At 39.3% G+C, this 115,293-nt stretch overlaps 1 protein-coding gene across 1 annotated transcript; it reads right to left on the bottom strand.

Moving 5' to 3' along the window:
• Positions 1-4,770: 4,770 nt before the first annotated feature.
• On the bottom strand, positions 4,771-108,123 carry LANCL3 (LanC like family member 3). The gene is made up of 5 exons (XM_081277481.1): positions 107,126-108,123; positions 27,408-27,531; positions 22,604-22,801; positions 14,283-14,490; positions 4,771-6,119 (listed from the first exon to the last, which is right to left on the bottom strand). The coding sequence occupies exons 1-5, from the start codon at positions 107,696-107,698 to the stop codon at positions 5,960-5,962; spliced, it is 1,263 nt and encodes a 420-aa protein (XP_081133607.1). The 5' UTR covers positions 107,699-108,123; the 3' UTR covers positions 4,771-5,959.
• Between the last annotated feature and the right edge of the window lie 7,170 nt (positions 108,124-115,293).

Genomic DNA, 115,293 nt, shown 5'->3' with positions numbered 1-115,293 from the left:
TCCTGCAGAGAAGGGACTTCACTGTTTGTAAAGAAGTCTAGGAGGAAAAGACCCAGTTCTATACTTTAAGAAAATGAAAACAAATACTCTTTTAAATTCTAAAGGCATCATCCATCAGATTGCAATTCATTAGCACTTTCAATTAAAGCAATGAGAGAGAATGCACTTCCAGTATAAGATTTATCATCATGGATGAGGCCTAAACATGTAATATAGCATCAACTTTGGCTTTTTTTTTTTTACAACAGTAAAAATAAAATGACCTCCATAAATAAATATGGAGGGGAAGCAGGACAAATGCAGCCACCATCCTATTTTTTATGCATAGGTGCACTTGTAGTGGGCAGTCCTGGACTTGTGATCTGAATACAGAATAGGCCCAGCTCCTGATGACCTTGAGGTCAGCCCTTCTGTCCAGAGGGCAGTCCAACCCTACTGAGCCTGGAGCTCTTAGCTAAGAACAGATGGGGAAGGAAGAGATAAGGAGAAAACTTTCCCTCCCATGAGAAAGGAGGTCACATGATTAAGCAGGCACAGGAAAAACCATCAGAAGGAGCTATTTAAAGGAGAAGGAAGACAAGAGGCATCGAATCAGGTTTAGGATTACAGGTCCCAGGAAGGAGTAAAATCCATGGGTAAGACTGTACTGGCTCTTTGCGCCATTAAATGTACATCCATAACCCACTTTGAGATGCTGAGCTTCTGTAAGTTCCTCACCACCACCACACAGTCCTTTGTCTGTCTTCTCATTGCTTTCCTTGCCAAGTTCATGCCCAATATCCTAGGGCCTTGGCAAATTTGAGTCTTCATAGTTTTAGCTACTAATTTGAGACAATATTGAATAAATAACCCAGGTCCCCCAAAGAAGGCCTCATAGGCTGTTGAGAATGTTTCTATTCTTATATGTCACCAGCTCTGAGGCCCAAATTAAAGTGCAGATCAAACTCAATCCAAAATTACTCTATTTACCAGTTCATTTTTGCTCTGGAGAACTGGACTGCCTGTTCCCTTTCTTGTGTAACTGGCACTGTAACCCTTTGTTTCAAATAAGCAAAATAAATGTTTACATTAAAAGGGAGCTCCTGAGCTAGACCAGCTTATCCCTATGTAGTAAGCCCTGGTAAATCAGAAACTTCTGAGGCACAAATGCTATAGTCCAGACTGTTGGTAAAATATAAAAAATGTACACTTGGTTTTTACCTATCCAGTGATCCAGATCTCAAGAACTACATTCACATATAGACATTCCATGTGGCTGAAATGCTATTGGGAGTCAACTGAGCATGATTTTCTATGCATATAGTAGGTATGAAAATATAGCATCCTTTTTAAATATATAAAGGACCTGCACATTACAAAACTCTCCTATATCCATTATATCATCAGTGACCCTCATGAAAAAAAACCCTGTGAAATGAATGGGGTGATTATTATACTACAGTGGTCTATGGAAGTGTCAGGAAAAGGCTTTGAGATTTCCAAATAAGGGCTCTTGGCATAACTATTTTTTTTCCTTGTAATTGTTTTCTCTCTCTCTCCCTCCTTTCCTCCCTCCCTATGTTAGGGATTGAATCCAGAGCTTTGTGTGTGTTAAGCAAGCACTGTACCACTGAGCTACAAACCCAGCCCTGTGTATTTTCTCAACATGGATATAAATCACAAACTTCCATTTGTTGCACCAAAATTATTGATATGCTCTCTACAGAAGTTGACATAATTTACATACCACCTTGATTAAAATCTTAAATCATGTTAAATCAAGTTAAATAGGTTGTCAGTGGAGAGCTAAGATTAAGCATAGACTAAGAAAATGATCCTATTTGTTTTCTGAGTTATGAGTAAATGAATACTATTATCTTAATAACACAGTCAATTACATGAAGAAGCACAGGGAAATATATGCTGTCAAACTTCTGTTCTCAAATATCAAGAGTTGAACAAAGACTGGGTGCAGTGGCGCATGCCTATAATCCCAGTGGCCAAGGCAGGAAGATCCCAAGTTCAATGCCAGCCTCAGCAACTTAGCAAGGCCCTGAGCAACCTAGCAAGACCCTGTCTCTAAATAAAACATAAAAAGGTCTGGGCATGTAGCTCAGGGGTTAAGCACCACCCCCCTTCAATCCCTGGAAGCAAAAAAAAAAAAAAAAAGAGTTGAACAAAAATGTAAAAAACTGATGAGTGAAATGAGATTGAGTAAAATATAGATAATATTTGGGGGATGTATGGAAGAGAAGGCATGTAATTGTGTTAATGAAGCAAAACACAGAAGTATAATAGTTTACAAAATGTCCTGTCATCAAAGTATAATGCAGTCTTTCTGTTGTTGAATGACTCAATATATCCTCCAGTATTTCCATAATTATCTTCAGGGTTCATAATTCTTTGGGTCATATCTAGTAAATTATATTAAAGTTATATTAGGGGGCTGAGGATATAGCTCAGTTGGTAGAGTGCTTGCCTCACATGCACAAGGCCCTGGGTTCAATCCCCAGTACCACCACCAAAAAAAAAAAAAAAAAGCCACATCCCACAATAAAGATATACTACTTCTATTATATATTAGGGACTTCAAGAAGCAACATGCTACATCAAGAATGCACAAGGCCCTGGGTTCAATTCTCAGCACCACACAAAAAATCAATCAATCAATCAATCAATCAATCTTACTACCTTAGAAGTGGATAAGCTGGATAATTAAATAAAAAGTGGCATATCACTTTCCTACAACTTAAAGGTCTTTCTTACCCCTTCTTAGGAAAACAAGATTGAATACCTTCCTATATCTACAATTCTTTTCCCTTAGGAAAATGAAAAGTTTCAACAATGTTTAAGTGCTAAACAAGCTTTACCTTTGTTCCTAATTTACATAAGTGTCATTTCAAAGACAACACACAAACAAAAAACGTGACCTTTGTTTGGTCCTGGTACAGAGAAAGGGTTATCTTTTCACAAAGGTCAGTACAGCAACATCACAGTCACCCTATCAGATCTTAAAAGGGGATGCAAACAGAAGAGATGTCCAGTTTTTCTTAAGTTCCTAGAAATAGAACTGATAGGATGAGCAAGAGTCTGGCTTCCTTTGTCCTTTAGGCTTTAGGTCTCAAGGATGAATGGTGGAAGGATCAGCAAATAGAAAATACAAGGGATTTTGTTCACTGCTGTTTTTCCAGAATCATTCTAGAATACTGAATAAATAAACTTGGAAAGTGAAAGCCTGAGTTTGAATCTTTATTCAGCTCCTTTTTGTGTGTGTGTGTGTGGTGCTGGGGATTGAACCCAGGGCCTATGTGCATGTGAGGCAAGCACTCTACCAACTGAGCTATATCCCCAGGTACCAGGGATTAAACTCAGGGGCCTGACCACTAAGCAACACCCCCAGCCCTTAGGTCTGACTGAATTGCTTAGAGCCTTGCTAAATTGCTGAGGCTGGCTTTGAGTTTGCAATCCTCTTGCATTAGCCTCCAGAGTTGCTGGGATTACAGGTGTGCACCACCCCATCCAGCCTGTTCAGCTCCTTTCTAACTATGAGATTTTGGAGCAATCACCTAACACAACTCAAGGGGTTACTGGATGATGAAAAGAACATGTATTTCTTTAATAAAGTCCTGATCTTGGGTGTTTATTATCTTCAGCCTATAGAGACCACACACAATGATTTTAAAATGAGATTGCAAAAAACAAGCCTCACCATCATGCCAAAAGGAGACTCCACTTTGTAGAAGGCATCTTTCCTTAGGGCTCTCCAAGAGGTGCTTGTCTGTTCATGAAAGAACTTCTGGAACTCCATTTTGGAAGAGATCTGAAAGCTGCTATTTATGTGGTATTGCCTCAAACTGAGAATTTTCACAGATGAACAATTGAGGCCAATTTTATATGCTTAAATCTGAGGATGTGAAAATGGAATAAGTGAAAAAGATGTGTGTTTTTCCAAATCATCTGTCTTAGGTTTTTTTCCCTGCTGGTACTGGGGATCAGGCCCAGGACCTTGCACATACTAGGCAAGTGCTCTACCATTGAGCTACATCCCCAGTCCCCCCACCCCACCCCCCTTTTTTATTATTTTATTTTGAGACAGAGTCTCACTAAGTTGCCCAGGTTGGCCTTGAATTTGTGATCTTCCTGCCTCGGCTTCCCATGTAGCTGAGATTGCAGGTGTGTGCCTCCGTGACTGACTATTCTGTTTTGATTAGTGCAAATGTACAAAGAGTCACAAAATATACAACATCAATTCTTACCTTTCTTTGGTAAGATTCTTTGTGAATCTCTTGAATACTAGAAGTCTTTTCCCTTCAAAGAGGAGCACATGCTGAATGTGTGCGCACATACACACACAAACACACACATAAACACACCTAGGTGTGTGCACCTACGCACACCAACATACATACAAATGTTTTTAGGCAACAGAGTATTCCCTAACTCCTCTCAAAATCTACCAATGACTCAGATTAGGAACTACCAAACTATAGGATAAGTGCTTAGGTTTACATAGGGGTAGATGTAGCATATATACACACACGTACATATATATACATATATATCCAAATATCTAATGACTATTTAAATAATTAAGTCCTATACAGTACAATTTCCTCCTTACTGTGAAATATGAAAATGTCCAGGATCAAACTTCAGGATGGGGTAAACGCATGTTTTGCATATTAAAGTGACAGATGCTGCTATAGTGTTCTGTAAACCACTATTTACTTGAAGCAGTTTCACAACTTCTATGTGTTTACAGCAGGATTTAATTTAATATGATAACTTGGTTCAATGGGTATTGTAACCAATTTCTAGTGGACCCTGTGTCTTGGAAGGTAAGGTGACCAGCCAGAGAGTTCACTCATCTCTTAAACTAATAGTATAAAGTCAAACAATATTGCTTCCACAATCAACTGGTGCCTTTCTTAGCCTGTCTGTCTGTCCCAAGGGACACAGTATTACATCAAAGGCAGAATGACACAGCTTTGTAGTGGTTACCCTGATTTGAGATGAGTGATTTTTACCAAGAGCAAATTTTACAGTTTGACTAATAGCTTCATAGAGATTACATACATAAAGGCATTTTAAAAATTACCAACAATAGACAATACACAGCTCACACTTGAAATTCAGAAAAACACTTGAAAGCAACACTTGCTACAGTATTTGCTAGACTATGAATTTTTCTTCTTTATTTGTGGTTCTGGAGATGGAACCCAGGGCTTTGTGCAAGCTAGGCATGCATTCCACCACTGAGTTACACCCGACAGCCCTGCCTGAATTTTACTATTCTAATTGAGCTTTAGGAAAGAAAAAGGAACTAGGAAAAGAGATATTCTAAGGCCTAAGGAAATGTGGAACTTCAGTGTTTAAGTTATGATAGGATGTCTTTAAAGTGCCCAGGGCAATGATAAAAAATATTCATATGCAAATATATCCATTCAGGAAAAATCATGAATTTCAATAATTAAAGGCTTAGGACAATCAAAGGTTTTCTTTTTTGTCCTTCATCCTGACATTTCAACCCTGCCAGCAGTTTTCACTGGGGCAAATTAAGTTTTGATTGTCTGTATTTCTGAATTTAGGGGTGGAAAACACCCACAGAGGGCCAGATTCTCTCTCCAATTGGGAAAGTACTAGCATTTTATTGCCATAGTGCCCCTCTCTGTTTTGGTTCTTGTGTTATCAACTGAAAAACAGATCATTTCTTTTCCCCTTTCTCTCTGATCTCCAGTTTTACACCCACTCCCTGAAACATACATTCGCTACAGTTTTTAGATGAGTTGTGGTGTCTTATTTTGTAGGTTCTCTCCAGTCTGCTACCATGCTACCTTCCCCTCCTGCTCCCATCCTTCCGGCGGCAATGTTAAGGCTCATGGTCATGATACCATTGAATGTGGCTTATGTGGAAACTGCCTCGGCAGGCTCAGGAAATCTCAGGGGACTTCTGCAGGGCCACAGTGGGAGATGGAACCTTTTAAACAAAGACACTGAAGAGAGGGAATTCAGCCTGATTGGGCTGCAGCAGGTCGATCAGAAAGCACACGGTCCCGGAGAAGCCTTCATACAAGCTGTATATGCTTTCAAGGACCCGTGACCCGGCCTTGAATTCCTCGGTAAATAAGAATTGAGCAAACCTAAGAGAAGAAGAGAAGAAGAAAATATGAACAATTACAACATCAGTGTTTCCATATTGGCCTTGTCTTCTTCCTCCTCTTCTGCTGAATTAAAGTTTTGTTTTGTTTGGTACAGGCCATTGAACCCAATGGCACTTTACCACTGAGTCACATCCCCAGCCGCCTTGATTTTGAGACAGGGTCTCCTCGCTAAGTTGTTGAGGCTGGCATTGCCACATCATTCTCTTTCCAGAGTTATGTAATTAAGTATTTTAAGAAAGACATTCTCTCTAAAAAAATTAAGAGGATCTGTTATATAATTGTTTTATGTTTCACAACAGATTGTGTTGGCAAGCAAATCCAACTATTTTCAGAGTCTGCAAAGTAAAGTACTTTGGTGTTTTCTGAGGATTTAGTTCTGTCTGTCATCCAATAATTAAAAGCAAAGAAGACAGATAAACTGACCTACTTTTATTTATCTTCAATAGAAGCAAACTGATATACTGCTGTTCTGTTAAAAACAAGTAAATATGCTGTTTCTGCAGGCATATTATTTCTGAGCTAGGATTCATTTATGTGTGACAGAGAGAAGAGACTGTGAAAATAAATGGGCAAGATTTTATACAATCTGTGCTTTGGGCAAACAAAGGAAGAAGATGAATGGGGAAAGGCAAGCAACCTTTTATAATGATGACATCAATAGCAGACTCAGCTACAAGACAGATTATGTTTAAGACACCCCCATTAAAAAAGCCACTGGCCTCTAAATTCTCTACGAAGGACCTTTTTTCTTTTGCTTATATTTGCCACAAATTCTTTTCAGATTATGGATAGCAAACAACATTTTAAAAAGCAATTTAGAGCTTTAACTTTCTTTTTTTCTTTTTTGGTGTTGGGGATTGAATCCAGGGGTGCTTTACCACTGAGCTACATCCCCAGCCTTTTTTATTTTTTTTTTTATTTTGACACAGGGTCTCACGAAGTTGCTTAGGGCCTCGAACTTGTGTTCCTCCTACCTCAGCCTCCTGGGTTGCTGGAATTACAGGCATGTGACACCATGCCCAGCTAGCAATTTACAGCTTTTAAAATGCTGTCATCTATGTTATTTATTCATTCGTTTATTTATTTTACTGACCTTCTCTACTCATTCTCATCAACAAAAATAATCAACAATTCAGAGTCTGGAACACACAGCTTGGTAAGACCTGAGAGCTGATATTGCCATAAATTTACATTATTGCTACTACACCAGGGGTCCTATGAAGAGTAATTACTTATTTTATCTTTTTAGAGCTCTTGGAATTATGGATGGTAGCTTAAAATAAATCAGCAGGGAGCACTGCATTTCTGTCTGGTACAATTTTTCTATCAACTGCTTTCTTGACTATGCAACAATTTTAAATGGAATTTTACATTCTAAACAAGTAGAATAATAAGGCATCCTTAAGAATTAATTCAAAATTTATGGTTATATAATAAAGATGGCATTGTGGTATAGTTTTGGAGAGGGTCTTCATCTTTTTAGTGCTATGGATCATTTGGCAGTCTGAATGTCTCAAAAAAGCTTTCAAATGCATAAAATAAAATACATAAGATTACAAAGAAAATTAATATTATTAAAAACACCATAAGTGAAATATTTATCTTCTTTTTTCATCTTTCCTTTTGTGTGTGTGTGTGTGTGTGTGTGTCTGTGTGTGCTGAGAATCAAACCCAGGGCCTGGTGCATACTAAGTGCATGCTCTACCACTGAGCTACACCCTAAGTCCAAGTAAAAAAAAAGTAAAACCAAACCAAAGCTGTAATACAATAACATATGTATTCTTCATTAAAATATTAAACAACAAGATCTAGTAGGGGGTTTAATAATTTCTGACATTTCTAAGTAGTGATGAGAATTAAATCCATTTCACAATATCTGTAATAAGAGCAGTTTAACCCATTAAGTCCCAAGTCTTCAATTCTGTAACTATTTCAATGAAATTGGCATAGGTACAATAAAATGGGTTGGAAATAATTATCTATGCCTTATACATAACATATATGTGTTTGTGTATATATGTAAACAAATATGTAGATGTATGTATACATATATGTATAGCATATGTATTTGTACACACACATACATATATAATCAAACATTATAATCAATCATCTATTACTTTTCTCAAAAGAACCCACCTCTAAAACTATAATTATTTCAAAGTTACCATAAGTGGTATACTTGTTGTCCAATTTAAATTTTTATAGGTGTTCCATATCTGGGATCATAGAGCAAAATGGCTTAATACAAGAATATCTAGTATTTCTGTTGGTTGCAGAATTGCAGCTATTGCTGATAATTCTGTGACTTATTGTCTATATTCTGATGGAAAGAAATCATTCATTTCAGTTTAAGATGTAATCTTTTTTCTTAAATAAGTTTACAAACTCCAGACTAAGAACACCTGGTATAGTAGAAAGAGAAGGAAAAAGCTTTGGAGTTGAGATAGATATACAAATTTGAGATAGATATGCATCCCTCTCCCCCCGCCCTTTTTTTTTTTTTTTTTTGGTACCAGGAATTGAACTCAGGGGCACATCCCCAGCCCTATTTTGCATTTTATTTAGAGATAGTGCCTTACTGAGTTGCTTAGGGCCTTGCTTTTGCTGAAACCTGGCTTTGAACTTGCGATCCTCCTGCCTCAGCCTCCTGAGCCGCTGGGATTACAGCGCGTCCAGCAGATATGCACATTTCTTAAATTTAACCTAAAAATACTGAAATTGTATAGTGGCACAGAATTTTCTGAAGAGATTAAAGATATCATATATTAGTTTCTGAGTATATAGCAAAAATTGGATAAATGGGAAATATTATTTTTTCACATAACTGTATTGTAGCAGAATATTTGTATAACAGAGAAAACTTACCTCACACAATAAAAGAAACCCAGTTAAATTTGTTCCCTCTTCTGACCTTTTCTCCCAAGCACTCATTTATTTATTATAATACTACACATTATTAAAGTGATTATTACTTAATATTCTGCATTTGTTACTTAAAAATAATATGAAAATCATTTTCTCTGCTTTTCAAAACAATTTCTAAATGCCATGCAGCAATTCATAAGAGAACTAGCAACATATAAGAGCAGCAATTCCACTGTTTTTACATAATCATGCATTAACATTTCCGGAAAATGTTGTTGATATGAAAGTGAAAAGATGGTTTCAAAAATCTACCCAATGATGCAGAAATCAAATTAGCAAATTCATTTTTCTGAAACATTATCAGTCAAAACAGAAGTCAGAATGGCAATTATGAAGCTGAAAAGAATGAGATTGAGAACATTACATACCAAAACCTACTAATTATGACCAAATCTGAACAAAGAGGAAAATTCTTAGATCTATGAGTTATTATTATTAATAATAGGAAGATGGAAGATTATCTAATTAAGGATTTTTAAACTCTAGAAAATAACAAAATAGAAAAAAAAACTGGAGGAAACCAAAATACAGACAGAAAGTAATAAAGTAGGAAGCAAAAGAGAAAAACAGAATTAATAAACAAAACCAAGAACGAGTTCCTTGAAAGGACGAATAAGATAGAAAAAAAATGATGGTGTGTCTGATCAAGAAGGAAAAGCACTCGGAATGAGAAAGGGTATAAAACCACAGATATGGGAAATTAAAAATATTACAGAACTATACGATTGAAGCTCTACGTAAAAAAAATTTGAAAAATCCAATGAACTGATAGTTTTGTAGAAATATATTCACTATCATAAAAAAGAGATAGGCTGGGTGTAGTGGTGCACTCCTGCAATTCCAGCAGTTTGGGAGGTTGAGGCAGGAGGATCTCATGTTCAAAACCAGCCTCAGCAACTTAGTAAGGCCCTAAGCAGCTTAGTGAGACCCTGTCTCAAAATAAACAAATAAATAAATAGGTCCAGGGGTGTAGCTCAGTGGTAAGGCATCCCAGGGTTCAATCTCCGATATAAAACAATAAACAAAAACTAAAATCATAATAATCAAAAGAATCCAACAAAACAAATTGTCCTAGTCTATTTGTTCAAACATCCTTGCTTTTATGCTGATTTTTTTTTCTTTTTAGGGATGCTTTCTGTCTTATCATCTTTATATTCTTTATATTCACTTCATATAATGAATATTGTGTTAGTTTATGACACTCCTTTATTCAAGGTAATCCAATGGATTCTCATATGACTCAGAGTAAAGGCCAAAGTCTGAGTGAAAGGTCCATGGCAACTAGCCTGTCTTTACAAACTCTCTGATCTCATCTCCTGGTTTTCTCCTGGTTCTCTCTACCACAGTGCCTTCCCTGTGATTCCACTAAGATGCCAAGTACACTTCACCTTAAGTCCCTTCAAGTTTTAATTTCCTCCACCTGTAGCGCTTACTTTCCACATTGATCTCCTGGCACCTAGCTTTTTGAGTAAAAGTCATTCAGGTCTTTTTTCCCCAGAAAAGTCCAGTGCCAATTTATCCAATATTCAATATTAAAATAAAACATAAAAGCTGGGAGCGGTGGCATACATCTGCTTGGAAGGCTGAGGCAGGAAGATCAAGAGTTCAAAGCCAGCCTCAGCAACTTAGAAAAAAGGCTCTAAGCAATTTAGCAAGACCTCGTCTCAAAGTAAAACATAAAAAAGGGTTGGGGATATGGCTCAGTGATTAAGCACCCCTGAATTCAATCCCCGGTACCAAAAAAAATAGCAAAACATAAAATATCCTTTATGATATATGCATGTGTGCGCTGAAGGGAAAAATACTAAATATGTAAGTCCTCTGTTTGAAGCTCCATGTGCCACCCTGCCACGCTAAATTTGACAAATTGATTCTAAAATACATTTGAAGAATAAATGAGGGAGAGCAGCTAAGAAAACTTAAAAATAATAAGTAATGAAATGTTGAACTAGATAAATGGGACAAAACAAAGTTCAGAAACAAAACCATATATTTATATACATTCAGTTTATGATCAAAGTGTAATTTCAAATTTTAAATGATGAGGGCAATTGATCAACAGATGCTATTGGAAAATTCTGCTTTTCAGTCAACAAAGATAGATATCCATTTAACACCATTTTTTAAAAGTAAGTTCTACGGTGGGAAGGGAATGGAGTGGGCAGGGGGTTAGCAATGATGGTGGAATGTGATGGATATCATTATCCAAAGTACATGTATGAAGATATGAATTGGTGTGAACATACTTTATATACAGAGATATGAAAAAATTGTGTTCTATATATGTAATAAGAATTGTGATACATTCTACTGTCATGTTTTTAAAAAACAAAAGCAATTTATAAAAGTAAGTTCTAGCTAAATAAAAATATTAATGTGAGGTAATAAAACCATAAAGGTACTAATATCAGTGTAAGTTAATCCTTTGGAATCTTGGAATAGGAAAGGTATTATTTTGCTGCTGTTGTTTTTTTGTGTGTGTGGTGCTGGGGATCAAACTCGGGGCTTTATACATGTGAGGCATGCATCTACCAATTGAGCTATATCCCCAGCCCCTGGGAAAGGTGTTTTTAACCATAACACAAAGTCCAGGAGTCTTAAACAAAAGATGGACAACTTTAACAAGAAAAATACTTAAAACTTTGGTATGATGAAAGACCATGAACAAAGTTGAAAGAGAAATGATAAAGTAAAAAATATATTTACAGCACATTGAGAGTTACAGTCTTTACTATAAGCATTGCAGTAGGAAAAAAATGGGGAAAGAACAAAGATGGGCTAGATATAGATCAAGAAATACTTAGGGAACTAATGATTTCAATTCTAAAATTTCTTCTATAGAAATGCATACACAAGTGCACAGAAATGTATATATTGAATATTTTGGGCAATTTTGTTTGTATTAGTGAAGATTATACATTTAGAGATTGGTTAAATTAATTATGGTATATCAATCATAAATAACAATATAGTTAGTTAAAGCAATGAGCTAGATCTATGCAAAATGAAATTAAATATGTCCCTGAAAAATTGTCCATTTAGGTGCTGGCGTTGTGGCTCAGTGGTAGAGCACTTGCCTAGCACGTGTGAGGCACTGGGCTCAATCCCTAACACCACATAAAAATAAACAAAATAAAGGTACCATGTCCATATACAACTAAAGATATTTTTTAAAAATTGTTCATTTAAAATTATAAGTTGAAAGCAGTATGTATACTATTGTTGTACGTATATAACAGCAGGAGCCTACTAAAATATACATAGGGCTGAGACTATAGTTTAGTGGCAGAGTATGTGCTTATTATACAAAGTCCTGGGTGCCATTCCCAGCACCAAAAATAATACACACACACACACACACACACACACACACACACACAAGAAAAAAAAAACACATACTCCCAGATATATAAGCATACATTTATGCATAGATGAAAGTCTGGAAGGATAAAACTCAATTTTGTAGTAATAACAATGGTGGAATACTTAATTGCAGTTACTATGTGCCAGGCATTGCTTTATATAAGTTTCACAGGTTAACTCATTTAAACTACCCAATTCTGCTAGCTGGGCACAATGGCACATGCTTATATTCCCAGCAGCTCTGGAGGCTGAGGCAGGAGAATCGTGAGTTCAAAGCCAGCCTCAGCAAAAGCGAGGTACTAAGTAACTTAGTGAGACCCTGTCTCTAGATAAAATACAAAATAGGGCTGGGGACATGGCTCAGTGGCTGAGTACCTCTGAGTTCAATCTCTGGTACCCCCATCTCTGCCAAAATAAATAAATAAACTACCCAATACTGCTGATTGTATTGGGTAGTAAAGATACAGTAGTAAAGATATAGTAAAGATTGTAACTCTGTCCATGTGCTGTAAATATATTTTTACTTTATCATTTCTCTTTCAACTTTGTTCATGGTATTTCATCATACCCAAATTTTAAGAATTTTTTCTTGTTAAAGTTGTCCATCTTTCTTTTAAGACTCCTGGACTTTGTGTTATGTTTAAAAACACCTTTCCCAGGGGCTGGGGATATAGTTCAGTTGGTAGAGTGCTTGCCTTGCATGCACAAGGCACTATTTCCCACATGTTGTGGCTGAAGAGCACAGGGCAAGTTAAATGTCTAGTTAAAGGTCACACAGCCAATATGATAATCATCAGGTGCATTCCTTTGATGGAAATGTTCACAGAATAGCCTGGTGGCTATTCCTGAACTTCCACCGAGTGACAGCTCAGATGCAAGGGTATCAGACCACATGAGTGGGGGTGAAAGGCTCCCAGGCTTAGAAGACCTAAGTGCCACACAGAAAATCAGTACCTTTTATAACAACTTATGGACATAGACTGCTCCAAGTCCCTTGAAGGGAATGCCAGTTTCATGCTACTTGGCATTCAGGGAAGTCTCTACTTATATTTTCTATCAGATTATTTATACTTCATTCACAGACTCCTTGGTCCAATTTACTCAGTTTATCAGTAAGGGCTTACTTCTATTAAAGCAATGTTGTCCGTTATACAAGGGATGTTTCATCTTTATCAGGCTTTCAAGGAATAAACTATAAAGAACAACTTAGCATTATCTGTCAAAATTAAAAATACACTCATCTTTTGGTCCAGTAATTCCACTTCTAGGAATTTACCTTTTAGATATACCCATATGCATGCAAAATAATACAATACACACAAAAAATAACACACTTGTTTATGCATGGAAAAAGTCTGGAAAGATAAAACTCAAATTGTAGTAATAACAGTGAATATTTACATTGCAATTATGAGGTGCTTGGCATTGTTTTAAATGATTTTCCTGTGTACAAGGTTATTCATCATAGCACTATTTATAGTGCAAAATACTGGAAACAATCCAAATAAATATTTTTATTTTAATGACAATAAAATATTTAACAAAATGATTGAAGAAGTCCTTGATGTATTGATTTAGGATGTTTAGTAAGATAGCAAGGCACTATCATTTGTACAAAATAAAAAAAGGGACAAAATTTTACATATACTCCCATTTGCTTACATGTACACAGAATGTCCTTGGACAGATAACCAAGAAAATGATAATAGTGTCAGGGAAGTAAATTAAATGGCTGGAGGGCAGTGTTGATGTAATTCTTTTTGTACTTTTAAAACTATGTGACTGTGTTACCTATTCAGAAAATTAAAAAGATTAAAATTAAAAAAAAAAAACATAAGAAGAATGGCCGACCTTTGGGCACGGTAGATGTATTTTGAGTTTCCGGTCAGCCGGTACAGCAGCAGGAACACGTAGGCACTGCCAGCGACACCATGGCAAATCCCCGGTCCCTTCTTCAGCAGGCCCTTCTGCCATGTGAGCTCCCCACAACGGATACATGTGTCCAGGTACTGTGGTTTCTTGGAAACCAGATAAGCTTTGGCAAACAGATAGGCAATTCCTGTGAAAACATCAAAGACATAAGAGGTGACTTTCAGAGCTTATGCTATAGAGCAGAACTTCTCCAATATAAAAGCTTTACAAATCACCACACAGATTCTAACACAGTAGGTCTGAGATACTACATCTCTCTTTCTTCTATGTTGGGGATGGAACCCAGTGTCTCAAGCATGCTAGGCAAGTGTTCTATTACTAAACTACATCCTTAACCTGAGATACTGCATTTATAACAAGCATCCTTCCAGGGACTGCACTTTGAGTAGCAAGGCTATAGAATGCTCTTTAAGGGAGTCTTCTTTTTTCCCCTTGTGGGATTTAGCTTAAGTTTTAAAAATTATATTATAGGGTTGGTCCCTAGAGAAAGAGCAATGTTTTAATCGAAGCAAATCAATTGATCAAATCCATAACTTAATTTACAAATGGCTTAATATTTAATGATGCATGTACTCTGATAGGCATTATGCACATCTGGCTATTTGGAAGCGCTGTTTATACAGCTTACCCATAGAAGGTCAGAATATGCAATGTTTAAGTACTTACAACAGTAAACCTTTTCTTAAGAGCAAAACTGGGAGTCTTTCCAAGAACAACAAGCTCACAAAAAACCTAAGCCAAGACTTCTACTCCAGCTGTGATCTGAGACCTTCCCAACTTCATTGTTCAAAGGAAAGAAATGTTCCTTCAAAACTTGTCAACAAAGGTAGTATCAAAGGCAGGAACAGAAACAAGAGAAGCAACAGCTATTAATAGAAATGTTTTCCCCCAGGTTCCAAGTTCTGGGTGCTTATATTCAGAGAGGAGGTTAGAAATTGTGTTACTGAGCATTCTTCCTTCTGCATAGCCTACCTGCACCCTAGATAAAAAGTGGGTAAGGGCCGGGGGTGTAGCTCAGTGGTAGTACCTGGTTAGCATGTCAGAGACCCTGGGTTCAACCTCCAGCAGTAGTAGCAGCAGCAGCAGCAGCAGCAGCAGCAGCAGCAGCAGCGCGCGCGCACACACACACACACACACACACAATTATATTTTAAAACAAGAAAAGCTAGATATCTTAACTAGCTCATCCATCAGGGTGATCTCTGTCTTTCATTTCTTTGAACAGGCTATTTTATAACTCTGTAGAGATAGAAATTACCTTGTAGAAAACTGATAGTAATGTACATAATTCCTATCCCTAGAAGCTTACATTCTGCCAGTAGAAGTTGACCTGATTTCTCTCCACCTCTACAGGAGAAGCCAGTTTTCCATCTATGAAGCAAATACATTTTTGCATTCTTAATAGGCTATAAATATATCTGCTCTTTGGACTTTCCTTTGAACCAGCTGTTAATGCCTTTCTGGTTCTCTCATTCATTAATGAGTTAAATGAAATGATTGATATACCGGGCTTGGTGACACACACCTGTCATCCCAGTGACTCAGGAGGCTGAGGCAGGAGGATCACAAGTTCAGGGACAGCCTCAGCAACTTAGCAAGGCCCTAAGCACCTTAGCAAGACCCTGTCTTGAAATAAAAAATAAAAAGGGCTGGGGATGTAGCACAATTTTGGTTAAGTGCCCCCCTGGGTTCAATTCTTAGTACCCAATTCCCCCCAGAGGGTCAATATATGTTCATTTTATATTCATGTGACAGCCATGACTTTATGCTCTTAAAATGTATCCTGAAACCCTCCTTGTGATTAACACTTACATATAGCAACAGGATCTTTGCTCAATAGATGCTTTCTAGTCAACCAAGGACTGACAGGGTTTATCCACAACATTTTCCTTCAGTTTTAAGAATAAACACCTTCACAAACTAAAGGATAATTTTTAAAAGAACTGAACTTATTTAATTATACATTCATTCATTTGAAAGAGGTCAGTGACTATCTCTTATATGCATAGGTCTAAGCAAGGCCCCCTTCCTGGGCATGCCATCTGTCTGCAATGTGGGTGTGCCCATAGGCCACACCCCTTAAAGGGTCCCATGGTGAGTTTAATGCTCTGCTGTTACTGCCTTGAAATTCTCAATAGTTTTTTTTTTCCTAATAAAGAGCCTGCATTTTCATTTTGCACTGGGGTTCCCCAAATTATGTAACTAATTCTGGCCCCGGATGATAGAAAATAAACGCTAAAACTGACTTCTTCCCTTCAGGAAAGCACTGTCTAAAAAAGGAGATAAAAATATGTAAACATGATTGATATGTAATAAGATATGCAGGTCACAATGCTGATGGGACATAAAATGATTCATAGTATCAATGATAACGGAGGGATCAGAAAGATGGAAGTTTCCTGAGGGGGACCATTGGGGGAGGCCTGCAATGAAGTAAGACTTCTAGGGCTTGTAGTATGCATAGGAAATTCCAAGCTCAAAGCAAGGCAGGGAGAGCAAGATGATAAAAGCAAAGAAGCAGAACCAGTTAGTATAAGCCACATGAAAGCCAGGGGGCAGTGTCCTAAATGACAGGCCAGTAGAGTAGAAGAATAGATTGGGCTCAGATTAAAGATGGCTTGATAAGTCCAGTTAAGCAGTTTGGACTGCATCCTGTGGGCAATACAGAACTACTAGAAGTGCTTTTGTTGTGAATTGGTTGGTTTTTATTTTTGCATAATGGTCTGATCATTCTTATAGACGCAAGGTCCCTGTAGTGTTCTTAGGAAGGGCCTGCAGGGCAATGGATGGCTCAAAGCTAATTATGCTGGCAGAAAGATAAAAATAAAGCTAACAAGAGTCACCTCACAGTTTAGATACTAATTGAGCATCTAGTATATGCCAAGCACAGGTTTTGAAAAGGCCCTACCTTCATGGCATTTACAACTTAACTGGAGGTATTAATTAGTCTGTGTGTGGAAAAATAGAGGTGCACACAGGAGGGCCCCTAACTCACAGTGGTAGGAAAGGCCTACTAGAAAGAGTGACACATCTAATCTGAGTACTGGGGATTGGGGAGGTATGTGTTAGGTATACCCAATGCTGTTGGTGCCCGGACCAGATCCACCTTACCTTGCTTTGCACCGTCTCCCAGTTCTTGTGAGAACTGGCTTCTACTAAAGCTCACAGCTGCCCCCTTCTTGGGAGATTTGCCCACAGCCAAATGGAAGGCTGTGTTCTGCACCCATCCCACAACTGATTTTAATCATATAGGGGCACAAAAGGTCATCTCCATTGCCTCAAGACAAAACCAGAGTTTTGATATAATCTGTGCTTCTTAACTTCCCATGGGATCAGGGAGAAGCTGGTCTCCCGGTGGGCCATGCCCCCACCCCACCGCCGGCTTTTCTCCTTTCCCCTGTCCTACTTCCCTGCTGCTTCTAGTTTCCTCCCAAGAGCAGGCTCTGCATCCAGATGTCCAGCAAAGAGCATGTAGTGAGGTGTTCCAGCCATGGCCAAACTAGGTGATTCTCTGTAAACGGGGGGGGGGGGAGGGGGGGGAGGGGGGAGGGGGGGAGGGGGGGAGGGGGGGGTTCAGTATGGCACAGAAAGCCCTTTGTGATCCAGTCCTGCTCTCTTCCCCTCCTCTCCTCCACTCTCTGCTTGAGGCTTTTCATTTCAGTACAAACCTAACTACCCACAGCATTTCTGTGACTCTGTATGCCAACGTTGTTCACTCTTGGAACTAGCTTCCCTTCTTTCTCGGCCTAACTTACTGCAGGCATAACCTCTTCCAGGAAGCCTTTTCTGAGCCTGGAGACAGCACCAGGAATCCCTCCCATCACTCCCTATACAAATCTTAGCACATACAGAATAGGACTAAAATGATCTATTTCTACATGTACTCCCCTAACAGTACAAATCACCCAAGGACAGGAACTGTATCTTACTCATTTCTGGTCCCATCATCTGTGGCATGGTGTTTTGGCACATGGCAAGGGATCCATAAATGTGGGTTAACCCCATGATGCCTCATTTCTTACCCCAGCAGAGGCTGACAGAGCTGAGTCGTAGATGAGAGATGTATAAGAAAGAAGGGCTGAGATGGTGTAATTGCTATACCAGGCCATTACCCCCAGACAGCTTAAGAGGTATTGATCCTATGTTTCCAGCCAGAGAAATGAAAGGACCTGGATCACAGAATGGTACATTGAAGGAACCTTGAAAAACTTCTAAATTTATTGGCTCTTAACCTGACCTAATGGAATCCATGATAAGGCTACTTAATCTAAAAGGAAGGGCTGGGCACCATGGTGCATGCCTGTAATGGCAGTGGCTGGGGAGGCTGAGGAAGGAGGATTGTGAGTTCAAAGCAAGCCTCAGCAAATTAGTGAGGCCCCAAGCAATTTAGTAAGACTCTGTCTCAAAATAAAATACAAAATGGACTGGGGATGTGGCTTACTGGTAAAGTGCTCCTGGATTCAATTCCTGGTTCAAAAAAGAAAGAAAAAAAAAGAAGGAATGTTGAGTTTGATTTTTGGTAGGAACCATATAAGTTCTTCATGGGAACACTAATTAGTGTGAATTGATCAGAAACCAAATTCAGCAACAATTATGTCTTTGCCAAATACAACTGGGGAAAGGACCTGGTTATCACTTAATAAAGATGGTTTGAGAAACAATCTTTGTAAACATGGGATCCAGCAGAGACTTGTGACAACTGCATTTAGGGCATGTTGTTTCAACACACGGGATAATCAGCACTCGGGTCTATTCTGGGATGTATAATGTTGCTGAGGCACTACAAAGCTTAGTGACCAGCCTGTGTTTCAAAAGCTGTGTTCTTTATTAATAAAGTCACCTACTTGGGCTTGGGGGATACACCTCAATGGGAGAGTGCTTATCAAGCCTACATGAGGTCCTGAGTTCAATTCTCAGAATCACACACACACACACACACACACATGCACGTGCATTCACACACACACACACACACACACACACGTACCCACTTTCAAAGTCACCTACCCCAGAGCCTTCATGAAATGAATTTTTAGAAAATGCCCGCACCTGTGTTTCACTCACAGAGTACAGGAAATGCAATGTCAGTGTCACCACAGTAATGATGTAACCTGATGCAGTTGGGAGTTTATTTTAGCCTCAGCATTTGTTTTAATGATTTTGCTAATGGCTTTCGTCCTATATTTCAGAGTCATCAAAGCTGTGAAAGGGTCATATAACTTTCCTGCAATACTTTATTGCATTTAGTGAGAAAAAGCTCTATGCCGCTGTAGGTATTTATAAATGTGGGTGTTTGCAAAGCATCAGGGACATATCCCTCAGAAATGGCAAGGGTCCAAGGAGAAAAGGGGCCCATGGTGATAAAAAGATTGAGTTTCACAACTTCTTAACAAATTCATTTCACAGATGAAACAGAATGACTTTTTTCAAGGTCACCTAGCTGGTTAGTGTTGGAGCTACAGTTAGAACTCAGAGTTATTAACCTGGAGTCAAGAACTATTTCTACATTGCATAAATGATAACTAGGGCTGTCACCTGTAGAGGTGAGTCGAAAGAAAGTCAATAACAAACAAAGGGAACGATAACGTAGCATTAATGAAGTTCCACCTTGTGGATTATCTCTGGCAGGTTTTTCATCACAGAATTTGTCTGCTGCTCCAAACCATTTGTGCTATTCATAAATCTACTATGAAATTTTTTTCCCTCAAACAAATGAAATTATTTTTCTAGCTATTTCCTATTTGAGAATTCGGGGGGAGTTGACTGTTGCCAACTTCAGCTAGACCTTGATCATCTTTGACTTGCACTTATCAGATTTCTAATCACTCTTGAGGCTGTTTGTAGAGCATCTCTTAAAAGGAAGAGCAATGTCCTGTGGGTGGGAGTGGGGATTGGCAGAAATAATGGGCCCCATTTTATTTTTGTTGTTTTCATTTGTGAAATGATTTGTTTTGGGCAGTACAGTGAGTACAGGGATTAAATGACTTTGCATTGAAAACTATGCTTAATCTTCTCAAGATACCTAATATAAATGATAAAGGAGAATAAATAAGGTCCCCAATGTGATGAATCCTATGCTGTCCTGCTACAGTCCATGATTTGCAGAGACAGATGGTATCTGGTACAGAAAGGATGGAATAACTGCCCTTCAAGACACCTGTATCAATTAGCTGGCTCACTCACTCATTTTAGTAGATTATCTTCCCACTCTATTAAAGGCTGTTACTAGCACATTGACTCCTTTAAAAAAATATTTTGTATTTAATTTGGGTCATCTCCAAAATTCAAGGATCCTGGGATGGTTGGAGGAGATCCAGAGACCATCATTGAGAATGATTAAGGGGAATGGGAAATGGAGGTATTGAACATAACAAGAAGAAATATAATTTCCAGGGTTGTAAATAACTGTTATGCTTTTTTTCCCAAAAAGGTCACAGTGAGAAGAAATAGGCACAAATTAGAGTTGGCAGGAGTTAGCATGGACATAATGTACAATGTCCTGGTACTGATATAAGCACACACTTTGAATTTCCTTCCATAGGTAAATGTTGCAGGCAGAGGAGATATGGCAATATGTTGTGACTTATTTTTCATCAACTCAAACTATATCAAGGAAAAATGGAATTACAGTTGAATTAAAGAAAGAAAATAAGGGGGGAAAGGAGGTGACAATCAGGTAACAACATAAAGGGAAAGCAAATATAGTCTAAAGCTGTGCCCGTGATTGAAATATAGCCTTGAAAATTAAATGCACTTGTAATCTAAAAATTTTGTGTATTTTATTCTCTTCCCTGGTCAACTTACCAAAATTAATTGATTTATTTGAACTTAACTTACTTCAATTTGTCCTATCTCCAAAGGCCTAATTAGAAGTGTGATGGGATTTTTAAAAGGTGGTTAGAAGAGGTAGGTAATGGGATCTGAAAAGTTTATAGACTCAATTCCGCAGCATTCAATAGGGATGGCTTTTCATTTCTTAAGACTTTTTATTAGGTACTACTAGACTCCTCATTTGAAAAAGAATTCTAAAACATGCATCTTAAAGATTCACACAAATTGACTAAGGGTACTGTTAAAATGCATATTCTGATTCAGTGGGGTGGAGACTGAGATTCTGGATTTCTAACAAGCTTTCAGTTGTCCATGCTACTAGGCCAGGGCCACAGTATGAGCTGTCAGGCTCTAGATCTGCATGTTTAATGTAGCTAGTGAGTTTTTGTTTTGTTTTGGTGCCAGGGATCGAACCCAGGGGCACTTAACCACTGAATCACATTCCCAGCCCTTTTTATTTTTTTATTTTGAGACAGTCAGTAAGTTGTTTAGGGCTTTACTAAATTGCTGAGGCTGGCTTTGAACTAGTGATCATCCTGCCTCAGCCTCCTGAGCCACTGTGGTTATAGGTGTGTACCAGTGCACCCGGTTGCCATTGAGTTTTTGAAATGTGGCTGGTCTGAATTAACATGTGATGTAAATGTAAAATAGACACTGGATTTTAAAGATTCAATATTTTTAAAAATGTAAATTATCTCAATTTTTAAATTGGTTGCCTGTTGAAATGATAACATTTGGGGCATATTGGATTATATAATATATACCATTAAAATTAATTGTACTCATTTTTTTCTACATTTTTATATAGGGCTACTAATTTTTCTTTTTTTTAGTGGCACTGGTGATTGAACCCAGAACCTTCAGCCAGTTAAGCATGTACTTTACCATTGAGTTACAATCAAATCCCCTGAAAATGTAAATTACATGTGTGGCTCATAGTATACTCCTATTGGACAGTGCTAGTTTAACAGTATATATAAAGAAATACGCATTATAATTATTTGGGGGGGTACAGGGGATTGAACCCAGGGCACTCAACCACTGAGCCACATCCCCAGCCTATTTTGTTATTTTATTTATGGATAGGGGCTCACTGAGTTGTTTAGTGCCTTGCTTTTGCTGAGGCTGGCTTTGAACTCGTGATCCTCCTGCCTCAGTCTCCTGAGCTGTTGGGATACAGGCAGGCACCATCAAGCCTGGTTCATTATAATTTTTTTAAAAATACAGAATTATTTCCAGACTTCTTTTAGAGATGAAGACAATTTTGGTTTTGAAAAATTTCATCTTTGCCTTTTTTATCTTACATAATAACGACCTAATGAGCAATACCCTCACATCTCAGAAAAGGAATTTCCCTCTGGCTACACTAGATGAAAGGCCATGTGTTCAGACAATAGTGTGTTCGAGACCTGGAGCACCGTGGCACCAGTGGACCAACTCATTCTCTCTCTCGATAGTCTCGCCGAGCTCAGGTGGCCAGTTGCAATTCTGTTCCTGTTCCATGAGGAAGTCCACACTCTGCCACACCAGCTCCCGATCTGCGGGCTTGAGGTGCTCATGGTAAGAAAGAAGCATCTGCAGAATGGATGACAGGCCATGAGCTGCCCCTGTGTGGACAAACAAAGTACAATTTATCTATATAATAGGGAGGAGAGGACACACACACACACACACACACACACACACACACACGTAATATTACTTGAAAGAACATATAGTACTGTAAAAATTGAGTTGCTGAATAACTAGGCTGCTGACAAACTGTGGTCTGCAGGCCAAATCTAGCCCACTGCCTGTTTTTATAAATAAAGTTTTATTGTAACACAGCCAGAGCCATTCACTTCATATTGTCTATGGCTATTTTTGTGTTAGGACAGCAGAGTTGTATTTGACAGAGATCATATGACCCCCAAAGCCTAAAATATTTACTATCCAGTTCTTCATAGAAAAAGTTTGTTGTTTGCAGAGGTAGCAACAAATCCCATCATTCTGTAGCACTATAATGCACCAATAAAAAATTTCTGAAAAAGAATAAAAATTGTTGACTATTTTACTTCAGAGATTTTTTAAAAAAACTGCAATTAACATATCAATAGCCTTTACAAAAATACTCCTAAAGTACTTGACCACAATTTGGTCTAGGTATCCTGAACATTCATTTATTCATTACCTAAGTATTAAGCATCTACTATGCACCAGACACTATTCTAGGTTCTGAGAATAAATCAGTGAATAAAATAGTATAAATCTTTTTTTTTGGTAGGCATTATTAATTAGCCTTAACTTTTTTAATTCTTTACATTTTATACTTGTGTATTAAGCAATGTCTTGTCCTGGGATAGAGAGATGAATATGTTTGTCCCTACCCTTGAAGACCTCCTCATCTAATCCAATGAGAGAATCAGGTTTGCAAATAATTAGAACATGAGGTGTTAAGTGCTCTATGATAGGTGTGTATCAGGAGTGTGATGATTAATATTATGTGGCAACTTAACTGGGTCACATGTTGGCCCAATATTTGGTTAAAAATTATTTCTGGGTGTGTCTGTGAGAGTGTTTTTGAATGAAAATCACATTTGAATCTATAGATCAAGTAAAGCAGATTTCCCTCTTCAGTGTGGGTGGGCCTCATCCAATTCACTGAAGGCCCCAATGGAACATTAAGGCTGACAAAGAATTCTCCAGCTGGGACATTAATCTTTTCCCTTTGGACATAGACTATAATTTACAACACTGCCTTTTTCAGCTTCCATAACCTCTTGAGCCAATTCCTTTCCACAAATTATTAAAAGGAATTAGCTCAAGTGATATATACAATCCATTTCTCCAGAGAACTTTGACTAACACAAGGAGCTAAAAGGGAACCCAGGAAAGAGAACTTAATGTGGCCTCAGGGTTGGAGGGGGAGCTGAAGGTTTTGCACAGATGGTGTCATCTGAACAAAATCTTGAATTCCTGACAGTTCTAACAGAGGATACTGAATTAGCAAAGGCCTGAACCCATGTTTGGAAAAGGATTTAGCTTAACAAAGGGAGAAGGCAGCCCAGTCCCTGTAGGAGTTTTCACTCATTCTGAATTCATAGAGTCTTAATTAGTGGTACTGGGGTTAATATATTCCAAGAACTTGCTATTAAAACTCAACTCTCTAATTATAAAACTTTTTCTTTGTATTCAGGCATCTTCCACTTTACATACTTGGAACTTTCCAGAAACAGCCCCCCCCCCACCCCCGGCAATGCTGAGAATTGAACCCAGGGCCTTGTGCATGCCAGGCAAGCACTCTACCAACTGAGCTTTATCCCCAGCCCCAGAAACATTCTTATAGTTGTATCTTGTCAAAAATTCTGTTGCTCTTAAAATTTGGTCATGCTGTGGTGGTGCATGCCTGTAATCCCAGTGGTTCAGGAGGCTGAGGCAGGAGGATTGAGTTCAAAGTCAGTCTCAATAAATTAGCAAGGCCCTAAGCAACTCAGTGAGACCCGATCTCTAAATAAGAAAATAAGCATGTAAATTAAAAATAAAAAGGTCTGGGGATGTGGCTCAGTGGTTAAGCGCCCCTGGGTTCAATCCCTGGTAGCAAAACAAAACAAAATAAAACAAATATTTGGTCATGAAGTTTCAAAGTACCTTTCTTTCTCTGGATTTGGAATTGTTACGAAAAAGTTTCCTTTTTGGGAAAATGATTATGCATTCGATGGGAATCTGGTTTGTGCTCTCTATGTCAAGGGCCAGAATGCTAATTTCTCTAAAAACCAAAAATCTCAAAACTGAAAGGAATAGCTCTATCAGGGGACTAGAACAGACAATGCCAGTGACTCTCCATTCAAGTGCACCTGCCTCCCCTTCCTACTTGATACACCTATCATTCTGCCTGAGACCTTCTCTGACCACAGGGGTATGCCCAGCTCACGGGGAACAGGGCAGAAATACTAGGGAATTAACACATCTGGAGCAGCTGACAATAAAGTAGGGAGTTGGTGGATGAATAGCAGTTTCCTCAACTCTGCAGTGAGACAATTTCAGAGGCCTGGTCTATACAGTCTCTAAGAATCCCCAAGGGAACTGAGCCTCAGTTGTCCACAGTTGCTCATTATTACACACTCAGTTGCTTCTTTCTCTCCACTGTCTCATTTCCTCACTTGTCTATCTATGCTTTCTGGAATCATCTTTCAAATAAATCTTTTATACTCAAATCCTTGTGTCTTGGGGTCTCATTGCAGGCAAACTTAGGAACTTAAAGGTTTTCTTGAGACAGCTCTCATTAAAGTGGTTCATTAGTCATTCATTTATTCATTTGGGTATCCTTGGTATGCACAGGCTCTGTGGCAGAGGTGTAGGAATCACAAAAATAAACAAAAGTAAGTCCCTATCCAAAAAAGGCACAAAGCCCGTTAAGGCAGTTGGACTGGTAAGCCACTAATTAAGTGTAATGTGATGAGGCTCTCCAATAAAAGTGTGGGCAGGGTGACATGATGTTACCCAGTTTGCCTCAGGGGAAAACCTGAAAGACGTGAATGTTTTTCCAGAATGTTTTTCAACACCCCTTTCTCCTGAGGCAGAGAAAATACCTCAGGAGATCTCATGACGTTGGTGCAGAGTCTTGAAGTCTGGGTATTACAGATAGATGAAGAGGTTGGAGGAAGTGGAGTGTTCTAGGCAAAAGGAACACATAAAAGGTATAAAAATATGAGGACACTTTGTATGTGAGAGACTATGATGCACAGAACCTGGAGGGAAGAGATAAAGCTTGAGTCTGGAGAAAAAGGCTGGTGGTCTACCTTACAAATCTTGCTCAGGAGTGCAGGAACTCTAAAGGGGAGTAACTAATTTACTCCTTAGGTGGCTCAGAGCTCAAAATTACTCCCTGCAATTCAGTAGTCTGTTATTAATCAATGAGTACTAAAAATTTCAAATTATATGAATATATTACACAAGTGTACATATCAACACACACATAAATTTACTTATTAACAAATCAAATAAGCAAAGAATAAAATTAAGTCAATTCACTGTAATTTTTGTGAGCCATATGTAAATTTTTAATATCTGCATAAATTAGTGACTGCAATGAAACTTTGTTTCCAAAAAATTAATAACAAAGATTGTGTGTGTGTGTGTGTGTATGTGTGTGTGTGTGGCACACCTGGGATTGAACTTGAACTCAGGGGGACTCCACCACTAAACCACGTCCCTAGCCCTATTTTGTATTTTATTTAGAGACAGAGTCTCACTCAGTTGCTTAAGTGCCTCAGTTTTGCTGAGGTTGGCTTTGAACCCATGATCCTCCTGCCTCAGCCTCCTGAGCTGCTGGGATTGCGGAGATGTGCTACCACATCTGGCTGAGAAGATCTTTTGAGCCCAGGAGTTTGAGGCCAGCCTGGGAAATGTAGCGAGACCCTGTCTCAAAAAAAAAAAAAAAAAAGGCTGAAGAGCCTTTGAATCTAGGATGAAAGTAATTGTTAAAATAGCTTCAGGCAAACTATGAAAGCAAATATTAAGTTGTGGTTGGTAATATTCGTTGATATTTGCTTTTTTAAACATTACAGGTAAACATTACAGTAGAATGTATTTTGACATATTATGCATACATGGAGTATAACTTCCCATTGTTGTGGTTGAACATGATGTGGAGTCACACTGGTCATGTATTCATATATGAACATAGGAAAGTTATGTCAATTGATTCTACTGTCTTCCTATTCCCATCCCCCTTCCCTTCTCTTGATTCCCCTTTGTCTAACTAATCTAATGAACTTCTATTCTCCTCTTCACCCTCTCTTATTGTGAGTTAGCATCCACATATCACAGAGAACATTCAGCCTTTGGTTTTTTGGGGATTGGCTTATTTCAATTAGTCTCCAGTTCCATCCATTTACTGGCAAATGGCATAATTTCATCCTTCTTGATGGCTGAGTAATACTCTATTGTGTATATATATCATTCTTTATCCATTTGTCTGTTGAATGGCACCTAGGTTGGTTCCATAGCTTAGCTATTGTGAATTGGGCTGCTCTAAATATTGATGTGGCCATGCCATTATAGTATGCTGATTTTTTAAAGTCCTTTGGGTAGGACATTTGCTTTTAAATGACATTTTAAAGTATTTCTTGTTAATGAATCTAGTGATAGCCTATGGCAAAAACAAAAATATCCAGTGTCAACATTAGAGACGCCCTCTATCCTACACAGGCCTGTGACAACATCCTCACTCACCCAAGTACTCGGTTCCATAGTAAGAATACATCAGGGGGAATGGTTTCCTCTTCTTTGTAGCGTATTGCTTCCCAGAGTCCAGAATTGCCTGGCAAATTGATTTGATCTGTGCTGGGGTCAGCACCTGAGTAAGGAAATCAAAAAGCAGAAGTCAAATCAGGATCCTTTCCCCCCCTCAGACGTTAGATTTTCTTTATTTTTTTTTAATAAGCTTCCAGCACAAAATGTAAGTATTGTAGCTACCCTTAGAACCCCTAGTAAGGTCAAATATATTTTGATTATTCTTATATGAATATGCTTGATTCAAAAATGTCTACTGTAACACATATGAAAGAAGTCCATCATCATACCCCCAAAGTCTTTCCTATGCCTAAATAAACTCAGACCATTACAACTTATTTACTTTTTAGCCAGTGATTCTCCTTTTGAGGTTAAGTGTATCTACCTTCTTCAGAAAACTTGCTGTTTTGATGGAAAACACACACCTTTACTCTGTAGGCTGTTAGAAAATGCAAAGACCACCCGATGGCTGTTATATCATTAATCCTCGTCACAGGAACAAGAATTTGCTCAGAAAAGAACAAACGGTGGTGTTAATGGATCATGCCTAACAAAGCTGTTCCTCCTGGATACAGTATGGTTCAGGTCTAGCCCAGACATCAGGCCTTCAATTTATGTCATTTGGACCACTGTGATTATAAAGCTATGATTCCATGACAAGCTGCTGCATGACAGACTCACTGCAGCCATTTGCATTCCCTGAGTGAAACCAGAGCCCAAAGGTGCCAAGGCAAAATAACTTCTAACATCAAAAGGATGGAATAGAAAATGGCTAAAATGCGAGGACCTGCAGCTCTCCACTTTTTGTTTCCATCTAGCCAGTTTTAGGACTATGGAGGTTAAAATGTTCTCAAGTCTTGGAAGCATCAAGGAGTTCATTAAGATTCTGCTCAGGTTTGTACTGTGTTCTGTGTCCTGCCCTTCCTCACGGGCAGATTGGACGCTCCCTTTGGCAAGCTCCCATATCACCAGGCCTTTTGCTCTGGTGAAGCACTTACCACCTGCTGTGTTAGGTCTCTCCCACTAGATGATTGGGTTTTTGAGAGCAGACTGTGACATCTCATCATTTTGTATCTAACACAGAACATGAGGGGACTGTTGGCAACTGATGAGTGAATAAGTAGGTGCCAGATTAATTGGTATAAAAAGCAGATGCCTCCCACATCTTCTTTCCTTGATCCTTTCTCTCCTTCCCTCTTTCCATGATCATTCATTATTTATTTATTTATTCATTCATTCATTCTTTATTGGTGCTGGGGATTGAACCCAGGGGTACTTTACCACTAAGCTGCATCCCCAGCCATTTTGATTTGATTTTTAATTTTGAGACAAGGTCCTGCCAATTTGCTTAGGGCCGAATTAAGTTTCTCAGACTGGCCTCCAACTTGCAATCCTCTTGCCTCAGCTTCCTGAGTCACTGGGATTACAGATGTGCACCTCCATGTTCAGCCCACAAATATTTCTTCAGCCCCTACTCTATTTCCCAAAAGCCTATTCTTGATATTGGTAATACAACAATGAGCATGATGGAGAATACCCCTGCTCTCATGAAATCAACCTTCCCCAAAGTCAGACTCACATAGGAAAGGTACTAATCAGATTAAGCAGAAAGACAAAAAATCACCTACAGTTCAGCTTGATTGAATGAATCTGGGATCAAGGAAAAGTCTATTGGATTGTGGCCTCTCTCCTAAGATGTACACATCTCATTTTCCTATCTGAAATGTGGCATTAGAACCACCAATTCCTTTTGAAATAAGACCCTAATGATTTAAGTCATAACTTGCTTTTCTAGTTTACCTAATATTAAAAGGGTAAAATATCCAAGTTTTTTGGTCTTCAAATGTATCATTTGATTGGGAAAAAATTACTTGAAGAGGAAATGATTCATTAATTAATTCTTCCAACTACTTTTATTGAGCTAGTATTCTAATAAAACCCCATCCTGGGTATTATGGGGAACTTGTAGAAAGCAGGGGACACATTACCCTCCCATCACCACTGCCAACACACACACACACACACACACACACACACACACACGGAACTGATGGAGATGAAATATAGATAAACTTCTAAAACAGAGGAATTAAAGTTCATAAACCTAGAGATGGAAAGAAACAGTAATGTATGGTATTTAATCTGGACAATAAAATATTGCTCAACTTCAACCAGCATGTTATTTTTCTCCTCAGTTTTTGTCTGCTCAGAAACAAGTGTCTCATGGTTTTCCACCTACCATTCTTCTTCTTATTATTATTTTTGGTACCAGGGATTGAATTCAGTGAGCCACATCCCCAGCCTTTTAAAAAGATTTTTACTTTGAGACAGGGCCTCACTAAGTTGCTGAGTCTGGCCTCAAACTTGTGATCCTTTGCCTCAGCCTCCCTAGTCACTGGGATTAGATGCATGCACCTTCACATCCCGCTTGCTAACATTGTTTTTTTCTTCTTTTGCTTACCATTCTTGAAGATCCTAGCTTCCTATATATCCTCACTGTCAAGTCAAATCAATCCCAAGTCTTTCCTTAGCCCAATAGCAAATTTCTCCCAAACGATTTCCTATCTTTGCTCATTTAAATTCCTAACAAATTTTCATTTGCTATTGAAAACACTTATTCACTGTGCTTTCATCAGCACCATCTCATCTTACATTTAGTCTTACCCTACTTAAAATCTTGCATCATTAATTTCAAATCAACCCTTCCATCTTGTATAACCTCGTAGAAACCTGCCAGAGCCTTGAAGGACATTCACTTAATAGGATTCTATCCTGGCTTCATCCCATATTTTTTTGGGCAGATAGCTTCCTCTTCCACCGTATGCAGGTCCTGCCTGGCTGATATTGATTTTGAATCCATATGACAGAGGCAGTGTTTGTAGTAGGAAACAGTCACTGAATTTTCGGGATATACTCATTTGCATTACTAAAATTCTATTTGACTTTCATGCCTATAACTGAAAATTGGCTTGTTCTTTCCTCACTTGAACATTTATTCATGTTTTCTATGTTCATGTGTTTGCCTGCTTATGTTTAATCCAGAAAAAAAAATCAACTTGTTATTATGTGGTGCCCTCCCCAATTCTCTCCATCCCTGAAGCACAGCTCAGAATGGGGAATGAGTTTATAAAATATTATTTCAAAACCTCCTCTGGTCATGCATCATGTCTGGGTGGTTTCCTCTTATCTCTCAGAAACACTGTGAAAAACAAAGAGAAACCGGTGCTTGTTCGGGTGGATAGAGACCAGTTATGCATGCAGTTCTTTATCTCTGGGAACAGACAAGACCTACCCTTGAGTTTATTGATCAGCGAATAAGAACAGAAAATAGTGCTCATTAAAAGTCTGTGTGTGGGGAACATTGAGAAAAAATGTGTCCCTCTTTTCCCTCCTGAACAAATGGTACAGAAAGAAAAATGGAGATGAGACCTAGGGGTAGGGGCTGGATCTTGTTCTCTCATTTGTCTGCTTTCTCAAACATCCCTCCATTTCCTGTTCAGAGCCCACAGGAAGTCGCACATGAGCACATCCACTCCCTTCAAGAAGATGGCCTCCCTGTTTTCACACACTCTGAGATCTCATTCTCACTCTGAATGAGAGAGTGGCATTTCCTGGAGGTTAAAAGTGACTGTGGATGGCAGAGGTGAGCTCCCTTTGCCAAAACAAACCCCAATCCCATCTCCTGTGTCTATCCATGTGTTGATATTTTGGATAGATTAGGTTCTTTAGAACTTTTTTTTTTTTGGTACTGAATTAAACCAAATTAAGATATCTCAAAAATATAAAGCCAATCTATGGTGCTTTGGTTTAAACAGTTTCATTATTGTACCTGACCCTGTAAACTAGTTCTATTAGGCTGACCTCTAAGTATGAAGAACCCACACAGCAATAAAGCACAAGTATGTTTCTTGGCCCTTCCTGAACCACCTCCATGCAGAGGAGAGTTGACCTTCATTAAGGAAATGAATAAAATGGACCAAGCCACAGAAAGCTGGCCTCACCACTGACCCCCTCCTGAGACAAGTGTCCTACCCACAGTCCTTCGGAAGTGGCAAACGATGTTTCTTTTTCTAGGCACCAAATACCTACATACTGACGCTGTTAGCACAAAAAGACTGGGATGAATGCAAACTTCACAAATCAGCTCAGCACTTTATTCAGGAACAAAGTTTCACACAGGAGCAGGGGATGCAGGGATGAAATGATGCCATGGTGGGACCCACTTTCCTAGTGGAAAATGAGCCCCTAAACAAAGAAAGAGCCTGGGCTTATATAGGTTATTCTGAGAGGTGGTCTAGTGAGCATATCAGTTTTCTTTGGAAACCCAGGAATTTGGAGTTTATTCTGTCAATCAGTGAAGGAGTTAGTTTTAGTGCTTAGCAATTTAGGGTCTGTTTTATGGGGTGAAATGGGACAGAGTCTAAGGTCAGTGGTCAGTTTCTGGAATTTATTGTACTGAACCTGATGGAGAGTCTGGGGTCAGTGGTTGGTATCTGGAAAGGATTTGTTTACAGAAGGATCAATGCTTTGGTCTCTTCCCAGAGACTGCTTTTCTAGGTTTGATGGACACCTCTTCCTTAGGGTTTGTTTATCACTGGGAAAGACTGTATTGGATCAGTGCTGTCAATGTGTGGCTTTCCTTCTCACTCCTCTTTCCCCAGGTCTCACTACTTTTGGGGTTTGTCATTTTCCATATCTAATACTTATTGCTCTTCTCTGATCAGCACTGATTGAATGCACAGATAATGGCCGCCAAGTCCTGGGTGTGCCAGTATCCCAAGGCATACTATGCCAGTCAAATTCCTTTCTCAACAATTTGAAACAAGTGTTGAAAGAAAGAAAGAAAGAAAGAAAGAAAGAAAGAAAGAAAGAAAGAAAGAAAGAAAGAAAGAAAGAAAGAAAAGAAAAGAAAAGAAAAGAAAAGAAAGAAGCTGTCAGCAATCACAGCTGATGCTGCATGCAGGTCAAGAGGTGGAGCTGGGTGCATTGTGCAAATTTGAGGTTTGGTGGGATTAAGTAGGAGCTATGAGGGGGAATGACAGAATAAGTCAACCAATAGTGAGAGTGAAAGGAGACCTGGGAAGTTATACTAAGAGAAACAAAGATACTAAAAGAAAATTAGAGAAAGGCAGCTGGTTCTTACTGCTCCCTTAGTTACTGACAGTTTAGGGCTACTTCCTTGAGGGCTTCCTGCCAAGTTTCCATACAACACACACCCTCATCTTCTTATCCCTCCCCTTTACCATAGTCATTTGATAAAGCCTAAAGGTTTTTGTTCATTTGTTTATTTTTGTTTTGTTTTTTGTTGGTTTTTGTAATAAGAGCCTAACTAGAACAGGCACAGATACAAAGTCAACACTTCCCTTTTTCACTCTTCCACACTCCACATAAACATAGGAGCTTTGCTACCTACCGTGCTGGATCCTTTCAGCTCAAATAATAAAGATACCTGCATCTAAGGTCCATGATAGGTACTCCAATCTTGAATTACTTATCCTCAAACCTCTGTCAAAAGCCCCATTGAGATATCTGAGATCTGAGAGGCTTCTCAAAGTGTGGTCCACGGACCAGCAGCCTGAGCAACATCTAGGAGCCTGATAGAAAAGTAGATGTCCACGCCGCGGTCCCAGTGAATCAGAAACTGAATTTTAACAAGATCAGCAGGAAGTATGTATGCACATTAAAGTTTAAGAAGTACTGTATTAAAAATGCTATCCATGAATTATTAAATTTACCCAATATTAGGTTAGGTCCCAATAATAATGTATATTTGGATCATATAAATCTGACTTCCCATAGATTTTCTTTTTCTAACTATGAGTTTCCCGGGTTTCTGTATGAAGGAAAGGTTGATAGATGAAATAGACAAATTTTTGCTAAACTGTTATTGAAGATATTGCTAACAGTTTTGTTACACTTCTATAAAAGGCCCATGAGATGAGCTTCTCTCATAGTCCACCTAACAAATTGATAAACTTTATTTTTTCACAGTGAGACAAGCAAGAGTTTTGTCTTAATCTTGAAGGCCAAGAACCAGAGTTCATTAGTGTAGTGACTTTGTTTAAAATTCTAATTTGTTATGTATGAAAGCAGAATTGAACCCAGGACCTTCTGCATGCTACGCAAGCACTCTATCAACTGAGCTATATTCCCAGCACCTTGCAGTGACTTTCTTTAGAGGTTTTCCTATAAATATTTTTCTTCCTAAGCCTTAATCATCAGTTGAATGATTAATGGTTTCATTGTCTTTATACATTTTTGTTGTAAACCACTCTAATTTTTTTTTTAAATAGGCAGAACAAAACTAAAGACCTTTACAATATAGGGACTAGGTGTCTTGCGGTGGCAATTCAGGGCATATGAATTATTAGTGTTGAACTACAGCTCTCAAGCTAGCCTGGCAGCCAATCCTTACTGAGTCTGAAAAAATGGTCAGGAGATTCTAGACTTCCCACACCAGATCATGCTCAACTGCCACCAACATTATCATGCAATAGTCCCCAAATGCTCCAAGTGCCCAGCTACATAGAACACAGAAAGTCACTCCAATATCACGCCAAACACACATGTAACAGACTAAGAATTTGCTATTTGCTTAAGTGTTTCCTCAAGCAATTTATTTCATCTCAATACTTTGTCTCTCCATTCTGGTGGTTGTGAAAGCTTCTGTTCAGATAAAGAAGCCATTTGACCACTGATGAACATCATAACAACTCTTGATATCCATGCACAATAGTTTTGAGAGAAAGGCTTTTTAGCTGTAAGAGCCTGGGTATTTTTAGGATTTCAAGTTGATACCACATAACAATAGACTTGCAGGATATGCAGAATCAAGATAGATATATAAACTGTTTAAGGTGGGAGGAGTTGACTTGAAAAGGAAACTGAGAAGTTGAAAATCAATGTGGAATCACAGTTTCTGGGACAGGAGTCCCCTGTGTTTCTTCTTTGCTAGCAAAGCAATAAACCTCTTACCCCCTTCACTTCTCCACCAAAAAAGAAAGAAAATCAACATGGAGTTCCTGCTCCTCTACCTACACCTTCTTGTGCCAAACCCTAGAAGAAATACTATAGTTCTTCAGATAGGTTTGAGATCTATAGGTAGTTAGGATGTATGTACTTTCCCCCATCCCTTTCCCAGAACTCTGGGAGATGGCAGTCACAAAGGCTTATCTTTTGTCTCAGGGTCTGGGACCAGTAAAAGAAGTATCATCATACGGCTTGTCCTACATGAGAGAGTTCAAGATAATCCTTTATTTTTTTGTGGGCACCAGGGTAGAGTAGAATAATATCCCATCCTCCTAAATAAATTAATTTTTTAAAAATTCCCAGTCTAAATTATTGCATACTAAAATAATGTTAAGGAAAACATTTTTTTTTTACAAAATCAGTATTCACAAGTAGTTAGATTTTTATTTTCAATATCTCTTTGGGGCTGTAGTTCACTGGGAGCTCACTAGGTTACAGGGAAAAGCCAAACCTTTCAGGAAATCTCTAGTGTGGGTGGAGATTTATCCAAGGCATTAAGAAGACAGAAACTTGGAGGAGCTACTTTAAAGCACAACATCAGGAGCAGAGGAAGTATTGAAGAAGCTTAGAGAGGCAAAATAAGGTTAAGTGAAAATGTTCAAGCAGGAAACAATCTTAATAAACAGAATAATCTTAAGTATTAGGTGCAAAGCTTGTGAGAGGCACTTTGGAGGAACATGTATTCTAAATAATTAGACTAAGTAAAAATGTGAACCATTTAAATAATGGAACATTCAGCATTCATTTCAATCTTAAAAGTAGTGACCTATAGGAGTAAGATGCTGGCAGTAAATATTGGGGGCGGGCTTCACAAAGGAAAAGATATATGAACTGAGTTTTGAAGGATGAGTAGGAAGTGGATAAACGAAAGCAGTGAGAAGATTTTTAAACTATGAGATGATAGAGAAAACTCTATATTAGAACAATGCTTCTCAAACCACAATGTGTACAGGAATCACATGAGGCTTTTGGTATAAATGAAGATTCTGATTCTGTAGGCCTAGTGTGGGGCCAGGATTCTAGTTTTCAACAAGCCCCCCCCCTCCAGATAATGCTGAGGCTGAGGCTGCTGTCCACAGACCACACTTGAAGTAGCAAAGGATTATGGGAATACAGAAACTGACTACAGTAAATGATTTCTCTAGGGAATGGTGAGAAGTTAGATCAAAGGAACTGTAGGAAGTTCCCAAAGACAATCAGGGAAGCAGGAAGGAGCACCAGGCAAGGATGTTACACACTATAATTTAAAAGATTAGATGCCCCAGAAAGGAGAGCAGCAACAATGGGAAATTCTCTACCAATATGCTGCATGCAGGAGAAAACATGTCCAAATTTACAAACCCCAGTGGGGAGCTCTCTTAGCCAATATGGCCAGGTTTATTATCTTCTTAATTAGTCTCCAAATGGGGTGTGTGTTGCTGGTGCAGAATGAGCGAGTCCCTTCCATCTGGTCTTCCTGATGGTCCCTGACCATTATTATGCTGGGCTATGAGGAATGGGGACAGGTTGTTGAGTTGATGATCATCATTCAGTCATTAAAGGAAGCCAGTAGGGAATTTCAACAATAAACATTTGGTCCCAGATACCATTTCACTGTTGTTTCTTTTCCCTCCTCATGTCCAGAAACACAAGCCAAGAAAACAATGGAAACCAGAAAAGAAAAACAGGTTTTACCCCATTCTTGCAAAATGACTGCTGACTTTAAGGACTCATTAGAAGCACCTGCTAACTCTCTGAGAAGCACTAGATCATTTCCTCTTCTGAGACCCCAACTGTCTTAGTGCCTGAGCTTCCTTATCTACAAAAAGGGATCAGAGTACTTGTCTTCAGGTGGTGGTGAGACTCTAGGAAAAAGAGTCCCAATGTTTGGTTGCGCATTGCAGTCACCTGGGGAGCTTTGGGAAATCCCAATGGCTTCGCCACACACCCGACTTTCTGGATCCTTAGGTGATTACAACTGCAATCAAGGTTGAGAAGCTACTGCCACGAGAAATCCTGATGGCTTGGCCACACACTCGACTTTCAAGATCCTCAGGTGATTACAACTGCAATCAAGGTTGAGAAACTACTGCCATGAAATAGTAAGTACAACAATAGTTTTTCAAAGCAAAGTGATCATATAATTAAGATGAGGAGGAGGAGGAGGAAGAGGAAAAGGATGACAACGTTGAAGAAGAAAAGGAGGGCTAAAGGAAGAACAAACAAAAGATATCCTGGGTATAGAGAAATGCCTTTGGTGAGAGTCATGGAAGAATGGAAAGGAGATACCGGATGTGCACATGAATGAACATGCTGAGTTAGGTCTGAGGTCCATTAAACACTTTTCTATTTCCAATCTGGGCACCAATGCACTTTTTAAAAATTTTTCTTAGTTATACATGATATCTTTATTTTGTTTATTTATGTGGTGCTGAGGATCGAACCCAGTGTCTCACATGTGCAAGGCAAGCGATCTGCCACTGAGCCACAACCCCAGCCCACCAATGCATATTTTGTGGGAGGGTAATGGAGAAACCACAGAACACAGCAGGCAATGTACTAGACTAGGAATCAGAAGATCTGGGCTTGAAAATCTGACTTTGGTACCATTACCATGGCTAAGTCATCAGATCTATTCCCTCATCTATAAAATAAAGGAACTGGGCTAGAATCTGTTCGCTACGTCAGTGTGCTTCTTAAATTTTGGTGTGTCTAAAAATCACTTAGTGAGCTTGCTGAAATACAGCTTCCTGGGCCTGGCTCTCAGAGATTCTGGGTTAGTACCTATGGAATGGGATCTGAGATCCTGCCATTTCTAACAAACTTTCAGATGATGCTGTTAGGGAAGAACCTCATAGGTGGCGCTATAGTAGATGACCTCTAAGATTTCTCTGGGCTCCAAACTCTAAGGTTCTCTAAGGTATTGGAGGAGTCTAGCTTTTGAACATAAGAGCGTAGCATAATCATCAAAAACATGGAGTTTGGAGTCAGATAGAGACCTAGTTCCCAGATTTAGCCTCACCACTTTCTAGTAGTGTGGATTTGGGTAAGTTGCTTATCCCTTCTAAGCTTCAGTTTTCTCGTTTTTTACAAAAGCAGTGGTAATAAGACCTGCCTTATGGAGTTGCTGTGATGACTCCATGTAAGACACTTAGTGCAGTTCCTGCCATAAAGCACATGCAAGCTCTAGAGAAAAGGGACATCTGAAGTCCAGTAGTGACTCAACTCCAACCATTCAGCCTTGGAGGTTTGAGCTCAGGGGATTTCTCACAAAAGAACCCTGTTATTGCCCACATTCCTTGCCTCATCCTCCACCCAAGGACTAGCTATGGCCTCCTGCATTCCTAAGTTGTGGTAACCTGTAATTCATTAACTACTAAGGCAAAGCCCTTCATGTCTGTGCATTTACTTTTAATTTTCCATCACTACACTTGCAGCCTTTAATGTCCCACTTTTGCCAAAAGCACATTCTTCTGCTCTTTCAAAATACCTCTCAAGTTTACCTCATTTCTAGATAAGTCTCTGTCACTAACTAACTATGTAACTTTAGACAAATCAAGAAACCTTTCTGGACCTCAGTTTCCTCATCTGAAAAAAAAAAAACAAGGAGTTCAGCTGATGTGGTCTTTAATGTGCCTTTGGCTTTAGCATTTTGTTATTTAGTAATTTGATATTTTATGGCAAATTTTTGCAAATCTACATATTCATATTTGGGCTAGACTTTTGGATTGCAGTTGTGATAGTCCATTTCAGTGGTTTAATTTCTTACAGAGTAGGTAAAAAGTCCTTTACAATGATACTATATCATGTGTTTAATTTGTCCTGTTCTAGAACATTTTATTTTTACAAGAGGCTTATTTCTTAAATACTTTCTTCCTAGTCAAAAGATTAAAGAATAAAAACTCTTTGGGTGGGGTACTCTGGACTGAACCAGGGGCACTTTACCACTAAGTTATATTAACAGCTCTTTTTATTTATTTTGACACAGGTCTCGTTAAGTTGCTGAGGCTGGCCTCAAATTTGTGATCCTCCTGCCTCACCTCCCAAATCACTGGGATTACTGGCATTTGCCACTGTGTCCAGCAAGACCAGAACTCTTTTTAGCATCTTGATATCAGTTGTTTAAATATCAGGAGTTACCAGTCTTCTGATGCCCCCAAAGTGAATGATTACATTATAAGCCCAGATGTATAAGCTGACCATTTTACAGACCCTCCTATAAGCCACTTTTGAATCAGTATGCCATTACAGTATTCTCAAACTATACTAATGTGGTTTAACTTTTCAAGTGCCCGCTGGATGCATAATACTTTGCTAGAGAGAATAGAAATATAGAGGCAAGTATTTGCTTGTATCCAGATAAATAGTAAATGTTCTTATTTGGAAAGGCCAATTCTAATTACATGTTTGTGGCTGACTTTGTTGGTGAGAACATCCATTCTCTTCTTATCCCTTGCTAACCAAATCTCAATTTTATTGGGGTGACAGAGCCAATCCTAAGTTATAGTGATCAGCCTTAGCCAAACATGTCAATCCTATTGTTTGTAGGGGGTTAGCAATGCAACTTCATTTTGAATAATGGATAAATCTGCAAGAACTTCATGGAAGGTCTTTTGTTGAATCTTTTTTTTTAATTCTAATTTGTTATAAATGAAAGCAGAATGCATTACGATTCATATTACACATATAGAGCACAATTTTTCATATCTCTGGTTGTATATAAAGTATATTTACACCATTCATGTCTTCATACATGTACTTTGGATAATAATGATCATCACATTCCACCATCATTAATAACCCCATGCCTGCTCCCTTCCCCTCCAACCCCTTTGCCCTATCTAGAGTTCATCTAATCCTCCCGTGCCCCCCCACCCACCCCACAACCTCATTAAGAATCAGCCTCCTTATATCAAAGAAAACATTTGGCCTTTGGTTTTTGGGGATCTAACTTCATTTAGAATTAATGTTTTCCAACTCCATCCATTTACCTGCAAAGGCCATGATTTTATTCTCTTTTAATGTTGAATAATACATGGAAGGCTTTTTGTTTCATAATAAATGGAAAAAAAATGGATGAATTTGGCCGTTACCACCCTTACCATTCTTTCCTTTTTTTGTCATTGTTGTTGTCTTGAATGTACATGTGAGGTCTGGAACAGCAATAGCCATTTCTTATCCTGAGGCAATTAGCATGTGGACGATAGGTCAACATTCACAAAACCATGGTGAGAGGCTGGGAGAGAAGATCCTAGGGTTTATGGATGTCATCAAGCATCTGTAACACAGCCAGAATCACCTGTCTCCAGACTCTTGCTTCGAAAGAAAATGCAATACCTTTTTTAAAGCCATTATTCATTGGGTTATAGCCAAACCTGGACAGCCATAAAGTGCCAACCTAACAATGTTGTGAACATTGTATTTTCCCGCAAAGCAATTTTTCTTTGCCCATGTGCACCTCTGTTTCCACAGAAACTTTTAGCTCTGGAGCTCTTTAACATGGTGGGGCTGACTACCTGAGTGGGAAAGTTCACAACTACATTTCCAATTCTGTCTTGACTTGTGATTTATTTTTCCCATTAAGTGCTATCCTAGAGCCCAGAGACAAAGGATGGAAAACACGCCATCACCTTTGCTGCCACTGTCCTGGATGACCTCTCTATTCCTTCCAGTTCCACTGCTTCAGGTCACACACAATGGACATTCTCCAGCTGCCTTCATGACAGTGGATCTTCAAATCCTCAAAGCCATAGAGTCCTGGCAACAAGTACTGTGAAGCAATTATCTTCCTTTGAAGCAACTGCTGTCTCCTTGACTTAAGTGGCTATATCACATACTGCCTACTCTGTCACCTTAGAGAGCTATTCAGGAAAATGGTCCTAGATGAACAATAGTTGAACAATTTGCACCATCTTAAATTTCAATAGCTCTTTCACCTAGATGCTTTCAACAGAACCAGCTGAAAGGATTTCTTTTGCTGAGTTTTTTTTTTTTTTTTTAAGTACTGAGTATTGAACCCAGGGGTGCTCTTAGCTACATCTCCAGTCTTGTCTTTTCTTTTTGGAGACAAGGTCTCACTAAGTTGCTTAAGGCCTCACTAAGTTGCTGAGGCTGGTCTCAAACTTGCAATCCCCCTGCCTCAGCCCCTGAGTTGCTGGGATCATAGTGTGCGCTACCACATTTGGCTTGCCATGCTCTTTGGCATGTGCCTGTGGGATTGAAGTTCAGACATGGGCAAGGGGAAGTAAAGATTCTTTAAAACTGCTTACATTTCTATTCTTTTTATCCCTGGTACCTTAAAATACATTTTAATAAATGTAATCCTCAGATTAGGGGAAGCCATGTGATCTTGTGCTAATTTGACCACAAATGGTAAAATTTCTCCGTGTGCAAAATGAAACCTAAAGCTGTTGCAGGGAGGACAGGGATTGGGTATTCACGGTTGGGAAATTGCAAACTTCTAGCTTTGTCATTATATCATCCTGAGTTAAGTGATTTATAGATATACAGATATTCCATTCCTTCTCTCTTATTCATTTAAGTATTGTAGGTAATCTATTCTTTGTGTGATCCTGTCCAAAGCAATTTTGCTATTTTTACATTATGTTTTCTGACACTTTAAAGGGAAAACTATGCCAGGCATGGTGGCACAGAGAGGTGAGGCAGGAGGATTGCAAGTTCAAGGCCAGCCTCAGCAACTTAGCAAGGACCTGAGAAGTTAGTGAGACCCTGTATCTAAATAAAAAATAAAAAGGGCTAGGGGTCTAATTCAGTGGTTCAGCAACCCTAGGTTCAATTCCTGGTACCAAAAAATTAAAAATAAATAAAGGGAAAACTATTCTTTTTTGTTTTATGAAACAGTATTAGCCAGTAATTTTTTGGGGGGAATGGTGATGCTGGGATTGAACCCAGGGCCTTGTGCGTGTGAAGCAAGCATGCTACCAATTGAGCTATATCCACAGCCCCACTAGCAAGTGATCTTTAGGATAGAGTTAGACTATAAAATTCAGATAGAATCACTTTCTACATAAAGGACATATTGGAAAAGGAGATTTGAGGTGACCTGAGCATGAAGATATGCTGAAGGAGCTGCCACCACTGTCCCCTGAAGAGGGGCCAGGCAGCTATAATGAATAAAAGTGCCTCTGTGGCTAGTTTTAGTGCCTAGGGGAAGGAGAAAGGAATAGAAAACTTCAGGAGGATCTGGCTCTATCACTAAAGAGGAGAGAAGAGTTGTAAATTGACAGCTTCACTCTGTTAAGGGCAACAACTCCCCACGGACTCTTTCTTAGATTTGAGTTTTCACAAGTTCTAAGTGGATTTGTTTTCAAATGAACAAAGCTGGGGAAGCTTCTGGTCCTTAGAAAGGCTGGGGTAAGCAGCTGGAAAATATAACCAGCACTAAGCAAAGCAAGATTTATAAACTGGGAAGTCAGTATCTTAAAGTCCTCATCTTAGACTTAGTATTTAGTGTATAAATATTTATTGAGCCCAGCTGTGGCTCAGTAGAACACCAGTGAGCAAGAGAGGAAAACTGTTGCTATCATGGTGATCTAGTGGGACAGTCTGAATAAATTCATATCCTACTCCATATTCTATTTCCCTAAATATCTCATATTCTGACAGTCTTCATAACTTTCTATTATTTTAATGTTTTTTTTTTCCCTCCTAGTACCCGGGATTGAACCCAGGGGTGCTTAATTATTGAGCCATATCCACAGCCCTTTTTACGTTTTATTTTAAGACAGGGTCTCACTAAGTTGCTTAGGGCCTCGCTAAGTTGCTGAGGGTGGCCTTGAACTTGTAATCTTCCTACCTCAGCCTCCAGAGCCACTGGGATTACTTGTATGCACCACTGTACCCAGCACTAATGGGGCTGTCTTTATAAAGAAATCAGCATTAACTGAATCATTGGCCTCATGTCATGTTGCCCAGGGAAAGTTTAACAGAAGAAAAAACCCAGTCACAGTCTTCAACGTTCAACCAAGGGCAATCACCAGAATTTTAAGGATGGACATACCAAAGAAGTGGCCAGCTGCTATAACAGCACATAATTACATGGAAATTCTCAGCAATGGAGGCCTGGCTCCAGACCAAAGTTTCAGAGGGGTCGGGTAGAACTGAACACTCATAAAACACAACAACAACAAAAACTCCATTTGTGTTGCTGGAACATGGACACTGTTTTACAGGGCTTTGCATTGCAAATCCAGCACTATTTAGTATTGCAAATAGCACAGGTGGTTGGAACAAGGAACTCAGCTTAATCTTATGTGGTTCACGTAGCTTGGTTGGATTTATTCCTAGTCACAGACTAGACTCTTAATTATAAATGCCAGGTACCCTCCATATAAATTTGCTTCAATGATTGTTACACAGAATACTACTGACCACCTATCACTTTATTTTATTGGTACTAGGGATTTAGCTTGGGGGGAGTTACCACTGAGCCACATCCCAACCCTTTTAATTTTTTATTTTGAGACAGGGTCTTGCTAAGTTGCTTACAGCCTTGCTAAGTTGCTGAGGTTGGCTTTGAACTTTTGATCCTCCTACCTCAGCTTCCTGAGCCTCTGGGATTATGGGTGTGCCACCTTGCCTGGATCACTTAGCACTCTTTAAATAAACAAAAGCATGCTTCTTCACGATACTGAGAGAGTAATCTCATGCTTTATATGTAAACGGCACAGGTACATAAAATATGTATATAGTTATGAAGAAGTACTTACAAAATAAGTACTTTGTATTCTTCAATTATTCTATGAAGTAACAACTCAAGACAAAATTTATCTAGGTATGTGCATGTAATGAAGTGTGTATATGTCTATGTACATATAATTTACATATACAATAAACATGTTTAGCTTGGACTTCTACTACAGTATATCAGTGTCCAAGGGAACGAAGTATCTACTTGTATAAGAATGTCCATAGGGCCAGGCGCCGTGGCACACGCCTGTAATCCCAGTGGCTTGGGGGCTTGGGAGGCTGAGGCAGGAGGATCATGAGTTCAAAGCCAGCCTTAGCAACTTAGCAAGGCCCTAAGCAACTCAACGAGACCCTGTCTCTAAGAAAACATAAAAAAAAAAAGAGCTGTGGATGTGGCTCAGTGGTTAAGTACCCCTGGGTCCAATTCCTGGTACCAAAATAATAATAAAGAAAAAAGAAGAGAATGTCCACTGGGGTAGAGCACTTCCCTAGCATGTATGAGGCCCTTGGTTCAACCCCTGGCATTGAAGAAAAGAATGAAGAATGTCCGTGGTGGTTTTATTCATAAAAAAATGAAAACCTGAGAAGATTTTAAATGTCCCCCAACAGGTGAATGAATGAATGGATTGTGGTATTTTCATACAATGGAATACTGCTTAGAGACACAAAAAGCTCAAACTACTGATACATGGCAACAATCTCAGTGGATGAACATGTTGAACAAAAGAAGCCAGACACAAAAGGGTTTCTGCTACATGATTCATTTATGTGAAGTTTAAGAACAGGCAGAATCTAACTATAATGATGGAGGTCAGAAAACAAAGTTTGTGTGTGTGGTGGGGAAGGGTGAGTAACATTGATTGGGATGAAGGAACCCTCTGGATTGATGGAAGTGTTCTGTATCTTGATCTGGTAATAATTATATTAATTATGCAGTTAAATCATTGAGCTATACATTTAAGAGTTGTACATTTTGCTATATGTAAATGATACTTCAATTTTAAATAAGTAAAAATAGAGCAGGGTGTTGAGCATTATATCTATTAAATGGTAGAGCAAAGGGTTTAGCTGGCTTGTTAATGCATTTGTGTGAATGTCAAGGTCCTTTGGCTGTAAGTAGGAGGCACCAACATTACTAGCTGTCCCAAAGAGGGGCCTTCTTATACCTCTGGATGAAATAGAAAAAGGTTGCTTCCCTCTGAATGGATGAATTACATAGAAATGTACATGACCTCTGGGCTAATGCAGCCCCCGGTCAGAGTTTAGTGACCAGAACATGGAAGCAGGATTTCACTTTCCTGGCCCTTTTGGCCTGTGTGTTCAGCACAACCTTACCAACCACCCAAGGCTGCCCCAATTTCTGGAAGGAAGCTGGAAAAAGCTCCAAGGATCTGAGAGCAAGCCAGAAAGCCACCAGGCTGCAGGTAGCATTCTCTCTTTTGATGACAGAGGTCTCTGCCTTTCTTTCACTTCAACTGGTTTATTTTCTCTACTTCTCTATGGCTGAAGGTGACATCCCATCATAACATGACACATGCACACAATGACATTCATTCACTCACCTTCCAAATTTTAACATGCCTCTCAGTTTTCGCCATACTTGCAGTATTAACTAGAAACCCACTGAAACACAACTTCAAAATCCTGAGAGAATCCAATTGGTTCAGTCAGGTGTATTTTCCCAGTTGTAATGACTCCAGCCAAAGGAACAGGGCCAAGTAGCTCAACATGGATGCCAAGACCCAGAGAAGGAGTGGGACAACATTTTGCAGAGTAATGAGATTATTTTGAGCTGGGAGGGCATCCCCAGAAATATTTGTGTCCAGAATAGAAATATTAGATAGAAAATAGGACTTCCACTGGCTTACTCAAAAAAACATGTCATTTTTCTTTTATAACAAATCTTGATGTGGTCAACTGCTGATCTTGTTTAGTGACTTGTGATATCTGACACAAGATGATGCAATTCCCTCTTCTTTCCCTCATGTTGTCACTTAGGCACAAAATGGCTGCTGAAACTCCAGATACTATGTTTTACATCCAAGGCAGCAAAAAAAAAAAAAAAAAAAACAAGGAAAGGGCAGCCACCATTCTCTTTTATCAAGAAAGTCAGAACTAGTTGTGGTGGCACATGCCTGTAATGCCAACAACTTGGGAAGCTGAGGTAGGAGGATAGCACACAAGCTTAAAGCTAGCCTCAGCATTTAGAAAGGCCTTAAGCAACTTAGCAAGACCCTATCTCAAAAAAATAAATAAATAAAAGGCTGGGGTTGTGGCTCAGTGGTTAAGCACCTTTGGGTTCAATCCCTGGTACAAAAAAAAAAAAGCAAGCCTGAACCCCTATGCAGACTTACACTACCGTTGGCAGTTCTCTTTGAGATGGCCACTCAAGTCAAAGCTTAGAAGTTGGAAAATCAAGTAATTATCATCAAGCATTGTAACACCAAATGAGACTTGGGTTTCATTAGTGCTGGCAATGTGAAAAATGGAGCTTTGTAGGTAACCATGTGTGTCATCACACTCAACTATAGGAATCCATATTCTCAGAAAATTTACGTTAGCTATTCGGGATCGTGTCTGAACCCAGGTGATGGAAGGCACATTTAATTCTTTTTCAAATTCACTGCTTCTCACCACACACTAAGCCACTATATATTCAATTTTGCGCTCCACCACCTAGGATCCTTTGCCTAGGATTTGCATTTTATTTCAAAAGCTGTCGTGCAGGTAATTGGTGCAGGCAGGTTTCTCGGCTCTAACCTTACTATCTAACCACTACACAAATGCCTTTTCTACCAAAGTAATAGAGGATTATAGGAAGTGTATTTAAAGGATACTCAGCTTTCTCTAAATATACTGTTATTTCAGAAGTGCTCTAATAATAATGATTTCAATATATGCAAATAGATAGTACTCCAGTTTAAGTCTCTTCCTTACCGTGAAACAGGTGCAAGAAATGAAGGGGGAGTGTTGAAGCCACCAACTGCAGGCAGACTTCACCTTTAAAAGGAATGGGTGGGGCTAGATGGCTTCTGGGTGCCCCTCCTTGCCTGATATTGCACTTTCTAAATGGACTGCAATCACGGTCTCTCCAAATCATGAGGGACATTTCCAAGAATTGAGTCTAGATTAGTGTTCCTTTTCAATCAAGAGTCACTGTATTCTATGAAGGGAGAAAAATGCCATGGGAAAAGGCAGAATGAGCCCACTCAGATGAAGCAGGGAGAAATTCAAATCTTCTGATTTTTATATATGGGTTGAAGACTGAAAGACAATTACTGATGTTTTATGTATTTAAACATTTTATTTCTCATATGCACATTTAAGGGCAAAATTTGGGGAGAAGCCTATGCTACTGAGGGGAGATGTTTAGATATTTGTTCATAGAGTACATATTCATGTTATGGCATATTTATCATTTATGTTAATTTTGTCCTTACTTCAACTCACAGTCTAACTTAAAAGTGTAAGGAAAAGAATAAACTTTGGGGATCCCTTTATGTAAGTACCAGGTGCTACCAGATTGTACCCGTACCTCAGACTCCCTTTATAAGCCAGTATGAAAAGGAGTCCTAAATAGCTATATTAATTAGCTCTGAGTCCTTGGGCAAATTACTTTGGCTGTATAAAGCTCAGTTTTCTCATCCATGACATGGAGATATTCAAGGACCTTAAAAATCCTTTCCTGCTCAAAAGTTCCATGTTGCTATTATTCCCAAAGAAGCGTATTTAAATCTAGTTTGTTCCAGTAGCATGAAGTCTTCACTTCTGGTTCAGAAGGTTCCCACACCACCCTATGTTTATTATTTTTTTAATTTAATTTTATTTTTTGGTCGTACTAGGGATTGAACCCAGGGCCTCGTGCATGCTGGGAAAGTGCTCTACCATTGAGCTACATCTCCCACCCTCCATTACTCTGAGTCTTCTGTGAAGTTTCCTGGTAGTCTGATAATAACTCCCCATTTTATTTTTATACATTTTTTAGTATATAACTCCAAAGACTTATAAGAATGTACAAAAATTCCCATAAACCATTTGCCCATCTTTATCTTTTGTTAACATTTTGCCACATTTGCTTTTCATTCTATTTGGGAGGCTCCTTTATCCAGAACTACTTCAGTATTGTCCTCTAAACAAATACAATCTCTTACCTAACTACAGTGCACCTATCAAAATCAAGAAATTTAACACTGATATAATGCCATTATCTAATTTCCACCTTTAAATTTTTCCAATAATCCTAAAAATGTCCCTTTTTAAAAGCTATCCAATCCAGAATCACACAATGCATTTCATTGTCATGTACCTTCAGACTTCATTAATCTGGAACAGATCCTTAGCTTTTCCTTTCTTTTTTTCCCCCTCTGACTTTGAAATTTCTGAAGAGTATGGGCAATTTATTTTATAAGATATCCCTCAGTCTGGATGTTCCTCATGATTCAATTCAGCTTATGTATTCAGGGCAGGAAGACCCTAAAGTGATGCTCTGTCTTTTGTGCAATGTCATATTCGGAGGGACATAATATTTGACCCATATTGGTGACCCTTACCCACCCCCTCTTTGATATTAAGCTACTTTAAGTTGAATCTCTGTTGCCTTGGATATGAAAGGCTGTGACTAATCTAAGGCTTTTATTACTAAAGACCTGTAGGCTTGGGTAAAATACAGCTTCAACAGTAAGATGTGTCATCACTTAAGCCTGGCTGTATGCCAGCTGGAAAGGCCCAGAAATTAGGAGTTTGGACCAATGACAACCAGCCAATAAGTTAAAAATATTATGGAAGCCAGATAAGTCAGCCAAGTCAATGGAGGGGTAGACAGGTAGGTGCAGGAAGTCAGAGTCCATGAGGTCAAAGTCAGTAAGCTCCAGCCTAAAGGATAGCAAGCTCTGATTTCAGGGCAGGGGCTGTGGGCTCAGTGCCCAGTGTTATAAAGCTAATGGGCGGGGCTGGCCCTGCGCCCATGGGTATTACTCATAGACCTCAGCGGAATGCAATAGTAAGGCATTCCTGGCTATAGCAGTCTGAGATGTCAGCACTATTGCCTACCTTATTGTTGGCATTACCATGTTCTTTCTCCTTTCTCTAAACCAGGGCTACTCAAATTGTAACATGCATGTCAATTCCCTGGTAATCTTGTTGGAGTGTAGCATCTGATCCAGTAGGCCAGATGTTTGGCCTGGGATTCTGTATTGCTAACTAGTTCCTAAGTGATACCAGTGGTGATGATTCAGACCATCCTTTGTGTTCCAAAGATGTTGGAGACGACCATTTTTGGCTATGGCTGAAATGGAGTTGCTACCATGAATTCACATATACTGGAGTGAGTGCTATTGTGACCTCTCTACACCATCAGATAGATGTTTCCTTGACTTGGTCGATTCGGAATTCACTGAACAACTTAACAAGTCATTTAAATCCAAAAAGGAAAAGAGAAAGGAAAAAAAAAAGAAGGGGTAGGAAAGGAGAAACAGATATACATGGCAGGCTGCCAAGCCAGAAATATAGTGAAACTCCATGAACATTCAACAATGAATAATGACTTTATTTTGTAAATTAACAAGAAATCTCATTTTGATAGCCTTGAGGATGTGCATGTCCAGAGAGCAGGCGGTTCCTCATGGCAGGGGAGGAGTTGATTTTGCATTCATCTGTACTTTTTCTATGGAAAATTATAGTCCACCTACAAAACATAACGAACCTTGGTGAATCAGGATAATTTCCTTTCAGCAAGCACCTCTAAATAGGCCCATCACAGTCTTTCCATAGTACTCCCAGATGTTCTAAAACTGAGAAGGTTAGAACTGAAGTAACAAGGGCATTACTCACAGGAACCAAGAACCTGCTTATTATGAACAATTCACATCTCTGGCAAATTCTTTAAAATCGGTGCCTTTCGTAAGGCTCTGTTTTGAAAAAAAATACAAAGTCCAAGTTGGTATTATACTTCTGTAACGGTAACTTTAGGATACAGCAGCAGAAACATTATATGAAGACAGTCTAGCAATGCAGCAATTTGTTTATTACATTTGCTTTCAATTAAAGGCAAAGCGTCTTTAAGTCTTAAGAACAAAGATGCTCATTTGTTCCAGCAGAGGGAGCCTGTAAGTCAAAATAGACCCTGATCTTGTCAGAATGAATTAAGGGTCATTTGCCAAAAAGAGAGGGGAAAAAAATACAGTTTATTGAAGCATGAAAGCATGAAAATGACCTTGAAATAATGATTCTAGGTATTCAATCAATACCCGCTTAGTGAATAAATGGTTTGCCTCTTTCCCCAGGGAGCCATTGTCTCAGTGACTTCCCATCTACTCATCAACCTCAGGAATGCCAGCATTAAATCATACAACTGTCTTCTGAGAGAAGCTCATTTAGTAAACAATCAGACTTTTTGGGTGGGAGTGGAGGGCTACCTTTTGTTTAGGGTCTCCAAAGGCAGATGGCTTATGACTAATCTTCACACTAACCTGGAGAAAAGGGCTCACTGCCATCTTGAATGTGAAGAGACTAAGGTTCTGAGAAGCTAGTGACTTAGATTCACACATCTAGAAGGTGAGAGGCTGGAAAATTGTTCAATGACTTTGTTCTACTGTAATAGGATTATACAGCCACATTTTTGCCATGTAACCAAGGTGCTTCACATTGTAGCTGGAACATCTATTTGTCCCCTGCTGATGGTATTGGTCATGTGAATGGCTTTGGTCAAAGGAACATGAGTCACATAAGGAGCTTCAAAAGAGCTGGTAACATCTGTATTGTCCTGAAGCACATGGAGTTGAGCTGAAACCTACCCATATCTTGAAGCAGAGCCACCCCTGATGACCTGCAGACCTAATTAGCAAGAAAATTCAATATTTGTTATTGAAAGCCATTGAGACTTGAGATTGTTGGTTACAAATCAAAAAACTGATAACTACAACAACTCTGTGAATAATACTTAGCCCCAATTTGTAGGGTGAGAACACTGAGGTATTAAGAAGTTAAGTGGTTTGATCAAACAGGAAATCAAGTTTGAAAGCTCCCAAGGGTACTCAGAAGAGTTCTCCTTACATCTGATTGGCCAGAACTGTGGGACATGGCTCCCTCCAGCTGTAAGGGAAGCTGGAAAAACACTAGGCACTGTGAGCCTCTACTGTGGGCATGGGGTCCACCACCATAGGAGCAAGGGGAGATAAATGGTTTTTTAGTAAGAATCCAACAGTGTCTGCTACAGTGTTGTCACGTTCCTAAGCCTATTATGTTTACTAGTAACCTATGTTGCCTATGTCATGTTCTATCATGGACAAGCAAAAAGCAACTTGACCTTGGTGAGCTCCATATGGGGCTATGTTTTTGTTGTTGTTTGGGTTTTTTTTTGGGGGGGGGGTAGTACCAGGGATTAAGCCCAGGAGCACTTAACTACCGAGCCACATCCCCAGCCCTTTCTCATTTTTTTTTTTAAAGAGAGAGTGAGGGGAGAGAGAGAGAGAGAGAGAGAGAGAGAGAGAGAGAGAATTTTTAATATTTATTTATTTTTTAGTTCTCGGCGGACACAACATCTTTGTTGGTATGTGGTGCTGAGGATCGAACCCGGGCCGCACGCACGCCAGGCGAGCACGCTACCACTTGAGCCACATCCCCAGCCCCTCTCATTTTTAATTTAGAAACAGGGTCTCACTCAGTTGCTTAGGGCCTCACTAAGTTGCTGAGGCTGGCTTTGAACTCACCATCCTCCTGCCTCAGCCTCCCAAGCTGCTGGGATTACAGGCATGTGCCACCATGCCCAGCTGGTGCTATGGTTTGGTTTCTCATTTGGAGCTTCTGCATTTGCCATGAGAACATGACTCAGGCAACAATGATCCAAGAGAATGAGAACACACATGGAACCCACCTAAATCCACACAGAACTGCCCCATGAATAAGAAAAACATTAATGTTTGCTGTTGTAAGTCACTGAGATTTAAGGACATTCATATGTATTTAAAAATAACTAATAGGCCAGGCATGGTGGCACAGGCCTATAATCCCAGCGATTTGGGAGGTGGAGGAAGGAAGATGGCAAGTTCAAGGCCAGCCTCAGCAATTTATCAAGGCCCTGTCTCAAAATAAAAAAAATAAAAAGGGTTGGGGAATGTGGCTTAGGGGTTAAGCACCCCTGGGTTCAATCCCCAGTACCAAACAAATAAACAGTAAAACAAAAGTAATAACAATGTTTTGAAGTTCACTCAGTCCCATGGAGTTATCAATTCTAGACTCCAAACAAATGGTACAGGTGAGCTTCAACTCAGGGGTCTCTGCACATGATACTGTGTGGCCACTACTAATCAAAGAACCTTCTAGTTTTCTATGGCATTCTTTCTCGGTGCCCCCAGCCTGACTGGCATATAATAGTGTGGGTTTTTCTCCACATGGAAATAGTGAAAGATGGCCAAACCTCACATGGGTACCCCAGGAAGGTGGTGAATATGAGCAGATACATTAGTCTGAATACTAGTGTTCCAAGGCTGAACATGATGAAAGGAAGCAGTGTAGACCAGGGTCAAGGCTGACCATCACCATCATCTTCACCACTGTGGCCAATTGCTGATGTTGTGGTAAAGTGCAGTATAATCTATTATCTTAATACCTCATAAATGGCAGGTTAGAGAATCTTCGGAGAGGAAGCTGGGAAGGAGAGCAAAGAAAATGTAGTAAATGTGCTACTGATTATATTTGACCACAGCTGATACTAAATCAATAAGTTAGATACTAAGTGTACAATGGCCCCCAAGGAAACCTGGCCTCCATTTTTTATGGGAATTAAAATGAATTCAAAGGTATTATTTGTATAATAATTTAGTGTAATAAAATAATTTCCAGATGGATAAAATATTAAGCATCAAAAAAGTAACCATAAAAGTTGTAATGGAAGAAAACACAAAGGAATGACTTTATATGTTTTGGGAAAATATATAATAGATGAAATTAATATTTTAAATATCACAAACTAATTAGAAAAAGGGTAACAAATCAATGGAAAAAGACTCAAAGAATGTGCATGTAATGATATGCAAAAGACTTAAACATATGCAAAAATTATTTTTGTAATCAGAAACATGCAGATTAAAATGGTAGCCTTTTGGGCCAGGGAAATAGCTCAGTTGGTAGAGTGATTGCCTTGCATGTACAAGGGCCCTGGGTTCAATCCCCAGCACCACACACACACACAAATGATAGTATTTTTAATGTGCAGAGTAGCAGAAATGGGTAAGTTAAATTTATAGCACAGGTAACTGGTAGGGAAATGAGCATTCTCATACTCTGATGAGAGAGAGGAAGTAGGTAATGCTTCTTTGGGCATTTTGGCAACATTCATCAAAATAATTTTTTTTTTTTGCCTCAAACTTGCAATCCTTCTGCCTCAGCCTCCCAAATTACTGAAATTACAGGTGTGCACCTTCACACCTAGCTCAAAAATTATCTTAATATCTGTACATCGTGTACAACCACAAGACTGGGATCCTAATCTGAATAAGATGTATTCGATGTTTATATAAATATGTCAAAATATGCTCTACCATAATGTATAACTAAAAAGAATTCTCTAAAAATTTTCTTAATAATTTCAGTGAATATTTTTCACCAAGTATACAAAGATAGATGACTTACACATGCAGTGTTATATAGCATGACAAGACTAGAAACAACCAAAATGCCTGTTGATACAGGACTTATTGAATGAAGTGTAGTGCATCCACACAATGAAACAGTCAGTCATGAAAAGACTATAGATCTATATGCGTTGATATGGAAAGATCCCTAATACACATATGGTCAGATAAAAAACAGGGTGCATAGAGCACACACTGCATGCTCCATTTACACATGCATGTTTGTGGATATGTTTAGAACATTCCTGGAAAGATTCAGAAGTAGGTTAAATTGGTTGTCTGGGGGGATGAACTGGAGACTGGGAATCTAAGGCACCAGGAAGTCTTACCCCTCATTTTATATCTGTTTGTACATTTGAGTGTGTTTTTGTTTTTGTTCTTACCAAGTGCACGCACTTCTTTTTAAAATGAAAATCCAGTTAAAAAAATAAATTACATAATAAACAAATGACTAGACAGTCCCAAAGGTACACAGGAAAATAAACCCCAAACCTAATAGCCTTCCTATTGCTCTTGAAAAATTGATGCTTTTAAAAGAGTAACTTTTTAAAACAATGATCTAGAGATTAGACTGTGGAAGGTTGAATTTTCAAGGACTATTGAATTTCACTCAGTGGACGGAGAATGACCTGAAAAGCAAACTGATGACAGTTTTTCAGTTGGTAAAGGAAGTAGGGTTCTTTACATAACTCTGAGGACACAGGAAAGATAAGTCTGCATTATGTTCATGGCTCCTCTTCTTCTGTAGACACTGAAGGGATGAGACCCTCAGTGTACACCTATAGTGTGGTTGGAGAATTAGTGTTCTCAGGCATTGAACCATTATGAAATTCCAAAGTAGTCACTTCTTGTTGAATTAGACAAAATAAATCCACAACATTCGTGCTGGGGATGTGGCACAGTGTTAGAGTGCTTGCCTAGTATGTATAAGACCCTGAGTTATTTCCTTAGCACCGCAAAAACTAAACAAATAGAGTAGAAATAAATGTATTGGACTTTAGGGGGGAGGGTGAATGTAGCATAGGTACATTCTCAGGGAAGAACTGAATGGTACATTGTGAAGGAAACTACACTCAATGCAGAAAAATGCCTGTCAAAAGATGCTATTTCTAAACATTCTTGTTGCTCATGAATCAATGAAGAGGTATTTAGTTTTGTTGTTGTTGTTGTTTTAATTAAATTATTTATTTATTCTAATTTGTTATACATGATGGCAGAATGCAGTTCATTTCATATTACACATACAGAGCAGAATTTTTTAAGTCACTGATTGTACACAAAGTATTTTCACACCATTCATGTCTTCATACATGTACTTAGGGTAATGATATCTAACTCATTCCAACATCATTCCAACTCCCTTGCCCCCTCCCTCCCCTTTGCCCTATCTAAAGTTCTTCCATTCCTCCCATGCTACCCACTCCCATTGCCATTAGAGTCAACATCCTCATATCAAAGAAGACATTCAGCCTTTCGTTTTTGGGGGGATTGGCTTGCTTCACTTAGCATTATTGTATTCTCCAATTCCATCCATTTACCTGCAAATGCCACAATTTTATTCTCTTTTAATGCTGAATAACGTTCCATTGTGTATACATACCAAAGTTTCCCTATCCATTCATCTACTGAAGGGCATCTAGATTGGTTCCATAATTTTGTTGTTGTTTTTGAGGTGATGGTCTTGCTATGTTGCCTAGGCTGGTCTTGAACTCCCGGACTCAGTCGAACCTCTCGCCTCTTGAGCAGCTGGGACTACAGGCATGTGCCATGACACCTGGCTATTTGGTGAATTTTTTTTATATCCTTGAAAGGAACTAAGGAGACATAGCACCGTTAATGGGATATGGCCATGCCTTATGGGAATGTACATTTGTGAGGACAACATTTGGTCTTAATCTGGAGTGGCACTGGAGACAGAGAATAGGCAGTCAGAGAAGGGGAAAGTCAGAAAAGGCTTCACACAAGATTTGGAACATAAGCCATGCCTAAAATTAAGGGTAAAAGGTAGGTAAAATGGTATGTGCAAAGGCTGGAGCACCTCAAATTGAGCAAATGGACGCCAGCACAAGAGGTTGTGAAGGAGAGAGAATGATCAGGCTGAATAGAGAAACTTGTCTAGTTTGCCACAGGCTTGCAAGACATGAGGAAGTATACAATTCACATGTTAATCATGTGTTTACAAAATTCTGTCATACCAGATGATAACAGATAATTAGTAGGGAGGAAAGGACACGGAGGTTCTTGTGGTTAAATACTTGGGAAATACTCGATTTTAAGTTGGTTTTTTTTTTTTTTTTTTTTCAATGTAGGATTTCTCAGTGTAGTATGAACTTCTAAGAGTTGGTTAGAATTTGCAAAGAAAATATGTGACATGAAGTCCCTCTTCTGGCAAAATCATGATTAACATGACATTCTTCTTTGGGAGATGTCAGAGAAAGAGAGAGAACAGGGAATCCTTACTGATTTCAGAGAAAAGGAAATGATCTACAAGTTGTGGGCTGTAAAACCAGTTAAAAGAGCAACATGAGAACATTGGAAATTCTTCATTATGAGTACACAGGTTTCTCCTCAACTTGAGCTCCTCCCATGTACGCCTAATTCTGACACCTTTTCACCACTGTAAGAATTATGACTGGGGCCAAGTGCCATGGCCTACGCTTGTAAGCCCAGAGACTTGGGCGGCTAAGGTAGGAGGATCGCAAGTTTAAAGCCAACCTCAGCAAGTTAGTGAGTCCCTAAGCAACCTAACAAGACCCTGTGTCAAAATACAAAAGGACTGGGATGTAGGTCAGGGGTTGATGTAGCTCAGGGGTTGATGTAGCTCAGGGGTTGATGTAGCTCAGGATTTATTTTGCGGAATTCAACAAGAAGTGAGTGCTTTGGAATTTCATAATGGCTCAGTGCCTGAGAACACTAATTCTCCTGGACCAGCCACACTATAGGTGTACACTGAGGGTCTCATTCCTTCAGTGTCTACAGTTGAAGAGGAGCCATGAACATAGTGCAGTTCAATCCCTGGTAGACACACACACACACACACACACACACACACACACACACACACACGGTGGGGAGGGAGAGACAAAGAAATGAATTATGCCTCTAAATGCCTATAATCTCAGCAATTTGGGAGGCTGAAGAGGGAGGATCCCAAGTTCGAGGCCAACCTCAACAACTTAGCAAAAGCCTGTCTCAAAATAATAAGGGCTGGAGATGTAGCTCAGTAGTAGGCCTCTGGATTCAATCCCAAGTACTGGGGTTGGAGGAGGTGGAAAAAAAAATTATGATTTCAGAAAACACCAAGTGGGGATAAGGCAATTTTTTGGATACTGAGGCACTTAGAAAAGGAGGGAGCTGATAATTAGGGGGTAAGACAGATGGCAAAGAAGAACAGAGGCTTCACTATGGTGTCTTGGTAAAGATGAAGGAAGATAAGATTCAGCCTGGGCTTCAGAACTGTAACCGTTCTGGGTGTACCTGAGAGGCACATACTAAAAGAGCTACAGTAGGTGCTTTGACCTAAGCTATGGGAACAGGGTCAAGGGTATGCTACCAGTTAAGTGAGGTGGAACAGAAGCTGAGCTGGATCAGAATGAACATAGCTCATTCCATCTCAAGCTTCTAAGTGCCTTCGCATCCCTGGGGTATGGTGGTTCATAAAGGTCGACCACTTGGAGTTCAAGGTCAACTACCTCATAATAAAACCAGAAAGACTGAACATTAGGACAAATGAATATTTTGTGCACAAAACCAAACCAATCATTTCTTTGAAATAGCAGGGAAGAAAGGCAATTCTCAAGGAAGCTGAATAGAAAAAAATAACCATCCATTATCAATTTAAGGTGATAAAATGCTATTGATATTCTCTTTATTTAGAATGCCATTTTTAATGTTTTACTTCAGTGAATGTAAAACTATTTGTAATGGGTTGCCATTGATCTGCCAACACTTATTTCCCCCAGAAAGGTGACCTTTAACTAGAATTTTCTTTAGCAGGGGGGGTTTGTTTTCTGGCACTTAAAGCTTGCAGCTACAGAAAGACTTCAGAACTGATGTCCTTCAGAATCTACCAAATATCTTGAAATCACTTGTCAAGCAATAGTCCGTGTGTGTCCAGCAGATGCTGTGTAAAGCTCTGAAAAACCAACAAAGAGAAGAACCAGTGCATGTCAAGGGGTATGTAACTGGACAAGAGGGGCAGAGCCACACAAACACTGCAGGTTTCCTGAGCAGGGAAATAATGGCAGGAGAAGGATAAGAAAAAGATATGCAAATCCGGATTTGTCCAATCTGGATAGGATGAATTCTTGTGTTAAGTGTTTCTTAATTTGGATGTAAATGAGATGGGGGCGCTATGGATGCTTCAGTGACAAGGCTGTGATCTGCACTGAGCGATTGTGATCTGAAAGTCTACTGTCACTTCCCCCAATCCTTTGGGTTATTCCAGGAGTGTGCTAGGCAGAGAAGAGTGCACGTGATAGGAAAGGGACTCTGAGCTTTGGAAGGGACTTCCCTCTAAGCCAGCAGTGTGGGGTTCGATGTTAGTGAATAGAAAAGAAGCCAGATAAATGTTCTGAAGCCAAGACCTCACTACTAAGTTCCATGTGGCTGTCATCTCTGGGACAGGACCAAAGTACTGAGAGAAGTGGCTGAGCGTTCCAGTCCTGATCATGCTCTCATGGTCAGTTCTACAGTCTAGGCCCTATTTCCAAGTTCACCAAGGTATGGGAAGTAAAATAGCCACAGGGTGCTGGGATTTCTGGCTCTAGAAGTGGGACCACCAGCAATTAAAACTGCATGGTTGGGGCTGGGGATGTGCCTCAAGCGGTAGCGCGCTCGCCTGGCATGCGTGCGGCCCGGGTTCGATCCTCAGCACCACATACAAACAAAGATGTTGTGTCTGCCGATAACTAAAGAATAAATATTAAAAAAAATTCTCTCTCTCTCTCTCTCTCTCTCTCTCTCTCTCTCTCTCTCTCTCCCTCTCTCTTTAAAAAAAAAAAAACTGCATGGTTGGGGGCTGGGGCTGTAGCTCAGTGGCAGAGCATTTGCCTAGCATGTGTGAGGCACTGGGTTTGATCCTTAGCACTACGTAAAAATGAAACAAATAAAATAAAGACATTCTGTCCATCTACGACTACAAAAAAGAAATTTAAAAAAAACTGCATGGTTGGGGTTGGAGATATGGCTCAGTGATAGAGCACTTGCCTAGCATATGGAAGGCACTGGATTCAATACCCATCCCTGCCAAAAATTTAAAAAATTTAAAAATAAATAAAATAAACTGCATCATGTAGGGAGGAGTCTGAACCAGAGTAATACCCCAAATCTAAGCCACAATGGACTTAAAAATCTTTGGAACTTCTCTGCAACTTGCTCAGCTTCTATAAAATCATGCAGACTCCTAGCTGATCTCCATTTCCCCAGACCAGTTGGTATCTCGGTATTTGGAATTCACTGCCTCTCTCAGAGGCTGGATTATCTGTCTCCTTTTACTTAGAAACAGTTTCATTCTCCAGCAGCCAAGCGGTACCAGTTGCCTTCCCATATTTGTGACCCCAAGAGTCATCTGCTCTTTTGTCCCGGGCCTTCTTTCACTGGAGACTTCCATATTCTGTATTTTACCTTAGAAGTCAGCTGGGTCTTAGGGAAGTACAGTTCCAGAAAACTACAGCTGGTCAATAATGATGAGCACCTCGAGATGGCAGACTATGGGGGTTCTGGAGACAGGAGGAGAAAAGCAGGCTGTGTCACCTGAGGCTTTGTTTACCTGCCTTCCTAGGGGCTTCCCCATTTTAGGCCTTCCGGTGTGAGCTCCAGAACTCTCTTCCCTGGTCAAGTCTTTTTTTTTTTTTTTTTTTTGGTCTCGAACTTAAATGTTTATTAGAATCACTGGTGGCTTGTTAAAATACAGACTGTTGGACCCCACTCCCAAAGTTCCTTATTAAGAAGATGTGGAGTACAGCCTGAGCATTTGTCTAATCTTTTTTTTTTTTTTTTTTTCCTGGTCAAGTCTTGAAGAAAGAAGGGATACATTTTGGCAGAAAAGTAAGAAGCAAAGGCATTTCAGGCAGGAGTGACAATGTGAGCAATTGCTAAGTGCTTTTGTGAAGACAAGGGAATCCACACGGAGGGAGGAAAATGTTCTGAAGAAATGAATGGAACGTGTTGATAGAATGAGATAAAAGAAGGAGTCCGATGTAGCAAACAAGAGTTTTTGAGAACACTAAGTGCTGAATGGAGGTTCTGTGCAGCTGTTTTCCATTTCCAGGGAAAATGGGATAAGAGGAAATTTCCACTGAGTGCAAAGAAACAGTCTTAACAGTTGATCTAGGGCAGACTGTGAGCCGACTGTGGTGGCTCATATCTGTAATCCCAGTGGTTCTGGAGGCTGAGGAAGGAGGATCACAGGTTCAAAGCCAACCTCAGCAGCTTGGCAAGGCTATAAAGCAACCTGGTGAGATCCCGTATCTAAATAAAAACTTAAAAGGGCTGGGGATGTAGCTCAGTGGTTAAGCATCCTTGGATTCAATCTCTGGTTAATTTTTTTTTTTTAAATATATACCATTGGGAGCCAGGGTTGTGGCTCAGTGGTTAAGGACCCTTGAGTTCAATCCCTCAAACACTGGCACCAGATTGCATTTAATAATAAGGTATATTACCAAATTATGACCATGTACTCTAAAATTCAGCTAAATTTTAAACCCATACTTGTAAGTGCATTGACAGCCCTCCCCCAACACACTGAATTATGAATTTTAATTTCCATCTTATATTTCTTCAGGAAACATCCTCAAGGAGAACTTATAGAGCAAAAGCAAATGCAAAGGGGATCTTGATCACTAGCAGAGAGGAATGTACTTCCAAATGAGAATTTGTGTGCAAGTGCTATATAAATGGTAATACTGGTAATAATTATAATAATTATTATTCAGTCTTGATTCTGCTCTTTTTAATTCAAACTCAGAATCTCATGCACCAGATTAAATATAGGCATATAGTTTAGTTCCATTGTCTCTTCTCATATGCCGCTCTACACAATTATCTCTTCAAGCAGAACATGAGGATGAAACTTTTTTTTTTTTTTGTACCAGGGACTGAATTCGGGGGCACTTAACTTCTGAGCCACATTCCCAGCCTTTTCAAATATTTTATTTAGAGACAGAGTCTCACTGAGTTGCTTAGGACCTCGCTAAATTCCTGAGGCTGGCTTTTAACTTTTTTGGAGACAGGGTCTCACTCAGTTGCTTAGGGCCTCGCTAAATTGCTGAGGCTGGTTTTGAACTTGTGATCCTCCTGCCTCAGTCTCCTGAGTTGCTGGGATTATATTCAGTAAGTCTCCAGATGATGTTTATGGGCTGGTCCAAGGGTCACTCTCTGATGAAACACTGCTCTATGACTTCATGTACCATTTGTATCATCCTTGTCACATAGAATCTCTAACTGGTAACCTCGTTCCTGTTTGTATTGAATCCCCAGTAGTTGTGTGAACTCCTTAAGGGCAGAGACCATATCTCAAGCCCTTTGGTGCCCCAGAGTACCTAGCCCAGTAGCATTCAAAAACCTTCACTGAAGGCTGGAGGATGTTGTTTAGTGGTAGAGTACATGCTTGGCATGTACAAAACCCTAGGTTCAATCCCCAGCACCAAAAATAAAAATAAAAAACTTTACTGAGTAACTGAATGAATGAATTCATTAAATGAATACACCCAGATCAGTTTGTTATTCCTAAAAGTGATAAATGAGACAAGTCAGTACCTCCCTGACATTTCTGCAGAGAAAGTAACAGCTTCAAAAATGAGAGTAATATCCAGCCAAAAGTCCTTTTCTTAATATTGGATCCCATTACAACATAGAGACACTAGGATTTCACTCCTGATTTCTGTTAGGTGAAGGCACTTATTTTTAGGAGTTACATATTTTATATTACACACTTTATTCCCTCCAGTTCTCTGAGCCAGAAGTGTCTCTTTAAATAATCTAATAAGTAAATAAATTATTTTCTAGGCAAAGACTCTTTATCACATATGTACATTATGTAATTGGAAAACATTATCCAGAGTGGTGGGAATGAGTAGAGTTCTTCCTTGGAATTTTTTTTTTTTTTTTTTTTTTTGTGTGTGTGTGTGTGTGTGTTGCTGGGGATTAAACCCAGGGCCTCAAGCAAGCCAGGCAATCGTGCTGGAATACTTGATTGAACGGTTGCAGGGAATCTGACATTTAATTTTTATTTATTTTGATGGGTCTTGTTCTCCAGAAGCACCAACCTCCCTCCCCACAACCCCCAGCCTCCCCAAGCCCCTACCCCCCAGGAAATCTGTGACCTTAGGACACATGCAGGTGTGTGTGTGTGCTGTGAACCTGAATCTACTGCACTGCACAATTATGTTGTGCTTTCGTCCAAAAAGTGGAAAATCTTTTTGCTGATGCCAAAAACTTGGTTGTGGAATTATTTGTGAATGAATATTGCTTCTCTATTGGTACTGCTGTTCAGACAATGGAAAAGGAAATATTCATATCAGCAGGATGCCAAGTCTGTGCTGCTTTTTCAAAAGCAAAGGCAGTGTAAACAGACACACAGAATGATATTCCTAACAAAAACTTGCTGAGCTGGTTCTTTTTTGTTCCCTCCTAACAGCAAGGGTCAAATGACCTGTTTAAGGCTATCAGCAAGAAACCAAGGTGAAGAGAGTGGTTGCTACTAGACTGAATTCCAAGTTGTAAAAAAGTACAGATGAAAGGAATATATTTGGGTTGTATTCATCACATTTCAACCTTTGACTATACAATGGTGGCCCATTGGGTGTGGGGCTAAATGTCAGTTTAGTTATTCATTCATTAGCCATTTACCAAGCCCCCTAACATAGCAGTTAAGCAATCATCTTTGAAACCCAACCGAAGAAATTCTAAACACAGCTACACTGTATGTGTTGTGAGAAGTTGGTAAACTCACTATCCTCTTTGAGCCTCAGAATACTCACCTGAAAATGAGGACAATAATAGCAATTATTTCATAGGCTTTGTCTTTGCTTCTCAAAATATAGCCAATCAATATGCAGTATCCACACCACGGATGAGCTGGTGAACAATGCAGACTCTTAGGCCAACCCCCACACCACCTATTGAGTAAGAATCTGCATTTTTTTCTTTTTTTTTAAATTTTTTTTTTATTGTTGGTCGTTCAAAACATTACATAGTTCCTCAGGGTTATACAAAATTACATATAAGAGGAAAGGAGGGGTAAGAGAAAAATAATACAAGTGGAAGAAATGATTTACAGTAGAGGGGGTAGAGAGAGAAAAGGGGAGGGGAGGGGAGGGGAAGGGGGATAGTAGAGAATAGGATAGACAGCAGAATACATCAGTCACTAGAATGGCAATATGTAAATCAATGGAAGTCTAACTGATGTGATACAGCAATCTGTATTAAGAATCTGCATTTTAACTAGATTCCCCAGGTGGCTTTTATCATATTAAAATTTGAGAAGCTTGGGTTAAGTGATAAGGAAGCCTCTGGGCTGTACTGCTTGAATCCTAGCTCTACCACTTATCTGTGAGGCCTTGGCATAGTACTTAACCAATTTGTGCCTCCATTTCTTTCTAGTTTTTTGTTTGTTTGTTTTGGTACCAGGAATTGAACCCAGGGGTGCTTAAACATTAAACCACATCCCCAGCACTTTTTATGTTTTATTTTGAAGGAGGGTGTTGCTAAGTTGCTTAGGGCCACCCTAAATTGCTGAGGCTGGCTTTGAATTTGCATCTTCCTCAGCCTCCCAAACTGCTGAGATTATAGGCATGGGCCACATACTGGGCCTGTGCCTCAGTTTCTTAACCTAAAAAATGGAGATAATAAAAAAGCTCAACTCATAAGGTTGTCGAGAGAAGTAAATAAATGAACACATTTAAAGAGCTTTCAACAGAGCATAACAGAGAAATGCGCAGACTGCTATTGTTATAGTGAGGATTGACTGAGTTGTAAATGCTGAGCAGTAAATACCAAAAATAGAAAGTGCTTGGTAAATGTTAGCTGTGGTAGACAGAATAGAATTGGGCATTGTTAGGAAAAAAGATGATTTAAAAAATGAACCCTGGCTGGGCATGGTGGTGCACATCTGTTATAGGGACTCACTTGGCAGGCTGAGGCAGGAATATCACAAGTTCAAGGCCAGCCTAGGGAACTTTAAGAGACCTTTGGCAACTCAGTGAGACCCTGTCCCAAAATTTTAAAAATAAAAAAAAAAATTAAAAAAGGAGAAAATAATTAGAGATATAGCTTAGTAGTAAAGCACCCTTGGATTTAATTCCCAGTATCCTACCCTCCCCAAATGAACTCTGACCTCCTAACTATAACCTAATAGAGCAAACTCTGCTTATATGTGGTGTTCACTGTAAAAAGAGTACAACGGCTTTTCAGAAGTACCTATTCAATGGTAGGTAAGCCGGGAGTTTACACGAGGGATCTAAACTGTCATGCATGACAGTTTTAACTAGTACTGATCTAGACACCATGAAATGACTAACATGGTAGATGAAAAAGCCACATTCCTCGATGTTCCAATTTCTAAGCAGTTTTCATATAAATTGCTTTCTGAGATTTATAAAGTGAGCAGTATTGAAAAGAATCCCATCTGATAAAATGTATGGAAACAAACTTGCTCTTCCCAATGGGGAGAAGGGAGTAAGTCAATTCTACATGTTGGCATTGTTTTCTAGGATACGCTATGGCCTGCAATGGTTCTCAAACTTGGCTGCCTATTAAAATCCCCAGAAAGATTTTCAAAAATACTAATACCTGGGTCCCACTCCAAGAGATGCTGATTTAATTGCTTTGGAGTGGGGCCCAGGCATGAGTGTTTTTAAAAGTTCCCCAAGTGATATAAAGTGTAGCCATGGTTGAGAACCACTGCTATAAAACACATTAGACCCAAAGGTGTCCCCAGTTAATGGAGGGAGTTAGCAGAACAGGAAAACCATCCAAAATAGTTGCCCTCAAATCCATGTCCTTTATTTACACAGCCTTGCAGGAATTTTCTCCAAATTGTTTTCTGTAATAGCCAAATCTGGAGGCAACCCACGTGTGAGCAGAAAGAATGGATTAGATATATTGGAGTAAATTCACCCAGTGGATCTTATAAATTTATAACGATAAAGCAGGAACTACTCCAATACAGCACATGGATGAATCCCACAGATATAATGTTGAGAAGGCCAAGATTTATGAGCACAAACAACATGACTCCATTTATATGAAGTTCAAGAATCGGCAAAATTAATCAATGACAATAGAAGTCAGGAGAGTAGTTATCTCTTGGAGGAGGTCCTGACCGGGAGGGATCTGCTGGGTGGGTGGTGGAAATGCTCTCTATCTTGGTCTGGGTGGGGGTTATCACGTGCATCCATCACCATATTTGTGGGGTTGAACACTTAAGGTGGGTGTATTTTACTACATGCAAGTTATACCTTAATTATAAATAAAGAAAAAGGAAACTTATTCACTATCGGTTGTCACTCATTCCATAAGCATTTCTGAAAAGTCTACTGTGAGCCAGGTCACATTCTAGTTATAGGTTACTGAGGTCTACTAAACTGACAGAGCCCGACCCTCCTGGCACTTGTATTCTAATGCAGAAGGCAGACCCTAGAAGAGAAACAAACATATCTCACATGATGTCAAGTAGTAATAAGTACCACAAAGGCTAACCAAGCAAGGTGAGGAGTACAGAGTTTGTGTATGGGTGGGGGATGCTATTTTAGATGACAAGGTCAAAGAAGGCCGTTTTGAGAGGGCAGCTTTCCAGCTAGTTGAGAGTATCTGGTTTCCAGCCCACAGCAAATTAGAAGAGTGCATTAGATGAGGATGGGAATGTCATCTGAAGGAAGACATCCTGATAGAAGGTAAGAGTGTCAATTAACAGCAAAGGAAGGACACAGGAACTAGAGTCTAACAGACCGGAGCACCCAGTGGCTCAGCAGGAGGGCAACATACCTTCCCACTTTAAAAACCTTTCAGGATATCTCTTTGATAAAGCTCAAAACAGTCTTCTGTTTCTTCATATCTTTTAAAGTCTTGGCACCACTTTCTGGCCTCTCTTACATTAGACAGTGAGCCTGCTGAAGGGAGGGATCTGTTCCTGTTCATCTTCGTATCTTTAGCACCGTCCAGAATGAGGAGATCTAGCAAAGTAGTCAATAAATATTTACCACCTATTGGGCTTTCTGATGATGCTCAGTCACCCCTAAAATATCACATTACCATTTCTAGAATTTACTGTGTAAGAATGTGTTACCATTTTGAGTTAAGAATGATTAATACGCTGGGTGTGGTGGTGCACGCCTGTAATCTGAGCAACCCAGGAAGCTGAGGCAGGAGGATTGTGAGTTCAAAGCCAGCCTCAGCAATTTAACAAGTCCTGAGCAACTTAGTGAGACCTTGTCTCAAAATAGAAATATAAAAAAGAGCTGGGGACATGGCTCGGTGGTTAAGTGCCCATCGGTTCAATTCTCAGTACCCCCCTCAAAAAAAAAGGTTTAACAATATATCAATTTTTAACTTTTGGGTGTTTAAAACAAGAGGGGAGTCTCAACCATTTGAAGAACTGACCTGCAGGAAACTCCTCATTTCCCAAAGATTCTGGAGAAATGAAGTGTTACTGTACCAGTTGATCTTTTTTTTTTCTTTTTTTTATTGGTTGTTCACAACATTACAAAGCTCTTGACATATCATATTTCATACATTAGATTGAAGTGGGTTATGAACCCCCAATTTTACCCCAAATGCAGATTGCAGAATCATGTCGGTTACACATCCACAATTTTACATAATGCCCTATTAGTAATTGTTGTATTCCGCTACCTTTCCTATCCCCTACTATCCCCCCTCCTGTACCAGTTGATCTTGTTTTGACATTGCTTCACTTCTCTCACTGCCTGTCAGCCTAGAGCAGTGGTGTTCAAACTTCAGGATGTATATGAATCTCATGCAGGGGAGGAGGGGCCTGGTTAGAATATTGATTTTTGAGGCTCCATCCTGTGAGATTATGATCCACTAGGTTCAGTATATGGACTAAGAAATAATAAAGGCCAGGTGTGGTGGTGCATGCCTGTAATCCCAAAGGCTCAGGAGGCTAAGGCAGGAGGATTGTAAGTTCAAAGCCAGCCTCAGCAACTTAGCAAGGCCCTAAGCAACTCAGTGAGACTCTGTCTCTAAATAAAATATAAAAAGGGCTGGGGATGTGGCTCAGTTGTCAAATGCCCATGGGTTCAATCCCTGATTCCAAAAATAATAGTAATAATAATGATAACAATAATAAAACAACTAACATTATTGAGCACTCTGTAATTGGCAATCATCATTCTAAATTCATTTCATGTTTTATTTAATCAAATCCACAAAACAATCATATGACACAGGTGCATTTAACAGATAAGGAAAACGAGGTACAGAGGGCTCAGGTCAGTTTCCCAGGTCATACAACTAGTAAGGTGCTCTGGGATTCAAACTTGAGTACTCTTGGATCCAAAAATCTATGCTTTAAATCCCCTCAGTCTATTGTTTCTCAATATGTATTTATATTAAGCAGTCCAGTTATGCTGGTGGCCTGGGAGCTTCACTGTTAAAAACACTGGCCTATATCAGTCTTTTCCTTCACTTCCTACATCTCCAATCTATGACTAATGTAACATTGGCCCTCAACATTCAGGGAACACTTCTAATTCCCACATCAGAAAGGGACTACAGGCCCTATCCTCCAGGTTTGAAAAGACAGGATGACTAGGCCCACATCTATGTCAAAGAGGGAATATAATACAAATCAGAGTAAGTTAGGTAAGCAAAGGCATCTCAAACCATGATTTGGGATAGGAGACAAATAAAGAAACCACCAGAGCTGTGGAACAGAAGAGATGGCCAAGGGAGAACAGAAGGAGAAGGGAGTTTATCAGCATCTGCTTCACTGTCTTGGCTTGTCCAGGGGGATCATCTGGGAGACAATGCAAAGTTTGGCACTCTTCAGCCAAAGACTTTCTCTGTCTTCAATAGTGCATTTAACCCTGGCCTAGAGCAGGCCAAAAGTGTCAGAGTTGGCACCTTTAATTAATGAGGGACAGGAAGTGGTGAATAATATTCTACCTTCCTCATTCCTCTTGGGAGACAACTCTGGGTGTGTTCTACATCATCTATCAAGGTCCCTACTCCATGGGACTGATGCCCAGTTGCCCACAGAGGTAACCTGCTTATTATCACATACATTATTTATTGGCTTCCTTCCTCATTCTATTGCGCCTTCTACTCCCTCTCTATCCCTCCTGGGATTACCTGTCAAATAAAATACAAGTTTTCAAATCCTTGTCTCCGGGTGTACTTTGGAGGAACCCAAATTAAGATGAAGCGTACACATGATAAATGTAGGGCCAAGCGTCAAGGTGCATACCTGTAATCCCAATGACTTGGGAGGCTGAGACAGGAGGATCACAAGTTCAAGGCCAGTCTCAGGAACTTAGCAAGGCCCTAAACAACTTAGTAAGACTCTGTCTCAAAATAAAAAAAATAAAAAGGACTACAGATGTAGTTCAGTGGTAAAGCATCCCTGGGTTCAATCCCCAATATCTGAAATAAATAAACAGTGAAGTTTTAAACTTGGTGAACTTCTTAGTGTGCCAAGGAAGGCCACTGCTGGCTGGAAATACCAATGGTTAATACTTGCCAACTTCCATTTCTCTTTTTTAATTCTTTTTTTTTTCATGATGCTGGGGATTGAACCCAGGGCCTTGTGCATGCAAGGTAAGAACTATATCAACTAAGCTATATCCCAGCTCCACTTCTTTAATTCTTTTTTGACCATTTCTTTACAAGCTCTGCAGCCTGAAATATCTTAAGAGAGCCAACACCGACCTCCTAAACAAAGATGAGGGGGAAAAATCAGGATTGCTTCTGGAACTGACCTTTTAGTAAGGGTTAAGCATTCTGTCTACAGGGATAAAGGAAGAAAAGGAAGCCAGGTGAGAAACACTGAGCATTCTCTTTGGCTGTTGTACACCCTGATTTTAAACCCAGAACATGTAGCCAGGTGTGGGGGCACATGCTTGTAGTCCCAGCTACTCGGAAGGCTGATGCTGGAAGATCACTGGAGCCTAGGAATTCAAGGCCAGTCTAGCAGCATAGTGAGGTCCTATATTTAAAAAAATAAAATAAAAAGAATAAAACCTAAAATGTGCCACAGATAACCTTAGGTAGCAGTTTGTCTTATCCAAAGATGTTCACAATAACCCATGTAACGTGCTTTTCTAGCAACTTGCCACTCCCTATCCCCTTGAGCTTCTATGATCATTGTGACTACTCTGACTACAGCAGAAGTGACATCATATGATATTTGAGGCTAGGTCATGAAGTGTCATGTACTTTTGTCATATTTTCTTTGGAAGCAGAAAGGCCAGTTTGGAGAGAAAACAAAGTTCCTACTCCAGCTGAGTTCCCAGTAGACATCCAGAACAGGCCTGCCCACTCGGGTGAATGAGCATCTTGAAAATGGCTCCGAGAGCTTCAAGTGGAGACCCTCTGGCTGACAACCAAAGAAGCAGAGGTAGGCCTGCTGAATCCTACCCAACCTGTATATTTAAAATAAATCATTATTTTTATTTTGAACTGCTAGGTTTTGGGGTGGTTTGTTATGCAGCTATAAATAACCGATATACCTAGTTTCCCAAGAATGGAAAGCTAACTCTTTGAGTTTTTACCAAAAAGCCATAATATATTTGCCCTGTTTTGAAGCCTGTAGTCAAGTTTCCCCCTGAATCTGTATGCCTTTACCTCTTTCACTAATTCTGCTATAGCAACAGGGAGTTTTGTATCTCACCAACAAAAGCTTTCAAATGATGATTAATCTTTAGTAAGTGATACATAAGCACGACATTCCTGGTATCCCATGCACTCTGGTATCCTTAGAAACTTAATTTTCCATGGATTTTCTTGATTCTTTTTGGAAAACAAATTTTATTAGAGTAGAGATTTTAGTTTTAGGTACTTGGGTAGACTTAATAAATCTAAGTACCTATGTGGCCGGCCCAATTTTAGAGCAGTGTCTCTTTCAGCAGCTACATATAATCAAAAAGCAGCTTCTTTCTTTGCTTGTCTCTCAAAGTACAATAATAAAGATCCATCCACACCCCCAGTAACACTTCCATAGGCCCCCCCCCACTCCATTCTCCAATTCCTTTGTCCTCACAGCTGCTTCAAAGCCTTTAACACATCAATGCTTTTTCAAGACCCAGAATCCATCTGTGTCCCTGACATCTCCTCCCTCCCCCCATTTTCTGTCCCCTTCTCCAAAAACCTCTACACCAACAAGGATTTCTTTTTCCATCTAGAAAGATGAAAGGGACAGTAAAGAGGGATTCTGAGCCAGCAAATATGGATTTCTTTTTACAAGGTAGAAGATTTCTGGAAGGAGGTGGGAAGGAAGGCTACTACCACCAATTTACCTACAGATTTGTCTTCATATATATTGTAAAGCATCCATTTGAATATAATCACTTAATGAATATTGACAAAAAGATAAAAAAAAAACTAGAAATAAGTGAATATAAAATGTATGTTAATAAAAAGAGGTGCTTAGACTCTGCTCTAAGGATTTAGCTCTCAGATTTAATTTAATATCAGAAAGCCTAAAGCACATTTCTGACAATAAATTTGTTAACTGGCCTGGACAAACAAAATTTGGGGGGATTAAATTTCTATTTTAAATTTAATTTTCTTTGTCAACTCAATTACCCATTTTTGTTATTTGTTCCAGGCATTTCTGGCTCTCTTTTTTTCCCCATGCTAATGAGAATATTCAAAATGAATAAAAGCTACCTAAGAACTTCCTGGTGAGGATTTGGGTTCTGAAGAGGTATTTACAATTAACCGATTAACTTTTTTTTTTTTTTTTTTTTTTTTTTTTTTGTGGTGCTGGATTCAGACTGACTCAGAGCACAAGAGCCAAATATTGGTTTTGTTGGACTCAGCCAAAATTCAAGGTAGGTATTATACAAAGTAAACATGTTTTTATTTTTGTTAATTTCATTTTGTATTTTCCTTGTAAACTCTATAACTGTTGCCTATTAATGTTTTGCAGAGGTATTGCTTCAAGAACACACAACCTGGGTTAATTTAAGATAATAAGCCATCACCTAAGGGACAAATAAGATAATACAGACCCCAATTAATAAAAGGGATAAATGACTCTAAGGTTATACAGTACTCTTTTTTTTTAAGAGAGAGAGAGAGAGTGAGAGAGAGAGAGAGAGAGAGAATTTTTAATATTTTTTTTTTTTTTTAGTTTTTGGCGGACACAACATCTTTATTTGTATTGATGCTGAGGATCGAACCCAGGCCGCACACATGCCAGGCAAGCGCGCTGCCACTTCAGCCACATCCCCAGCCCCAGTACTCTTAATTTAAAACTGGTGAGGCTGACTTGCTAGATCTTTAACATCAAGATTTAAAAATTAAAGTTAAATTAAAAGGGCCAAGAAAACCAATATTTGGCTCTTGCCCTCTGAGTCAGTCAGAATCCAGGGACAGGGAACTTCTAAAGAGCTTTGCAACTCCAGAACACATAACTTGCCGATCAGGGAGATTAATGAGACCCGAGAGCCAATTGGTGCACTTGCTATGAAGAGGAGGGTCACTGAAGAGCGGAGACATCCCTGATGCTTCCAAGGGAAGCCACATGGTCAGTAAGACCTTGACCCGTCCTAGCACAAATGGAACTAGCAGGGCTAAGAAGCTGCTCTCAAGTTCCCCAAGAGTAAATCCCAAGGGAACTCAGCTGACTCTTTTTTTTTTTTTTTTTAAAGAGAGAGAGAGAGAAAGAGAGAGAGAGAGAGAGAGAGAGAGAGAGAGAGAGAGAGAGAGAGAGAGTTTTTTTTAATATTTATTTTTTAGTTCTTGGCAGACACAACATCTTTGTTGGTATGTGGTCTGAGGATCGAACCCGGGCCGCACGCATGCCAGGTGAGCGCGCCACCGCTTGAGCCACACCCCCAGCCCCCTCAGCTGACTCTTAACAGCAGATAGGAACAAAGTTAATTTTGACCAGCTTGATCTTAAACTCCTAGCAAAAACAATTAAACCAAAACACAACCATTCCTGAGCATTAAAAAAAAAAAAGTTAAATGTAACTTAAGGTATACACTGTGTTAGCCCTCAAGAGTAAGACTGGAGGCTACAAAAGAGAGATTCCTAGGAAGGAATGCCTGATAACTATCAAGAGAAACTGCCAGAGTCAGAAGTTTTTAATCAGTTTAAGGCCTACAGATCTCCCTAATCTTCTACACAGTTTGGATTAATGTTTGCTAATATAATTATCTAGCCCTAAGTACCAGAATTAAGGGATCTCTATTAAACACAGAGGTCATAACAATAAAAAGATAAAAAAGATAAAATCAGATGACATTAAATAGCTTAACTACATCTTGCTAGGATGGACATCTATGGCATTAAAAATTAAAAATTGTGTTTACATTCCTGATAACTCTGACTATGTTAAAGATTTACATTCCCAAATAAAGGCCTTGTCCTCTCCAGCCTTGTTATGGGGACAACTTCTCAGCCCTCACACATCCAGGTGAGAAAACTTTTATTATCTTCATGATACTGACATGTTCCAGATGCTGCAACATTTATTTTGTACTAATCTCATTCCAGTACTGATGTCTTTTTGTTTCACTCTCATAGCAGCACCCACCCCCAGATGATTTTATAACCTGTTCTTCCCCAACCAGACTTCAATCTGACCCGACTTCTAAAAGGAAACTCCAAACTGCTTGCCCCACCTCATGTTGTCCACTCTCAGCTCAAAGCAGCCAGAATGGTCATGGCCCCTTCTCCTTATAGCAGTAAGAAGTTCCTAAATTAGAGGGGGAATAAACCAGAATTAGACAGTCAGTCAGTACAGACAGGTAAATTGAGTCAGGTTGGATCAAGGAGGCCAATTTGAGTGAGTCCAGGAAATTGGAGAAGGCCCCTGAGGGATTGAACTGTTAATTCCTTCAGAGCCCTTCCTCCAGCCTTATCAAGAACCTGCCCCTGCTGAAACCTATTGCTAAGGTAACCAGAATTGTCCCTACCTATGGGAAGTTGTAAAAGTTGTTAATTAATGTGTCCTGGGCTGCTCCATCCCTTCCCTCCTGTCCATCTGCTTCTCAACTTTTGGCCATCTGAACTGAGCATTTCCTGGGCCTAATCACATATGCAGAAAGGAGAGGGATAAGGGGAAGAGAGTAGGAGAACAAAGGAAGCCTAGGACATATAAAAAGGCAGAAGGCCCTCACTTCTTGGAATACCAGGATACCAGCTATGGCCCCCTTCTCCCTCCTGAGAGAAGTCTATGTTACCCTTTTTTAAATAAGCCCTGCTTTATATGCTCACCTTGGCATGCTTCTCTAAATGTTATACTTCAACATGTGAGGGAGCAGAACTTGTAATCGGTAACCAGAGGTATCACTAGGGATTGAACCCAGGGCCTTGTGCATTAGAGGTAAGCACTCTATCAACTGGGCTATATCCCCAGCCCTAGCATTATCTTTTATCTTAACATTATCTCCTAGTCTGGGATTTCATTCTCTGGGCATTGGTTCACTGTAGTCCCTTTACTCATTCCCCAGTGTTATGATTTAGATTAGGTGTCCCCCCAAAACTTGTGTGAGGCAATGCAAGAAATTTCAGAGGTGAATTGATGGAGTTATGAGAGCATTAACCAACTGCGCATTAATCCACTTGAATGAATTAACTCAGTGGTAGCTGCAGGCAAGTAGGTTGTGTTTGGAGGAGGTGGGTCACTGGGAGTATGCTTTTGAGAATATACTTTGTCCCTGCAGAATGGAGCTTACTTTCTCTCTCTGCTTCATGGTCCCATGTACTGAGCTGCTTTTCTCTGCCAAACTCTTTCTCCATGATGTTCTGCCTCATCTCAAGCCCACAGAAAAGGACTGGGCCATCTATGGACTAAGACCTCTTAAACTGTGAGCCTCCAAATAAACTTTCCCTCCTCTAAAATTGTTTTTATCAGGGCTTTTGGTCACAGTTGTGAAAAAGCTGACTAAACCATCCATGTTCCTAATGGGACACAATTCTGAGTTGGGTAAGGAATTTACAAGGTATCTATAATGGACAGCAGGAACCTTATTTAGTAATAATTACAAGGGTGACAGACAAAGTAAATTTACTAACAGACTCTTCTACTCCCTAAGTACTAAGATATTCAGGACTTGCTCTAATCAATCTATTGATCAATCAATCAATCATTTCCTCTGCCCCTACAGGAAATTCTACAACCGATTCTTAGTTTCTTATTATTCTCTCTACTCTCTAGACCAGTGGTTTTCAGTGTGGAGTCCCTGAACCAGTGCCATGAGCATATCACTTAGGAACTTGATAGAAATGCAAATTCTCTGGTCCTATCCCAGATGTTTGCAAACAATAACTCCATGGCACAGCCTGAAAAATCTATATTGTCAGGCTGTCCTAGTAATTCAGATGTCTGTTGGATTGTGAGAACCACTGATTTAGAATATAATTGGACCAGAATGGTACAATAACCTGAAAGTCACAAGACCTTAGTTCTTTTCTATGCTCTGCTATTAGTTTATTGTATGGCTTTCAACTCTGCCCACCTCTCTGGACCTGTTTTCTCATCTTTAAAATTAAGAATTTGGGATAGAAATTATTTAACATTTTTAACAGTTATAGGAAATAACAGTCACCATTATCAAGAGCATTAGCCAAGTACTGTAGTATCTTGGCACATGATTCCATATTTTTATGTCAGTTTTTTTTGGTGGGGGAGGGCACTGGGGATTGAAACCAGGGGCACTTTACCATTGAGCTATATCCCAGCTCTTTTTATTTTTCATTGCAAGACAGGATCTTGCTAAGTTGCTGAAGCAGACCTTGAACTTGGAATTCTCTTGCCTCAGCTTCCTGAGTCACCGGAAATACAGATTTGCACCACCACACCTGGCTCATGTCAGATTTTTTAATATTTGTGAAAAGGCTATCTCAATCTTGTCAAAATGACTAAATACCTTGAACAGCTAGAAGCTGTATTTAAAACATTTCTGTCAAGACCAAGTCATTTGTTCAAGTTGCTGGTGAATGCTCTCTGACAATTTATCTCTCACAGAATTTATCATATCTCAGTAGTCAGAAATATTAATTCATAATCAGTCCAATAATTCTGATATGCAATTATTTTTATTTGAACCCAAAATATATTCCTAATCCCCCTTTCATTCATAAGATATCCCTGTACAAAAATGACTCAGCCTAAGTTAAAATTGTTATTAAAATGCCAACCTAGCATATTCTATTGGTAGTAATGTATTAAGACATTGTTGCAATAATATCAAAACTTAATTTTGATGACAAATGTTATTTTTATTTTATATTTTAAGATGGTTATTTGACATTTATTTTGGAAACCATTCATTTTTCATGTTGATAAATTCAATTCAGTATTTTTTGAGCTAAGACCAATATTAAGAAGAGGCAAAGTATATGGGGGGCTGCACTTTGTTGAATTTTAATAAGAGATTCATCCCATCAATTTGTCAAACTTCAAAATGTGACAGGCAAACTTACAATGATATAGAAAGACTTTCCAAATGGGATGAAATCCTGACTCAAGTAGTTTTGAAATTAGCTTAGTCTTTCTATTACTGAGGGAGCAGGGAATGAAAAATGAAGGGTTTTTTTACCTTAAAAAATCAAAAATAATAGGTATACTGAAGAGCTTACACAATCACAATGAAAAAATGGTTCAGGACTGGGAAACAGAAAAAGGAGGAAATGTACTTTATGTGGAGGGAAAAATCCTTTAATAGGGCATTTTTGCCTTTGAAAATAAACACTAAAGAAGAAACTGACATTGCTGGTATGAATGTCACAACCAGCCTCAGGTAAAGTCATACAGTACATCTGGGCCAGTCTCTAGTCCAAACAAGTTAAGAAATGTTTACAGGCAATATAACATTTACTTAGCACTGTGTCAGACACTGTGGATGACAAAATATAAATGTGGTAAAGAGGAAAACAGGATCAAGACAAGTGGACCCTCATTAAGCCACTAACTGGGGTACACTGGCCATGTTACTCCTGAGAAAATGGAGGGGGAAAGGTCCTTTCAAGTCTGATGCTGCAGGATTCCACTATAAGGGTCTGGAACTTTGTTGAGAAGATAGACTTATATGTGAAACCATCAGAGAATTAGATTAGGGTGTGGCAGCTGGGCTGGTTTGAGGCTCCCTGGACAGGGAGATTCTTGGGTGGGATATAGTGGGGATAAATTAGACCTTTATTGCATAGTATTCCTACCATAAAGTTCACCCAAGGGTCTAGGTCCTGGCTATTTATTCAACAAATATTTACCATGTGTCAGGCACTGTTCTCAGAGATGCACCATGGAAAAAAACAAAGATCTCCATCCTCCAAGAGCTTATATTCTTGTATGGTGTGAGAAAGGGGTCAATATAGCAGCTCCAAGACTTTGCTCTGTAAGTTTAGCTTTTGGCTAATGTTTTTGGGAGCTTGGATTTGGGGATCGACATTCCCAGTACTGGTAAAATTGGTTCAACCTGCCTAAACTGTTTGTGCAAACAATGTGACCTATATGGAAACCTGCTTTTCTTCTGAGAGTCTGTAGTGTGATGGGCAGAGCGGGAGGTTATGTGATCAGTCCTCAACCCAAATCCTGGACCCTCGAACGAGCTTTCCTGGTAGACACCATTTCACACACATTGTCACAACTCATTGCTGGGGGAATTAAGTTCATCTTTTTTGACTCCACTGGGCGAAGACACTTGGAAGCCTGTGCCTGTTCCCCTCCAGGGCTTAATTTCATGCACCTTTTCCCTTTGCTGATTTTGCTTTGTATCCTTCCACTGTAATAAATCATAGTTGTGGTTATGACTCTATGCTGAATCTTTGGAGCTCTCCCAGTGAATCACTGACGCTGGGGTGGTCTTGGAGATTCTCAACACACACAGACAATATGCAGTTTATAAGTGAATAAATGATCAAATATACCAGAAGGTGATCAGTGTTTATTAAAGGAAAAGGAAAATATAGAGTAGGGAAGGCAGACTGGGATATTGGGTTGAGGGGTGGTAGTTTGCCAATTAAATAGGAAGGTCAGCATAGGTCCTCTTATCCCATCAAAGAACTGAAGGAGGGGTTGGGGTTGTAGCCCAGGCTCCCTAGACAGGGAGATTTTTGGGTGGGAGATAGTGGGGATAAATTAGATCTTTGTGGTAGAATGCCTGACTCACATGTGTGAGGAACTGGGTTTGATTCTCAGCACCACATAAAAATAAATGAATAAGGGTCCATGAATAACTAATTAATAATAATAATAATAATAATAATAATAATAATAATAATAACAACCTGAAGGAGGCAAGGACATTAGCCAAGGTGACATGTGTAGAAAGAGTTCTCTAGGCAGAGGGTACAGCTCATGCAGCAGCCCTAAGGTGGGAATGTACCTGTGTGTTGAGGAAGAGTAAGGAGGCCAGCAGGTTTGGAATGTGGGAGCCAGAAGGGACAGGCAGGAGATGAGATAGGAGAGGTAAAGGAGGAAGGGCTGTTGCCCATTATTTAAGGTCCTGTAGATTATCTTGAGGATAGTAAGAAATAAAAAAAAAGAGTAAGAGGGGCTGGGGTTGTGGCTCAGTGGCAGAGCACTTGCCTAGCATGTGTGAGGCACTGAGTTTGATCCTCAGCACCACATAAAAATAAATAAATAAAATAAAGGTCTATCAACAACTAAAAAAAATATTAAAAAAGAAAAAAATGAGAGTTGGATAACTAAGATAACATCGCGGATGAGGTGAATATACAAAAGACATGCGCCATTGACCTTCATTATCATTAAATGTTTTGGTCTGAGGAGATAAATCTCAGGTATCTCGTCATACTATTTCAATCTTAAAGCTGGAACAATGTCAAATGCTACAACATAATAGTGTAATGATTGGTCCGAATAATCACCATCCATTTTTTGCTTTTCACATGAAGAGCAAATAGTAAATGCATATTACTGAACAATACTGCATCCATTCTGGCCTTATTCTGCAGTTACATACAGTTAACACCTATTGCCAGCCCTGTGGAGAGGAAATGGTAAATGATTCAGGATACCTATGAAGTGAAGAAAGCTGTTTGGGATTATTTACAGCAGCCCTAATGAGAGAAGATGGATGCAAAACTGTTCCGCACATCCCTGCCACATCCCTTATCCAGCAGACACATCTTTTCACCCTTCCTAGAAGTCTAGAACCCTGAGAGCACATCCACACATCCATACCCAACACACTACTTCATACTGTCACATGTTGTGACAGATTGCAAAACCGGCACAAAGTCTTTCCCTCTCTGCCCTTGGAAATCCACCTTCTAATTCCTCCCATCAAGAGGTAGAGTCCAGTTATCACCTTTTGAAATCAAATTGGCCATATGACTTGCTTTGTTCAATAGAATTAAGTCTCAAGATGCCTTACATGCTTCTTTCTATTACTACTCTTGAATTTCAGTCACCCCTACCCTACCCCAGCCACTCGCTGGCCAACTGAGAGACATATGAGTAAAGCCATTCTGGCCCAGCCACTGTCAGGTGACCTTTCATCTCACTGCAGGTACCTGAGCAAATCCAGCCAAGATCAGGCAAGCCTGACCCAGCTCAGCAGAACGACCAGATGACCTGTGGACTTGTAAGAAATAATAATAAATAATACACAATCCACTAAGTTTCACCATAGTTTGATTTGCAGCCAGAGATAACTGACACACATGTCCAGGCCTGAGTGTCTCTGAAAAAGTTCTCCAGATAACTCGTAATAGGAGTTCAAAGAGTTCAAAGTTAAAACCTCTGCAGACTGTGTCACAACATCTTTTAGGTAGATCTGACTACCACTTCAAAGCCAGAAGCACTTAGAGGGAGGTCACCAACTTCAAAGATGGGATGCTTCACTTCAGAAGAGTCCTTACATTTTGGCTCGAGAGTCCAGCATTGGTCACGCTGCTTCATTTTCTTTCTCCAGCTCACCAGGAGAAGAGCAATTGAAATGTTGGAAACTTTCTCTGCTCAAGTACAACAAAGGGCACATTCTCACATGGCTCAGGGAGGCAGAGCTTTTGGCAAAGTGGGGAACAGCAGGAAGGGCACAGACGCTGGAGTAGCAGAGGAAGAACTCATTGCCTGGGTGAAATGTCAGCAGGCTGGCAGCAGGGAGGCTGGCATCATTTCAATGTACAGCCTCATTTTGTAGAGCTGAGATAATATTTTCATCTCAGTAGAATAGCAGAGTTGTCTATTTTGATGTTTGTTTCTTAGGCAAAAATGTGTAAAGGTAATTTATAACCTGAATGTGCCCAAGATGATCATCTTCAACATTTTTTCCTTCTCCCCATTCCCCCTACCTTTCCTCCCTTTACTGCTGCACTGGGTGGTCTCTTTTAATTATTGTGTCCTGAAATGTAAAGGTCAAAATATCTTAAGAAATTTTCTGAGTCATACTGAGAAGTCTCTCAACACAAGTTTGATTAAGAACAGTGGAAAGCAGACAATGAGAATATTGATGTTAAAATGAGATAAAAACTCAAATCTAAGAATTATAGTAAGGTTTTTCATTCATTTGTCAATCCAATGGGCATCCAGGATGGTGGTAAGACAGACAGAACATACCCCTCAGCTCCTGGAGCTTGAGGTCTTAGATCTACCCTCAAAGAGCTCTCAGCCCAGGCAGAGCTCAGGACACAAAGTACCAAGTGCTATGGCTGAAGAAAGTTCCAAGTTTTCTGTGCAGATATAAAAGAGGGAGCAGAGCTTACAAGCATGTCAACAGGAAAAGGGACACTGATGAGCACAGCATTCCATTCCAATGGTCACATCTCCCAGGGTCTGTGATTTCAGCTCATTCCCTCTGAGGTCTGCACAAAATCACCTGAAATGCTAGTTTTCATATCTCTGCCACACTATCCTGCTAGGACCCTGTCCATCTGCTAGACCCTGGCACAAGGTATTTTATGCTTTCTTTTGGAAGCAGAAAAGGGAGTTCTCTAGGAAGAACTGATCTCTGGATTCAAGATACATCAAAGGAGCCTGGCTATATCTTTTCACAATCACCATTCTCTGCCAGACTCTTTTAATGGGAACCTGTGAAACGCTTCTATTTCCTTTAGATGAGGGAAACAAAATTAAAATTTGTCTTTTATCTCACTTTTCTCCCCAAATTCTAAAATCTGTGCAACACAGAAATAATTTCTTTTCATCCGGTAACTAGACCACAGATAAAAATGTATGAGCTAATTCAAAGACAGAAAGCACAGAGAAAGAGGATTAAACAAGGCAATCACCTTCAAAATGTTACAAAGCCATGCTGAAAAGCCTGATTTTGACTGTACATACTGTTTTTAATTGAGAAAGGTGAAGGTGTGTGTGTGTGAGGGGATTGCCTCTCTGACCAAAATTGCATTTTTCTTCAATTTCAAAAGAGGAGTTAACTCTTAGTGACTCAATTATTTTAATAAGGTTAGATGAAGATGAAGGGAACAAAAACAGTTTCCCAGGCTCAACAGCATGAAAATCCTAGTCTAATGCAGGTCTAATTAACTTTAGTTGCTGCAAAAGGTCATCTAAAAATTAAAAGCAAAAATTTACCAATGTTATTAGGAGAACATTTATTATTCAAACAGTCAAGGTACAAAGGGCATTTCAGAAAGGAATATACTACCAAGATTTCCCCAATTCCATGCTGCTTCATCCTTTATCTAAAGACCTTATTGATTGCTCCTTATCAAGAACTGAATCTTGGAGCACTCAAGAGACATTCTAATTATAATTAATAGTACAGGGTTTTCTTTCAAGATCATTAGGGATTCATTAAACTGACAACACAAGCTGTTTAATACTTGAACTTAAAAAAAAAAAGACTGCAGGATAAGGGGTGCCACCATAATTATGGCTTTGGAAATTCTGCTGTTGAATTTTCAGACTGCTGTGTATGCACCATATGCAGGATTATGAGGTCCACTTGCCTTTCTTTTTGATCTCAGGTAGAATTTGTGCCTTTAGAACCCCATATGTATGTGTATCTGACTGAAGAAAATGGAGTTTGGATATTGAAAAAGTTGTTTGACCTTTGCTTCTTCCCTCTACCAAACCTTCCTACTGCCATACAAGCACACTATTTCCCACTAATAAAGACTGCATTTTGGAAAGAAAAGAACAAAGTTGAATCACAGCAGGAAGGGAAATTCTATTTCTAGTGATTTTTGGTGTGGCACACAGTTTCATACCCCAAAGCCATTTATTTCTGCTTTCTTTCTTAAAAGCTAATTTTTTCAAGGTAACCCAGATAAATGCAAGTTTTCCCAGTCTCCCTTATGTGGTCATATAGTAATTCTGGTTTTAGATCTAAGGAGAATTTGCTGGAGATTTCTTGGATAAGCTTTGGCTTTCCTAATAAATTCAGACTAGCTTGGTAAGTTCCCAGCCTTCCATCTTCTTCCTGCCTTTGAATAAAGACATGGTATCTGGAGCTTCCACACAGCCAGGAGACAGGAGGGGCAGTGAAGTGCAGACACTGGCCTTGACATTGTCAACTCACTGAACAAATGCCAGCAGTTGGCTACTTCGAGACTTCTTTATGTGTTAGAAAAAAATCACCCTATTTTAAGCCACTATAAGACATATTTTCTAATCCTGCAGCTAAAAGCTTTGCTAACTGATACATTTGGCTATGAAAGGAATCCAGCATTGACCCTCAAATCTGAGTTGATTTCATTGTTTAAAAGCATCCCTGATACTTTACAAAATCCACTCCTTGGGAATAGAAACACACTAGGTCTCACAGTGCATGAGGGTCACACACAAACTCACTAATGATATCTCTCAGCACTCCTGTTTCATCCAAGACCAAAGCAAACAATGAAGTTATCACTTATTAAAGCAGAACTCATCTCATGCACCATTGATCAGTGATCACAAGTTGAAGTTTACAAGTGAAAGCTTCTGCCTTCTTCAGGATGTCATTAAGCAGCACAGCATAGACCCTGCACCTTGTGTTTTTCCTCAGATTGTGGGAAGTTTTCTCTCATACTATGCTATGGATTTACTGTCAATATGATATTTATGACAACCTTTCCCCCAACAGCATTTTCTTCCCTTTTTATAATTGGTGCATCACAATTATACATAATAGTGGAATTCATTATGCCATATTTGAGCATGCACATAATTTGATCATTCTCATTCCCTAGTACTTTCCCTTTCTCTCCCATATTAGTTTCTCAACTTTACTGATCTCCTGTCTATTACTGCTATTATTATTTTATTTTTTAAAACATTTTTATTCGATATTGATGAATTTTTAAATTTTTAATATTTATTTATTGGTATGTGGTGCTGAGAATCGAACCCAGTGCCTCACACATGCTAGACAATCACTCTACCACTGAGCCACAACCCCAGCCCCTGCTATTATTATTTTAATAAGTGCATTATAAATATACATACACACAATATGTGTGTGTGTGTGTGTGTGTGTGTGTATGGAGGGGAAGATGTGGGGTTTGTTGTGGCAAATTCACGCATGGCATAGCACAATTGGGTAGATTTCATTCCCCAGTACTTTCCTGTGCCCTGTCCTCCTCCCTCCCTCTTGACCCCCTTCCTCTACTCTATCGATCTCCCTTCTATTTTTGTGAGATCCCTTTCTTATTCTCCCCCCTCCTCTCTAATCTTCACAAATAAGAGAAAACATTTCAACCCTTGATTTTCTAAGTCTGACTTATTTCATTTAGCATGATGTTCTCCAGTTCCATCCATTTACCACCAAATGCTATCATTTCATACTTCTTTATGAGTGATTAGAACTTCATTGTCTATATACACCATATTTTCTTGATTCATTCATCTACTGACAAGCATGAGGGCTGATTCCATAATTTGACTATTGTGTATTGTGCTACAATAAATACTGATGCAGCCGTATCACCATCCGTTTGTTGATGAGCACCTGGGCTGGTTTCACACCTGCCTATTGTGAATTACACAGCTATAACATGTATCATCAACAACATTACTGATAGAAATAAATTTGATAATTTTTTTTGGGTGGTGCTGGGGATTGAATGCAGGGTCATGCATGTGCCCTACTCTGAGCTATACCTGCAGTTCCTAAATTTGACAAATGTAACAACAAAGGTAAAAGGATCTCAAATGATACAGAATGCCAAATGTTTAACTGCATGAACATAGGATGTAGGCAATAACTGTTTTGGGTGACCAGGCTAAATTTCTTTCTTTTTTTTTTTTTTTTTAAAGAGAGAGTGCGAGAGGAGAGAGAGAGAGAGAGAGAGAGAGAGAGAGAGAATTTTTAATATTTATTTTTTAGTTCTCGGTGGACACAACATCTTTGTTGGTATGTGGTGCTGAGGATCGAACCCGGGCCGCACACATGCCAGGCAAGCGCGCTACCGCTAGAGCCACATCCCCAGCCCCAGGCTAAATTTCTGATGAAGGGCATACCAGTGTCCTTCTTCCTAGTTCCCAAAAGGGAGTGCCCTGTGAAAGCAGCTGGTTCAAAAGGGTTTAGTATCTTGCCACTGGACATGTGGTTCTCAGATCTGGAACAGTGGCATCAATAAAGAGCTTAAAAGAAATGCAGAATCTCAGGTCCCCTCCTAGATCTCTAACAAGTCCTCCAGGTATATCAAATGCACTGGAGTTTGAAAAGCACTGCTTTACAACTCCAAGAGCGTTCATTCCTAGCAGGTTTAACACCTGGAATTAGGAGGCACTAATCATTCCAACCAGGTGAAAGGCAGGCATCATCTAACATTCTGTGGATGTTGCCTATGGACATTACAAAAAATTGCAGCATTTGCCATGGGGACATGGAGGAAGGTTACTCTGCTCTGGCATCAATGATGAATTTTCTCCTAAAGGTCATTTTATCAAGGTCTCCATTGTCTCTTGAAGATGACAATTATAACAGATGCCACTGGAAAGCATACTGCGGATATGCAATGCAGATCTTTCACAAAGAATCTACCTATTGTCACTTGCTTTTGCAGGGTGCAAATATCTCAGAAGTTTGATAGGTTGTCTGGTTTAAACCACAAAAAAGGCATACCTTGGGCTTTTGTGGCACTTGTACAGTCAGAAACTCGAGAATGCTGTCAACAGATTGTCCATAATATTCTCAGAAGAACCAGAAGCTTATTTTTACCCAATCACGGCACCAGTTCCTTAGGGAGGTAAAACACACATTTTGCTCTTTTAAGAAGAACCTCTAATCAAACAAGATCATATATACTCTGCAGCCTACACTGATTGTGCCAGTTCTGAAAGTGAGTGGTGTTCTGAACTGTGCTCCAAGAAAATATTAAATAAACTAAGGTTGAGAGAAGATACTCTAACTTCACTAAAGGTTAAGAGTAATCACTGGAAGTAGAAAATCTTCCAAGAGAGCATCAGAATTTCTTGTCCTATAAACCAAACAGGAAATTCTTGGCATAAAATTTCTGCAGCTGGCAGTATGGTAGTCTTGGGACAGTGGTTCTTAAATTGTGGTCTCCAGTGCACCAGGATCACCTTGGAATTTGTTAGAAATGCAAATCCTCCCACTCCACAACCTATGTAATGCCCAGCAACCTGTGTGTGTGAGTGTGTGTGTGTGTGTATGTGTGTATGTGTCTGTTTGTATCAGGGACTGAACCGACGGGTACTTAACCACTGAACCACATTCCTAGCCCTTTTTACTTTTAATTTTGAGACAGAGTCTTGCTGAGTTGCTTAGGGCCTTCCTAAGTTGCTGAGGCTGGCCTCCAAGTTGTGATACTCCTGCCTCCGCCTCCTAAACTGCTGGGATTACAGGCATGGGCCACTGCGCCTGGTGCAACTTGTGTTTTAATAATTCCTCCAGTATTTGAGAATGTCAGCACTATTCAGATTAACATTGATGAAGAACTAGTCTTGTTTTGTTCACTATATTTCTAGTCCATTGTGGACTGCTACTTTTGTAAATAACATATTGTTACATTGCCAGAAAAATGACATAAAAGAGATATACCAAATACCAGTCCCAATTTTGTATTATTAGACTCAACTGACAAAAAATTACTCAGACTAATTGCTCAAAAAGATCCTCAATGCTTATTTCCAATTTCCTCATAGACAAGGAACATACTTTCACAATTACACAAGACTGCAAGCCACCCTCTAAATAGTGCTGGTCTACAAACGGAGAGGGTCTTTTCCTAAACAAAATAACCATAGTACATAATTTTATCTATTGTGATGCACTTTTTTTTTTTACGACTTAACATCTCTGAAATTGAAATGCACCTCAAAAATCACAATCAGTCAGGAGGCAACAGAACCTAGCTCTGACAGTCTGTGCACATGCATCAAAACCTTAAAAGTGGATGTTAACCACGTGGAAAAAATTGCCAGAGTCAAAGTGGAACATTTAAAAAAATATGCTGCATCACCACTGCTTTTTATGGCACAAAGGATGATACTTTGTGGAAAATCATGGACATTGGTGACTCTGAGGAGAAAGTGATTTGGGACTGTAGGAGCCTAAATATGAGAACATTTTGTAAATATTTTAGCCAATTTATTTAGCTTATATTTTTCCACTGGGTATACTTAGGAGTGATATGACAACAACCAATGTCTAAATCACTGTAAAAGAGATCTTTCAGTAAGTATAAAATCCTAAAGTGATACAAAAGTAACTCGTCCATTTAATTGACAGTGTTTTATTTTATTTTTTTTTTACTGGTACATAAAAATATATCTTAGAATGGACAAAATATTATAATCAATTAAATATTATATATCCTTTATAAAACTTATTTACCAATATATAATTAGGTTCTAAGAAAACAGGTTCTAAGAAAATATGCTCTGTAACCCCAGCAGTTCAGGATGCTAAGGCAGGAGGATTTCAAGTCTGAGGCCAGCCTGGGCAACTTAGCAGGTCCCTGTCTCAAAAGTAAATTTAAAAAATCTGGGGATGTAGCTCAGTGCTAGAGTGTTGCCTACCATCTGTGAGGCCCTGGGTTCAATTTTCCAGTATCAAAATGCACACATTAAAAAATTATATGAGAGAGAGATAAAAAAAAGTGAAGCCCCAAGGTTCCATACTAAAGAAAACAAAACAAAACAAAAATTGTGCAGAAGTTTATGTGATAAGCAGAGCATAGCCGCCCTGAGGGCAAACGTTGATATCCCTACATCAAACTGGGAACCAGGAAGAATATTAGAGGGGTCCCTAGCATTGTCCCCAGCTCCCAGAACCCACAAACACAAATATTCTCCATAGGGAAATTTGCTCAGTTTAGGCACCACATTTTGAACCTAACCAAATATGTGTGCACAGTGAGAGACTAGGACCCAGGGAAACAAGCCATTATGATTGACAGTCCGTAGAAACAATGACCAAAAATTTAGACCAACAAGAACTTACAATATGGAAATTATCAGACAGGGGATTTTTAAAAAAGCATTCAATACTGCAAAGAAAAAAATGATAAAAATCACTGAACTTAGGAAACAATATGAAACCAGGAAAAAGGATCACCAGGAACTTTCTGTAAGTGCAGGAAAAAAAAAAAAAACTACAATTGATAGATATAAAACTTAATGAATGTGTTAAACAGCAGATGAAACACTGATCAAGAGAGAACTGGCATATTGGAAGATATATCTGAAGATGTTACCTAGAATGTGGCACAAAGCTGTAAGAAGCTGGAAAATGTAAGAGAGAGAGCCATATAAAGTAATTAAAAAGTTGTAATATATATTCATTTGGAATCCTAGAGGGATATAAAACAGAGGGTGCTACCTTGGTTGCCAAATGGAATTGCCTGTGGAACTTTAAAACTACTGATGCTTTTTTCAAGATTGGAAATTCCAAATTTTTTTCACCCATTTTCTTATTGGTGCATTATATGTATGATTTGTGCATTATATGTGGGATTTGTTGTTACATATTCATACATGCACACTATATAACAATATAATTTAGCCAACAGTATTTCTCAGTTATTGTAGGAGATTCCAATATAATTGATCCTGAGTATGGCTTGGGCTTAAGGAATTTTTAAAGTTCTCTGGTGATGTTAATGTATAGCCAAAGTAGAGAAGCACTGATTTAAAACAAACAAAGAAAAAAAACAAACAAAAAACCAGACTATCATGAACTTGATTTAGACAAGATCCTCTTAGATATGACATCAAAAGCACAAGTAACAAGATATAAAGTAGGTCAACTGGATAAAGCAAATAAAAATTAAAAAGTCATGCTTGAAAAAAAACATCAATAGTTAAAAGACAATCCACATGATGGGAAAAATATCTGCAAATCATACTTCTGAGAAGAATTCCTATCCAGAATATATAAAGAACTCTTACAACTCAATAACACTAATGATGAAAAACTCAATTAAAAAGTGGTGCTGGGCCTAATCCCAGCAGTTCGGGAGGCTGAGGCAGGAGAATCATGAGTTCAAAGCCAGCCTTAGCAACTTAACAAGGCCCTAAGTAACTTAGTGAGACCCTGTCACAAGATAAAGTATAAAGAAGGGGTTGTGGAGTTGTGGCTAAGAGGTTAAGTGCCCCTGGGTTCAATCTTGGGTACCAAAAAAGTGGCAAAATATTTGAATATACATTTCTCAAAAGATGTGCAAAGGAATGTTAAGCTAATGAAAAGTTGCTCAACATTACTATCATTAGGAATATGTGTATCAAAGTCATTAAATACCACTTTGCACCTACTTAACAAGACTATAGTTTAAAAAGTCTGTCAATAACAAGTGTTCATGAGAGTATAGAGAAACTGGACCCCTCATACATTGGTGGCAGGGATAGAAATGGTAGAGCTGTTTTGGAAAAGAGCCCGACAGTTTCTCAAAATGTTAAACGTAGACTTGCCACGTGATTCTTAGGTTTATACCTAAAAGAAATGAAAACACATGTCCACACAAAAAATTGTACACAAATGACCATGGAAGCATTAGTCACAACAGCCAAAGCCTAGAAATAACTTAAGTTCCCATTATCTGTCAAACAGATAATAAAATGTGATTCATTCACATAATGAAATATTATTTGGCAGTAAAAAGGAATGGAGTCAGGCACAGTGGCTCACACCTGTAATCCCAGTGACTCAGAAGGCTGAGGCAGGAGGATCACAAGCTTGAGGATAGACTCAGCAATTTAGCAAGACCCTGTCTCAAAATAAAAAAATAAAATAAAAAGAGATGGGAGTGGGGATATAGCTCAGTGGTAAAGCCCCTGGTTCCATCCCCAGTACCAAAAAAAAAAAAAAAAAAAAAAGAATAGGGTACTAATATACATGTTACAAGATGAAGTGACCTTGAAAACATTTTTCTAAGTGAAAGAAGCCTATCACATATTACATTATCCCACTCCAAAATGTTGCAAAAAAGGCAAATCGGTAGGGATAAATCTAGATTAGTTGTTCCTAGAATAGTACGGATAGCAGAAGGGATTGAGAGGAATAGAGACGTAACTGCTAATCACTTCAAGGTTTCTTTTTGTGGTGATGAATATCTTCTAAAATTTACTGGGGTCATGGTTATCCAACTCTATGAGCATATTAAAACCACTGAATTGTATGCTTTCAGTGAGTGCATTGTATGGGATATGAATTATATCACAGTAAAGTTGTTAAAAAATGGAGAAAGAGGCAATATTTAAAGGGACAATGGCTGACAATTTTCCTGAACTGAATAAAGACAAATCTACAAACACAAGAAACACAACATAGGGTTTTTAAAATTAAATCTACATCAGGGGCTTGGAGTGTGGCTCAGTAGTAGGGTACTTACCTAGCATGTGCGAGGCCTGGGGTTTGATCCTCAGCACCACATAAAAATAAATAAATAAATAAAATATATTGTGTCCAACTACAACCAAAAAATAAATATGTTTTTAAAAAATTAAATCTACATCAGGCACACCACAGTGAAACGAGAGAGCCAAACTGAAGAAGTCTCTGGCAATTAAAATTTAGAGGGCATTGGGAAAAGCAAAAGTACATTAGAGTATCTTAACTGACAGAGAACAGAACTTCAGAAGAAAAGAAGACTCAGAACGTACCCCTTGGCTTGAAATCTCTAGGAAAAAAAAAGTACTAGATGGTAACAGAAATCAAAACAATATTGTTCTGCCTTTGATTCACATTTGGTTTGTCAGGATGGGAACACAGCTTGCCTGGTGTGAAAACATAAAATTCCTCAAGCTTGAAAGCTAAATGATAAAAGCCATTTGACACAGCAGTTTTAGTTAGAACCACAAAGAAGTAACCTGCACCAAAGGAAGGAATCAGGGACTTTTTTCTGACTACTGGTGCTAGTGATGGAGAGTTACCTATTGGTCAACAGCTTAAATCAGAAACAGTTGTACCATACAGGATGCCACCATGCTAATTAACAGCTCATGCTACCTAAAATGGAAACATATTAAGTCAGAGTGTGCTTCAGAAAAATTCTGAAGGTCCATTTTTCCTTCCAACTTCTGATTTAATTATCTCTTTAGACTGTTTATTCACCATGGGAAGGATGTGATTAAGTATTCATTTCTTAGCTACGCTAAAAGTAAACTTGCTGCAAACCAGCTTTGATTCTTTTAATCTTATACATACAGGATTCATAAATATTTAACAACTGTTTGGAGGGACAGTATTTTAATATGGAATTAAAGTGATAGTGTTCTATTGTAAATCCTCCTTTCTTCTTTACAAGAAAAAATCACGAGTCCTTCAGAGCAAACAAACAAGAAAGTCTAATAGCTGATTAAGTGCTCAGATTTGTCAATGTTCAATTTATTGAGAGTGAATGCAAGATTTAAACAGAAGGAGATAAAGGTCCAGAAACATAGATTTTATCACCTGCATGAATATAAAAGGGGGATTATTTTTAAAAGCAAAGAGAAACCTTTTTAGATGTCAGGTATTGTACAAGTCCGAAATTATAGTTTCCTAAAAGGCAGCTTTAATGTTAACAATCACAGAGCTCTATTTTGTCAGCACCGGAAGGCATAAGTGGATCATTCTGCCCTGTCACAAGCTAAGCATATTTCCCATTTTGTAATGTAAAAGTGGTAGAATTTCACCATCCTTTGGCTGTCAAAAGGCTGTTTGTGAGTGAAAATATGAAAATGCTCACAACTAACCAAGAATCCTGTCCATCAAATACATAATCCTAAGTGGCTCTGCTGTCAGAGCCATAAAAGCAAAAACACATTTGGGTAAGAGCTTGTAAAGACTTCGTTGTAAAATGTGGGCTGTCCCTTCTTGAGGCTATACTTGGGCCTCAATTAAAGGCAACTATTTGGCTTCACAAAATTAAAAACATTTCATCTGTCTTTGTTCCTTCCTTCAGTAAACATGCACTGAGAATCTTTTGTTCACCAGGAGGGAGCCCACCGTTCTGCTCAGTAATACTAAAACAAACAATAAAACATCAACGGCAATAAAGGGTGTGGGGTTGTCCCAATTCTGCTGCAGGAAAAGCTCCCTAGGAAACATGTAGCATGAAAACAAATATGATATGTGCAGTGAACAGTACACCCAAAAGGGCAGCCAGGGACACCAGGGAAAGGGATCAAGAAAGAAAAAGCCTTGTGAGAAAAACAGCAAAAGAAACTCGGGGAACAAAGGTGGTGTCATAAACTTTCTGCATATGGATCTACCTCACTATTTGCCATTGAATTTCAATGCACACACTTAACCATCCATGCTTGTCTCCTCCTTGTGCTTCAAGTTCTTTTGCCTTGTTTTATTCAGAAATCTCTTACCTGTACCTGAATGCCTCCCAGACACCTCCCCATCTATGACTTTTCAAGGTATTTTGGTATGTCATAAAAGTGAGCAACTAATTCAGTCCTGAATCCCCAAGCCGACTTTAGAAGCTGTGCATAGAACCTGGAGGGGTCTCTCAATGAACAGAAAAGATTATGTCATTTGGTCATTGTTTATTAGCATATTTAAAGAATGGGGAATTTCGTTTTAACACTCCTGGTACCACCAGACCAAAGCAGCAAGAAAATCACAACTCTGGAGGAGAATTTGGGTTCTGTATTAGGCTCAATCCCTTATCAACTGAGGGCCACAAATCTTAGTGATAAATCTTGGTTTGCAAGTTACCTTAGATTTCTTGTTATCTTAGATTTCCAACTGCTAGATGCCTGTCAAAAGTATCCTGCATGGGAAATAAATGCTATTATTTTCCCATTTCTCAAATATATATTTTCTTGGGCAAGTTATTTAACCTCTTTGTAATATTTTCCATTCTGAAAATGAAAGCAGTAATAATAACTCAACTTGAAGAGATTTTGAGACTATACTTGAGAGAATTAAATAGGGCAGTTCATGTAAAAAGTACCTGGCAACTCAATGCTCTATATAATTATTAGTTATTGTCAGTTGGAATGATTTGGAAGCATTTTAGGATCTTGGAGCATCTTGGACCCACTGCCATGAAAAACTTGTGCTCATACTCTGTTTTGTATAAATGGTTCAACCATTCTTTATTTTGTTGAACCATCTATCTTTTCATTTTTGTTTTAACAGGGTAGTCTCCTCCTCCTCCCTGGGTAGAAGCTTAATATAGTTCTCATTCTCATGATTTCACTCAATAATTTTCTAAAGAAGGCACAACCATTTAAGTTAAACCACATAAAGATTTCAAGTGATGGAAAGCGGCCACATCAATATTTATATCAGCTCAATTCATAATAGCTAAGCTATGGAACCAACCTAGGCGTCCTTTAACAAATGAATGGATAAAGAAAATGTGGTACATATACACAATGGAATACTACTCAGCCATAAAGAAGAATGAAATTAAGGCATTTGCTGGTAAATGGATGGAACTGGAGACTTCATGGTAAGTGAAATAAGCCAATCCCGAAAAACCAAAGGCTGAATGTTCTCTCTGAAAGGTAGATGGTAACTCACAATAAGCAGGGCGGTGGGGAGATGGTTAGGGAAGAATAGAAGTTCACTGGATTAGACAAAGAGGAATGAAGGGAAGGGAGGGAGAATGGGAATAGGAAAGACAGTAGAATGAATTGGACAGAACTTTCCTATGTTCATATATGAATATACGACCAGTGTAACTCCACATTATGTATAACCACAAGAATGGGAAGTAATACTGCATGTATGTATGAAATGTCAAAATACACTCTACTGTCATGTATAACTAAAAGCAATTTTTAAAAATTAAAAAATAAAGTGATGGAGAGCCATTTGACCATTCAAACTAATAAAATGTCATCATCTTAATTAAATCTTAATTTAGTGTGACTCATAAGGGTATAAGGGATATATCAAGCCATATTTCTGATAGGAAATATTTGTTGACAAAACTGATCTATAAATAACCACATTATTCATAAATATTCTCTAGGAACATTGTTTAATCATTGGGCAGATACAAAGGAGAAGATATGTAGGATGGACAAGTCTAGAAAGTCAATGCACATGAGGACTATAGACAATAAAAAGTGTATTTTGAGATCTAAGCTAAATCTAAATGAATAGATTTTACCTGTTTTTTTTGGGGGGGGGGTACTAAGGATTGAATGTAGGGGCACTCTACCACTGAGCTACATCCCCAGCCCTTTTAATTTCTTTTATTTCTTTTTTTCTTTTTTGGTACCAGGATTGAACTCAGGGGCACTTGACCACTGAGCCACATCCCCAGCCCTATTTTGCATTTTATTTAGAGACAGGGTCTCCCTGAGTTGCTTAGCACCTCGCTTTTGCTGAGGCTGGCTTTGAACTTGTGATCCTCCTGTCTCAGCCTCCCAAACTGCTGGGATTACAGGTGTGCATCACTGCGCCCGGCCATTCCCAGCCCTTTTCTTTTTCTTTCTTTTTTTTTTTTTTTTTTTTTTAAGTTTGAGATAGGGTCTCACTAAGTTGCTTAGGGCATCACTAAGTTGCTGAGACTGGCCTTTAACTTGTGATCCTTCTGCCTCAGCCTCCTGAGTCATTAGGATTATTGGCATGCACCACCTTGCCTGGTGCTAGATTTTAGCTGTTCTTGCCATTAAAAAAAACACACACACAAAACTTATGAGATGATGGATATATTAATTTTCTTTAGTACTGTAACCTTTTTACTATCAATATGTATCCCATAGCATTGTGTTATGTACCTTACTTATATGCAATAAAATTTATTTTAAAAATTACTGGGCAGGCATAGGGTAAATGTGAAGGACAGAACAGATTGTGGAGAAATCACAGCCAAAAAGAACAGACAAGGTCAATTAAGAAAAAGTGTCTTTGGATGTTGATATTTCTCAAAGAAATATATGTGGATAATCTAAAAGTCAAGAGTTATCCAAAATAATAGTGGGTCCCTGCCCCACCTCTCTCCAGCCATATTCCAATTTTTTTGGAGGCAAATCATTCAAATACTTTTAACTGTATAGTTTTCTAATAACTTACCTCCATATTTTAAAAATGGCATCCTTATACATCTGTTTCTTGATTTTTTCATTTATGCATTATGTATTAATCTGCTAATGTGAAAAGATGAAAATTTAGCTCTCTTATAACCTTTCCATATATGCTTCTCCTTTCTCACCCACAATAGTTTCATCACAATATTTGACTAAATCAATATTCACCGGGCAATATGATGTGTAATGATGACCTTTTCCTTTCTTCCTACTTTTTCCTCCTTGTCATTAATATCCAGCTGTCATACTGGATTGTCCTTTACTATCACTTTAGAAGTTTCCTGTGACCCCACCTATATGGATCCCCAGGTTTTGTGATTCCCACATTTTCTTATTTCTTGGTTCATTTCCTCTTTTGGATGGACAAAAACAAAACAACCCTAATTCTTTTGGAGACCTTGGATGTTTAAAGATATTTTGCTACTCATACTTTTTTTGTGATTGATAATTTTGGCAACTACAGAATTCTAGTTGAGAAATAATTTCCTCTGTGAATGTTGGAGGCCTTGCTCTATTATCTTGTAGTTTCCTAAATTGCTATGAGAAATCTAGTGCTAAATCTTGCAGGGAATCAATTCGGGTTCTCTTTTTGGACGCCTTTATAATCTCTTTATCCTTTTTCTATTCAGCATATTAATGGGCCCTTTAAATCTAGCCACTCATGTCTTTCATGGATAAAAATATTCTTGTTTTTTTTTCATAATTTCTTCTTCATCTACCTTTTTTTTTTAATAATTGGGATTGATTACTAGACACAGGACAGACTTCCTCTAATTAATCTTTTCTCTTGTTATCAATCTCATGGTCTTTTGGTTGAACTTTCTGAAATATTTATTCAACTTAATATTCTAATCCTTCAAATGAATTATTATTATTTCTGCTATCACATTATTAATTTCTGAGAGTTCTTTTCTGTTCTCTGAACATTCTTTTCAATAATATCCTGATTTTATTTTTTTAATATTTATTTTTTAGTTGTAGTTGGGCACAACACCTTTATTTTATTTATTTTTATGTGGTGTTGAGGATGGAACCCAGGGCCTTGCACTTGCTAGGCAAGCACTCTACCACTGAGCCACATCCCCAAAACTTTCTATTGTTTAATTTTGAAAGAGGGTCTCACAGAGTTGCTGAGGCTGGTCTCAAACTTGTGAACCTCCTGCCTCAGCCTCCCAAATCACTGGGATTACAGGTGGGTACCACTGTACCCAGTTAATCCTCCACTTTTCAATGAGCCACCCCATCTCTGTCCTTGACTGTGCCTTGGGCCTCAAAGTTGAGTTTCTCTGATTTAGTCTGTCTGGAAAGGTCTGGAGGGCCTGAGTAGAGGAACAAATGTTCCTCTACTTCTAGTTGGTTCTGACTCCATGTCCAAGTGTCCATGTGCTTTGCTTCTAACTATTTTTCCTGTACAGCCCTCATCTAGGGCCCTACTTCGGGGCTACAAGAGTCACTTTGGCAGAACACCAAGAGAGCTAGTAGTATATGAAAGTTTATGTATCCTGACCTCCCCATACCTGGAGCTAATTATTTGTATAAGAGAGTACCTTTAGCCTAGAGTATCATTTTCACTCCAGAGTTCCCTTACAGGATGAGGCAGAGGCTGGAACTTAGCCTACAATTTTAGTCTAAAACCTTGGTTTCCCGTGCTTCACTGCTTTCTTCTTCACCCACTCTTCTATTGGTTTCTCCTGGGAGCATCTCCTGAACAAACACTTCCATATGAATTCACATCTCAGGTCAGCCTTTCAGAAATGTGGCCTAAGACCATCATTTGGATTTGGGAAAGGGTTCAGGAGTTTAACTTCTCTATCAAAGTCACAACTAGTTCTGTTTTCTGACCTACATCCCTACTACCATCTGATTTCTGAACCCATCCAGTGGTCAGAAAACTGAGACAAAAAGGCTTCTGGAAATTTATAACAAAGAAAGAGCATCTTCTTGTATTGTCACTTTTATTCAATTTTAATGGCCATCTCAGAAACTTTGATTTTGATAAGAGTTGAATTTAGGCTGTTCTTTTAAATGTATTAGAGTACAAGTTCACAATCCTCTTAGAAGTATGTGATTTTAGCTGGGTGCTGTGGTACACACCTGTAATCCCAGCAACTTGGGAGGCTAAAGCATGAGGATCATAAGTTTGAGACTAGCCTCAGCAACTTAGTGAGGCCCTAAGCAACTTAGTGAGGATCTAAGCAACTTAGTGAGACCCTGTTTCAAAATTTAACAATAGAAAGGATTGGGATGTGGCTCAGTGGTTAAGCACTTCTGGGTTCAATCCCTGATACAAAGGAAGAAGGAAGAAGGAGGAAAAGAAGGAGGAGGAGGAGGAGGAGGAGGAGGAGGAGGAAAAAAGGAGGAAGAGGAGGTGACTTAGTAGAAAATCATGAAGAGAGTTTACCTGACTTAAATCTATTGACGTTAAAGAGCTTTATAGTTAGACAAATATGGGTTCAACTACTTTACCAGCTATGTGATGATGGGTTACTGAACCTCATTATGTCACAATTTTCTCATCTGCAATGGAAAATATACTTATCAGATTGTCTGCCATATAGTAAGTCCTATCCTTTGACTTATTTTCTGGCAATGATAAGTTTGTGGTACTACCAATATATGCCCTCATCTAATTCCAATATTTTGGAGATGTTTGGCTGAGGGTAAGGGCATAGGCAAAGGAAGTAGTTCTCAAAGTGTATTCCCTAGACCGCCAGCAGCAGCACTGAAAACTTAAGAGAGCAAGATTTCAGGCTCAAGAATAGACCTACTGAATCAGAAACTCTAGGGGAAGAGCCCAGCCCCATGCATCCATTTAACAAGTACTCCAGGGATTCTAATACATGCTCAAGTAGGAGAAGCACTGACCTCAGAGAAAAATATACCAGACCAACATGGAGATTAAAGCCAAATCATAGACCTACTTGGTGTGGTATTCAAGATCATAAGCATTACAGATAAGGGAAAATCATAATTACAGACTATTGGAGTAGTATAGTTGTTAATATTAAGAACATAATGTCATAAATGAATATAAATAAGATCTAGGCACTAAAGAGAAAAATGCAAATTTAAGTTTGTAAAATTTATAGTGAGCCTTTACCACATAGCTTTCAAGTACAATAGGAAAGTGCATTAATACAAGACAAAATAATTTCTATTCCCAAGAAGCTTAAGAAACACTTGAAAGACTCATTAATTGTATTAATACTTTTCTGAAATAAGCTACCAATTGTACATGATCTGGAACACTTGTGGAGGAAAGCTCATTTGAAGTTGTCACTTCGACACAGTCACAACTATTGATATTTCTCTGAAATTCTGAGTTCGTGTCATGCAAGCAAATGATCTTTAGGAGCAAAGAAGAGAACTTCAGAGCAAGAATGAACTTGACTCTGCCACTTCAGAATACAGGAGGGAGGACAGAGTAAGAAATAAACATTCCAATATCTCCTGCATAGCTATTTACAGTAGATTTAAGCCAATCCAATTATTTACTCTTAGGAGTGCAAATCAGAGACAGAAGGAAGCCAGTTCCTATATTAAGTCTGCAAAGAGCCTAAAATTTTTAAAAGAAAAAAGAAAAGCCCTTTCTTGGAAGAAGTGTAGAGGGCAACTCACTTAGGTTTATGTTTCAGGGGTGACATCAAGCCACTCAATTTGCTTTGACACATAATCTGTGTGAGCAGCTCAGCTTAATCTCCTGCATGGCAGAGCAGAGGATATTTCTCTCCAGCCCTTTGTGGCCTCTGTGTGAAAATCTCAAAGTTCTGCTGATGCCATTAGAAATAGCAGCTACAAAAACCACCACAGGGAATATTAGACAGACTGGCCAAAAGTCCAAAAATCATACCTATGCTACCAAGTCAATGCAGGGTTTCACTTCACATTAATGGTAATACACATAATAATGAAAGCTGACATACAGAATCTTCCTGGGTGCCTAGGGGACACTCTGCTAAAACACAGCATGTGCACATTTGCAGTGACTCTTCATAGTCACCTAAGACATATGTGCTACTGGACTGCATTTTGCAGGTGAGAAAATGAAGCCTCAGAGATGCTAAGTAACTTGCCTAAGGTCAACCAGTCACTGAGCTAGAGCCAGGATTCTATCCCAAAGCTACTCAAATCTAAAAGGTCTGTTTTTAACCACCTTGTTTTGTTTGCTGCTTTATAACTATACATAATAGTGAGATTCATTATGCCAGATTTGTACATGCATATAACATAATTTGATCAATCTCCTTCCCCAGTACCTTTCCTTTCCTTCCCCTCCTCCCTCTCCTTGTTCTGAGGATCTCCCTTCTACTATTATTATTATTATCATCATCATCATTTTAATTAACGCATTATTATTATATATAAAGGTGTGATTTATTGAACCATCCTGTTTTAATGCCTTGAGACTCCCAACCTATTCCAACAGTTGCGATTTGTATTATGTGTGCAATTCTCTTTGCCTCACAAGGAAAGAATAAACCAGATTGACAAGCAAAATTGCATTGCTGAAATGGGCATGAGGACAATACCTCCTTTCTGGCTGAGTATTGGATCTCTTCTGCCTTGGATAGCTGTAAAGTCTTTTAGGAATGTGGTTCCTTCCTAAAGTCATTGTGTAAGTGGAGATTCAGCTGGTCTTCACAGTGCTTGCTTTGAGATGGGTGATGCTTTGGTTGCCATGGACACCAGATTTCAACACACCACTGAGCATGGGGAATCCATTCCATGCAAAGCAACCAGAGCCGGCAGATGGGCCCAGTAACATCTAACTGCACATTAATGCTATGGTCAATATTTGTTTTGCCACCTCTCATTTAGATGATGTTCTCGCCAGTGAAGTCTGTAAGACTTTCTCTCTCATCTGGGAAACTGCTTCTTTATGGCCCAGATAGCAATACTTACACTTCAACGTGTCAGTCATTCATTTGTCTGAGTTGTTGAATGGTTAAAGCTATTCAGAAAGGGAAGTCAGATCGTAAACAAAACACTCCTTTGTTCAGCTTGCAAAAAGAAAGAACGGATTAAATGATTTCTTGAAAATTGAGTTTGTTTAAGTGGCTAGTACCCCCAAGAATAAGGGGTCTGTTAACTTAGTAGGTTTCCCTAGTAACGAAATCCATAAAGAAAATAATTAGGAAGAGATAAGTGGTACTTAGATGTATATAAATAATGCATGAGAACATGTTTTTATGAGACAAGTTGAACATTCAAGGCATTGTACTTAATTAAAGACTATAGGTCAGATATCAATTTGTGAAATTGAATCATGAAGAGAAACACTTACTTGGACACATCTGAGACTGTTGGGTTGGTTTACCAAGAGACCATCTCCACTCCATGAAGGAATAAGAAAGGACCGCCCTGCCACTTGAAAGAAATCCACTGTGTATTGTGTAGCAGCCAGCCACATAATAAATGTCACTCGTTAAATTAACCAGCAAAAATGAAATTAGCCAAGAAGTTAATAAGAAATTAATACAACTTATCATTTTCACATTCAGAGGTCAATAAATATAATAAAATTCCATTAAAACAACCTTCTTAGAGAACTCGGGGAGTTATTGGTAAAATATTTCAGGACATTTAAAAGAATTTTTACCATGCTTACGTCCCCAATTTATTTATCCAGTAACAAGAATATAATGCATCATGCTTTCTTCAAATAATTCCAATACAAATTATATCTTGGGGTTTTAGTGGAATATGCATTAATAGATGAAAAGGTATAAATAAATAATTTGTTAAATCACTGTATCAGAAAAGATTTAAAAATCAAGAGGACAATGTCTGATCATTGTCAATCTAAATTAGTTTAGGGTTGGGGAGAAGTACTACTTTATGTGATGCAGGTAAACTTAACTGAATGATTCTAAAATGGGAGTAGTATCAAGCTCAAGTTTTCTATCTGATCAGGGAATGATGTACTAAAGCATCTCTTCTTGTATTATCATGAAATAGTTTTAAAATGCTGAAATGTGCTGGACACAGTAGTGCACACCTGTAATCCCAGCAGCTAGGGAGGCTGAGCAGGAGGATCATGAGTTCAAAGCCAGCCTCAGCAACTTATCGAGGTCCTAAGTACTTAGTGAGACCCTGTCTCTCAATAAAAAATATAAAAAGGGCTGTGGATGTGGCTCAGTGGTTAAGTACCTCTGGGTTCAATCCTCAATATATATATAAAAGGCCGGAACATGGTTGATTTTGATTTGGGCCTTTAAAGAAATTCTAAAAGCCTCCTGTATACATTGCAAGATTACATTTAGTAAGAAAAAGCAATTTATGCATCCACTCATTCATTCAACATGTTAATAGAATCCCAAAACTTGCCAGGAGATATGCCAAGTGGTGAGTCTTTCCTTCAGGATAAACTAGGAATTGGAAAGCTGATATTCTAGCAGCTGTGGAAGAAATCATCCATCATACAAGGACAAGATGAAAATCATGAAGTTGAGAGGACTGGTCAAACTTTTCTGAGAAATCTCATGAAACTGAGAAAAATAGTGATTCAATGGACCAGCAGCAGCATCACATGGAGGCTTAGAGATGCAGAATTTGGGGCCTCATTCTAGACCCACTGAACCCAAACCTAATTTTGAGCAAGATCCCCCAGGGCTCACATGCATGTTCAAGTGTGAGGAATACCAATTGCAAGTACAGATTTGGCGACAGAAGCCCATCTCTGCCACTGACCAGCTATGTGATCTGGAACTAATTTCTCAATCTCTCTGTGCCTCAGTTTCCTCACTGGGTACGATGAACATTGTAATGGCACCTATGTCATAAGATTGTTGGTAGTATTAACCTACATATATGCAGAATCTAAAAAAAGTTAAACTTATAGAAGTAAAATGGTGGTTACTAGGCATGGGGAGAGGGGAGAAGAAATAAGTCAGCCAAGATGAATTTATTCTGGTTATCTAGTCTACAGCAGGGTGACTATAGTTAATAATAATGTATTGTATATTCCAAAATTGCTGAAAGTGGACTGAAAGTAAGCATATGAGGTGATGAATATGTTAATCAGCCTAATTTGCTCATTCAACAATGTATACATGTATTAAAACATCACTTTGTACCCCATACACATATGAAATTATTATTTATCAATCAAAAATAAAATTAACAAAATAAAGTCATGCTTAAGTACATAAAAAAGTAACATAATACATGTGAAGTGCTTATAATAGTGAGTGGAAATAAATGATCAATCATTGTTAATTCCTTTTGTATCCTTTTAGCATTTATAGGGTTCTGAATCATAAGTGATAAAAGATCTAAACTGCAGCTTTTAGTTGTGTCCCACTTTCTGGCTGGTCTATAATCAGGCAATGAGGAACTGAACCAAATCTATAAAACCCCAGCTTCCCTAACCCTGCTGTCATTTCAAGCCAAACTTCATGGTTTTTGTAGACAGTGTGCAACCCATGCCCACTTAAAATCTGGGGACTGCTCGAATCTAAAAACGAAGTGAAATCCTGCAAATGCATTTTTTTTTTGCAGTGGGGTTTGAATCAAAATGAACAGTAAAGGAACTCATTTTGTACCCTAGAAACCTCCATCCTCCTTTTCTACTTATCAGTTAGACATATACTGAAGTCTGATGGAATGCACTGTTGAACGAATGTTAGGGCCTGGGGTTATAGCTCAGTGGTAGCCCTGATTTCAAACCCCAGTACTATGAGAGAGAGAAGGACACAAAAGAAAAAAAAATGTTAGAATGCAGGAATTCCCAAACGCTTGTGGAGGAACTAGAAATCGATGTAACATTTTTGGAAAGCAATTTGATCATCTCTACTAAACGAAAAAATATAGGTGAACTTTGACCCTGCATTTGTGTCTTTAAAAACTTATCCTGCACATAAACTCACAAAAGTAGGCAAAGATAATATATAGAAAGACATATGTAAGTAGATACACATTATGTATATGCATATGTATATATGTATAGTATATGTGTAGGTGATCGTATTCTTTATGGCATTATTTGTGATGGCAAAAAAAGAAAAAAATTGAATCAACCTAAATGGCCATTGATATAGGTTAAATCATGCTATAGTCATTCAATGGAAACAGGATAAAGAAAGGGACATCTCTGTATGCAAAAGGTGCAAAGATGCCCAAGGTACATTAAGCAAGAAAGCAAACTGTGGAATATACATATAATATCATCCTTTGTGCAAGTGGATTAAAAATACTCTATTTCTTTAAAAAGAACAAAAGTTAGTAACTATTATTCCTAAGAAGGCTCACTTTGTATCCTGTTTGAGTTTACCTTGTGAGTATAATGACTATAATAATTTTTAAGAAAAACCATGAAAATGCAAACAGTTGCTACCATAAAATATATTCCAATATTTACTAGCTTAGATTTTAATAAAATGGATACCTTAGCTTTTATTTGATTGACAACTAGGTGGTGACATAAACAAGACACCTTACAGGTGCTATGGGACATGGAGGTGACCTGGAAAAGGAAACACCAAAGGGAGGACAAGTGAATGGATAAAGGAGGTGGAAGGTCACAGACAGATCTTGCCAAGGGATGCCAAAGAGCAGACACTTTGGTAACCTCCCAACAGCCATTTCTCTCTCCCTTTTTTCTTTCTTGTCAGAATCCATGTCCAATTCTAAAGGTTAGAAATGAAAGACACTATCCTTCCCAGGCTTCTCTGAAACTAGGACTGGCCAGAGACCAAGTGCTAGGCAATCAGTCAGAAGGGGCATTCTTCTGGGATACAGCATTCTACATGATAAAAAGAGAAGCTGGGGGAAAAAAAGCTGCAGACCTTCCCTTTCTACTTCAGTCATATAGGAAGATGATGCTTGAAATGGTAGCAGCCATCTTGAATACTGAAGGCTGATCTAGCTCCCATATCCAAATAGCAGGGAAGGCCGTTGGAGAGGGTGTGGGTTTTGATACCTCTCCTGAGATGCTGACCCAATCCTGAAATCACCTCACTGTATACTCCTTGTTCGACAAAGTAATAAATGTTCCCATTATTTCAGTCATATTTTGATTGTCTGTTTTGGCATGGGGTCTCACTATGTTGCCCTGGCTGGCCTCGAACTCCTGGGCTCAAGTGATCCTCCTTCCTCAGCATGTGCCACCACATCTGGCTTTAATCACTTTTTATTAGACATTCTGTTATCTTCCACTAAAAGCATCCTCACTTATACAGCTGCTCACCACCTGCCTTAGAAATCCACTAAGGACCCAATTAACAACTGTGTGATTTTTAAAATCACAGCAGGTAGATAGATAATCTTGTGTCGAGTATCATTTTCTAACTGATGTTCAGAATTACCTTGGATTTTCTGTTAGTAGGAATGAAAAGGACTAACACTGACTTCATTAAGCTGCTACTTTAGGCCAAGCACTACACTAGGGATTTTATCTAGGGTTGGTCACAACAACTTCCGAATCAGTTCCTCTTGGCTGGGAAAATAAAAATCACATTTATGTTTTCCACCTTATGTAAACAACTAGACATGTCCCTTTATTACTTGTGTAGACCACAACCACCAGCAGTACTTGTAACTTTGTTACCTATAGAAATCACAGATGAGGGCTGGGGTTGTAGCTCAGTGGTAGAGAGCTTGCCTAGCACATGTGAGGCATCACATGAAAATAAATAAATAAAAGGTACTGTGTCCATCTACAATTAAAAAATATTTTAATTTTTTTTTGTTTTCTTTTTTTATTTTTAAAAAATATTTTAAAAAAAGAAATCACAGAGAGGCCTGGGGTTATGGCTCAGCAGTAGAGCACTCACCTCGTACATGCAAGGCCCTGGGTTCAATCCTCAGCACCACAAAAAAAATAATAATAATAAAATAAATAAATAAATAAAGTTATTTTAAAAAAAGAAATCACAGATATATACATATCACACTGCAGGTGTTGAAGGTGAACTTTAACTCAAAATATCATTGCCCCTCATCACTGTCTCAAAAGCACCATAATCATTAGGCTCATTGCAAAATCTTATTTAATGTGTTAATAAAAAAGCAGGCATGCTACTGCAGCACACATTTCAAAAATATTTAGGTAACTGAATTGCAATATAATTGCCTTCCTCTGGTAATGCTATGTGTTTTATTTTATGCATTTAAAAATGTTGTTCTAAGAGGTCCTGAAGGGAAAAAGGAGTCCTTGGCACAAGAGGTTTACACCCCCATAACCAGTTCTCCTTACAATCAGGGTGTGTGTATGTAGGTGTGTGTGTGATGCAGGAAATTGAACCCAGGCCTTGTGCACACTAAGGTACACACTCTACCACTGATCTACACCCCAGCCTCTCATCACTCTTAATATTGTCAATCCACTCTCCAAATAGAAAACCAGGGAGATCTTTTTAAAAGGTAAACCAGATCAATATATTCCCTCACAGAAACATGAAACTCCTGACTTTGATTGACCTGGCCCTGCAGGATCTGATCTTAGCCGGCTTATATCTCCTTCTGTGGTTCTGAACTCCTGTCTCCCACTCTCTGCTCCATTCATGCCGACCTTTTCTTATTTCTTTGAGATCTCCAAGCCATTTCCCACCTTGGGGGCTTTTTCTTTGCTCTCTGCCTGGAATGCTTGCTCTTGGGGTAGCCACTTCATTTTCACGCTCTCGTAATGAGACATGACATCCCTTCCAGAGATGCCTTCCTCCCAACCCATCCCAAGAAGCATCCCTGCCTTTCCCACCTGCCCCCAGTTAGTTCCTGTTTACTTTCTTCAGATCATTTATCATAACCGAATTATTTTGTTGTTGTTGTTCAATACTAAATCCCAGCATCTGCCACAATAGATAAACCTAAATTCACTGAATGAACATGTAAAGGGCAGAATAATTTAAAGAAGAAATTCTTACTAACACATTTAAAAGTGAGGAAACTGAGGCTCAAAGATGTTGAATTATTTGTCCAAAATCATTCAGTGACAAAATTATTTTAACTGATGTCCTAGGCCTCCCCTTAATCCCTCCACCATTTTCTGCTACATTTCCACCAACCCATGGAAAGCAGAATATGCCTAATACAAATTCTATGACATGATTGCTTGGGGTTTCAGTGCCCTATTGCTCAAGAATATGTGCCTAACAAATCCCCGCAGCTACTTCCCTCAAATATTTCTAGGAAGGCTGAGCTAAAAGAAAGAATATCTATTACCTAGATAGGGTGATTTTGACTGTGTCTTTCTACATACACACCCACATTTTTTTCATCTGTGAATCTTATAAACATAGGTACCAACAAGAAAATCAAATGGAAGGAAGAAAAATTTTAAGAAGGTAAACTAAGGCAGTAACAAATTAGATAAACCCAGGTGTAAGTGCTGACATATAAAAATACATGTGATAAAGCACTATATGCTATCTTGGTGGCCCACAATTTTGGCCACTTACTTCCTAGTGGCCGACATGAAGTGAGAAACATAATCAGTTATATGATATATTTTGAAGATTAAAATAATTCAATCAATTACCAGGAGGAGAACAACTATTTCTAAGTTCTGAGATTAAATTCCTCTTGTGGGTCCTTATAACAAAAGCATGGTGGGATACAGTAATCAGCATTCTAAACTATAGCCTTATAAATAAATATATCAAGCTTCAAAGAATGAAGTCTTACAGCATGTCTTAATAGACATGGCTGGTATAATGCCAAAACCCATACAGCACTGTATTGCCTTGCTACTTGAATCATGACTCATGGACCAGCAACATCAGCATCACCCAGGGACTTAATAGAATTGCGGAATCTCAGGCCCCACCCCAAGCCTAAATCAGAACCTGTATTTTATTAAGATCTGCAGGTAATTCCGATGCACATTTAAGTTTAAGAAGAACTGACTTGATGGGTCAGCTTGATCTGAGGCAAAATCTGTAAAAAACTATAATTCATTCATTCACCAAATATTTACTGAGACCTTGGTGGTAGGAAAGAATTTCTTTACACATGACATCAGAAGCACCACCATAAAGGAAAATATTGACAAATGGGAGACCATTAAAGACGAGTAATAAGGCAAGCCACAGAGCAGACAATATGAGCAACAAAACCAAAAAAAAAAAAAAAAAGAAAGAAAGAAAAAGAAGAAGAAATAAAGATCAGAAGATTGGGTACTTAAATATGTGCCAGCCATCATGTTAATGCTAAAGATACAGTAATAAATAAAAAATATCTACCCTTTTGGAGCTTACATTCTAACTAGTGAACATAGTTTAGCTTAAAAAAAAAACAGGAAAAGGGGGTAAAGTCAAGGGGTGGGTTGCAATTTTAAATAGGGCAGACAGGAAAGGCCTCAATGAGGAGGTAAAGACCTATACAAGGTCACAGAGCCAGCTATAAAAATATCTAGGGGAAGTGTTCCAAGTAGAGAGAACAGAGAGTACAAACACCCTAAGACAGGAGAATGCCTAAAACAGCAAGAATCCACTGTGGTGGAAGAGGAGTGAGCAAGAAGTAAAGTAGGTACGCAGGGGGCTGGATCATGTGGGCTTTGTCGGCCATTTTAAGTATTGTAGCTTTAACTTTGAAATGAGAAGCCATTGGAGAAAAGGTAATAAGGAGGCACTGCAGGCTGTTGAACAGGGAAATGACATAATGGAAAGTGTTTTTAAGATGATTGCTTTCTTAAAGTTCGAAGGAATGGCTCAGTGAGTATACCATACACAATCCCGGTATATGGTGAGTCATTCGTTTCACTATTTATTACGTGGCAAAGACGTGCCAAGTGGTATGAGGAGGATCTAAAAACTAGGGTGATAACTAAGAGAACTGCCAAATGAAAGTGAATAAAAATGACATTGGAAGGAAAGAAACTTGGGACATAATGACAGATTATTTATACAGAAATGACACACAAATTGGAAATTCAATTTAATCAAAGTTTGTGGATCATCCACTGATCCACAAAGGCAAAGTCATGTAATAGCTAGGACTTGGGGTGAGGGTAGCCTGATTAGCCCCTGTCCTACACTTTTCACACCTGAACTGGATTGCTGAAGTTGAGCCTAGCATTGGGACTGGCTGATCTAACAGATTAACAGGGTTTTGTTGTTGTTGTTGTTATTTTTTAAGCTTCAGACCTTGTTCTGTCTCCTAGGAGCAGGGGCCAAAGCACCTCAACCTGATTAGTACAAAAAGACATATCTGGTTTGGCAGGAAGGCAAAAGAAAGGTTTTAATAAGTGTCTTTGTGGAGCAGTGTTCCAGACTGGCCTTGGACCACCAGTTCCGAAGCAGAGAGTTCTTCTGGTCTGCTTCCACAAGTGACTGGAAGGGTCTCCCAGTCTGTCAGTCCATTCTGGAGAAGAGGACCCAAGACATGGGAAGGGAAAGAAGCAAGCTTAAGGAAAACAAATGGAAAAAAAGAATTTGAAAATTGCCTGTCACCAGACTGTAAGGTCTGAGAAGCAGATGCAAATGTAATGCAAATGATATGTAAATAGCTCTGTGGCCTTCTAAAGGGTTTTATACAACTGGAAGGGCCCTTGGGAAACTGCTAGCAGATAACAGTGACTCAGAAGCAGAGTGAACTATTTCAAGACAACTTTGTCACACAGACCTTTGCTGCCCTGCTAGCACACTGCACATTCTTTAGTAATCTTTTTATTCTCACTTGAATCAACCTCGACTGCTATAAATAAAAAAAAAATGAAGTCTGCTTCTGTAGAGGTTATCTAAGTTAATTACACTTTAAAAAAACACACTGTATACCTTTAATTTTTCTTCAAACGGTTTTCTCACCCAAATAAAGTCAAGTAAAATGTGTCACTTCCTTCCTAGAACAATATGTGGCTTGGGTGGATTATGAATGAAAGTGCCTCTCTTTCAGTGCTAGTTACTATGATCTTTCAGAGTCCCCCCCCACCTCTGCTCCACAGGAACTGGCACATTCTCTTCTAATATATATCTGTATTCAAAGTGAATATATATATATATATATATATATATATATATATATGGAGATTATATATATAATATATATATCTCCATACACACACACACACACCTCCCCAATTCCCATCCAGCAGCCACTGAACAGCAGCTATTCATCAAGAAAAGCTGCCCTGTCAAGAAAGCTGTGGTCTTGATCATCCTAAGTACACATTTTAAAATGAAAAATGTGCACATTTGACCACAGTGGGGTACATTTTTGCCTACATTAATGTATTTAAAGGGAGGGCTTTCCCATCAAATATGCGTCTAATGAGAGCCATGGGATGTACTGAATTATATCAAGTAACATAGTAAGCACAGCTGACCTACAACTGGCCATTTATTCTCCGTCACAGATCCAGGGGTTCTGAAACAACTTATCTCCACATCAGTCCCTACTCGGTCCATTACTTTTGTAGTACTCTAACATTCGAAGGGGCCTCAGCTTTTGACAGCAGGGTCAAAGGAAAGGAAATCCCTTCGGTTTTGAGTTTCAAAATCTCACTTAAAAGGGCCACTGTCAGCCCCCAGGAAGCTGCTGGGCTAAGAGGCACCTGGGGTGAAGCCACGTTCAGCTTAAAATAAGAACAAAATGTAAAGACCTGGAATCTCAACAAACGAGAGGCCAAAAAAGAGGGGGAAAGACGGACAAAAGCAGAAAAGAAACCTCAAGAGGCGGAAGAAATGAAAGCGCCAGACAAAGAGTAACAAAGAGAGATGCAGGGGAACAACCCAAGGCGGTGCTGCGGAAGTCCGGGAGTCCGGGAAAGCGCGGCGGGGCAGGGCCGGGCGGGTGGCGAGCGCCCTCCCGCGGCCGGGGCCGCCTCTTACCTCCTGGGCGAGTTTCTGCTTGAGCACCAGCGCGGCACACAGGTAGCCCGCGCGGCCCACGAACAGTTCATCGGAGCCGCACTCCAGAAAGGAGACCGGCGCGCAGACGGCGCACAGAGCCCGGAACTTGCCCAGCGGCTGCACGTAGTCGGACCGGCCCAGGGCGTGGTACACCAGCGTGGCCACAGCATACACGCCCGCTCCCCCGAGCAGGAAGGCGGCGCGGGTGTCGGCGTCCGGCTCGCCCCACTCCTCAGCGCGGGCGCACGCGTCTATGAGGCGCTTGGCGGAGCGCAAGTAGCGCTCCCGGGCCGCGGCGAAGAGCGGGCTCTGTGAGACGTGGTAGAGCATGTAGGCCACCCCGGCCACGCCGCTGTACAGCCCACCCTGGCAGACGCTGGCCCCGGCCGTCGCCCCCCGGGCCTCAGCGCCGCCCCCAAGAGGGGGCAGCTCCTGGAGGATGCGCTCGATGGTGGCGGTGACCAAAGGCGCCACCGCTTCCTCGCACTGGCCCGCCAGCAGGCTGCCCTGGTAGTCATCGAAGCGGTTAGCGAAGCAGCGCTTGGTGTCCATGCTGTTGCCCGTGCCCCCCAATATCGAGCTGGGGACCGCTTGAGGACGCGCCCTGCAGCCCCGCGCACCACCTCCGGTTCTCTGAGGCACTCGGATGGCGATGTATGCGGCGGGGACGGAGCAAGAGGGTGAGACGGGAGGTGACAAGAGGAGGCGGGCGCAAAGAAGAAGCACGGAGCGGATGGCCAAGTGGGGCACCGGGCTGCCGCGAGGCTCCCGAGTGGCCCAGGCGAGCGAGCGCCGGGGATACGCGTCGTGCGCCCCCCTCCCAGAGGCCGCGCCCTTGCCAAACCCGCCCCCTCCTACGCCGCCGCAGCTCGGCCGCCTCTCCAAGGGGCCGAGGTGATCTCCGACAGGACCCACGCGGGGCCCGCGCCACTCCTCCCGCTCCGCCCTCGGCTCCTCCCCTCCTGGCGGAAGGCCAGGGACGTGCAGGACAACGTTCCGGAACGCTGAGACTGGACATTAGCACACCTGGTAGCGGAGACGACGACACCGAGTCCCTTGTATACTCAAAAGTGTGCTCCTCGGGTCAGCGGCATCAGCATCACCTGGGAGCATATTAAAAACGCAACACCCCAGGCTTCACCCCAGACCTATTAAATCAAAATCTGAATATTTAGCAAGATCTGTAGGTGACTCGCATGCACATTAAAGTTTAAGAAGTACGGCAGAGTTGGGAGGGGACTGGGAGTTTGTTTTTCATCTTGACCGCTATGGAGTTCTCACTCTGAATGTTTCAATTCCAAAGACTGGTGGGGTCTGATTACATCTTGTTTCATGCGTTAAAAGGTAAAATGCCCCATAGGGAAACTTTTTTTCTTGTCTTTGATTGCCGAGCTTTGTTGACTTGTTTTGTTTTTGGAGTATACAGGAGTAAAAAAGAACCACATCTGGTAAAGACAAGGGAATGAGGTCTCCCCTGTTCCCCTGTGAATATAGTAAGAGGCCACTAAACAGGGAGTCATTAACTAGTTAATACAAGGACAAATGCTGACTGAGAATTTAATTAGGCCTTTGATCATTCTGCTGTTTCCTCCTTCCCTCCCTTCTTTTCTCTGTTCCCTTCTGTTTTCCTTCCACAGGCATTATTGAGGGTCTCCTCTGTGTCCTGGAACCTGGAAATAGATGGATGAGTAACATAGACTTGGTCCTAGGCCCCTTGGAGCTTACAGTTGTGTGGGAAAGACAGAAAATGAACAATTACACAAACTAGTTGCTTTTCTTGTGTTCAGCTCTTGTAAAACAATTTCCCAAAGTGTTGACTCTTGAAAGCTAACGAGGTCACATCTTTGGGGGTGGGGGTTGTATTTTGATAGAGATTGTTCAAGACACATTAGAATAAATGACTCAGAAAGGTTTCTGGCACTTTGTGGGGGGAGGGAGCAGCTACTTCATTTACTTGAAAGGCCAATTTTGTTTGGAAGCATTAATTGTCTCGATGAACTCATTATGATTAAATAGTTTGCCCCTCTATCCTTGCTGGATGTTGTCTGGTGAAGGACCTCAGTTTGCCAGAATTATTGCCAGGACAATCATATTCACATCCAGGGACAGTATGGCCATCATCTTCCTATAATGCTACCAAAATGGGTATACTTTTACTAATAATTAAAATAATAATAAAGCTAAGTCCACTTTACCCAGGAAGCTTGATAAGTTAAAGGCAGAAAGGGCATCAAAGGAGCAAAAGGAATGTTTAGCCTTGAGGCTTTCTTCCTAATCCCACAATTGTAATAGACTTTAGGAATGACAAATGTCCCCTCAGACATAGAGACAAAATACAGGCCTTCACAAGGAGGAAATGAAACTGTACCTCTCCCTGTCAGGAATCCAGAGGTAATACTGTTAATTCTGACTCTGATTATCTTTCCACACATCCCAGCCCAGGGGTGCCACCAGCAGCAATGCCAGGAATCTATAGTAACTGATTTCAGAATACTACTGTGAGCATGTCACCAAGAGAAGGAGATCTGCTTTTTCCCAGTTGTGGCAGTTTTCTATTGGCCCCAAATGATTCATAACAAACAACCACAAAAATCTTCTAAGGTCTAACAATAAGTTTATTGTTCAGGTATCAGGAATCTCGGCTGGACTCATTTATGCATCTGGATGTAGGCTGGCTCTTGCTTGGGGATACTGACCTAGCTGGGCTCTGATCCACATGTCCCTTGTCCTCCAGTAGGCCCACCCCATCATGTTTGCATGGCAATGGCAAAGGGGCAAGAGCAAAAGCAGAAATGTGCAAGACTTCTTAGCTTTTAGTCTAAAACTGACATACTCTTTTCTGTCTTATTCTATTGGTACATCATGTAAGGAAACAAGGTTTCATTATAAATTCCAAAGTTATGTGATAAAGGTGTGAATACAGGGCAGGAGCTCCTAGAGATTTCTTTTGTATGCCATCAAGAAGATGCCATCAAGAAGAACTAGGGTCATAAGAAGAATATAAAACAAATGATTTGAACACCGGGTGCAGTAGCACATGCCTGTAATCCCAGTGGCTTGGAAGGCTGAGGCAGGAGGATCAAGAGTTCAAAGCCAGCCTCAGCAACTTAGCTAGGCCCTAAGCAACTCGGCTCTCTACATAAAATACAAAAAAGGGCTGGGGATCTGGCTTAATGGCTAAGCGCCCCTGAGTTCAATCCCTGGTAACAAAAAACCCCAAATGATTTGGGAGAAGCAAGAGGTTAATGATATCTAAGAGCCTTCTTGAATTCACAGGACAAATGAACTCTTAGCCTATAGAATGCTTTCCCAAAGACCTCACTTCTTTGCTGCAGAATCACCTGGCAGAACTCCAGCCCAAAACTTCCTCTAGGGTAGAACAAGCTATTTAAACCACACAAAGCCCCACTGCTAATTGTCATTGACTTAATTTGCAAGCAGTGTTATTTTAATATCATTATTCCATTAGAAGACACTGTCTATGAAGGTAGGACTTTTTTGTTACATTTACTTACTGATATGCACCAAGAGCCTTAAATAGTCCCTGACTATTTTATTACTAATACATGTACCTATCACTAAAAGTCTGTGAAACAAATGAATTACTCTAAGAATGCTATTATTGCCAGGCAGGTGCACATCTGTAATCCCAGCAACTTTGGAGGTTAAGACAGGAGGATGGCAGGTTCAAGGCCAGCCTGGGCAACTTAGCAAGACCCTGTTACAAAATTTAAAAAATTAAAAATAAAAGGATTGGGGGTATAGCTCAGTGGTGAAGCACCCCTGGGCTCAATTCCCAATACCCCCTACACACACACACACACACACACACACACACACACACACACATAGTGTTACTGTTAAGGTACCCTGAAGCATAGACTACATAGTGAGGCCTTCATTGAAACCTTAACCTGCCTTGTTTAACCTCCTGCAGTGCTCTTGGATCCTATTGCTCTTATAGATGCAAAAATGTAAACATTCACAGTTTCTGTCTCCCAAATTTGTTTCTCCATGAGATTTGGTGACCTCTATACTTTACCTTGAATTCAGTGACTTCACACATTCTATTTTTACTAACTAAGCCTGTGTGACAGATATTTCCAAATATGGCCACAACAATTTCTCCTATGCCACATGCTCCTCTGCAATCGATGTGACCTTGACGTTCCTTTCATCAGGAGGAAGGTACATATCACCTCCTCTTGATTTTGGGTAGGCTTGTAACTCACTTGTAACCAATAGACTGTGATGAAAATGTCACTGCAAGACAGCCAAGGCTAAGTCATAAAAGGTGATGCAGCTTCTATCTTACATGCTGGAGTACTCACATTTGGAGGCTTGAGCTGCTTTGTAAGAATTTGATTACCCTAACACTGCCATATTGTGAGGAAGCCCAGACCAAATGAAGAGGCCATTTAAAAGTGCTTGAGTCAACAGCCCAGCTGACAGCATAAACTGATAGCCTTATGAATGAGCCACCCTGGATATCCAGCCAGGTGGAAACTTCAGATAACTGCAGCTCCAAGTGAGAACCACTATCTCAAGCCCTTACAGAATTTCTGACTCACAAAATTATGAGCAAAAATAAACTGTTACTTTTGGTTTAGGATTTAGGTTTAGGATTAGTTTTAGGATAATTTGGTATGCAGCAATGGTAACTGAAATATCCTGCTAGCTTCCTATTATTCAATGACATAGAAGTCCTTTCTAATCAACAGTGTCCACTCAATGGGGTAATAAGCAGTTGAAAAGAGAAGTATTTCTGAAGAATCTAGAAAATAGAGAAGTACACATGCACCCAGAAAGTTGTGTCCCAAAAGAATAATTCTAGTTGAATTTTTTTAGAAGTAGCAATGACCCGACAAGAAATGTGCAACCTATACAAAATCTTGCCAAGGCCATTTATTTTACCCTTATCTGCAAGATTTGTCCTGATATTCACAGAATTTCTAGCAGCATTTGCTGACAGGCAGCTCCCAACACATGCTTTCTGTGATCTTGCTGAATTGCTCAGTTCCTAGTTCTCCTCAGTATTTCCTTATTATGCAGATTATGTAAAACTATGGATGGAAAATAGTTTTAGTGGTTTCATCAAGTAAATCACATAAAAATTATGCAAAACTATCCAAGAAAGAGAGTATTAAAATCAAAGTGTTCTTTTCATGCAAATTATTACTATCTAATGGTGAATATGGAAAAAGATCAGTAGTATCCTAACTATCAAATCTCACCCTAGAGGTTTAATACATTTTATTGGATAAACCACCTTAAAATGCCTTCAGAAAGTTTCCCAAAGTTCTTCTTTAGGGATGCATCCTGGAAATGGTTGAAATAACTGAGTTGCTCTCTGTCCAGTTCTTATAGCATATCTTCTGTGGAGATGCATCCCTGATTAACAAATTAAATGAAGACTTATCTCTTTATACTCTACTCCCTACAGGCTCTTCTCAAAACAGCAGCCAGATCCTATTTTTTTTGTATGCATGCACAAAATCAGATCCTATTTTTTGATGTTAATATTTCACATATCCCTCAAAGGAAGGTACAGAGTTCTTAGGATGTCCTGCTAGGCCTGCTGACATCTGGCCCTTATTACTTCTAGAACCTCTCCTCCTATTCCTCTTGCTTTTGCTATTTCATCTCCAGCCATAATGACCACTGTTCATGTTCCTCAAACATACTAGTCATAGTTTAACTCAGACTTCCTTTACAGTTTCCTCTTCTTGGATTATTCTTCAAAAGGTGTATTCATGGCTGTGTCTTAACATCTCTCAGTGTGGTTTTCCCCAACTTCTTATTTTAAATGACAATCCCTCCCCAATTGTTAGTATCTAACAATTATATGTTTTACTTATTTATTTTTTTTCCTGTATCCATTCACTAGAATGTAATCCCCATGAGGACAGGATTTTTTTGTCTGTGTTTTTTCCTGTATCCCCCATATCTAGATCAACGCCTGACATACAATTTGTGCCCAATAGATATTTCTGGATCTCTGTGACCATAATGTCAAAATCTATTCATTGACATCTGAACTTTATTATCTGTTTTCTTGACCAGTTTCTTGATTGTACTCTTCTGACACAAGCAGCCATAAAAATGTGCATTTTAAACATAGGATTTGATTCTTGTCTTTTTTTCCTCCAGCTCACGTATTATGAACTTTAAGCATTTTGTTAGACATTATAGGTCAATCATAACCACCATTACATAATGTAATCACAAAATTAAAAACCAGATGCAATAAGCAAGCAAACTGGCACCCACTGTTCTACCTGAAGGAGGGATAGCCCAGTTTGACTGGTCATATTGGCCAAGAGCAAGTAATACTATACACTCTAGCTTAGCAGATATGAGAAAAATGTCAATTATACCTTTCGGTCCTACAATGTATGTGTATGGATGTGTGATTTGAATGTACTATGATAGTACATTGCTATATAGGATACTGCTGAAACATGTATTCCTCCATTTAAACTTGATGAATCTGAGTAAAGTACAATAAATTGGCAAGTAGGGATGTAGGTGTTCCTTTAATTAAATTCTTTAACTTAAAAATGATAACAGCTTTCTACATGTAGTCATTTCTAAGGTTTACTCCAGTATTCAGGATGTTAGAAGGAAAGGAGTGATTAAGAATCTCTATGGTGATATAGTTCAACAGCTGTTAAATAATAACTTAGTAATGATAATGTGTGAACACACCTGCCTTTTGTCTTGTGGTAAGCCAATATTTCCACTTCTACATCTGTGGTTCTCAGTGTTATAAAAAGTTCCAATGCCAAAAATATAAGTAGAATTTATTCTCTGATATAGTCCATTTCTAGAACATGTGAAGGAATGCAAGAGGTGGTAGTTAAAAGAACGCATATGTCCCAAATAACTAATATTGTTTATGATTCTGGAATACCCATGTCCACACTTCTCCAGCTGTTTTCAATATGACACAACTGCTCAAAATGACCCAGAATTTCTATGAGATAAAATAAGGGTTAATATTCAGAAAGAACCTGGGTCTCAGTCCATAATCTAAAAGGCAATCCATTACCAATGATCAAACAGAACTAACTGCTTTATACAGGCAAGGATTTGCAGAATCATGAAGCTAGAAGGATCCAAGAGATCATCAATTTAAGCCTTTCCTTTAACAATGAGGAAATGAAGCCTACGGTGGTCATACTAGAGGGAATCACTGAATGAATATAAAAAGGAGAGTCACAGAATCATATCTGTGCTTTAGAAAGATTGTTTTCTTCAAAAATTGAAAGCTATATTTGAATGGAGGCAGATTTGTCAGGTGTAAGTAGAATAATCAAGAAATGAGGAAACCTCAACTAGGGCAATGCCAAGAAAGGTGGAGATACTTAGAAAGAGCCAAGAGATACTAAGCAGGAAGGATATACAGGGTTTGATGGCCAACTGGATATGGGTATAACAGAGGAAAAGAGTCAAAGGTTACATCTGCTTTCTGCTCTGGACAATTGGGCCAATGGAGGTGTATCCACCAAGGCAAAGAATACAGGCAGGGGGATAGATATGGGGCACAAAGAAAAGGACAACAGCTAATTTGGTTTTGAAACTTGAGTGTGACATTACAGTCTTTTTCCCCCAGGCATATAAACTATTTGTTATAAGAGAAGGCCTACAGACTCCTTTCTTTTTGGACATACCCAACGTATGGTCACAGCACTTAGTGGTTTTGACATGCTGGCCTTGGACACAGAAGCCCCAGGAATGGTACAGCACCCATGGGCCCCGATCTTCAGTTGCTCCAGGCCTTTGAGTAGATTGTTGTCTAGACCACTGGCCAGAACCTTTCTGGATATTCCATCCTTTACGTCCTACAGTCTGTTCAAGAACCAGTCTGGGGGCTGGGGATGTGGCTCAAGCGGTAGTGCGCTTGCCTGGCATGCGCGGGGTGCTGGGTTCGATCTTTAGCACCATATAAAAATAAAATAAAGATGTTGTGTCCACCGAAATATTAAAAAAATTCTCTCTCTCTCTCTCTCTCTCTCTCTCTCTCTCTCTCTCAAAAAAAAAAAAAAAAAAAAAAAAAAGAAAAGAAAAGAAAAGAAAAGAACCAGTCTGGGATCTTGTACTGTCATGGATTCTGCATAATGGTGATCACACATTCAACCTTGTCC

Source organism: Spermophilus citellus, assembly GCF_964194105.1.
Source record: "Spermophilus citellus genome assembly, chromosome: X".
In the NCBI taxonomy this organism is placed as follows: Eukaryota; Metazoa; Chordata; class Mammalia; order Rodentia; family Sciuridae; genus Spermophilus; species Spermophilus citellus.
This window is presented reverse-complemented; position numbering and strand designations above follow the sequence as displayed.

Excerpts from the sequence above, each read along its gene's own strand:
- LANCL3 (XM_081277481.1), bottom strand. The coding sequence starts at position 107,698 with ATGGACACCAAGCGCTGCTTCGCTAACCGCTTCGATGACTACCAGGGC. Across the intron at positions 27,532-107,125 it reads AGCAGAAACTCGCCCAGGAG|GTGCTGACCCCAGCACAGAT; the intron begins GTAAGAGGCGGC and ends TTCCTTACTCAG. Across the intron at positions 22,802-27,407 it reads CTATGGAACCGAGTACTTGG|GGGCAGCTCATGGCCTGTCA; the intron begins GTGAGTGAGGAT and ends TTGTCCACACAG.